Below are 144179 nucleotides of genomic sequence, written 5' to 3'. Positions count from 1 at the left end.
AAACACTGACAAATACAAATGTCCAAAGTCCTTTCAAAATAAGTACTGAAAAGCCTGTATAAATGAAGACATCGCTTTTTCAAAAGTCTTAAAATATTTATCAGGGCATAAACCTTCTTAATATAAATGTTTTCAACTCTCCTTTCTATCATTCAACCATTTCCAGCAGCAAAACTTACTACACTTCATGTCAAATTCAGTACATTGGCTCCCTGGCTGCAGCAGAACTGCCACCCTCTGAGGAAACCAAAAGCCAGAAAAGCCTAAACTGTCTGAAATGAGTAACAAAACAAAGAACAGCTGCTAGTTCTCTGGTTTCAGGTGGTTTTTTTTCTGTTAGGCTTGAGGAGCGATTCAGAAGGTACCCTGGGCATCACAAGGGAGCATTATGGGAGTCGAAAGAAGACACTGAGGCAGAAGGGATGGTGTTCCCACAGCTACACTGCTGCCTCCACCCCTGAAGTGTTTTCTCCCACCTTCTCTCCTCCCTCACCACGACTGCCTCTTCTCCAGCCTCCTTGAAGAGCATGTGTCAGGTGAAAGCTCATGGGATGGGATGCTGTGTGGGTATGAACTAGCAGGAGGGGAACGGGCACAGAGTACCAGCCCGTTCACCAGCTGACTGAAGTGATACAAACAAATAGCAAACAGTGAGAATTTTCTCTCTCCTTTGGTAATTTTAACCATGGATTTGGTTTTTACCTACAGGTGATGATATTATTATGGGAGTTCATTAAAGAAACCATTTTCAGCTTTCTCCAATGCAAATGCTTCTTAAAGATTAGTTCTCAAAATGGATCTGAAAGCTTCTGTCTCTTGAGGATGTCTCAGCAGGTATCTCTTTATTTACCAGGCCTCAGGTCTCTACTGCTCCTGGAAAAGGAGCTTGCAGTTCAGTGATGAGTAGGTCAATATTACATTAGTTTATATATCAATTAAGTTTAATCAGCAGGTCTCACTTGATACAAAACCTGCAGCTCTGTCTTTTGGCTGGTACCTGTATAGTGCCTGGAGGCCCTCAGGACAGAAACACTCGTTTGAAGTTGTTTTCAGTGTTTGAAGTGACTGTCAATAGATGTTGAAACATATTTTTCACAGCTTTTTCTTGTGCAAGTGTGAAGGGCATTCAAATAAATCTAGCAAGTGGGACATTCAAAACAAATAAAAAGAGTTTTTACACATAATGGTTAAGTCACAAAACTCCTTGACACAGGATAGTGACTGCTAAAAGTGCATATGTTTAAGAAAACACTGACAAGTACATGGAAAAGAAATACCTGGGGTCGGGGAGAGTATTAAACACACAGAATCATTTCTACCTCAGGAAGTCCCTGTGCCACAAACCATTGTCAGCTGAGAGACTTCTCAAAGCAATTGTCATTTTATGATTCCTCTAACATTATCTTCTCCCTTATGCTTTTGCTTTAGGCCATTGTTCAGGACAAAAGAGTGACCTAATACAGCCTCTCTTCTGTGATGCTCATTGGCTTGTTTTCCTATGCAAAGTAAAAAGCGGGCTTTAAAACAACAAAGACTGGAACAGATGCTTGTGTCATGGTCTGGTTCTTCCCCTTCCTCAAGACTTATCAGTTCTGCAGATCAAGCGAGATACTCTCTGAGCCCAAACCTTTCAGTTTCTGGGCTTTCCTTCCTTAGAAGGAGCTAAGTGAGAGGTCAAGCCCTGGTTCTGCCTTGGTTGTGTAACTGTCTTTAAATGTTTACCAAGATATGGCTTATCTCTGACTGGTTTTCTCCTCTTGTTTGCTTTTCTTACAGCCCAGTGTTTAACTAAACAAACAGCCCAACAGTCATCTCAACGGTCATGTCAACATAATGTATTCATTAACTATTTTAGCAGCTCCTAATCCATCACTCTGGATATTAGAGCCTGACCTGGACATGGAAGCCATTGTCTTTAAGAACAAGCATCTGTTTGGCTTAATGTTCATTCAACTGAGTTAGCTCAAAGTGATGATAAGCACAGCTGGGCTTATTTAAATGTGGAAGAATATAATCTAAACCACACTTCAAATACATAGATTCAGGTCTTCATTTTTAACCAGAAGTGCAATTAACTACTGAAACAGGCTAACAAAGGAAGTAAGGGACTGTTTCCTGGAAACTTACTGCCAAGATAAATGGGTATGGTTTAGTTTTTCAGTGAGATCCAAGTGGTGACTAGGAGGAAAGGGATGAGGGAGGTAAGAAAACTGAAGCTTTATGTCATACTGCAGGTGACATTAAAATTATCCATTCTGGCCTATGAAAGACGCTCTGATTTCAAAGCCATATTCTAGTGAAGCATTCATCCCTCTAGTGATTCCATATTAAACATAATGACTCAGATCATTCATAAAGCTTGTCAAATATCCCATCACGTTATGTAAACTGGTAAAACCAAATCTGAAATAGAGACAGGATATGATTGTCTTCCTATAGATCCATTTTACTTTTACTTCCCTCCTTTGCAGTTCTTTTTACTTACCTCTTCGTAGTTCCTGTTCGATAACTGACGTGACAATAGATTCATTATTTACAAAGCAGTGTCTGGTCTACCTTTTATACATGACTCCAAAGATTTTTCTTTTTCAGCTGCCATAATGATATTTTAAAATATTTTCCAGTGATGTGACATTTACTTGCCCTACAGTTCTTGATTCAAACACTTCAGCATTACGCATTTTCAAGCAGCAGCTGTAACCATACTTGATCTCAGAAACAATAATTCTTATTATAAATGCATTTTTTTTACAACAAAATCCCTCTTCACTACCTGTCAAGTTTAATAAAACAACTGCAATGCTGGGCATAATTCCTCAAGTAATGGCAGGAGATTTCCAACAGTTTATATTTTCCTTGCTTTGTGGAGTTGTCTGTAATTGCTGTTGTCAAATGCAGTTTTGAAACACGATGAAAAGCCACATTTTCTTATTTTTACTGTGAGTGATTTTGCAGCTGCAACACTCTTCACTACTTTCTCTTCATTTTTTGCTTGAGAAGGCAAGTCATGTCCCGACAAGTAGAAAAATATAAAGAGTATTAAAAATCACAGGGGGTAAAAAACGTTTTCTCTGTAGATTCCACAGGGAAATACTGTGTCTTTTCTTACCCTCTTTGCTTACCTTTTCCTTCCTGTATGTGTTTAAAATTCAGCCTACTGGCATAAGGTGAATGGAAGACCATACTACTTGGCAATTCTTTGGCTGGTGGATGAATTCATCTCAAGGGGTTGCCTATAAACCAGTTTACAGAACTAATAGTTCAGCTGCAGTAAAACAGGAGCACTGTGTTGTACCATTTAGAATAGGAGGAAGCTTGTCACTAACAGAGAATAAAATATTTTTTACCTGCTGTGAACTACTGAGGTCAAGTCAAAGACTTCAGTCCTACTCCTTTGCAGAACCTTCTATAAACTCCGAATTCACCTTCAAATACAGATGACTTCTGGTTGGATTTTCTTAACTGGATTTTTTATGCAGAAACTAAACCTTCACACCACTCTTTTCTGACTTATAGTAGAGCATTATGTGCACACTGCAAATATCTCAGGTAACTTTCATCTTTAAGTTGCAATTTATATCCCATCTCAAAATTTATAATGCCCTCAGGAAGAAGTAATAGATCACAGTAACTATCTTATATCCACCAGAATTTTAGAAGCCAAATCTGTGAGTCTGACCTGTATTTTTTAACCCACTGCAATAAATTAAATCCTCAGCAAAGTTCATGGGCATATGCACTGATATGTTGTGATTTGATTTGTTTGCTCCGAAGGCAGTGTTTCTGACCCATTGGCCTAAAGAGTCCTCTCCCTCGAAGAGAGCAACTCAACATTTGCACCATGGCTAGCTCCCCTGTCAGCACACACAATGCCAGGCCAGTGGAAACTGGGAAGAGGTGATCCTCAACTAGTGTGTTACCAGAGCTGCCATGCTGCTGATTGCAGGGGTGTCATGGTTTAACCCCCAAAAACAACTAAGTACATCACAGCCACTACTCCCTTCCTTCCTCCTTTGCTCCCTCTCTCCCATCTCCAGTTGGATGGGGAAAAGAATGAGAAAAAGGTAAAAACTACAGGTTAATATAAGAACAGTTTATTAATTGAAATAAAGTCAATAATAATAATAACAGTAGTAATAATAATAATAATAGGAAAAAGGAAGAAGAAAAACACAAGAGATGAACAATACTCACAACCTATTGACCAATGCCTAGCCATTCCCCGAGCAGCAATCGGTGGGTCCCAGCCAACTCCCCCCAGTTTATATACTAAGCATGACATTCTATGGTATGGAATACTCCTTTGGCTAGTTCTGGTGAGGTGTCCTGTCTCTTCTCCCTCCTGGCTTCTTGTGCCCTTCATCATTGGAAGAGCATGAAAGACTGAAAAGTCCTTGATCGGGGTAAACACTACTTAGCAACAACTAAAACATCAGTGTGTTATCAGCATTATTCCCAGATTAAATCCAAAACACAGCACTGCACCAGCTAACAGGAAGAAAATTAACTTTATTCCAGCTGAAACCAGGACAGGGGAACATGCACACCCGTGTCACTGGGGCAACATCTGTAAAGCTGTGGGAACTGAAAGTCCCTTGCCAGAGAGAAACACAGCTATGGCTACCTCCTGTAGAGCTCTGTTGTGCTGACAGCAGTCCCTCAGGAGTGTCCCTGTCTCAGCACGGGTGGCCTGAGCCTGCAGTCTCGTAGGGGTGTATGTATGTCCCACTCAGCAGCATCCAAAGCTGTTTCCATCCACCTAGGGTCCCATGGGCTCCTCCAACTCCCTAAAGTTCTGGTGCACACTAGGGTGTTCATACCAGTGCCAGAGCTGTTTGGAACTGGCTGTGGCTGGCACAGCCTCCTTTTGTTCCCATCACCTTCACAGCCTCGCACTGCCCATGCCCTGCCACTCATGGCCAGCAAAGTTCCGTGAAATGGCTGAACAACATTCATGAGCAAATGAGCAAAACAACAATCTCACTTTTCTCAACAGAGGGATCAAGCAAAGAGACACAAGCCAGGGCTGACTCGTGAGCCAGCACTCCCAGATCAGCCACAGCTCTTGCTGTGCTTCTGGAGGGACTCTCCATAGCCTGTGCTCCAAGTCCTCTGAGCAGCTCAGGCTCACTCAGTGGTCCCCACAACCTCAGGAGGGATTGCTATGAGGACTTGTTAATGTTTTTTATAATCTGGAAATGTAGTAATTAATTACATGTTATTGGTATTTATTCTTAAACTAGGACAGAAACTGTTTGTCATGGCTGGTGTACAATACTCTGAAGCTGCCAATGTCACATATGATATCAGCTTCTTGGCAAGAAGGAAGCTCTCAAAAGTAGACTCTGAAAAGACAATTTTTACTTTAATAATTCATCATAGTTTTCTTCGTGGTCAAGAACATCTTTTCTGAATGTTCACATTGTTGGGATAATTAAAACAATATAAAATAAGTGGGATGAATAAATGTGTTTTTCTTACAAAAATCAGCACTGAACAAGGAGCATTCTTTTGTGACTGGGTTTCTGCATACACGAAGGGTGTTTTTAACAGTACAGATGGCTTGTGATTCAGCCTTAATTTAAGTTTCTAGCTGGATTGTAGTCTGTATCAACGAGAATTAGGATTTTAACACTAGTCTTGTATTTCATTCCAAAACTGTTGATTATTTGCATATTTTGCTCCAAGATAAAATCTCAATGACAGTAAATAAACAGTGACATGAAATCACTATTTATTTATCAGCACTAACAGAATTAATTGGAACTGAACTGACTTTCTAAAATGGTTTTTAAGGGGTTGTGGGTTAGGTTTATTTTGTTTTCTGTTGGGTTTTTTTTTTGTTTGTTTGCTTTTTTGGGGTTTTTTGCAAGCATTTTAACTTTATTACCGTGTTGCTGAAAATGCTGGCTTTGCGCTGAATGCTGCTCTCATTTGTTGTGTCCTTCTTTCTAATGGACTTTTGGTTAGCAAATACACTTTGAAAGTAAGGGTTCCAAGTACTGATGTTTGCTTATAATCTTACCTTTGGGAATATATTTATGGGGTAGGACATCCTGGGGAAATTTTCTTTTCTCCCTCTGTAAAATGCACCAGTTTAATAGTTTTACTCCACTATTCTGTTATGCTATTTTTATAGACTGATTATTGCACATCAATACATTATGGGGATATACACCAGGAAGAAAGAAAGCCTGCTTAAGCTGTAAAGATGTTACTGGTACAAGGACAATTGGGTATGATTGAGCTATGAAAGCTGGAAATAAGCTTAGTGTAAAAATTTTAACTATCTGAGAACTGAGATTCTGCTCTAGCTTTGCAATAGATGATGGGGAGTGGGCAAAAAAGCAAACTTATTTGAAGACACAAACTGACTGTAAAGTTTGACAAACAGAAGAGTTGTCTTTTAGGAGAAGGCATGAATTTAGGTGATGAATGAAATGGGGTTTTTCCACGGTAGTAGTTTACAATATAAAGTACAACATGTCGTGAAAAGGGCCAGGACTGTTCTGAGTATAAATTAGGTTCTATCTTCAAGCCCTTTGATCTCTACACCCAAATGAGGACTTGGGGATGACCTTGAAATGGACATTTTAAAAGCACTGATTAACAGACTTGTGAAAAGGAGGGGGAAATAGAGGTAGACATGAAATGTATGTTAAAAAACTGGAAAAGCTGCAAAAAGTACTTAATAAAAGTGAGTTTTATTAAAAAAAAAAAAATTTTTTTTTAAAAAAAAAATATTTTTTTATTAAAAAAAAAAAAAAAAGTGAGCCTTTTTAGTGAAAAAAACTGCTGTTAATTGTGTCCTCTTTGCACTTTGTATCAGGCAAGGAAGAGAAATAAACTTGCTGAAATTTTTATAGCAATGATAAGCAGGGGCAACAGTGTTCTGAAACTGGGGGTCTCTTTATAAATTGCCAAATCCAGAACATCAAAAAGACTATACATTTTGCAAATTGGCTGTGGCACAAAGCTGAGAGGAGGCTTCTCAGGTACCTCTCAAAGCAGGACAAATTTAGGCAAGCTTCTAGGATGTAATTTTTATTCCAGAAAGTGTAGTAAGCAAATAATAGGATGCTCTCCTCCACTTTGTTATAATCAACCATTAAATGGTGAGCATGAATTAGTAATTTCAGTAAGACTAAACAATAACAACAAAGGTTCATGTTTCTTAGGAAAAGAGGAAAGGAAAATGAAGATGGTAATTTAAGGAATATATTTCAGCACTTTTATAATGTATGTTACATTTTCGCTGGAAAATAATGTGGGAAAAAGAGTTCAAAAGAGTTTACAATTTCTTAAACAGTCTATGCTAACTGTATCAACTGTTGCAATGAGGAAGAAGAAAATGTATCAAGATCTCTTTAGGCAGCTTAAAGGCTCTCTAGCATCCTCAAAATACAAAGAAGCATGCAAATAAGGCCAAATTAGTACCGATTAATAGCTTGAGAATATAGGCTCAATTCACAGAATAAAATGCCTCTTGCTCTTGTTATGTCAAAGGTTATCAGAATATAGTGTTACTGAAATATGAAGCAGAGACCATTGATCATTCTCTGTTGCACTGCTTCTGTTCTAGGTTTGGAAAAGAACTTTTAAGAAATCATACCTCCTCAGACTCCTTATATACACTGTATCAGCCAGACTTCAGAGGCTAAAGAGAAAATAATTTATCACTTCTAATAACTCCCTCTTTTAAACACAGCCATCAACGTTCATATTCAGACAGAGGTACTACAATTTGGAAAACTATCTAGTGTTTTCTTACAGCTACTTGAGCAGACAGCGTGGAGTCATTGCCTCTTGAAGAAATTATGCAAATGTCTTACCCAAACACTGCTGACCATAAACCACGTACTTGTACTGAGCTCCTTTCGACGAAGCACAGTGACTACACTTCATAAGCAAAACTTCAAGTGTAGGCATGTAAACCCCATAAACATTTGGCATGGCTGGGATAGAAAGGAAAATTCCACCATTTACATTCATCTGAAATTTAGCTGCCTGCCATGCAGCACAAAGAATAAGGCAGTTGCTCAAATAATACATGTAGGTACTTACTGGCCTTTTCTCAGCTTCAGGAATGAGCCAATTCATGTTCCCAAACAAATAACTAGGGTTTTTTTGGGTTTTTTTTGGGGGGGGTTAATCTATCTACTGGTTTTCGCAAGTACAGACGTAAAAAGTCTGGAGAAGAGAAGGCTGCATGGACACCTCATAGCAGCCTTCCAGTATCTGAAGGGGGCCTACAAGGATGCTGGGGAGGGACTCTTCATCAGGGACTGTAATGATAGGACAAGGGGTAACGGGTTCAAACTTAAACAGGGGAAGTTTAGATTGGATCTAAGGAAGAAATTCTTTACTGTGAGGGTGGTGAGGCACTGGAATGGGTTGCCCAGGGAGGTTGTGAATGCTCCATCCCCGGCAGTGTTCAAGGCCAGGTTGGATGAGGCTTTGGGTGACATGATTTAGTGTGAGGTGTCCCTGCCCATGGCAGGGGGTTGGAACTAGATGATCTTAAGGTCCTTTCCAACACTAACTATTCTATGATTCTATGATATATAAACTACAGAAATAAACATTTGCATTTCTGTTGAGCTTTCCACCTGGTGATGTTCTGGAACAGTGGCAGCCTGATTAAAAAGCTCTTACTAAGTATTTAAAAATACTTCTTCAGAAGTCTCATTGAACCTAATCAGATCACTTCCACGAGTAAGCTCAGTGAATAAGGATGCCAGAGAGGGACTCTTCATTAGGGACTTAGTGATAGGACAAGGGGTAACGGGTTTAAACTTAAACAGGGGAAGTTCAGGTTAGAGACAAGGAAGAAATTCTTTACTGTAAAGGTGGTGAGTCAGTGGTTGCCAAGGAAGCTGTGAATGCTCCAACCCTGACAGTGTTCAAGGCCAGGCTGGACAAGGCCTTGGATGACATGGTTTAATGTGAGGCACCCCTGCCATGGCAAGGGGCTTGGAACTAGATCATAAGGACCTTTCCAACCCAAACCATTCTATGATTCTATAATAAAAGATTTATAATTGGTACCCAGTAAATTACCTGGTAAAGGTTCAATCTGATTTTTAGATTGTCTGAATATGAGTCTCAAAAGATAAAACACAGAAAGTGTTAGCACAACTATAAAAGAAAGAAAAGTTTCCACAGATTTTTGTAAAGTGAAACTTCTGCTTTTGGATCAATTGCCAATCTACCACACTGATCACTGTCACACCATGCTTTCCCAGATATGCTCACTATATGCAAATGGCTTAAGGAATTTTACATGTGAAAAGGTCTCATTTCTCAACCTGACTTATGTATGTTTCTCCCAAATGAACTGCATTATATGTAATAATAATGACATCAACTGTGAACCTGATTCAGAGGTCCTAACTGCCCACAGTCTTACTGAGTTAGGTGGGAGCTATATCTTCTAACAGGCAGTCACAAAAAGACCATTGTCTTACAGATGAAGTATTCATGATATTAAATGTATTTCTGCCATTTCAGGTTTGGAGAACTGGCATTCTCTTTCACAGATTACTGCACAAATCTTGCGGTTATATTTCTAAGTGGTAGAATTGGAGCACAAAGTGTTAAAGATAGGTCAAGCTAGAAATATGCATGAATTTTCCTCATGGAAAGCTAGGCAATACCAAAAGTAACTCTCATATCAATTACAGCTAATGTCAAGCTATTATTACCAAGAACCATGCCTCAGAGCATATAAAGCTTGATAAATTCCTTGCTTTTCTTAACCTCAGCAAGCAATTCCTTTAAATTAAATTGCTCTTGCAAGCAGAGTCAGTATGTACAACTCCTCGCACAAAGCACTGTAAATACAATTTGTGGCAGCACTAATATAACAGGCAACATTGAAGAAACATCTGCCTAAGTTTTTGCCCTTTATTCTTTTCTTAAAGGGACACCAATCCCATCCCAGTTTCCCTATTCCCATAGCCAAAGCTGGGACTCCACCAGCTCTGGTGAAATCGTTTACATAGTAAAACACTGTGGGTTACTAAATAACTAGTTATTAACACAATGCTATTGCAGTGTTCCAGTACTGCTGTTAGTGAATATCTTACTTTTGCTAAGCACCATCAGATTGCCAAATACCAAGGCCTATAGAAGTACAACAGATAATCATGACACAGTAATTAGACAATGTCAGCCTCCTGCTCCAAAATCTAGTTCTGTGGCTGAACGTCATACAAGACTTAGGGCTCCTCTTCCCAAAAAGGTGGTGGCATCAATACCTTAACCGAAGTGCATCTACACCACCCACTGCATGCAGCATGGGCAACAAACAGGAGGAGCTGGAAGCCATTCTACAGCTGGAAAAATGTGGCACAGTTGCTGTCACAGAAAAGTGGTGGGATGACACAAAACTGGAGTGTTGCAATGGATGGCTATAAACTCTTCAGAAGGCATAAGCAAGAAAGGAGAAGCGGTGGCTAGCCTGGTATCTTAAGGAGTATTTTTGTTGTCTAGAACTTAATGATGGTGACGGTAGGGTTGAGTGTTTATGGGTAAGAATGCGGGGGAAGGCCAACAAGGAAGATATCATGAAGGGAGTCTGTTACAGGCCATACAACCAGGATGAAGAGACAGACAAAATATTATATAAGCAGCTGGGAAACATCTCACAAACACTTGCCCTTGTTCTCTTAGGGGACTTCAACCTACGAGGTGCCTGCTGGAAATACAGTAGAGCAGAGATGAAATAGTCTCAGAGGTATGGCATCATGGCTGGTATCAGAAAGTGTGGCCAGCAGGACAAGAGAAGTGATCATCCCCCTGTATTCAGCACTGGTGAGGCTGCACTTCAAATACTGTATTCAGTTCTGGGCCCCTCACTACAAGAAAGTTATTAGAGCATGTCCAGAAAATGGCAAAGAAGCTGATGAAAAAGGGCCTAGAGAATAAATCTTATGAGGAACTGCTGAGGGAACTGGGGTTGTTTAGCCTGGAGAAAAGGAGGCTCAGGGAGACATTATTGCTTTCTACAACTGCCTGAAAGCATGTTGTAGCAAGGTGGGTGTCAGTCTCTGCTCCCAAGGAGCAAGTGATAGGACAAGCGGAAATGGCCTCAGGCTGCACCAGGGAAGGTTGGATTGGAAAATTTTCTTCCCTGAAAGGGTAGTCAGGCACAAGAATGGACTGCCCAGGATGGCAGTGCCCATCCCTTGAGGTATTTGAAAGACAGGTAGATGTGGCACTTAGGGACATGGTTTAGTGGTGGACTTGGCAGTCCTGGGTAAAGGTGGAACTTAATGCTATTAAAGGTCTTTTCCAACCTAAACAATTCTATGATTCTAAGATGCAACATTACACAAAGTGTCCACAGCTAGCAGGAGCCTAGGGAACTGCAGGTTATAGGGCAAACAGCCCAGATTAGAACCCCTCCTGTTCAAACAAACATGAGATGAAGGACTGCAGTGTAGCAAAACAAAACTACTTTTGAGGCAAGGTCTTGTGGTGAGATTAATTATAATACATACAAAACCATAAAATTTGTTAATACCTAATAAATCATTAATGGAATAAACAGGGAAATTACTGCTATCTTGAATTTGTGTTTTTAAGCTGTGGCTGAAATACAGAGCAACTAATTAAACAGAATCGGTATTGAATGACTCAATGAACCACGTAATAATAATGCTTGTTTCCTTGCATGTCGACTCCCAACATAGATGTTCAGAGGAACTCTCGCACACAGTAAGCAAAATCTCTACCTGCTCATCAACAAATAATATGCTGTGATTGCATCTCCTTCATGACAGTATTGCACGCATTGCAGTGTAGCAGTCTATCAGGTGTGGATTTATTCTTTATTAAAACCAAACAAAACCCAATCAAAAAAACAAACCCCAACAAAACAACAAAACCACAAAACCAAGTAAAGCATAAACCTTAAGGTTATCAGCCTGCTAATGTGTAATGAAACTTACCATTTCAGGTCCTCTTTCCGTCTCCATTACTGTCTTCCCAATCTCTTTTCATAGAACCACAGAACAGTTTGGGTTGGAAGGGACCTTCAAAAGTCATGTAGTCCAACCCCTCTCCCATAACATTATGGTGTTGAAATGTGCAAGTGTGAAGTGTTAAACTATGCCTGAATTTCAGAACTCATTCTTGCTGAGGTAAGAGTTTTAATCTTTTACAGTCCTTCCTTCAGAGAAAGCTCTCTCGGTGCTCTTTTATGCAGCATAATCTTCTGTAAGAACTAAAAGACTGTTTACAGTTTGGAAGACCAAGGAGAGGTTTTGAATCTTCCTTCAAGACATTCTGAGGGGAGAGGTCTCCAGTCTTTAAATATAGGATCTCCCTATTTACTTAAAGATGCATGAAGGAAACTTCATGGTTGACCTGACTGGCATCTTGTCTCTATTGCCTCTGCTCTACTTTGGGCTGCCTGGAGAATTTCTAACATAAAATTACAATACTCACTGTAAATTGTGAGCATTCTTTTTTCTCCCTATGTCTTTTATAACAAAATATTAATATGTTTTTCTTCGTAAATACATCTTCAAGATATTTTCTACACAAATACAAATATAAATTTTGCTTGATTCCAGATCTCCATACATAGGCCTTCTCCAAAGCAAAGACTGATGCCTGATAGAGCCATTGGCAATACAGCCAGTGTAAAGACTCATTCCGAATTAGACAGAGGTGTTAGGGACACGTTAGGCATCTAGCTGTGCAACTAGCTAAGCATTGCCACTTCTTGCGTTGGGTTCAAAGCTTGGTTTGCTTCTCCTCCCACATGCCATGCAAGGCTGGTGGATTGCAGTGAACTTCTTTCAGCTGCTGCTGGACTTCACCTCCATGTGCTGCTATGGATGCCAGCCATTTCGGGAATATTTGCATCTTTTCCTTTGCACAAAAGAATCCTGAGAATTTCTTGTAACACTCATGAATTGGCAGAACTCTTATCCAGCATGATATTCCTATGAAAATTAACTAAGCAGAGTTATTTTCACTATATATATGTGTGTAATATATATATACACGCACATAGAAATCTGTTATCTTTTTATTTGCTAGAGATTCCTTGTATCGAGCCACAGTATGCTGTTAACAACACTAAAATGAAGTCAGCTATAGCTTTTTGGTTCTCTTTCAAATCCAAAGAATAAAAATTTTATGATGCAGTTCTGGAATCAGTCCTAAACATACATTCTTGGACTAGTTTTAAAAGAATTCTTTATTCCAGAAATAACTCCAAAAATATTCCAAAATTTATGATTCAATACATGCTGCCCATATTACAACCTTAAACAGCTTTTAAAAGCTTCAGCTCTGCATATAACCTTTGTTTCAAAAAGGTATTGTGCAGCTTTCATTGTCTTTGTAACAAATAGGTTGATTAAAACAAAACTTGTCAAGGCAAAGTCTTAAAATTGATTCATGGCATAATGACTTTAAAATCAAATTCAGATCTGATGTAAGAAGATGCACCACAAATTTTTTTATAACAATGACTCATACCAATCTGAATCTGGCTTCTTGTTAGAAACTGAAATCTTGACACCTCCATTACTACGACATCAGCCAATTCTGTTTCCTCTGTAACTTCAAGTGGCTTGTGCCTCAGTGTATTAAAACTTTCTAAAACTCAGCACAATGGAAGAGTGCACAACTTTTTAAGGCACCAGATTTAGACAAAGAGCATCTGGTACACACTTCTTGTGAGATCTTTGTTTCTGGTGCTATCCTATTAAAAGACCTGAAAATCTAAGCAATAGGTCCTTCTGCTTTTACTGCTCTAGCTCTGGGGTACAATCCACAAGTCTAGTTTGGTGCCTAGGCTGTGACAAGGTGTCTGGGAAGTTCAAAGCAGTTCAAAGCATATACTTTTACAGTACCTTTCTGAACAGCGGTCCAACTTAAATATCTGTATTAGGAAGCTGTCTTCACCATGCATTCAACCAAGACAGATACTCCTTGATAGCATTTACCTCCATTGATTTCAATTAAATAGTTGAAGTGAGATAGGACAAATACCTCCCATGAAATGGCAATACAAATGCCTCTCTCCATCTGCAGAAGAGCTACCCAGAGCTGGATCAGAAGAAATGGTGATGGAGCTTCTCTGGACAGTTTCTTCTCTGGTTCATTTGGGCCTGGAATTCTCTTTGCTTCACAAAACCTGTGTTATGCACCTAAAAACACTGTTTCCAAGAGGTCAGCATTTGCTAACTGCTGGCTTTTAAACATAACTGGCAGAGAAGGCTGTCCATAAAATTGCTCAGTGATTATCAGTCTCTGATTTCTACAGACAGACGTGTTTCGTGCTGGTAAAGAAGAAGCCTGACTCTGCAACCTACAGCATGGGGCTAGTAACTTCGTGGAGGGAGTTTTTTCTCTCTACTGAGTTTTACCAACTTCAGTACGAAGTTCACTTTCTGTAAACTGAATGCCTCAGTAGGTGACAGAAACAGTGGTCTCCTCATACCAGGTCTGCCCCATGAATGTTCTATATTCTGCTGCACAGGGAAACAATGGCATTACCTGCTTGAACACTTGAAGTTAGGTAACCATTCTGAAACAAGCCCTGAATGAGCCATTTTCAGGATGGCAATTGTTTCTCAACAGCTAGCTTTTTGTCAAGTCTAAATGCAGTAGCATTCACCTTCTGATGTGGACAAACAACTAACAGGAAGCACCAAATACATTAATGTATATTCTCAAGTACCTACATTCATGATGTTACCAATGTTATCAAATACTACCATAATGAGATTGAAGTAAATAAGGGCAGACAGCAGCTGAACCTGTTTCATGTAGAAACAGTGAAGGGGAACACATCCCACACAAAAATATGCCAGTGACACAAGCAGTCTGACCCACTCCCTCTCCATGTGCTCCTCAGTTCTGCCTGAAAAGCAAATACCTTTGGAATCATAGAACCATAGAATGGTTTGGGTTGGAGGGACCTTAAAGATCATCCAGTTCCAACTCCTCTGCCATGGGCTGGGACACCTTCCACCAGACCAGGTTGCTTAAAGCCCCGTCCAACCTGTCCTTGAACACTTCCAGGGATGGGGCATCCACAGCTTCTCTGTGCAACCCGTGCCAGGGCCTCACAGTGAAGAATTTCTTCATAATATCTAATCTAAATCTACCCTCTTTCAGTTTAAAGCCATTACCTGTGGTTCGATTACTACACACACTTGTAAAAAGCCCCTCTCCAGCTTTCTTGTCAGCCCCCTTTTAGTATCAGAGGGCTGCTGTAAGGTCTCTCCAGAGCCTTCTCTTCTCCAAGCTGAACAAGCCCAACTCTCTCAGGCTGTCTTCATAGGACAGCATCTTCGTGGCCTCCTCTGGACTCATTCCAACAGTTCCACATCCCTCATGTGTTGAGACCCCCAGAGCTGAACACAGTACTCTAGAGAAGCTGTTTGGTTTTGGTTCTTCAGCCACAGTCAGGTACAGAACCTCTCCTCCACTCCCCTTCAGGCTGCTGGTGGGGAGTATACCTGACCTCACAACAGGATTTAGACAATGTCTAAACAAAGGATCTCCAAAATTGCACATAATAAAGAACTGAGTTTGAACGAAAACTGTGTTATGTTAATTTAACTGTGTTAATTGTAAATAAATCAACCAAATTTTAATAATTTTGGCTTTAGAGCTGCTTTTTATAAATAACATAGCAATATACATAACTGTCAATTACCCATTTTTAGCAGAAGAAATGGAAGGGATAAATAGGGATGTTGTATATAATATATAAAGGAAATTAATATCTATTAATAAAGATATTTGTATTTAGCTATGCTATTATACATTAGTTCACACAATACACTTTTATACCATTATACGTATTTTAAACTTTGGTTAAAAGAAAATAATGCTGATCTAAAGCTAAGATGGAAATAGCAAGAATTTAAATTCTGCAAATTCCAGCAGATTCTTCCCACAACACTAAATTTATCCACAGCTTAACTATTTTATGGTGGAACATTTTTAACTTCACATTAAATAAAGCACTATGATTGTAACTTAGAAAGAAAAACAGAAATAAAAATGCTACTGAAGTACTGTATGAGTGAGTTAACAGTATTGTAAAAACTCTGGCTTCTGGAGTTTCCTGCCGAAAGTCAGTGCCTGACTTTGTGACTTGGTACTGGACTGTCGTGGTTTAAGCCCAGGCCGTAAATCAGAACCACGCAGTCCACTTCCCCCCCCCCACCTTTCTTCCCTCCGCTTCTGGAGGGACGGGGAGGAGAATCCAAAGAATGCAACTCCCACGGGTTGAGATAATAACAGTTTAATAACTAAGGTATAACACAAATCACTACTGCTACCACTAATAGTAATAATGACAAAGGAAATAACAAGGCAAGAGAATACAACCGCTCACCGACCAGTACCTCGCCCCCACCCCGCAGTGATCCAGCCCTTCCGAGAACTCTCAGTTCTACATCCTGGGCATGACGTGCTGTGGTATGGAATACCTCTTTGGCTAGTTTGGGTCAGGTGTCCTCTCCCTGCTTCCTCCCAGCTTCTCCTCCTCCCTGGCAGAGCATGAGACTCACAAAGTCCTTGGTCAGTCTAAACATCGGTGTTATCAGCTTTGTTCCCAGGCTGAAAGTCAAAAACACAATGCTGCAACAGCTACTAAGAAGGAAGAAAACTGACTGCTACTGCTGAACCCAGGACATGCACCAAAACAAAAAACTTATTTTTAAAGAAAGTAGAAACAAAACACCACATCTTGTTTGGGACTTGTCTACATGCTTTTGACTTCCTTAGCACATCTTATAAATTGCCCAAGCATAACCTTACACCTCTTTATCTAACATCAACTAAACAGAGAGATAAACTTAATAATGAGACCTCAGGAAAGAATTATCTATCATATATTTTATTGCAGAGTACACTGGGCCTCAGTTAGCTAGCTCCACTACTTCTCTCCTACTTTCTATCTCTAATTCCCAGGAATTAAGGCATGCCAATCTGCGCTCTAAACCTTAGCAGCTCTCAAAAAATTAAGACAAATAAAAAATGCCATTAAAAATGTGATATACAGAAGGGGATGCATGCTGTGTGAACCTGGACAAGGTATTTCTACTTGCTGTACTTAGCTTCCCATTCACTCTTGCTCCTCTTCCCTGTTTAGACATAAGCCACAGCAATGGCTCTGTGTATACTTCTGATTAATGCTAACATCAAGGATACCTCAAGGTTGGTCATAGACCACAGGGGTCATAATCTCCCTGAACTCAATCCTGACCAGCTGTCTACCTGATCCTAGCAGCTCTCACAACTTTCAAATAGCAAGAGGAGCCGCATGCAAACCTCAAGTACTGTTGTCTGTTCTTCTGCTTACAAGAAAGGAGGTCCAATGCAGACTGCTATAGTGCAAGGCCAAAAAAAGCTCAAAACTAAACATTTATGGAGACACTAACACAGGTCAGGACACACTGCTTGGTCCCATTAAGGATATCATCAGCGTGGAAGCAGCTTACATGCTGGTCATGTACCTGACAGTAACGAGCCCCAGCTTCTGCAGCTCTACAATGTAAGCCAAGAATCGGGGTCACATTCAGAAGGGAAGTGGGGGGTTTCTTTAGTAAGAATTAATTGAAATCACAAGAAGTGCTTGCCTTCCTTCTTTAAATGTGGTTGTTTGGGGGGGTTGCATTACTAAATGTCTTCTGTTGAGCCTCATGCATATACAGCTCAGACAGACAACCAAAGAAAACCATCATTTTAACTGTTGTTCCAAAATACATGCAAGGTAACCTACTGACCACCTTTTCAACTGAAATAGCAGAGGCTTTTCTCCTTGAACAGAATCAGACTCCTTTCAGCAACACTGTGTGATCTTCAAATGTACTTTGTTTTACTGATACAGAAGACATAAACCAGTCTAGAAAGTGGTCTTGAATCAGTGTTTATTGTGCAGGTCCCACGTAAAAAGATATGAAATATATCTGATGCATGATATGAGAACAAACAGGAACTTAAAACCGGAAGATGGCTTGTGTATCCAATCTAAATAGTAAAGAGAGGTACCACAGCAAGGAAAATAAGGCAGGCTAAAAAGATACTTTACAAGCACCACACAAAAGCTATCCTGTGCAAAGAGTGAAATACAGCATATGTGCTTCTAAATCTCATCCTATTTTGAGGAGTTTAATTATGGGTAAGCCTTTTCCTGCCACCTGTACAGAAATCGATGTTGCACAGAGTACTTCAGGGCAGCGAAAATATGGAGGCTTCAAATAGTTGAAGTAACAAACATGAATTAAACCAGAGATCCAAACTTCTCCACAGTACAAGTTTTATCCACATTCATTCCTGCAGACAAGTTTAATTGCTGTTCAGTAACATTTATTTTAATGTGAAATATTATTTCAACTTTGCCCTCTTATTTATCCAGTGTAGAAACGACACACAAGTATAATTGACAGGCATCAGAGAACCAATCTGTGATAGACCAAAGCAGTTGTTTCAAGAGCTCTTGAGAGACCACCACTCTGAAGAGGATGCTCACATCCGTCTTACACTGAGATCACATTGTGTTTGTGAAAACTAGTGTTTTCCTGCACATCTCAGAGGCATGCCAAAATGTAGCCCTAGAGGACTACTGACATCTGGTGGTCACTTCACTCCTTCCCAACAGTATCCGCAGCTCCTGGCCGTGCAGAGATCACTGAAGTCTGGGGGAAAGTAGAACTGTTTCATTGATAATTACTTTGTACCACAGCCGACAGGACTGCTAGTGTGAACTAAACCGGCACACCCCTGGGAATGTAAGTGCTCTTATTTATAACTAATGCAATAAAAAAAGAGGAAAGAAAAAGTAAAATATAAATCAATTCTAAAGAAAGCTAAATCATATATATTGAATTTCACCCTGACTTGATCAGATTATGTTCTACAGATGGCCTGACAGGAACACATGCCAGGGAAGCATTAAGTTACAGGCCTTACTTTGTGTCAAACTTCATGGAATTTGTTTGTTACAAATAAATGCAGATGAACTGCAATACACAAACAATAAACTCAGTTGAAGCTGCCAGCACATTAATAGTACTGTTGGATTAAGCTTACTCTAAAGCTTTTGTAAATAGAGCATATTTAATTCAACAAGTTCTTGAGGACAACTGGGTCATGAAATAGAATTATACAAAACTGTCCTTTTAACAAATGAAATAAAGCATTGTTTCTTAGGTAAGATGTTTCTTGTTACTGAAAAGGAGCAATGAGATTTAGGTCTTCTTTTGCTAGACAACTAGCACAATATTAAATTATGAGTAGGAGTATTCAACAATTTTATCCATTTTGGTATGTGCTAGATGGTGAGACTGCCCAGACAGAAACTGCCTCAGTTGTCTCCAGCAAACTTGAGGGAGGATCTTCTTTATGCTGTGTGCAGAAAGACCAATGCCACCAGCACTGGATCTGAAAGGTTCTTAGGCTATTTAAAGCTAAGTTTTGCTTGTTGCAGTTATCTACAGCTTGTAAACAAAATTCTGAGGCTTTCAGACATTCATCAAGAATACAAAAATCTTACTAAACTGTCAGGAGAATATTCAGCCCTTTCCAACTGATTTCTTGCTGCAAAATGTTTCAAAGTCTATTCCAGGTAATTATGCACTTCTCATTGAACTGGGAGATCATTTCAAACCTAATAAAACTCTCAGCATCTGCTGAGTAATGGGAAGTAATCAAAGTGTTTTTCTATACCTTTCCTATGTGCTACAAGAGTGCAGCTTTGCAAAAAATCTGCAGTACAAAAAATCTGCAGTACAAATAATCTGTCTCCAAACTGACATATATTTTCACTTACCACCAATATGACAGATTGCTGAACTACAGTTCCACCTTCAATCTAGGCTACCTAACCAGACTGAAAGATAGTGAACTATTTTAAACTACTTCTACAAAATGCATTGTTTTGCATACATTTTCTAGTTGGCTGTAGCACATTGTGGGCAAACATTTTATAGAGGCATGTGCCATTGCTAACATAGCCAAGGAGTGTGCAAGATATAGCTAGTGCTCAGAGTGGAAACAAGAAAGGGTACATGGGACACTGATACAAAGACAATTCTATCAAGCCATCCCAATGAAAGCAGTAAATGTGCACCAAGATAGATAGCGTGGGTCGATTCAGTCAGGGCTCGCAGCTGAGCTGGGTACCTGGCTGAGCCAAAGCCTACCCAAAAACCTTTCGAAAGACAAGTTTCAGGTTTTACACTCCCATTTGTATTTCAGCAGAAGCCTAGCATCTGTTGACTGCTGATGTCTCTGGAGAATTTTACTCATGTGGCCCACAAATCACTGATGTCTGCTCAAAACCAGAAGACATACTAGAGATGGAGAAGTGGACAAATAACCATTGAGAAATACAAGGACATTTCCAGGGTGTGCAGTGACTCCGTAAAGCAAAAGCTCAGCTTGAACTGACACTTGCCAGAGGTGTCAAGAACTACAAGAAAGGGTTCTTCAGGTACATTAAGAAGCATAAACAAAAGGAAAATACTGGCCTGCTGTTAAGCAAGAAAGGGGAATTAGTTACCAAGACTGAATAGGCAGAGATTCTCAACACTTTCTTCACCTCTGTCTTTACTAGCACTGTTGGGCCCCAGGTCTCAGGATCTGAAATCCAGGTCGACACAAACACAGATCCACCATCAGTGAAGGATGAGTTATTGCATGAACTATTACAGGAGCTTGACCCCTACAGATTGATGAGCACTGACAATATCCACCTGAGGGTGTCAAGAGAACTGGCTGATGTCATTGCAAGGCTGTTGTCAATAGTCTCTGAAAAGTCATGGAGACTGGGAGACATCCCAGAAACTGGAAGAAGGCTCATGTTACCCCATCCACAGGAAGGGCCCAGAGGAGGATCCTGGAAATTACAGGTCCATCAATCTTACATTAATCCCTGAGAAGATTATGAATCAAATCCTCCTGTGGGCTATCACAAGTCAAACCAAGCACATAACTGGTAAAAGCCAGCACAGATTCAACAGGGGCAAACTGAACTGTGGACTCTGCCTACCTGGATTTCTCCAAGGCTTTCAATATGGTTTTCCAAAGCCTCCTAGAGAAACTGTCATGTTATTGTCCTGACGAGCGGTCTGTGCAGTGAGTGGGGAGCTAGCTGATCACACCCTGAGGGTGGTGGCAAAGAGCTCCTTTTTGAACTGGCACTTGTCACCAGTGGGGTCCCTCAGGGATCAGTACTGGGCCCAACACTGTTCAGTGTCTTCATAAATTATCCGGATGATGGGATCAAATGTACCATTATTAAGTTTGCCAATGGTACCAAACTGATTGAGGAAGTGGACACTTCGGAAGGAAGAGCGACCCTGCAAGAAGACCTGGATAAGCAGGAACAGTGGGCTAACAAGAACCTTTTGAATTTCAACAACGACAAGTGTAAGGTCTTGCCCCCAGCTAAACACAATCTCTAAGAGTGCGGCACAGGCTGGAATCTATCCATCTGGGGAGCAGCTCTGTGGAAAGAGACCTGAGGATCCTGGTGGACAGCAAGCTCAATATGAGTGAACCATGTGCAGCTGCAGCAAAGAAAGTCAACGGGATGCTGGGTTACATCAACAAGGGTATCCCCAGTAGAGATAAAGATGTTGTTGTCCCACTCAGCACTTCCAGTCACACCTGGTATACCATGTTCCTGCAGTACAAAAAAGATGTGGACAAGCCAGAGAGAATGGCTGCAATGATGATCAAAGGACTGGGAAGGCTGTCGTATGAGGAAAGTTTGAGAGAGATGGGCTTGCTCAGCCTGGAGAAAAGAAGGCTCAGGAGAGACCTTATCACTGTATGTGAGTATTTAAAGGGTGGCTACAAAGATGGAGACTCCCTTTTTACAAGGAGTCATATGATAAAAATTAGGGGTAATGGGTACAAGTTACTCCTAGGGAGATTCTGACTGGACATAAGAGGAAAATTTTTCACAATGAGAACCGTCATTTGAAATAATCTCCCCAGGAAGTGTTGGATTCCCCAACACTGGACACTTTAAGATTCAGCTGGACAGAGTGCTGGGCCACCTTGTCTAGACTATGCTTTTGCCAAGAAAGCCAGATGATCCCTGAGGTACCTTCCAACTTGGTATTCTAGGATTCTGTAATACGCGTTTCAGGTCTCTTCCTGCACTGGTGCATGAACATACAGTGACAAAAGTGGCTCCACAAGACTACTTCTCAAAACATTCCTAAAGGTCCAGTTGCAATTCAGTAGACATTCATCAGTACAGAGACACTCACTCCAGCATACACCAGGCACAGAGCCTATGTTCCACTTAAATCCTACTCCAGCTACTTAAGAGTAAGTGCTATTTTCTGTATTCCAACAATGCTGGTTTCTGCACAGCAATGCATTTCACCTGCACTGAAAAGCTGTCACATTGCTGTATATCTATTAAACAAAAGCATTATAATTAGGTCAGCTACTGCATAAAAGAGACAATCACCACTTTAACAAAGCACTGCCACAGCCCTTACAAGTCCTTGCCTGAAGAGAAAGTCTCTTCTTTCCTTTGTTGTCCCTCCTACATGTTTTCCAAATATCTCAGCATTGCAAATCCAATTCTACAATAGCAGTAGATGATTACTGTGTGACAATGTTTTAATTCACAGACATAATCTTTCTTCTATTTTTATATTTTATTTGGGATATTTTCCAGTGGCAGGTAGAGATGCCCTCCACTCACCACCAGGGCCAGATGGGTCTAAAAATAACTTTGCCTGGTTCTAAATGGTAGTATCACATTGGTAAACCTCTTCCGGAGACACATGAAAGCAAGATAACCCACTCCTGCCAGCATGCTGACCAGCAGGGTGGTGCCGAGAACTCTGGGAGCTCTTTTCTTGGCCACACGAAATGCTGTTGGCAGCACAGCTGAGACTAATATATTGTTGACGTGTCCTAAGACTTTGCAAAATGCTCTTCTTTTCAGGACACGCTCATAGTAGGCTTCCAAGTTGGGCCGCCTTCCATTTCCCCAGTTTCTTCTTGCTAATCCCAGAAACTTCAGGCGATGTAATGTGACAGCAAGTGATACATCTGCCAGACTGAAGAAATCACCACAGAGCCAAGGCTGATTTCCATCTTCTAAGTAGAGATAAAACATAAAGAATTAGGAGCTAATGGAATACAAGCCACAAAGAAGTCCCCATGTGCTAGCACTTAGTTTAGTGCTATTTTAAAATGCTGTCTAATAAACACCATCAACACTTCAGCTAAAATAAGGCTATAATCAATGAACATTTCCCTAATCCCTGTATATTCTTCACACAATATTCTAAAGTCTTAGGCTCAGCAGCCTGGCCTACATTTGTTGAGGAAAAAAGAGACGCATTAGGTCCAAAAATTAAAACCCACAGTAAACACTTATTTTCCTCAACTACATTTCTCAAATCTGGATTAAATTAAACAGGAGTGGAAAGGAAGCTGGCAGTTCAGCTTTTATTGAAAAGCTACCATTTACCTGAAGAATTTATCATCTTGCCGGTCCCACTCAGCTCTATGGCATTCACTCAAACACTGTTAATTTCTTGGAGACTTTTAAGTCAAAAATAACTGGATCAGATGACTGACCTGCACCAAACACACTAGCTCAGTGAAAAGACAGAGTTTGTCCACCTGTCCTTCCGTGGGCTTTTTTTACACTGAGAAGTTGTGGATGCCCCCTCCTTGGCAGTGTTCAAGCCCAGGTTGCATGGGTCTTTGAGCAACCCGGTCTAGTGGGAGGTATCCCTGGGCTGGAAGCAGATGATCCTTAAGGTCCCTTCTAACCCAAACCATTCTGTGATTCTGCGGATATTCACCCTGCCCACCATTAGTCAAGAGCACAGATGGGAGATCCCAGGCTCCCTCTCCAGTCAAAGGAAAAAGGTGAATTTTCCTGGGACGGCTCACAGAAGGCACTGCCAGGCAGCATTACACCTCAGTGAAAGGGCTGACTCATGCTGGCTACACCAAGAGGTTTTGAAACCCAGGATGTGAAATATGGTAGCTAGCATAGCTGCCAGCATGATAACCTACATCTCAAACAGGACTATGCCATTTCCTCCTTATTTGTAACTTTTTGCAGTTCTTCCCAAACAACTGGCACAAAAAACACTGGTATGAACATTCAGCAGCATCTCTGTTGAAACAGAGAAATTTTGCAATGTTCCTTTGAACTCATTTGCCACCAGAGGAAAGTGACAGTCTGGCACACTGCTGGCACTAGTTTATTTTGATCAGTTATGCATGTCTGGAAGAAAGGCCTCTGCAGAGAAAGTGTGTATCCTATGTTGCTGAAATGATACCTGAGGATTCATCCAGTGCATTAAGTAAGCAAAACGATGGAAAGGAAGATCAAAGAATCTAACCTGTGCAAAAGAAAGATGCCTGCTGTGGCAGCAGCAGTAAGTGAATGAGTGATTGGAGTGGTAGTGAGAGAAGCAGAAGTTCAGAGGTTGGCCAGGACCTGAAGAAGCATTGGTCACAAAACTCGAAAATGTGAGTACCTCAGACAAAATTCCAAGAGGCAGGTAACAGCCTGTGATCCTGGTGGTTTCCATAAGCTCATCGATATTGTATCAGTTGACTCCTTGGAAAGGCTCTTTAGCATAGAAAGCAAATGGGCTGCTGGAAATGGTGACAGACTTAGTTTGCTGGACAAAATCATACCATTCTCTGTGAGTTAGAACATTTTCTATGACTCACAGCTGTGCCAGTAGAAAATTTAACCTAGATTTTCAATTGCTGGTTCAAATCTACTGTCTTGATAGTAACTGATAATTACTACAACAGCTATTTATAGAGACAAATGCAAAGAGTTAGTGATTCAAGCAGATGCAGGTGATATTGACTAATGCTTCATGCAGCTCCCAGTGAAGTCAGAGAAAGGATTCCTATCTGCACTACTGGAAGTTGGATCAGACTCTGAAGAAGCAGAAGACTAATCCCATTTAAACAAAATTTGACTTGCATTTGGGTGGGTGGCAGGTAAACACCACTGCTTTCCAAGAGGGTGGGGGAGAAGAGTTGCTTAATGATTAGAACACTTATCCAAATTGCTAATTCTGCATATAGCACAAACATCAGCACAGTATTTACACAAGATTGTAATAAACCTGTGTTAAACACTAAGGTTGGGATCATTCTAGTGAACTGAGGCCTACAACTACATCAAGAATAACATTATATAGTTAAGGTTTTTCTTTTTTTGTTGTTAAAATACTGCAAAATTGTGCAGCTAACTACACTCACTATGCTGAAAGTGTGATCAAGCATTCTCATAAGACAGTGAGAACTCACTGCAGCAGTAAACCAAAATAATATTTAAAACAGCATTAATCCCTCCTGTGATGTTAGATCAGTATAAGCTAAAAGTATCAAATTGGATGCATTGAAACCAGTTCTATAATGGCATCCAGAAATTTATTCTGTCTCCCCAACCATAAGCACCAACAGGATTTAGGAAGAATAATTCCTTACCTGGTGTTTCCTCATTTCGCCGCTGCAATTCAGTCTCAACCTGATCCAAAACTTTTTCCAGTTCGTCCAGTATTTTCTTTAGATATTTTATATTATCATGATCCAGAAGCTTAGACTAAACATATATACAGGTTAGTGTTTTAAGCATTGTACAGAGTCTATACTTTCATCAGAGAAATTTTTACTTTAATGTTAGAGTGCTTATTTAAAAAACATGATTCTCCTCTCCACACAGTCAGCTGTATACCATTTGGATAGTACTCAACAGCCCAACACCAGATATATACTTACCTGTGAAATCAGTGGGATCAGTCCACTACTTCAGCACACACTGAAGTGTGTAGCTGATCCTAGGGGACCAGACTGCTTCATGCCTTGTAGGGTTAAACCACTGCATGGCATTACTGGTAATGACAGGCAAAACAAATACTTATATTGTGACAGAAGGAGCCTGATGGTAACAAGCTCATAATAAAGGGGGGAATATAAAGAGTTTTCTTACTTTAAGGCGCTTCTGTTTTGCTATGTAGGCATCTTGAAGGTCTGGATTTTCTTCCGCAAGTTTCTTCAACTCTGATTCTGTGTTACTTATTTGGCCTGACACACAAAAACAAAGGAATGACATCAGATATCCAAATGTGCCCATAATGCAATCCACAGAAACAGATCAATAGCTTGTGTACAAATATCATACCAAAGAAATGGGAAGTGGTACTTCAATGAAGCATCACCACCAACTTGGGATTCAAAAGCATCATATTTTGGAAAACTTAACTGCTGCATAAATTGACCTCACCACACCTGCTCATCAGTTTGCAATGAGTCAACTGGTTATCTGCCAGGCAAGAATGGGAAATTCTTGTTAATATTTTTCTCTTACTCAGATAAAACCATTTCTCTACCAAAATCTGTGCTAAGTCCATGAAATTCTACTAAAGCACCTTTGGTCTCTGCTGGTTTTGCACCTCATTTCCTGGGTTCCTAACATGCTTTTCATGCTGTGAAAGCATAGACAGGCCCATACTGAGATCTTTTGCACATCAGTGTAGGTCACATGCATAATTCCACAGCAAAAGCCTAAAAACCACTGAACATGGAACCAAGGTATTTTCAGTTAGCTAAAAATGTGACACCAAAATCTGTGATCCCTTTTGGAAATGTTCATTATGGAGTACAAGATTGTTCTAGAAAAACATTCATTACACAATTTAAAGAAATAATTATGTGAAAAATCTAAAATTATTTTACTTATATCTACTACATGTGTATAGCCTTTGCTCTCCTTAAAATGGGTCTTTGTTTGAAAATGCCATACTTACAGACCTAGAATACTCTCACTTGTACTTGATAATTAAGATTAGTTCCAATTAAGTCTTATAAATTAAACTGATTAAAAAATTCTTGCTACAGAATAATGAACTCACTGTTCTATATATTCTTTATTTCAACCTGACATGACTGTGAAAGCCATCTTTCAACACAGTATATGAAGAAATTGAAGGATGTAATCACACAACTCTTATACATACAATTAATTAATTAATGGTATTTGGTATGCATTAATGTAACCTATAACTGGCTGGTGGCTTATTACATCTTAACACTCTCAAAAAGATCAGCTTTTCAAAGCTGGAAATTAAACCATCTGGGTTTGAGCAAGCAAAGGAATTGTTTAGGAACATCAAGAGCTATTAAAAAAATGCCTTAAATTAAGAAAGCAGGCTATGTGAACAGCATCTGCTGTCCAAACCCAGGGGAAAAACAAAACAACAACAAAATAGCTATAACACTTGAAAGATTATTTGCCAAGGATTTTTCTGAATATCACTGAACTATGCATTTCTGCAAATTACTGGATTTCATACTGGAGTTCATTTCAGGAGGTTCTCTGTTATAAGGAGGACTGGGCAACACAATTAATCTACAGTTATCTGCCCTTTACATATTTTTTTCCCTGGGAAACTGGTATGTATTTAAAAGTCCATCAGGTAAAATACCCATCCCAAGGAAGTCAAAGAACATTTCATCATTGATTCCACCAGACCACTGGTTCATCTTTCATCCTGATTTTATGTTGCTGCATTATTTTCACCCAGGAGTTTATATTAAATTGTGCTTTAGCAATTTCCATTGGTCTGATGAGCCCACGCTACTTAATTCTTCACACTTTTTTTCCTCTCTACTCCTGACACCAAGTTGACACTAGCACATTCCTCAGACAAAAAGGGCCTGATGATTTGCCTCTTATATATTAGATAAACAGGCTCTGTTTCATTGAGGTGAATTTGCATTTGCACCACTTTGAGAGAAAAGTAATTGCTTTAATTTAATAGTTAAACTTATTACAAGTTTACAAACACAAAAAGAAGTGTTTCCTTCAGTGTAGTGGTTGGATGTAAGCAGTAGTAGAGCTGTTCCCTAGAAATGGCTTTACAAGCATAAACAGCAATATCAGAAAATAAAATACAGCAATCACAGCTGCCATTTTCTGTTATGCACAAGACACATTTTCAATCATTAGGGAAATTAATTCCGCAGACACCTCAAAAATGGCACTTTCCAGTTTTCAAGGCACAACAGACTACACTATTAATAAAAAGTATATGCATGTTACCAAGAACTGCAGCCAGAACTGGAAATATATGTGCTCCATATATTTTGCTTAAGGTGCACTGAAGATGCAAAATGAACACAGTGCAACAAGCTACTAACTGATAGGCATTCAGAGCTATATCAGTACATACTACGAATTCTGCTGGTAGCATAGGCTGGAATCATGGAGTCCACTGTTAACTCAGGGTGCAGGATGCAGCCATGTGTGTAGGCATCCATAGGCAAGGAGTCTAAAAGCTCTCTATAGTGCTGCACCCTCGGATAATACATGCTCCCTTCTTCTGGCATTAATCTTGGTACTCCCTCTGCAATACAAAGTTAAAACTGAAGTTAAGAACAAAAGAACTATGTAAATGACTAAAAGCAGCATTTCTGAAGTATTGCTTCAGTTATGTCCAACCAGCAGAGATGACATAGTCATAGCTAAGGAAGCTTCACTTGTTCCCTGCCATAATTCAACAGTTATCAGAGGTCAGGGAAAGGTGTATACACATACATAATTTTGAAATGTTTTAATAATTCCAATTCCTATGCAGCAATCCACATAAACACATATTTAAGAGACCTTCAAAACAGAAAAACAGATTCAACATCTATTTTGTACTTCTAGGAATGAGACACTGTGGCACACAACCCTTTATCCCTCTCACAGTAGACTAGAATATTCTGCCCACCACTGAGTTCTACTCTGCCCTCGATCTACCTGGGCCCCAGTCTCCTCATTTGATGAGGACACCAGCATTAAATACAAATAATTTTCACCCAACAATGAAATTTTCTTCGTGCCTTACAAATTGCAGTGCTAAACCCCTGAAACACAAAGCACTGCCTCTTCACACCTAAAAAAATTACAGTTCTGCATTTCCTTCAAAAATTGAGGCAGCCTGTTTTCTGTCACTACAAGGAGTTTTAAAGGCCTGCATGTGATCACTTCTGAGTTTTTTCTTCCTACTTTTTTCCCACTTCACTCCATTTTGGCCCCAAAAATACTCCATTTTTCCACCGAAGATTATTCTGGAACTGAGCATCTTTCTTTTCTTCTCACAGAAAAGCAGGCCCTGCCCCACCACAGCAGCTGTGCAGTTCTGTTCAACCTGTTATTTTTCACTGCAGTCTCACCACCGGGTTAGCACAGTGCAGCACGACCCTTACTGACTTCTCCATCCTTTCCCAAGGGGAAGGAGGACAGTGGTAGGTTTTTACTTACAGCTGCTTGTAAAGATGCTGGAAGGCCTTCAGTTCACATTAAAGGGATGTGTGTTTATCCCATACTACCACTAGGAGAGACCCCTGAGAGACTATAAACGTTTTCTGGTCCTGAGCAAACTAACACATAACAGTATGGAGCTGACACCGACACAGCTGCATGCTATGGGTATGCAGGAAAGGATTTCATTTTGGACACTTTTAAGATCTGGCTGGACAAGGTGCTGGGAAATCTAGTCTAGGTCATGCTTTGCCTAGAAAGGCTGGACCAGATATTGAGGTCCCTTCCGACCTGTTATTCTGTGATTCTATGATTCACACCGAGAATGCCCATGGTATTACCATCGACAAAGGTTGCTTCCAGGTAATCAATGATCTGCGTTGCTTCACAAATTATGTTTTCCCCGTGGATCAGGACAGGTACTTCTCCAGAGGAATTCAAGCGCATGAACCACGGTTCGTTGTGCTCGCTCAGCGGCAGATTTACATCGTGTTCTTCGCACTTGAGGGCTTTTTCGGCTATTGCCAACCGCACCTGCACCGGTACCACGGGGTTACCACAGCAGACGCACTGCCCGGGCAGCCGTCCCCAGCCTATGGAGCCGACGGGCGCGGCCCTGCCCCAGGTACCCCTCTTCCCCTCGCCACGCAACCCGGGCCCCGCAGGCCGCCGTGTCGCGCACACACACACACCCCCACCCCACACCCCCGCTCCCCCCTCACCTTCTGCGAGGAGAAGGACTGCGTCCAGTGGTACAGCACCAGCGGCGCCATGGCCGGCGGCGCGGCACGGCGAGATGCGCTGCGCTGAGCTGTGCCGGGCGGAGCAGGAGGCCTGCCTCTGCCCCGCCTCGGCCGGCTTTTGGCTATGAAAACAAGCGGGTATGGCCGGGGGGGGGGGGCCGGGGAATCTCGTTCTTTCCCCGCGCTGCTCGGAGGACGGCCTTTTCTAAGGGGCAGCCGCCTGCAAAACCAGCCGCAGCATCCCCTAGGGCAGCGCGGAAGTGTGGATGCGCCGGTAAAAAGGTCACATTGCAGCATTTCCTCTGTATTGGTTTTATCCTTTTTTTTTTTTTTTTTTCCCCCGAACAAGTATTTCCACTGTGAATTTCAGGGACACTGGCGTCACGCACTTGGGGAAAAAAATACAAGAATTACCAGAAAGCATCCTGAATTGGGCCTTATGGGTATAAACAGTCTCCTGCAAAATACCTTTAAGTTATGGCAATAAGAAATAAAGCTCTAGAATAATACACACTTCTTTAGCCCCCTGTGTTCTTTCAATCTCAAGAGACAGGGCTTCTCAATTATTTTTTTTCTAGACAAAAATATAAGTTTGAACAGTTTTGCAAGCAGGGTTTCGGTTTTTGGCATTGGGGTGGGGTTTTTTTGTTTGGTTTTGAGGGGTTTTTTGTTTGATTGTTTGTTTGTTTTCCGGAGAGGAGGAGTGTCATTTGTTTGAGTGTCATTTGTTTGTTTGCTGTTGTTTGGGAGACTTTTTTTTTTTTTTTTTTTTTTTTTCCTGTGTAACATAAGGTCCTAGAAGCATCTGGTAAGACACACTAGCTTCCATTGTCAGAAAAAGCTTCCTCTGTATCTCACCCACGAGATTACACAATCACACAATCGTCTGGGTTGGAAGGAACCTTAAAGATCATGTATAGTTCCAACCTCCTGCCACGGGCAGGGACACTAGATCAGATTACTCAAAGCCCCCTTGAACCTGGCCTTGAATGCTGCCAGGGGTGGGGCAGCCACAGCTTCTCTGGGCAACCTGTGCCAGCGCCTCACCACCCTCACAGTAAAGAATTTTGTTATAATATCTCATCTATATCTACGCTCTTTCAGTTTAAAGCCACAAGCCCTCATCCTATTACCAGACTCTCTGATAAGAAGCCTTCCCCCATCTTTCCTGTAGCCCCCCTTTAAGTACAGGAATGCCACTGCAAGGCATTCCCAGAACCTTCTCTTCTCCAGGCGGAACAAACCCATCTGTCTCAGCCTGCCCCCATAAGACAGGTGCTCCAATCCTCTATCTTCTTGGCCATACTCTGGACCCACTTGAGCAGGTCCATGTCTTCATTATGGTGGGGCCCCAGAGCTGAACACAGTACTCCAGGTGGGATCAATAGAGGATGCAATCACTGATAGTACCTCTGTCACACACTATTTGCTGTACTGGGGAGATGAGGAAACTAAAACCATGGTTAAATTACAGAGTCCAGAATATTGTTCCCTTCATCCTGACTGCTTAGTCCACAATAAAGGCAGCTACTTCAGGTGAACCTGGCAACCCACTCCCACAGGCAATTTCTATAATACCAGATAGATCCCACCATTAATAGCCTTAAGACCTGAACCTAGTCTATCAAGAGCTACATCCAATAACAAGTACATTTGATTTTAGGGGAAATTTTGACTAATTAAGCAAGGGAGTGGATTTAAGTCACTAAGAAAGAGACAAGGTAATGGACAAATCATGTAAATCAAATGAGAAGAAATGAAGAGACAGCTTCGAGCCCTGCACTATTTACATGAGTGGGCACATAAGCAGCCCTGTGCCTTCTCCAGAGACTACTTCCAGCCATAGTCACAAACCAAAATAATCTCTTCAGAAGTTCAGGCACGATTAGAGACTGCTCACAAATCTCAGCTGATAGCTGTTCAGTAACAGAACAGTTGAAACCATACTCGGGTGCTTCTCCTTCCTTCAATCCAGCCGTCAGTACTGCTGTGAAATACCACCAGGATGACCACGTTTATAGTCCTGGCTTGCCTAACAGCTGTTCTCACGACTGACCACACGAGGCCTCCCTTTTCCAAAAATACGATGCAAAGTACCTTCTCTTTCAGGAGACGCTGAAGGAGGAAAGGAGCCTTTTTCTCCAGGATGAGTTCCTATCCATCCACCAGTGTCTGCTTCCAAGCCCCTCTGCCTTCTCATACACGAAGAAAAGCAAGCAAAAGGGCCAGGTTATGAAAAAGCCCACAGCATCCTGGAAAAGCTTGTTCCACTTGCATTTACACAAAGCCTTACATGACTGAAATGAAAGTTAGCCTCCATAAACTTACTTTTTAATGCGTAAATGTCATGATTACAAAAGCAGCACAAGGCACAAAGCCACCAACTGTAAATCTGGCCAGCATCTTGGCATGTCGCCATCACAAGCAGATCACTAGCACTGTGTGCTAAATCACTTTTCTGACTATATCAATATTCCTGCCATGTTTCTCTACATGGCCTCTCTTTGGCCTTCTTTAGCATACTGTACATGGTTATGAATAATATATATACACCCCTCTACAAATCTGGGGTTTTTTTACCACAGGGAAAGAAAATAACATTTACAGGTAATACTAATAGATAAGCAGTACTAAAATCAACTTAATAAGGAGATGTAGAAATTAGTTCAAAGACCTGGAAATCAGTATTCTGGTAATCAGTTTTCTTGCTTACCTCACCATTCACTCCATGATATTGTCAGGAAACATCTAGGCCAGATGTGTCATTAAAGTGACTGATGCAAGAAAAAAAAAAAAGAAAAAAAAACCAGTATCTTTCTTAACAGATCAATTATTTGTGAAAAACAGGCAAGGAAAAAAAAATCCCAAGTTTGATTATATTATGGGGAAGGGGGAAAGAGGGAGAGAGGAGGACCAAAACCAAAAAAAACTCACCTTTTTCTTATTTTCTATGCAGCCATAGCCATTATAGCTGAAAATTAGCTGGATTCTGTGTATGCATCATGAACAGATGTATTGGTTCAGTTTCAAGCGCAGAACTGGCCTAATTGACAGTGCAGGAGTTAATACTTGTTGGGAAAGTAAGATAGGTTTTATTCTGAACCTTCTGTCATCAGCTGTTATTGGCTAAATTCCTGTTGCAGATGCTGCATTACTGGTAATGACATGAGTCAAAAGGACACAGAATTTAATTCAGACATGCAGGTGAGATTTAATACTGACACAAGAACTACCTTCAATATGACAGATGAATTAGATAAGCAACTCTTTAGAAATGGCGAGAGCAAAGTTATATCTCGACAGTCACAGTTGAGACTATCTGTGCCCTAATTTAACTGTATATAAAATCATGGAGGGATGCCAACTAAAGTAATTCTAGATAGGTGATGCATATTCTCAAGCAATATAATTACCGAGTTATCATTTTACATCCAACAAAGCCTATGTATTAATGGAACTTATTTACTCACTTTCAAAGTTACTTCAGCATATCGTATTAGGCTTTCTTCAGGGATTTCACCACAAAACTCTAGCAAAGTTTTCCGTAAATGCCATAGTCCAATCTGTTTCATGCAACAGAAGTTTAATATTTCAGTACTTCAGAAACACTGCTTAATAGTTGATTTTTTTTTATAAAACTATTCTTAGTAGTTTTATAGTAAGCCTAATTCAAAATTTCCTACATTTCTAGTTCTTGAGCTGTAACAAAAATATTAAATGTTCCAATAGTATAAAAATTTCAATAGTTTTGATGATTGGAATAAATTTTCCTGAAATATCAGTCCTTTTAATCAAGTACAGAAATAAATGCATTATATTTACATAAGGTGCAAAAAGGGCAATTTCTTAGCTATAAGTCTTAAAATCTGGGTATTATCATTACAGCTTTATCCAGTCTATCATTCCTCAAGCTTTTATGCAAACAGCATCTTCAAATTATAAAATCCAACATATCAGCCAAATTCAAAAGATGTAAACCACGGTTTTAATTCCTTGCCTATGTTTGTTGTCTCTGTGTGTATATGTAATATGCTGGCTCAGGAACTTGATCATTACTGAGCTTTTAGGAACAATTCACATGCTTATCCTTCCCTCACATTAACTTTGTTGTGTAACTCACATGAGTAAAAATTCAATTTAAAAGTTAGATTTTTATCATGTCACGTTTTCACAGCACTGTCTTGCATATTGGGATTTGGCTGCCCATTAAAATTCGTGATTAAAATTACCACAGCACAAACAATGAATGTAAAAAATAGCATCTTCCACCTATTGCCTATGGACAAAAAACAGATCATGCAACTTTAAGCTAGTACAATAGATTATTTAGATGCTGAAATGAAGTCCACCAGAGTTAGTGGGGTGATTCATATGGCTTCAATGGGTGATACATTAGGTCTCAGGCCTGTTCAAATTCTACTACAAACACACTGCAAAATATAAAGATCCAGTTACTGAGATAACAACCAGGCACAGAAACTCTTGAGGAAATCTAAAGGATTGAATAGAATTTTATGAAATGTCCTTTGAAGTCTCATGCAGTATTTTATTTGAGTGGAAAATAATTTTAGAAAATTTTTCCTAAAAAAATACTGAAATCAGATTCTTCCCATCCCTGAAACAAACGGAAAGTTTAACAAATTTTCAAAAATTTTTAAAAGTCCTAGTTACACTTTCTATTGAAAATGTTCTGAAAACTTTAATAAGTTAATTTGTAAAATAATTTAAAATAAACATTTTATCTTTTTCAGACAACTGCTCATAAAAATAGTGTTACAATACTTTAAAGCATTATTGTGTACTTCAGAACATTTTCATTGAAAAGTAAAAAAATAGCTGCCACAGAGGAAGAGCCATTACTTTTAACAATCATTGAAGTAACATAGAAATATATTTCTTCTTGAAAATTCTTATTACTTCAGCCTTAATTCTTGCTGTTTGCTCATTACCTTTGTGCAAGCTGGACTAAATAACAGACAGTAACAAGCAAAATAATTCAATTATCCTCTTTGAAATCTCACTTCATGACATAGTCAACCAGCCATGTTAGATGGAGGTAGAAAAAAGTGCTTTCAAAAGCTTAGGTCATCCTCTGTTCCAGAGCACCCCGTGCCAGCACAGCAACACGGATGAGGGCTCTTCTGCCCTGTGCCATCTGCGGGCTCCATGCCACCACAGGAAAATCGTCAGGCTGGCTTGTTAACCCAGCTTGTTATTGCTCATGGAGGGGCTGAGGCCGTAAGTGTGAATAGAGGATCTTCTCTTACTAGCATTTTTTACCCCCAATCTAAATTCCATAAATTACACACCAGTATTGCAGTGTAATCAAATTATAGTATGGTAGAAACAAAGAGAAAACTGTACTGGTCAATTACAATACTGAATTTTGAAAGCTGGAGTATTTTTCATTAAGTTCCACTTCTCAGTACATCTCTGTTAGCCAACCAGAATTTTTGTCCTGATGTTCCCCAGTGGAGGGCCCTTAGTGTGCATGACTTGCAGTACCAGCTCTCATTTCTGTGCTTTGACAAAGGGAGACTCAGAGTTCCTGTTACACAAGTTCCACCCCCTCCAGCCAGACATCAGGATACAGTTTTGGTAGGTCTTCAGAAAGTTTTAAACTACTTCTCCTATTTTTCTTCAAACTAACAAAACTGCTATTGTGTATTTGATTGATAACTATTCTTTGAGCTTTTCAGCCTCTTGGCATGTGTTGATGAAAAAGCCCCAAAAGAATTAGCCTGCTAATCAATACCAATTAGTAAAACCCTAATTCACATTCTGATCCAAAGAGATGCCACTTTAAATTATTCTTTAAGTCTGTAAATGAGCCTTCTTTCTTAAACATAGTTTAACTGTTTAGGAGTCTGGTAATCAATATTTATGGTTTAGGTGTACTAAACAGCAAGAAACTGTAAACTCTCTTGCTTTGTAGACAAAAATACTTTGTGGCACCCAGGTATTTCCAGTGAATTTAGTGCAAGTAAGGATGATTTAAGAAACCAGACTTCTTTGGCTTGATTGTTACAAACTATCTATACCACTTAATACCTCAAATTTTCAATGCTCGAAATAAAAGAACAGCAGAATATAAACCAGCTGGATAAATTCATTATCCAACAGCAAATGAACACAACATTAACCTACCTCCTCTTGTAAGAAAGACCCTCATTTGTGAAAGTATAAATAGGACTAGATAAAGTTTTGGACAGCAATAGATCTGGGCACTGAATTGCTGTCTATGTTCTTTTGGCACTAACTGAAACATGCTGGCGTGATTTTTTTCTCAACTGCGTAACGTCACTCACTAATAGAGAACAAATACCAGAGCTGCTGCTCTGAAAACACACTTCCCTTGTCACATTTAGCTCAATGAGATTTTCTTAAGAAAAATACAGTACATTAGCACCAGCTGAAGGCAGTAATACTTGCTATGTAGCATTCACTGAGTTATCTGACAAAAAAAAAAAAAAAAGGAAAAAAAAAAAAAAAAAAAAGGAAAAAATAAAGGCTGTACAGGGAAAGGGATGAATTTAAATCTTGTGTGTGTAACTGATACAAATGAAGGTATGAGGCTGTCTCCATGCCCTGTGCAAGTACAGGGGAGAAGCGAGGGCAGCAGGCAATGGTATGTGTCTGAAATAACAAACCCTTTCCACTAACACCCTAGCTAGTGCACTGGGTGCAGAGGCAAAGCCAGAGGAGAGAAGCTGCAGAAGCTGAAGCGAGCTTTTTAGATTTTACAGAGGCACATAAACCGGCGGGGGGGAAGGAGCTGGAAGAAGACGCAATGCCTCAGCTGAATTCCCTTAGTGTCCTATCAAGTCCAGTGGCTAAAACACAAAGGCAGACTTTGACTTGTGTGTTACAGTCCTCAGAGCAACATACAAACATTAAAAAAACATAGAAACTATATTAATAGAAGAGTCCATATGAGCAGAGCTTAGGTACAAGGAGGCAAGGAAGTGAGAACACCCTTTTGGCCCAGAAGGGATAATCTATATTTTCAAGATTAGGAAATTAGCAGGGCTTTTTCTTGACCTTAAATAATTAATTCGTTCCCTCTTACATGCTAGATAGGCCATTACCACAGACCTTCAGGGCTATCTTACTTTATTTTAATATATTGCGCAAAGTGAGAAATAACTGGAACTGGAAAAAAACTTTTTAATTTCAGTCTGTAACTTCGCTTCTTAGTAACATTCTAATTCCAGCTCTGAAACTGTGTGTGTGACCTAAGGCAGTTGAACAAAGAGCTATTTCTCAGTGCATCTTTCCTTCTCTACGAAAGCGTCACCCTTTAGTGATTCTAAGTCTGTGGAAAACATAATCAAGTTAACTTGAAAACGGAGTTTAACAAGAAGATGGTTCATATCTTGGAGCAGCTTTTTAATATTGTGACTAAACTTGTATTCCCCTAAATTGTTTTTTGTTCAAACTCCCTGGCTTGTGATCCCATTTTGTCCTGTTTTCTTGATGACAGTTTCTTCGCTGTGGGCAGAAGGTCCCTCTAAACTGCAGCTGCACTTGTAAATGTTTCATCAAAGGCCCTGAATGTCCGGTAACCAGCAGACCTGGTGGGTGCTACAAATGTGATCTGGGTCTATCTTGGGGAAGAACAGCATGACCATATTTACTGCCGATGCTATTCTGGGGGCTGTATGACGTGCTTCTCCCCTCTGGCTGAGCAATGCTTGCCCATTTGTCTTTCAACACTCACTCCAAGCATGACAGGATGAAATAAAACTAAATTTACTGGTAGCAAGCTTACTTGCATATTGAAGACTTCCATTTTAACAACTTCGTCGTGTATGCACACATATGCTTATTTCAATAATAATGTTAAATATTTTGTAGTCTAGATAGATTAGACAGGTTACATTAAAAAAAAAAATCAAAACTGTAAAGAAAACTATTCTATATAAAATAATTCAAATCAGCATGGAGGTACAAGCCTATTGGTTTCCATAAGCGAACTAGATCTTAAGTCAGATAGGTGGCAATGCAGTAACTCCAGCTCTGCACAATACCTTTAAATGTGGAGAGCAGCTGTGACTCCCAAACACTATGAAAATGGGGATGAGGAAATACTGCGTTTCTTGAAGCAAGCATGCACATAGAATTGCTTCTTCCAAAGTCAGGCAAGTAGCTTTGGCATACAAACCAAAACTCATTCAGTAGCCAGCAGAACGAGACAGGTATTTCCAGAGATTGATTAAACTCAAGCTAGCAGAAGATCTGTACTACACTGTGTTACAGGAAGGAGGAAAAAAGGCCACCAACGAACTTCAGATTAAGGTGACATGCATGCTTTTCACACTTCAAATGTTACCATTTTGCCAACAAGGATATATTTAAACAAAACCAAAAAAAAAAAAAACCAAAAAAAAAAAAAACTAGAAACATGCCACTCACACAGAAAGGCACAGAAAACATCACAAATCACAAAACATCACAATTTTTTTCTTCTTTAAGCTTATGCAAATAAATTTTCAGCAATAAAACTGGAGAATAAGAGTTGCATATTGTCCAATTAATTCACTCTCTGAAATTTTGGGTAGGCAAATCTAGATATTATGAATTTTCAAAAATGGCTGACTTTTTAAAAATACTTCATTGGGCTTGATTTTCTAGATATGCTGAGCAAGCATCTCATTAGAAGTTTCATTAGTCAGACAAACACTGCAGTCTCAAACTTATACGAAACCGATATCCCTTTATGCATGAAAGAAAAAAAAAACTGCAGTCCCCTCATGTAGCATGCCGTGGCAAAGAACCACAGTCCTCCAGCTCTATTGCACTTTTTGGTATTGTTCGGGTACTGTCCATGTTCATGGTACTGGCATGTTCATGGCAGAACCTCATATAACCAAAAATACCACAGAGTTACCATGGGTGAATTAACAAAAATTTTGCAATGTGTCATATGAAACAAGTGAATTTTAAAATTAAGTTTAGTTCTCAAATCAGCTGAAATGACCTTTGTAACTAACATACCCAAATGTCATACAGGTTAAGGATATTGCCAAATTTTAAAATTTAGAACCTAAAGCGTGAACTAATGTGATCTCTACCATAGACTTCACAGCACAACTGGGCTTAGGCATACCTACAAGTGAAAGGTTTAATTATAAATACATGACTAACTGAATACAATTGATTATTCTACAAGTCAACTACATTTCTTACGCATTGAGACATAATAGAACATCATATAATTGTTTTTCAAGCACAGTATATTATTAGGAGGATACACATTCTGGGATTGGAGCAGACATCCCTAGAGAAGGCATATTTTTATATTCTGTATGAATCTTAGATTAAATTTCACTGTTGCATGCTGAATACACATTATAGTTGTGGTTACAAAATCTCAAATAATAGCTACTTTTTCATAAAGGACCTATTGCAACAAGATCACAAACTTATAAATAAAAGGATTTTGTTTACTATGACAAATGCAGTTACTAAAGGATGGTGCTTTGACGAAGAACATTAGGTAAATGGTTTTAGACTCTATACCTAGCATGAGATGTTTTCTACTTAAAAAACCAACCAACCAAAAAAAACAACCCACCTGAACCCCAACCCTAATGTTACTTTTAAACAAAACTAAGACACAAACACCTTCCATAGTTTGTCTTTAGAAAAAAAAAAAAAAAGAATAGAATGCAAATACTAACATGTCTAATGTCCATCCTGTACTTGCCAGAAGCACAGATATACATAAGGTACTCACACACAGAGTTGCAAACACAAATTAATATTTTTAGTTCACCAAAAGAAGAGCATAAAACTGTACTGCGCTTGCGGAACACAGACAGCACCATCCCAAATTCTGCTTTAGTGGTTATGTCTTTCAAAGAGTAGAATCTAATCTTTAAGTTGAAATTTTAGTGGACCAATAAGAATCTATTTTGCAGCAATGCAATATTAAGTGTATTTTGCATCTTGAGAAATAGCTTTCTTAGCAAAGGGGCTAATAGCGTAATACATACAGTGAACAGGTTTCTTCATCATACAAATATATGGTGACATTATGTTACCAGCATTTAAAAAAGCCAACAGAACAGAAGCAAACTAAGAATAAATGAAATCTCATACCAGCTGGAAGTTTTAATTCATCACTTAGGCTGATTATGATGCACTAACCCTTGCTATATTTTTTTCAAGTAAAATTAAACATCAAAATATATTTAGGTGTTTAACTTGCTTACTAGCTGCAATGAGATCAATTCTCCCTGGCTCGCAAGGCCAAATATTCCTGAACAAGCACTAGAAACTTACCAATAGGGTGCATTTATCAACTCAGGCATAACAAGCATCTGTTTGTCTTTTACTGTTTTATCAAAAATCAGCAAGAGTAAGCCGTATTATCCTCATCAAAGTTTAAGCAGATTGAGGGAGTGGCTTTCTATTAAGGGCCTTTGCACTGCAGCCTGCTTAGCCCTATAATAGCATCCTCTGAAGTTCTGTCCCTTTACTGAGGACTTTGTTAACAGAAATGAATTTTGAAAGATACTACACTGTGCATAAAATTATCCATATTAGATTAATCATCAAAGAGCAAAAAGCTCTGCTTTTGCATCTCTGGTAGCATTTGCCTTCTCTTCTCCATCATCATCTGAAAAAAATTCCAAATGAACACAAACAAAAGAACCACCGAAGTTGTACCTATAAATTATATTTAGAATGACAGTGATTTTCAATCCATTTCACAAATGGATTCTCTCAGAGAACAGATTTTTACATAAATCTAATAAATTATCCAAGACATAAGAAGCACCAACAGCTGTTTTGTTCTGCTCCAGCACAGAATAACCAAAGTGCTTGCTAATAGCCATGGCCATCAACATGCTATTTAAATTTAGAAATATCATATCTAATTGATACTTTAACATTAACTTACCATCTTTAAAGAATAAAAAAAGGCATTTCAATTTTTTTAAGAAACAAAGAGTTCACAAAACAGACCCCATCTTAAGACAGAATTAGGTATGAATGCAGGCGTCATCCCTTTGTTTGGTCAAATCTGCCAGATAAAACCAAGGCAAATCATAAGAAGCTGCAAGGTCCAGGGATCAACTGGGGAGGTGCAATCCCTAAGGAAGCTGGGATGCATCTCTTCTAGAAGTGCACTCCATCGCAGAGGTGGCCCAGCATGACCCGCAAATCTCTGGTCTTCTCAACCAGAGTCCTGCTGTGGGAGATGGAAATCACATAGCTAGGACTGTGATGAAAATATTCTCTTCACCAAAACCTCTGTTAAGGTCTGTAATTACTGGTGATGAAATTGCTAGCTAATGAAGGAAGATTTTTAATGAATAGGTGGCCTAAAGCATGGCAAAAGGCCTAGATCTCTGAGAAGATGTGACTCTCAATAGAGGTATTCAGCATGGTGAGCAGTAAGGCTGCTGAAGTTTTTTTCCCTGCAGTATAAATGCAACATGTATGAAAATTATTTTACTCATTAGCTAATTTACATGAAAATTGCCAGAGAAACTAAGATCTCAAAGGTATGACATTTCTACAATTTAAAACAAAGCCACAAAATACACACTCAGCAAGAGAGAGAGAGATATGTTTTGCAGATCACTAAAAAACATGAAACAATCCCAATTATTACCTGACGTGAGAGCTAATACAAACCCTCCAAACAATATAAAAAGCTTCAATCAGGTCTTGGACCTCTCCAGGCACCTCAAAAATCTATGGGACGTGAAGGTGCAGGGCTCAAGGGCTTTGGGTGTTGCTGCTGGTTTTTCAGAGCAAAGAACTGGGTGAAGATGGGGGACTTCAAAAACTAAGGGATCTGCTGGGAAGATAGTACAGGGCAAATTACAGTATTGCGTTACATGGTAAATGGTTTCTTACCCAGTATGTGCCTACGTCAAATCACGAATATTTTTTACCAATACAGGATAAGCTGACTGAAAATGCAAGACTGCAGGCAACTTGGGTGAAAGATTATGGGAAAATATTACGTGTATTTCCTAGGAAAAAGAGAAAGAAATTAAAAACAAGAGTGAACTGTAAAGCTGCCAGCTTTTCTGGATGCTTTCAAATGAATTAGGGCAATTGTTTGCATAGATGCTCCGCAAACAGAGCAAATGATTCCGCTTTAAGAGCAAAATAAAAATAAATCTTTTTGCTGGATTATTTTTAAGCTGGATTGGTTTCCTGATCCAAATCACAGCTCACTGAAGAAACAGTTGTGCTGGCAGGACAGAGGGCTAGGGGCATGAGAATATCTCAAGCCAGTGTCAGCCAAGATTGCCTTGTTAAACACCCAAACTTAGATTTACTCTCTGCTAGGTTTTATTTTGTTATAAACTCCAAAACGAGCAATCTGTTTTCTTAAAGAAATTATGTGAAGGGCATAAACACAAATTACCCCTTATGACGAAAAAAACCAGAGATGAGTATCACGAGACAAACGTGACTAAATTGAGAGCTCTTCAATGATCCTGAAACACTAGAAGAAAATATACGCAAGTAGAAAGTAGGTCAGATTACTAAAGGAAGACTATTAGGGAAGAGTGCAAGCACATGGGGCAAAACCAGAAAGGCCAAATGACAGAATGAGACCTAGTTAGGAAGGAACAGAAAAGGAAACAACTCAGCCACAGAGAAGGAGGGTGGGGGTGAAGGGAAGGGCTGTGCAAGTGCTCAGTGGGGAGGGACGGCTTTCAGATGCACGACTAAGATAAACCAAAATGTTTAATGCTTTTTTGTTTCAGCCTTCACTGAAAGAGATATTATGTATTTTAACTTCAGCAAAGCTGAAAGGTGATCTAGCTAAAGCTGTGGCAAAAGAGTACACATTCTTTACAGTTACTAAGCAATGGTTACTAAGTCTTCAGCCTGAAAGATATATCAAATGCTAAATCTGTACCAAATCCCTTAACGTTCATGAATAACTCTCATTAATAACTTTCATCTTGGAAAAGTTCAGTTATTGCATTGCAAATGTGCAGGCTGTTAGAAACCAGGGAGAAACTGCAATATGGGATTAAAATTCAAAATTAATTTAACACTGGGGAAGTAATCTTAAGGGGGGAGGAAAAAAAAAGTGTGCTGTTGAAAACCTGCAAGTGAAACTCAACTTAATTAGTAGAAAGTGGGAAGCAACTAGTTAAATAAATATTCCATGAGAAAGGATTAGTACAACAGCAAATCACACGATGAAGACGAGTTGTTACACATCATATTCTTGTTGTCGGGAGGGGGGAGGAATCATTACCTGCTGATTCCTGGCACCAATGTAAAAGAACAGTGTAATCTGGGAGTCACACAGAATTATGCTACTTTAAAATGGCACAGTATTAGCCAAATAATGTGCTTTGGTTTTGAAATCAGACTTTAACAAATACACAACATAACTGGAGAAAGTCCTGACAACAGCAACAGTGATAGTCACGAGGTCGAGGAGGAAATAATAACAGAAGATACTGCCTGTAAAACATGAGGAGCCATCTTCAAACAATTATGATTTCACTGCAATGAGGAAAGCAACAAACTGTATTCATCTTCCTAAGGAAGCAAGACTTGAACTGCAGAACTCATCACCATTTAAGAAAAACTTGCTAGGGATAAATCTGATTTTGTATATCTTTTCCACCTATATAATTTGGGTGGTAATTTTGGGAAATCATTGTACTTTTCTCCAAATTAAGCATTATAAAATCTAACACCTTTGGAGGTTGGGGTTTTCCTAGTGGATTAAGGTAAAGTGATGCACTCATTTTTGTTCTGCAGACATATAAAGAAAGAAAACAACCCACAACAAAAACACTAAGTGCTGACAAGACCCAGAAACAATATTTCATATTTTTTCCACAATTTCATAGGTACTTACAATCACAAAAAAATGTTGCACACATTCATTGTAAGATGACCTAGTATCTTTATACATTTTTTAAAAATTGTTTTAAAAAAATCATTCCGATACACCGGATCTTACTTGCATGAAGAATTCTGCTGCTGTTTCAATCATTTCAGAAACAAAGATGATCATCATAAACACTGCACTTCTTAAAAAAAAAAAAAAAAAAAAAAAAAAATTAAACAGCATTTTTATTGAAAATCTAATTCAGTTGCTTAGGGCAACACTGAAAACAGAAGTCCAGATACAGAACATACTCATCTTGTTTTCAAGTTAGAAGAGGATCTGTATTTTTGTTTTTAGAAGCTTTATCAGCACTTCTGCAAGGAAAATAACTGTATTCACCAAACAAGCATAATATCTCTGGAATTAAAAATACTATCTTACTGGCTAGGTCCCTGGTTCGAGTGCAAGGTAGAAATCACCAGTGCAGCTAGGAGAGTAGTTTCATAACCTAATTTATGTTAAGGTTATACAGAACTATGTTTATAAATGTTAATTTAGACTCTGGATATAAAAATTGGCATAAAAGTTGTGGCTGTTGTATGGAGGCAGGAAAGTCTGACTTGCTTTGAAATTTCTACAGTGTGGCTTTCGTACTACCTTTACTTCTCTGCCTCCCATACAGCAGTCCTGCGTATGAACTCATTCAATACAGTGTGTGCAGCTCACGGAGCTCATAAGTTAAGCGTCCTGCCTCCATTCTGCAAAGTACTTGAGAACATTCTTTGGAGCTTTGCTTTATTTGAGTACAGATATCTTGCAGATGTTTAATTTAAAGCTCATGTGTAGTCCCACTGAAGTAAATGGGATTACTAAAGTACTTAAAGTAATTCCCTGCTGAATCAGGCTTTTAAGGGTAAGAATAAGTGTGCCTAATTTTTATTCATGCATCAGATATCTATAGACTAATAGTTTAAACTCAGCAATTTTGTATCCAGTTAATATTAAATCTCTGGAGTTTAATATCTTCACCTGATGCATCTACCATTCTTGCACCAAGGACCCTTTTTAATATAACCTTGCAGCACAGTTTTTGCACACACAGTGTCATCAGACACTAGTGCTGTGATGACTTACACAGAAACAGAGCAAGGTAAACTTTCTTTACTTGGTCAATATACAATAAAAATCACACTTCATGGTAAATGATAAATGAACTGCACCTGGACCTTGTACTTTCTGAATGTTACACATACCAAAGACTTCAGACAAGAACTCCTGTAAGTTAGATTAAAAAAAATAGTGGAAGCAATTATATTTATTTTGGACAAAATAGGTAAATTCATTCATCTATCTGTAACTGCTTATTTACTGCATCTATGGAGGTTTAGAAGAATTTTTAGTACTGGGCAGAAGCGCCCAAGGAAACAAAAATCTGTAGATCTAAGGTATTTAAGAAATACATGATACACAGCGCATTTATACGATCATTACACCTACATCCTGGCCAGAAGCAAACACAAAGTGGCATGAACTGAAGTTGAGGCTCGTCAATGCAACATCCGTCAATACAAACAATAAAAATTAAAAAATCTACAACCTCATCAGCAATGAGACACTTCGGGGCTCTTACATCACCAAGACCTGACTGACTGATGCTGAGAGTTCTCTGCAAAGTACTTCTATCCTCATATCTATCAAAATTTATCCCCTCAATTACTAGTTTAATTGCATAACAATATCAGCTATAGGTATGCTGACTTCTAACAGGTTACACCCATGTAAACCATTTCACTCCTCTAAAATTTTGTTAAAATATGACAGAGCTTTACCTTGTCCTAAGAAAACAGAAAGGAGAGCTTGATAGAGTGAAAATAGCGGGCTCCTTAAAGCACACATGCCATCACCACTACTGTTCCAAATCTTTTTCTTGACTAAGAAATGCAAGATGTGTGAGGGATAAAACCTGATCAGATCAAGAAATACTAAGAGGACACTGAACAACGTCTTCTTCAGCAATCCTACCTCCAGCAACCTGTTCAGACTTCGTCATGCTCGATAATGGCTTTCCACAAAGGCTCACACTGCAATGAAGTCCTTAACTTCAGCAGGCTGTATAGCCTCACTCAGGGACACACAAAAAAATGCGTAATGTCTGCACTACATTGTGTGCTTTTCTACACACAAAAATATACAACAAAACTCCCAGGGCACATAAGCGGCATTGAAAGCTTCCCTATTTTCTCATGAGCAAGGCACAAGTGTTTGATCTTGCCTTTTTCTCTTTGTATGTATGTATCTCCAAACAGACACACATTCTACCTATGCATATTCAAGCAGATCTAGAGATCTCAAAGCCCCTTCTGTGACCAGAAGCAAGGCTTTGTAGCGCACACCTCCTCTGATGAGAGAGGAGCCAAAGGGGCATGTATCATGTACGGTGCTCAACTCCCTCCTGAAGGTACTTTGCCACTGAACTATGTGCGTGTGGCATAAAAATGTACACAGAGCAGCATCTTGTGAAGCACAAAGCTTGAAAATTTATCTAAGTTAAATCGGTACATTCAGCATATACAGTATTTTAAGTCAAAACTGCTTCTAGCTGGGTTGGGCTGAATTTGGCACAGATATACGAAGCTTAACCATTTCAACTTCTAATGGTTTGTGTTCAAAACTTTAATTTGCAATTAAGTTTCTGGTTTTACTCACTGCTACTAACATAGCCATTGCTACTTCCCTACCTTTCCAAATCATTTCTGTTCAGACAGTACCACTCCCCCTGATTAGTAAGTACAATTCAGGCTTTTAACAAAATCCCCATTGAAGAGGAACATTTTCTTTCAGATTTTCTTCCACTCCTGGTAGCTGTGGCAGAACAAAAAGCCATGGGTCAACAGCTTCCAACCCCTTCCCCACTACTCTCTCTGCTGTTTCTACACTTCCATGTTTCTCTCGTCATTTGCCTTTATATTTTTATCTGATTATCAAGTATCTGGCAACAAAGAGCTTGGCAGGATTTAGAGCCATTCAGTCACCCAAGGGCCACGGGGCTGAAGGCATAATGGGAGAATCCTCACCAAGTTCCCAGCGGCAATGTCCTTGGAAGGCCCTGTCGATGCCACTCATGTGCCTTGTGCCCTATAGAACTGCTGCTGCTTTGGCCCTGCAGGACGTTGGGCTCCGTATGTGGTTTGGAATACGGACAAAGCACAGCTGGCCAGTGCTGTGCAGCGTAAAACTAGTCTTAAAGCGCAGAGAAAGTGAAAATAAGGAATAAAAGCAAACAGCGGCACCACTTGAAGGCACTCTCTTTTCGCCTACTTGTTGCACGATCCAGCAGGTGCGGCAGGAACCTGCTTGGGAACCCGAGGGACGGGCGGGGGGCGGATAAGGACAGGCAGGGCAGTCGGAGCCCGAGTCTTGCAAGCCCCCCCAGGCCTTGCCCCGCCCCGAGAGCCTCCGGGAGGGAGGTGGGGACAACTTTCCCCGGGTGGGGCGGGCAGAGTCAGAGCTGCCCCCGCGGCAGCCACCCGCGGCCCGTCGCTTCCGGGGGACGAGTGCACGCCACCCGCGGCGGTGCGGCCAGCCCTCGGGCCGCGCACCTGCCCCGCCGAGGCGGCCCGGCCGGCCGGGGGCGGTGCCGGGCGGGGAGCGGAGGGGCGGGCGGGGAGGAGCGGGGGGCGGGCGCCGCTTGCCGCCGCGGGGCTGCGGCTGGGCTGGGCGCGGGCGGGCGGCCGGCGGAGCGCTCGCAGTCGCGGGGAGCGGCGGGGCGGTCGGTCGGCGGGCGGGAAGGAAAGGAAAGGAAGGCAGGACAGGGCAGGCAGGAGGCGGTGGCGGCGCCGCGCTCGCCCCGCTGCCCTGGATGACGGGCGGCCGGTTCGACTTCGACGATGGCGGCACCTATTGCGGCGGCTGGGAAGACGGGAAAGCCCACGGGCATGGCATCTGCACCGGGCCCAAGGGGCAGGGCGAGTACGCCGGCTCCTGGTCCCACGGCTTTGAGGTGGCTGGCGGCTACACCTGGCCCAGCGGCAATACCTACTTGGGCTACTGGGCGCAGGGCAAGCGCCACGGGCTGGGCGTGGAGACGAAGGGCAGGTGGATGTACCGCGGTGAGTGGTCCCACGGCTTCAAGGGGCGCTACGGGGTGCGGCAGAGCCTCAGCACGCCGGCCCGCTACGAGGGCACCTGGAGCAACGGGCTGCAGGACGGATACGGCGTCGAGACCTACGGGGACGGAGGTGGGCGCCGGCGGGGGGCGCCCCGCGCGCGGTGGCGGCGCAGGGGGGCGGTGGGAGGGAAAGGGAAGGGGGCGCGCCTGCGTGGGCGCGCGCGCCGTGGGCAGGGCCCTTCCCCCCACCGGGCCGCCGCCCTCAGGCCGGTCCGTCCTCAGAAGCGGTGGGGTCTCTCCTCATTTCCCTGCCCGGGCAGCACGTTCCGCGGCGGCCCCGCCTCACCTTGCCGAGCGTGAGGCCCTGCCGGTAGCCGGGGAGCGCCACAGGTGCCCGACGCCCGCCCCGCTCTGTGAGGGGCTGCCCGGGAGCGGCCGCCCCGGTTCGGGTGGATTGCGCTTCCCGGCTGGGCGCTTTCTCCCGGCCATCTGGTGGCAGCCCGCGTTAGGACCTCCTGAGGACTGCTTTCGTTTCGCCCTGCTGAGGCGGTCGCTGGGCTTCCCGCCTGCGGTAGCGAGACCCGGGGCATCAGTGCTTGTCTCCGGGAGAGCTGGGGAGCAAACTGGCCACTTCCCTCTTTCCCTCCCTCGTTTTTACCGTTTTCATGTTGAAACAGCAAGGACTTACTAAGAGAGCCCTTGTGCCTTGTTACTTTCCTGGCAGGGGTAGCTTTATACACTCAATACCTGTAAACAGGACGGTGAAGGTAAGTGGGTACACAGCTGTAAACCTGGGTTCACCCTCATGCAATAACTCATGTTTTATCAAGTTACAGTACAGTTTTGAGCACAGTGCTGCATGTACAAGAAGCATTATGAAATCAATCACACAGGCCTGCCTCTCACACCCTTCACAGCAAGTGTTGCGAGGGCTGAGCTCTGGGTGCAGAGAACTGGGCAGCCTGCCCTCCTGCTCCAGTTGGGAGCAGCCAAGGAGTCAGGGTTCCCTAAGGACACTTACTGTTGGAGCTTATTTGAGCGGACGGTTACAGTTATTGTAACTGCCCTGTATCACGTTCTGCTGGACAAATAAGCCTGGTATTTCTGTAATTCATCCTTCGCTGCTGTAATGTCATTGGCATCAGTGGAAGTGCCACCTGCAGCTTCTGCAGAGTTGTTCTTCAACTTGGTTTATGCCATTGTAACAGCAAACACTGCTTCCAGTTTTAGGTTTAGAGAATTTGGGGTTTTGTTGGGTTGGTTGGTTGTTTTTTTTTTCAAAAATGCTGCTCACTGCAGCTTTGAGCAGCATACTTCAGTAATGTGCAGTAAATAGAATTTACCAAAATCGGAGGTAATGTTCACATGATGTAACTCAAGGACTAACCCATGTATCAGGTCTCTTGATTGATGATGTTGATGATTCCTTCAAGGAATTTTGTTAAGAGATTTGTGGCAAAACTTTCAGGATCATGTCAGAGAGCAGGTATCTCTGTATTAAGCAGAGGAAGACACGTTTACAGTTGGGGTCCTCTTTTCCTTTTGAAAATGCAAAACGTATATAGTCGGGTAAGATTCATTTCCTTCTGAAAATTAAATGTACTGTCGGTTTTGTACCTTTTAATCTCCTGGTTTACACCTCTTTGTAGTTGTCTGAAAATTGTTCCTTGATGCGTAAAGTACTGATGCTGAGAGACAGCAGAGATGTGTGTTTGGGGACTGAAAAACAAAAAAACCAAAACAAAGCATGAAAGAGATCTGAATTTAAATTTCACTTTTACCACACAGTAGACTTTTCAGGGTTTATTATATTTGTTTTGTCTAGTAAATTACAAGCTGAAGAATAGCTGATTTTTATTTTTTTTTCTTTACAGAATAGTAAATTGCCATTCCAGTAAATCTTCCAGGAGTGATTTTCTCAATCTGAAGTTCCTTTTATCTTTTTCTTTAGGATTCTTGTGCAATATTTAATATCTCAATATAATACTGATATTTAGAGATAAATTTTTTGAATTTTAGACTTAGAACGCACAAGAAATCCTTTGTCTGAATCAGCACATGAAGCATGCGGTTTACACTGTGAGATGTTCAGTCCTGTGAACTGAACTCTGTTACCATGGCCTCAGTCTTTCACGTGTTGCAGTTCATGTGAACAGAGGGTGTGAAGTCCCATTGATTTTAATGAAAGTATTTATGAATGAAGTCATAGATGCTTGCAGATGTGTTTTTGTTTTCATGCTCGGGTTAACAATAGTCATATTTGTACACCAGTAGAATGTATGAAGTGTTTTTTACAAGGAAATCAGATTTACGTACATGTTTTTAACATACTGTGAAATATTTGCAGGAAAGCTCTCTCCGTATTATGACCTTAGAATACCAGCATAGAGAAAGAACTGTTTAGACAATGCCAATTGCCAGTTTGTTTTCAAATTCACTAAAATCCATGCCTCTTTGCTGCTTTTCTTTGTTGTTTTTTTTTCTCCCGTCTGTGTTGTTTTAAAATGTATTGGTGGCATTAGGAGAAATAGTTGAGAGAAGGAAAAGGAATACAATCACTGACAGTGTTCCTCAGTGTTTATGCACACAGCACTTTGCATGACATGAGTAATATATGTCATGCTATGTTTAAATGCTTAAAATTGTCACTCAGTCAAATCTCTGAGGAAAACACTGTGAATTATAAACCATGATCCTCCACTCATTGCATGGGCCTTCAGGTGGCCTGTCAAGTTGTTCCCTGTGGCAGTCTGGACTTTTGTGCTGCCTCTAAACTGGATTTTGTTGAACCTGTGTGAATCTGCAAGCCTACTGGAGGATATTTTATGGAGGGAATAATACCTAATTTGAAATTTCAGTATGTGTAAATTAGTTTGCAATTTATGGTCCTGCCAACAGTAGCAATAATGGGCATCTTGCTGTAAGGTTGTGCACTGCCATGCCACAGAGGGAGGTCAGAGGCAAATGCATCCTAAGCAACAGTCATTGATAGTATGTTTATGGTATCTAAGTAGTCTTCTTTCTGTGTGGATGCTTATCTAATATTTGAGTCTGAAAAGCACATAAAAATACTGGTCTAACAACAAATTTGTTAAACCACGAAAGATGTAAGTAAACTATAGGAGCAAGTGGAGTAGTTCAATAGGTCCTCAGCCTCTCAATTTTTTCACACAGTGTAGTTTTAAATTTTAGCCACAAGTAGGCAATGACATTTGCAGCTGTAATTTATACTGAGGGATTTTTGGAAAGGATGGCACAACTTCAAAGAGACAGGTTATGAAATTATACCTTACAACAATTTGCCAATAGAAACAAGAGGGAAAACTTACTTTCTAATAGTTCCCAAGCTCAAAATACGAATACCTTTTCAAGGGAACCAATTGAACACCAGATGGATGGTCAGTAGAAGTTGTGCCTGAACATTTCTCTGGTTAAAAAAGATACCAAATTTAGCTTTTGGAAAATTAATGCTGAACAATGCTATTGTTTTATGGTCAAATACAGTTTTAAATTAGCTTAGTGATTAGAGTGTTAATTAAAATTTCCCAGGTGACACTTACAAGAACTCTGAACAGTCAGCATATAAGGTGATATATAAGTGAAGCATTATAAGGGAAAGCAGGATACAGTGTATGTGTTGATATTCGTATTTATATAGATATATCTATATAGATAGGTAAATATTACATATAATGTATCTTCAAATAAGAGAAAAGCTTTTTTTATCACGTGTTATGTCATTTGCTGTAGTATTTAATTATATTGTAATATTAACAAAACTTAACTTGCTCATATAAAGTTTCCTATAATTTCTATTGTCGAAGAAGGTATTACAGTTGAGTCTGATATCATCAGTCTCTTGTATCTGCATTCTGGACACTGCTCTCCAGACTTTTCATTTAAAATGTAGGTTGAAAAATCAAGGAAAATGACTCCGCTTTCTAGCACACTAGTATCAGACACCTTTCCTGTAATGGATTTGTAGTGATAGAAGAGATAGTTGTTACCTGAAAGACTGTACAAAATTCTAACTTAATATCTTGGGTACTTTCTAAGGACCAATTCAGTATGAACATTCCATTTCCTTATTGACTATTTTTTCTTTAAAAGAAGCTGGCATTGATTTTATTTCCTTAGCAGAAAGGAAAATCAGATGAGTAAATAGCAGCACATAAGTTATCCTTGGTTTAATGCCTTTGTGGGCAAGAGTGACCCATTCCACTTCTTTCTACAGGGTAGTGAAAAATACGAGTCTTAAATGAATTAATTGGTTTTGAGTTTTCCATTTTTATTAATTAAACCCAAATATTAGTAAGAAAAAAGGCTGCCCTTTTGTACTCATAAAATTCCATACTGAAATAAGTGGATTCTGCTTTTAGTCTGACACTCAAATAGCAACATAAAAAGCCATAATTACAAGTTGCTACTGTAATGTGATATTGGGGTATAATCAAAATTAGAATTAGATTCATTATTTCTAAATTAAATTAACTAGTGCAGAATGTTAGGTTGTTGTATGTAGCTGTAGGTATATGTAGTCAGATTCTTAGCTCCAGCATATTATTGCAATACCAGGGAGATCTCAAATATAATTATGGACAAAATGTAGTCATTTATGCTCATAAAATATTAATACATTTCTGAGAAATGTCTGTTTAATAAAGAAAAAAAACACAATGTGGCTGTATTTTTGCAGTATTTACAGAATACATCATACCAGTGCTTTGTGCTTGTGTTTCTATTTGTTCTTTTCCATATGCTGAGGAGTTTTTTAAATAATCATGTTTCTAGATTCAGCACCCTTACAACCAGCGCAGCGGTAGGTATCCAGGAGACGGAGAATGAGAAAGAAACTTAAGTTGTTTGTTTGTGTCAGCAGCCATCTGTTATAAAAAAACCCTACTTCCACTTTGTAGAATTTTCTACCAACACAAAATAGTTATGTTGTGGAACCTATCTAGTTTGATGTAATAAAGAAAGCGGACTTGGCAAATTTAATTGCATGTTAACATTGAAATGTAACTTAGCAGAAGAGGTAATATAGTAAAGCAGTAATTGGTAGATAATTGGCATGTACACGACCAAAATAGTATGCTTATACAAAGGAGATCAAATCTCAAAGCAAATGAAGCTTTGACCTACATCTGAAACTGCAGGTATTTCACAAATATTTTCACAAAAATGAAGTCAAGCATTGAATTTGCCATTTGATATTTAGTTCTCTGAAGAATAATTTATAATAGGTGCTCTAATTAAAGCAGATCAAAATCAAAGAAAGGTATTTTAAAGATGCTTATTCATCCCTCTGTAAGAATATCCAGACTCAGAATAGCTTTTTTCTTTTTTTAAATAAAAAATTATGATTTTTTTTAATAAAAGAAAAAAAAGGCAGCAGCACTATGTGTGTGTGAGACTTCATTTTGAGCAGCTTAAAGCAGTTTAATGGGAATTACAGTGAAATGACCTTAGAAAGCACATTACCTTGTATATGTGGGGTTCCTGGCACCATTCTTTGGAACCTGTTTGGAATTTTTGGTACAAATGACTTTTGAAGACGAGACACTAGAGTATGTATCCTGTCAAAATGAAAATGCCTTTCAAGAGTGTTCAAGGCCAGGTTGGATGAGGCTTTGAGGACCCTGATCTAGTGGAAGGTGTCCCTGCCCATGGCAGGGGGTTTGGAACGAGATAATCTTTAAGATCTCTTCCAAACCAAACCACTCTGATTCTATGAATACAAGTCTGCAGTAGTAATCTGATAATGCTAGATTTTGGCTCAAATGCAACTTTGCATAAATATCATGACTCCTCATATCAAATACCATGTTGTTCCTTGTATTGGTCATTTACAAAATAGTTATGATTGCAGCAGTGAAATGTGTTTATGACAGAATGGTGTGCAATACATAGTGCAAAGCAAATGAAAGGAGAAAAAGAAGTGCTAAGGGATTCGTGTTTCTGATCTTTCTGTCACAACATGGTGCAGAATACAGTGCCATTTTTATGATACCTGGGATGCCAAAAACTGTTGATATCAAGAGTTCGTAAAGAGTAAGATGTACCAAGGTTTTGCTCTTCCGTTCAAGTATATGCAAAACCTTTATTTAATTTTACTATATATACATTTATAGCAGTGGATCCAGAGCCCCATCTCAAGACAAGGCAATTTAGTGTATTGTCAAATATGTCATGACATGGGGAGGTCTGTAGTCACCTTAAACCCAGAATAACACAACTTTTACTACTCTTGGTCTTTTACTCCTTGCTCTTATTTTTACTCCTTGCTCTTTCTGTGAGCAGCTGGAAGCAAGAGCCATGAGTGTCCTGCTCCCTCCCTCCCCTCCATCCTTGTCTTTCTCTCCAGCTGACCATATGTAATATGGTTCTGCTTCTGCTGACCACCTCCTCATTTGACAGCCTTAAAAAATAATGAGGGAGTCCTGCTTTAGAAGGTTATCTTGATTTTTTTTTTTCCCTCTGGACAGATCTATTCAAAAAATGCTTGTGATGATAGCTACTGTATCTTAGTTGACAAAATAAATTACGTCAGCTGGGGAAACAAGGATTTGCTAGGTGGAAAAATAACTTGTATGAAAAACAAGTAACAGAAGTAGTTTATCCACTATGTCATGTGCTGTGTTTTTTCTGTGTTTCTTCTTACCAAAACCAGAGCTGACAACATAGCATTGCCTGTAGTGTACTGGATGTAGCATGCTAGGTCTTCTACGGCTTCCTAAATTTAATTTCTCCTTATTACTTTAAAAGGTACATACCAGGGGCAATGGACAGGAGGGATGCGACATGGCTATGGTGTACGTCAGAGTGTACCCTATGGCATGGCAACTGTGATCCGTTCACCCCTCCGAACATCTCTTGCTTCACTTCGAAGTGAGCAGAGCAACGGCACTGTTCTGCATGATGCCACTTCCGACAGTCCAGCTGGAACAAGAGGAGGTTTTGTGCTCAATTTCCACAGTGATGCAGAGGCAATGGGCATTAAGAAAAAAGGAGGCTTATTCAGAAGAGGATCACTTCTTGGTAGTATAAAACTTAGAAAATCTGAATCTAGGTCATCGATATCTAGCAAACGGAGCTCTGTTAGGAGTGATGCTGCTATGAGCAGAATTAGTTCTAGTGATGCCAACTCTACAATTAGTTTTGGAGACGGTGACTGTGATTATTCCCCCATGGAAGACCATGTTGATGCCACCACTACAGAAACCTATATGGGTGAATGGAAGAATGACAAGCGCAGTGGTTTTGGTATTAGTGAGCGTTCAAATGGTATGAAATATGAAGGAGAATGGCTAAATAACAGGAGGCATGGATATGGATGTACCATGTTTCCAGATGGCACCAAAGAAGAGGGAAAATACAAAAATAACGTTTTAGTCCGTGGAATAAGAAAGCAACTTATACCAATACGAAACACAAAAACTAGAGAAAAGGTGGATAGAGCAATAGAGGGTGCACAGCGAGCAGCTGCCATGGCAAGAACCAAAGTGGAAATTGCAACATCAAGGTATGTTATCACAAAGTATATTTGTTCATCACTGAATTTTCAGAAACAAGATTGTGTTACAATATGTGAGCCCTTATCGTTGACAAAAGATTCAAAAGTACAAGGCTGTAAATGTCTTCAGTGGATGAATACTTGCTCACTTTTCAGTTTCACATGTGTATCTCTGTTGACTTTAGTGGCATTACACATATGAAATGTAGAGCTTCCATTCATTTGAGCAAAGATGTTTGTATGTGTTCCATAATATACTGTGAAAGTAAATTTCCATTCTCATACATTCCTTCTTTCACTGGAGAGCTGCTGCATTAGCCTTTAAACCTGTTTGGAAAATAAAACTAGTGAGCAAATGAATGATTTGGGGGATGTGAGGTGAAGATTAATGTTTTCCCATAAACGTGCTCCAGTTACACTTACTGTGTTGACTTTTTGGGTAACATCTGAGACTCGCTGAAGTTTCACATTTGACATCGAGCATCTTAGGATGGCATCTGTTTGAGAGACTGTGGTAGGAACAGTGTAAGAATAATGGCTGTTGTGCTTAGAGGTTGTTGATTTGGTTGCCACTCTGTTCAAAGAGTTCTGTATGAGAGCTCTCTTTTTGAAGCATGCCTCCTGCAGTCTGAACTCATCTGAATCTTATGACCACCACTTTAAACCATAGCGGTCATCTCTGCCCTTCCCTTCCCCCTCCTCAATCCTGTCAAGTGTTTGAGATGGGAGAAGTGTTAATGGGTATTAATAGTGGGGAAAAAAATGTCATTTTCACTTTGAACTCCTAACCAACTACCAAGCAAAGTTTTCTGAAATGGAATTGTTACAAATTAAAGCAGTATAGACAAATTTAATAAGTTTTGCTATTAAGTCTGAGAGCTGTTTAAGAAGCTGTTTAATTTTTAATGCCTTCCAATAATTTTCTGTAGCAGTTTCTCTGTTGCTGTTTTTAGTTTGTTTCTTCAGGCAGGCTTTTCCTGAAATATGCTGTGGACCACAGAAGAGCCAGGAAATGTGCATGAAAGAAAATCTTCATGCTGTTTTAGAAGGGGGATATCTCATTACGCTTAGAGCTGGACAACTGATTCCTGATCTAGTGTGGTCACTAGTGTGACTATCCTTTTTCTGAGAGTCATAAAGAATACAGAATAGACTGAAAACTCTGTAAGTGGAAAAACTTGCATACATGGATGGCTCTTAGTGAAAAGTAGTCAAGACACAAACATGAACAATTTAGCATACTGTTAGGAAAGCCTTCTGAGCGCTGGTCACCTAAGTAACTAGAGGGTAACATATATGCAATTACTTCTATAAATATATGTAAGGCATTACATGACAGCATACCATATTAGCAAAGCACATCAGTAATAGCTAACTTTAGGGAATTACTGGATTCCATTCATGTCCTGTCAGTGCATAATAAGCCCTAGTTGTGAAAAAATTGAAGTTGCGGGATGTGTGGAGGAGGAGAGTTGCCACCATGAGTCCATATAAAGCTATGAAAAAGCTGTAGTCTGAGACCTTGTAAGTGAGGTTACAGTGCACAATGTCAGTGCTTCCCATTTGAGAGGCGGTATATCTCTGAAATGTTTGCTGTTCCTTCCCTTCGATTTTAGGTGAAGGACAGAGTTCAAATGGCTTCTTTTGGAATAGTCCCATGAAAGCAAGTTTTATTTCTAGAAAAGATGTTTTTAAAAGTGCAGCAACAGAAGGCATCAGTTGTAGCGCACCTGCAACCATAGGCTATTCCTTAGGTTTTTCAGCTGAGAATTTCTCCGAAACAGTCCTGTGGACTGTATGAATAGCAAGATTGCAGATTCAGGTTTCCACTTGTTAGTCGCCTATGCACTACAGTACCGACAGTGAGTCAGAGGCAGAGACCTGACACCTAGTCAGGCAACGTCAGGCATAAAGATTGTATTAACTTCACTTCTGAGTGTTGCCCAGTAAGGATGACACACTTTCCATCCCTTGAGTGTTCAGAATTGCCTTTAGTATTAGCGGTGGGAGCAAGTTCATGGCATTATGTGAACCAAGGGACTGTCATACTGGCAGTCAGTAGCACAGACTGAGAGCCAAATCATCTGGAATAGGTTCTAAAAGGGCACTGAGGAAGAAACTTCCACATCGAAGGGTTGCTAAATTCTAATCTGACTGGATTGATACAGTTTCAGGATGAAAGAACTTGCTTCTGTCCCACTGAAACTTGAGGACCAGTACTGGTTTGTGAATGCTTTTTTACCAAACTAATATATTAATATGGCCTGGGTTTGGCTTGGATAGAGTTAATTTGCTTCCTAGTAGCTGGTACAGTGCTGTGTTTTGGGTGTAGTATGAGAATAATGTTGATAACACAGTGATGTTTTTAGTGGTTGCTAAGTAGTGCTGACCCTGATCAAGGTCTTTTCAACTTCTCATTCCCTGCCAGTGAGAAGGCTGGAGGAGCACAAGAGGTTGGGAGGGGACACAGCTGGGACAGCTAACTCAAACTGGCCAAAGGGATATTCCATACCATATGATGTCATGCTCAGTATGAACTGGGGAACTGGGGGGAGCTGGCCAGGGAGGGCTGATGGCTGTTTGGGGCTGAGCTGGGCATCTTAGTGGGTGGTGAGCAATTGTATTGTCCATCCATCACTTGGGGTTTTTTTCTTGAGTTTTATTTCTTTTTCTCTTTGTTATCTTCCTTTTCATTACACCTAGTAGTATTAATGTTAAGTTTTACTTTATTTCAATTTTTAAACTGTTCATAACCCACAGGTTTTACCTTTTTCCAGTTCTTCTTCCCATCCCACTGCTGGGGGGAGGGGAGCAAGTGAGCAGCTGAGTGGTACTTTGTTCTGGCTGGGGTTGAACCACGACATAATAACATATTAATTCTTCCAACAGTAGCTCTCCTGCAATGTCTTAGATGAACATGAGGATAGTGGTCTTGTCTGTTTCCTAACAGTCACTACTACGCAGAAAAGCCCAAGAGGAGTGCCTTTTGTAATCTCTCCAATGTGTAATACAAAGGTGGTTCTGCCCATCTGGCATAACCTCACCTGGGCACACTGGCCTGTAAAACCAGGCCTGGCAGATGTCACCAGCAATGCGTGCTCACTCTAGTTTTCCATTCTGTTAGTGGAAGAACTCTCTACATAGACCTTTTCTCACCCCCAAAACCATCAAATGTCCAGGTTTCCGTTCTGAAGAGCTAGAAACCCTGTCTCTCAGCCAGATACCTTCCTTTTCAATGCAGCTTTGGGTTATATGCTGTTCTTTCTGTATCGTTTATTTCCAAAATCTTTGCTCAGCCAAATGAAACCAGACCATACTCCTCTTCATAGCTCCCTGCTAGTCATGACAGGTTTGGCTGGTAGTTCGACCTGTGACAGATGTCCACACAGTCGTCAACAAGACCAACCACTGTTTTGCCTTGTATTCCCAGTGTCTTTTTATGTCTTAAAGTCCTCGTTAATAAGCTGTGTAGTCTTCCTTTATCTAAAATGGCAGTTCGGTGTACAATGAAAACTCTGAGGTAAATGGTGCTTCTCTGAACCTGAATTTACATTGCTCTCCTGACTCTTTAGGGTTTTGAGGCATTTCTAGTGAGGTGTTTTAGATATAATAGCAGCATTTTTCAGAAGATACCAGTCACAAAATCGGTGATGTATAGAAAGCTGCTGTATCAGGGAAATAGCTACCAGCCTCTGCGACACAGATCTGTATCCAAAAAAGACTATAAATTTGTAATGAATAAAAATGATAATGCAGCTTAACAGTCTTGATTGTTTATTATAGTTCTACTAGTTACACGTAATACAAAATATTAAGGCACAAATACAAAAATCCCAGAATGATGAATTTCAGACATATGTTCAACATTTTACCCTTTTAAAATATTAAAAGGCTTTTTTTTTTTTTTTCTTAAATCATTATTATAGGCAGTAATCAGTTCAAATTCATTTTTAACCCATTTTTGCCAAAAGCAGTCAGGTTTACTCTATAGACCAGTTTGGGGTCTTGGTGTCTAAAAGGAAAAGCTCCCTTCCAGAAATTTTTAATAACTTCTTTCCTATGTTTTTTCAAGCACCTGTAAGGTGATTCAAGTTCTAGAAGATGTACATTTGGAAGAGTCCTTTGAAAGATCTTAAAAAGCCCCAAATGTCCACTCACTAAAAGTCAAATAAAAACTTGGTTTGAGTATATCAGCTGATTCTCAGTGCATGGATTCTGAACTTCCTTTTCATTGCTGTCATGTGTTTTATTCGAAGGAGATATCCCTCTGCTGTTCAATATGAACTGGAATTATATTAGAGCACTTCTTTCCTGGTATGAAAATCACTTAAGTTCTCATCAGAGGAGCTATTTAGTGTGTTATATTAACTTTGCCCTCATTAGTACTTGTAATGGTATAAATTTTAATGGGTTTTGAAATGAATTCTCAGAGTCTGAACATAAACTTACCTTCTAATACTCAGTGTCAGTGAGTGTTCTTAAGTGTATCATATCAGTCTTGTAAAGTAAACATGTAGCACTGGAAGCAGAAGGAAATGTATTTACATACAATCCTTCACGTACCAGATTCTTTCAAAAAAAGTCAGTATTAGGGTTTCAGAATTGAGCTTTCAGAGCCAGGCCTTTTCTTTTTCTTTTTTTCCCTCCCTTCAGGTTTTATCTCAGTAATGCTCAACATGAAACTGTCCTTTAAGTGTTGACTCTCTGAGGAAAAACACTTTGCAGAGACAGAAGGGGACAAGATAAAAGTACAGTAAGAAATATGAATCAGAAGATAGTGTATGGAGGGAAAGGGAGAAAGAAATCAAAAGAAAAAATGTTTCCTTATAGGTATTTTCGTTATACTCCATTGGTCTTCGAGGTCATAAAACAAGCAGGTTAAAGGATTGTATCATCTTGTTTATTCTTTTTTCTACAGAAGTTAAATACTTTTAATTAAAGTTCTGAGTGAGTTTTAAGTAAAGTGTGCTGTCATAAAATGCCGTGAGAACTGTTGACCACCTTAAAAGCAGTATTGTAATGGGTTTTCATTACGTGAGCGCCTGAGGTTTGGTGGAAGATAAGGGTGCCTTTGTGTTAGGCACCGCACAAACAACACTGTTTAGAGACCTTGAAGCCTGGGAAAGTGGCAATGCTCAACAAACAGAAACTGGCAGAAGACTGTGGAAGGACCAGAGATCAAGATCACAGTAAAATTAATATCTTGCAGCTAATAACACAGAGCAGTTTCTCCTCGTTAATTAGCTGTCTGTGCTCAGATAGCAGTGCCTGGCAAGCCTCTAGTTGGGAAGACCTTGTAAGGGAAGCATTGAAGGGGAATTAAAAGACTGGTGTCTTTTCTGCAGTGATTTCTTTTTCAGAGTAGCTTTTTTAGACAGCTCAATTTTATTTTTAGCATGTTTGTGTCCAAGTCCACAGATGCTGTGGCCTTCACTTTTTAATAGAAACTGCTACAACTCTGGTTGTGATCCCATGTCATGAGCAGCCTGCTTTGTTCTGAGCCTTGAGTTGGTGGCGTGGCCTGAGAAGACAGGTGGAGGAGGATTGACTTGGTGGTAGAGACCCCATATCACAATTTTGATTTTGCTTGGGAGTGAGTCCACTGCCATAGCCTGGAATTCCTTGTGTCCCTGTTCTCCATTGCTGTCATAGCAGCCTCCTGCAGCCAGTATCTGGCTTGTGTGATATTTGATGCTGAGGATCATAGAATCATAGAACGGTTTGGGTTGAAAAGGACCTTTAGATTATCTAGTTCCAACCCCCTGCCATGGGCAGGGACACCTCCCACTAGACCAGGTTGCTCAAAGGCCTGTCCAAATGAACCTTGAACGCTGCCAGGGATGGGGCAGCCACAACTTGCTCTGGCAGCCTGTTCCAGTGCCTCACCTCCCTCACAGTAAAGAACTTCTTCCTAATCCTGAGCCCTGGCCTGGCACTGCCTCAGTCTGGGCCTGGGCAGTTAGCATTTGCTTCACGTCACTGGGCTGCACTTGCTTCTGAGCAGTGCAGCTCAGTTGTCCGCCCCTGGGCACTGGTGTTCCCTGTACAATGGTTAAATAAGAAAACAGTGCTCATATATTTTCATAACCTTAATTCACGGTAAGCTTCCTTATGCTGTGCTGCATGTGGTGGATTTATGTGAAGTGTGTCTAACTGTCAGGAAAGAGTACTAAATGGTTTAGTAGCCAGTTCCTTCCTTATTTTCATTGCCTTGTGTGACCAGTGCTCTCAGCTTAACCTGAACAAACTGTGATTTCTAGAAGAGATGGAATTATATGGATGTGGTAGTATAGTTTGTGTCCACGCTAGATGGCAGCTGCCAATCATTCCAAATGGCACTGAATATGCACCACACACAGCTTTCCATTATGAATTTAGCTGACACTACCAATCTCACTTTACTCAAGAAACTGAACTGGACACTTGCAAGACTAGTGCCTCACACATCTTTGAGATGCTGTGCTTATTATAGCTGAAATATGAACATTGTGTTTAGGAATAGGATCCAACAAATACCAAAGGTATTTATAAGACTGTTTGCTTTAGTACAAAGAGCTTCCTTAGGTTCAAACCAAAATCAGTTTTAATCATTTTACTACATAGTGTATTTGAAAATAACAAATATAATGCTGTGGGGAACTTAATTTTAAGTCTTGAGCTACTAGGGACAGTAATTTTAATGTTAATTCTGAATTCTTTAGAGGAAAGCGTATGTTCCTTGAATCTTGTGGGAGTTACTGCACTAACTTCAGTGGGGCATATTTTCACTCAGATTTGTCAAACAACTTGTTGGCAAAAGAATATAATCTTGGACTGCTTCTCTGTTATTTGCTGGAGAATGAGAAATACATCTGCTTGGAATATACAAATCTCACAAACATCACTACACAGATTTTATTTCTTTTCTTAGTATTTAATGCAGTAAGATTACATGGCTGAAAATACGCAGAGTTACTCCTGTACTATCCCTGAGCTGGAAATTTTAGAAAGCCTCAAGTATTTAACTTTCTGATCAAATTACCCATATCCTAATTCACCTTACTACAGCCAGAAGTCTGAATAGGGATATATTAAGGAAATTAAAAAAAAAAAAAAAAAAAAAAAGCAGTTCTGGAATGTAGCCAGTCTTACTTTGTGTTTGTACTAGACACACAATTGTTACCCTACAGTTGCTTTTCTAACATGTTTAAATTCAGGAGATTGCTAATACAGGATTAAAAATACTCTGTTTTCAAAATGTAAATGAACCAACACTGCACCACTGTTTTTAAAACAACCATCTAAGAAAGCCTTTTTTTAATATACAGACCTTTTTGAAATGTTTCTTTAATGAGATGGATAAGGATTTTTTGCCCAGTTTCCATAATACTTAATTTAGGAGCTGAAAGTCTTTACAGTGGCAGCCCAGTAGATATATGTGAAAACACTAATGGTTTGGGGTTTTTTTGATGATAGTGAGATGCACTAGCAAAAGACTACTGTTTTGTTTTGCAGACGAAGATGAGCTGTTATGCAGATTCTTGCCTTAGTTTTTACACAGCATCTCAGTTTTGATCTGCATTACAGTTGTTCAAAAGCTAAGCCACAAACAGCATCTGTCTCTACTGACTTTCAGGAGGGTTTCTGTGATGGAAATAAATCTCCATTAAAAAAACAAAATCTGTGTTGCTTGTACCGGTTAGTTTTGTACGAACCATAGTGCAAAGCTATTAGGCTTATGTTATTGCTATAAAAATATTCTCAAAACCAAAAAGATATATTTCTACTGTACTTAGTACAGCTATGTACATAGGGCTAGTAGTACTAGTCAGAGCTTGGGTAATTTATTTGATGCTTTGCTTAAAGACTAAACCAATTAATACAGAACCTTCCCAGCTTCTTTCTTCAAAGAGATAAGAAAACCTGCTGTCATTTAACTGTAGCATTGTCGATGGGTATTCTACAGGGTAGGATGTTTTTCAGTGAACAACTGCAGCAGGAAAAAATAGTAATTTAAATTATTTAGTTATTTCCCCCTAAATTGATCTACATGTATATTTCCCAAATAATAGTAGATTAATTTTCTGAAAACTTATGTAGTTCAATGAGTACTGCTGTTTGTTTGAATACTAATTGATCAACGATACATATTATGACTTCTGTTTCTGGCAATTAATACATTTGTCTATTTTACACATCTAATAGACATTGGTACGTATTTTCAAAAACTGACTAGATTTTGTTTGCCTACCACACTATGATTTCCTCTTTTACTACTGCTCTATTTGTACTTTGTTTTACAGTCCTCTGCTCTCGTTGTCTGGGGAGGCAGAGGCACAGTCTTTTTGTGGCTAGTGTCCAAGAGTAAATCATAGAATCATAGAATCATAGAATAGTTAGGGTTGGAAAGGACCTTAAGATCATCTAGTTCCAACCCCCCTGCCATGGGCAGGGACACCCCACGCTAAACTATGCCACCCAAGGCCTCATCCAACCTGGCCTTGAACACCGCCAAAGATGGAGCATTCACAACCTCCCTGGGCAACCCATTCCAGTGCCTCACCACCCTCACAGGAAAGAATTTCTTCCTTATATCCAATCTAAACTTCCCCTGTTTAAGTTTTAATCCTTTGCCCCTTGTCCTACCACTACAGTTCCTAACGAAGAGTCCCTCCCCAGCATCCTTGTAGGCCCCCTTCAGATACTGGAAGGCTGCTATGAGGTCTCCACGCAGCCTTCTCTTCTCCAGGCTGAACAGCCCCAACTTTCTCAGCCTGTCTCCATACGGGAGGTGCTCCAGTGCCCTGATCATCCTCGTGGCCCTCCTCTGGACTTGTTCCAACAGTTCCATGTCCTTTTTATGTTGAGGACACCAGAACTGCACACAATACTCCAAGTGAGGACTCACGAGAGCAGAGTAGAGGGGCAGGATCACCTCCTTCGACCTGCTGGTCACGCTGCTTTTGATGCAGCCCAGGGTACGGTTGGCTTTCTGGGCTGCGAGCGCACACTGAAGCTGGCTCATGTTCATTTTTTCATCGACCAACACCCCCAAGTCCTTCTCCACAGCGCTGCTCTGAATCTCTTCTCTGCCCAACCTATAGCTGTGCCTGGGATTGCTCCGACCCAGGTGTAGGACCTTGCACTTGGCATGGTTAAACTTCATGAGGTTGGCATCGGCCCCCCTCACAAGCGTGTCGAGGTCCCTCTCGATGGCATCCCTTCCCTCCAGCATATCAACCGAACCACACAGCTTGGTGTCATCGGCAAACTTGCTGAGGGCGCACCCAATCCCACTGTCCATGTCACCAACAAAGATGTTGAACAAGACCGGTCCCAACACCGATCCCTGAGGGACACCACTCGTTACTGGTCTCCAGCCGGACATTGAGCCATTGACCACAACTCTTTGCGTGCGGCCGTCCAGCCAGTCCTTATCCACCGAGTGGTCCACCCATCAAACTGATGGCTCTCCAATTTAGAGACAAGGATGTCATGTGGGACAGTGTCAAACGCTTTGCACAAGTCCAGGGAGATGACGTCAACTGCTCTACTGCTGTCCATCAGTTTCGTAGCCCCATCATAGAAGGCCACCAAATTGGTCAATCAGGATTTCTCCTCAGTGAAGCCATGCTGGCTGTCACCCAGCACCTTGTTGTTTTTCCTGTGCCTTAGCATGCCTTCCAGGAGAATCTGCTCCAAGCTTTTGCCAGGCACAGAGGTGAGACTGACTGGTCTGTAATTCCCTGGGTCATCCATTTTCTCCTTCTTGAAAATGGGGGTTATATTTCCCTTTTTCCAGTCTTCGGGAACTTCACCTGACTGCCATGATTTTTCAAATATGATGGCCAGTGGCTTAGCAACTTCATTCGCCAGCTCCTTCAGGACCCGCAGATGGATTTCGTCAGGTCCCATGGACTTGTGTACGTTTAAGTTTTTAAGATGGTCTCGAACCAGATCCTCTCCTACAGTGAGCCTCGGGTCTTCATTCTCACAGTCCCTGCTTTCGCCTTCCAAGACTTGGGTGGTGCGGTCAGAGCATTTGCCAGTGAAACTAAGGCAAAGAAGTCATTAAGAACCTCAGCGTTCTCCAAATCCCGGGTAGCCAGTTCTCCCGATATCTTCCGAAGGGGGCCTAAGTTGTCCCTAGTCTGTCTTTTTCTCGCTACGTACCTACAGAATCTCTTCCTATTACCCTTAACATCCCTAGCCAAGTTTAATTCTAACTGGGCCTTAGCCTTCCTCACCTGGTCCCTAGCTTCCCAGACAGCATCCCTGTATTCTTCCCAGGCCACCTGTCCCTGCTTCCACCTTTTATAAGCCTCTTTTTTCCTTTGAATTTTCCTGAGCATCTCATTATACATCCAAGGAGGTCTCCTGGCCCTCCTGCTGCACTTCCTTCTAGTTGGGATGCACCACTCCTGAGCTTGGAGCAGGTGGTCCTTGAATAACAACCAACAGTCTTGGGCCCCCCTGACCCCTAGGGCTATATCCCTTGGAACCTTACTAAGCAGGTTCCTGAAGAGGCCAAAGTCTGCTCTCTTGAAGTCCAGGGCAGTGAGCTTGCTGCACGCTCTTCTCACTGTCCCAAGGATCTCAAATTCCACCATCTCGTGGTCACTGCAACCAAATTTCTCTTATGAGCTTGACTCCCCTCAAGTCCATGTAAGTGTTTAATGTCTGAAACAACCTCTTGATTACTCCTGTCCTTTTTAGATGTTTTCCCAATTCTACTACATAGATGTGTTCTCCCAAGAGCTCATTCCTGACGTGTTCTGGTTTTACTTCAAAAACACTTTATTTAATAATAAAACATGGCAGGGGGTTGGAACTAGATGATCCTAAGGTTCTTTCCAACCCTAATTATTACATCGTTCTGTGATTCTATTTATGAAGTTAGGGTTGCTCTGCCTTACACATCACCCACTTAAAGTGAACTTCATTTGGTATTTAAGAGTGAACAGTGAGTTTTGTGCAGCCCTTCTTTGCAGTTACCCTCGGACTTTTTTTCTGTAACACTGATAATCACAAATTCTGCTGCTTAGATCTTCACACCTTTCCCCAACCAACACTTGTGAACATCATGGGTTCTCAGCCCTGAGTTCTGTGGATATCCAATGGTGAACCTTCTTGGTTGGGAAAAGTAATAATTTATCCCCTTTTGTTCTGTTTCTTTTCCAACATAAACAATTCTGTGATTCTACAACCGGAAGTTAAGAGTGTAAGTCAACAGTTGTTGGTGTCCTCAGCATAAGAAGGAGCTGTTAGAACAAGTCCAGAGAAGGGCCACAAAGATGATAAGGGGGCTTGAGCACCTCCCATATGAAGACAGGCTGAGAAAGTTGGGGCTGTTCAGCCTGGAGAAGAGAAGGCTGTGTGGATATTTGATTTTATTTCATCTGCTCCTTGCACTTACACTGATTAAAAAGCTGTAAAAGTGGTTTTGAGGTCTGTATTATAGTTAAGTTGTGAGTTAACTGCTGACTGATATAGTCATTCCATTACATGATGAACTTTGGCCATGGACCGTAGTGGTGAGGAGACAGTATGAAAGCTGATGTCTCTTTTGAGAAGCTCAGAATGCAGTACAAGTACAGGTAGGTAAGCTAACAGAAATCTCTGATGCTTTGTTGACACCTAGATTTTTGCTACTTCCAGAAAGGATAAAGCCAGACTGGAATCCTCTTGATACAGAACACTGCTAAATTATGGACCAGTATAAAAAAAGTCCCCAGAAATGTTGAATTGTGCACTGGTGTTTGAATAGGGGTCACACAAGCATTGGTCTGGCAAAACCTTTCACACAACAAAAGTCCTTCCATTTATTTGCTATTTCACAATGTATTTATTCAGCTGTTATTACTAAAACGGGCATTTTTGGTTGACAGTTCAAAGGTCATCCTGACTGAGTCTTCACAGGCCAGTCTGAGAGGTCAGCTTAAACTATCTTCAGAAACCTTGCTTGCTTGTTGAACATCCCTAACAATTTTAAGAATTCTTCTCTACTTTCAGTGTATGTAATCTGATACTTGAAAAGATACTTTTCTCTGAAAACGAAAATGAATTTGCCAGTATGTGAAAATGCATATTTGAGTGGATGTATAACCTAGCACTGCTGAATCCATGCAAGAAAATAGTTCTGGTTTTGTATAGAAATTCACTTTGCAGAATTACAGTGACAGTTTCTTCTTGAATTATCTGCTTTTATGCGCTCATTGTTGAACTTAAAACCATTTGATATCATTTCTCTGACTGAAACCGTTTATTGTCTTTTTCTTAGCAAAACTAATTCATATCTTTGAAATGTTCTGATCTTTTCCTCTTTTCTTTGGCACTGAATTGTCTCATTTTGCAAGTAAAAGTTCCAAGGGAGATGGAAATTGAACTTGCTTAGGTGCACGTCAGCTGAGGAAACGTTTTGTATCCAACTTTCACATTTGTATCTATTTATAAATGAAAGTTTAAAGTAGATTAAGTAAGACCTGTTAACAGTAGGACTGCTGTAGTTTGTTTCAGATTATAGTGAGGAGTATTTTAGCTCGAGTTGTTTTTTTCGAGAATATTTACTGTTTAGAAAGGTATTTTTGATGTGCTTTGTGCTTATTCCCATTATTCTTGGTTTAAATATGTTTTGTTTCTTCTAAGATTAATATGAAGTAGAATATAAGGGGAAATGAATGGCAAGATTCTGATAATATCCCCAATAATAAACACTGTAAACCTACATTTTCTTAGTTTTCATAGTCATAGTTTTCTGTAAAATATTTTAGATATGATATCAAGTATTTATTACTTACTATATTAACCATTTAACATTAATGCAGCAACAGCACTATAAAAAGGAACTAGGAGAAAAAATGGAAATCTTGAATTTTAGAGCTATCAGAAAATTATGTTAGTATCTCTTTACAACTGCTTTACTGTCCGTTCTCAGAAAAATACTGTGAGGTTTGGTTTGGCTTATTTTTTTTGGTTGGTTTTTGTTGTTTGGTTTTGGTGGTGTTTTGTGGTTTGGGGGTTGGGGGGTTGGGGGTTTTTTGTGGGGTTTTTTTGTTGTTTTTTTTTTGGGGGGGGAGTTGTTCTTGTTTTTCAGAAAAAAATATCAGTTGCTTCACGATTCCTGTGCAGCATAAACTTCATGTGCCATTCAGAAATTGCCTACACGCTTGGTTTTCTCTTTACTTGATTATCTTGAGGTGTCATCAACATTTTGCATTATGAGATTGCTGTTTGAAGCATTTTTGTGAAAGTTTTCCTTCTTTTAGGTCCTCCATTCAATTATTTATAAAGTGTCACCTATTCCCAATCACTGATAAGCCTTGCATAAGAATGGATGCCATTAAGAATAAATTAAAATACTTTTTTTTTTTTCTAGAAAATGTAAATTCCTTGTCAATATCCCCATGGTTTTGACCCTGTTATTGCTATCAGCATAATGCATGTTCTTCTCTTGGAAAGAAATGCATTAGATGGATTAGCTAAGCACTAAAAATATCTTTACTTAACCACCAAATTATATAACCATCCGATTTCTGTTGGCTGCTGGTCTCATACTGTGATGCGTTTTAGAAGTCTGCATTTCACAGCATATCAAATGAAAAAAGTTTTTGGTTTACATCAGATCCTCTTTCAGAATTTCATATTTTTTTTTTTAAATATCATTTTTCATTCCAGAGATTGGAAGTAGGATTTACTGAAAGTTTCTGATAACTGTTTTCACTTCAAAATTTGAAAATGCTGCTGCTTTTAGCCAATACAGTCCTTCTTTTGTTTGGTCACTCTGGGGTGGTATGTTTGATGCTTTCTTTGGGTTTGTTGTTTGTTTTGGAAGGGGGGGTGTTTTTTAGTGAATAGTAATTTAGATCAGATCCACTGCTGAGAGCCTTGGTAATCTGAAATATGATGGTAATTCTTCTAGAAAGCTCTTCACGTATGCAAGAAAAGATCTGGTGACAATAGCCAGTGTAGAGCTGTGTGTCATCTTTTTTTTTCTGCATTTTCTGTATCATTTGAATTAAAGGATTTTCTAGAGTTAATCTATACAGAGGTTTCTGTAAGAGAGAACAAGAGGAAAATTGTTAATCTTCCCTTAGATTACTTAAAGCTTTGTAATTTCAAGATTTCTCTAAATTTATCTTAAAGATTTAAAGCAATTTCAGTACAGTACTGCAGTACTTGGCTGTATAAATAGGAGTAGCAGTAAGTTGATGCTGTAACTCAAATTCTCTTTGCATTGGTGAATGAATCAAAAACAAGGCTTAACTTCAATGTGTAGATAATGGACTGAAATGGTCATCAAAAATGTTTGTGATGAGGTAACTTTGTAGTCTGCTTGCTTTCTTTTTATTTCTTCATGGCAAAAATCTCATGTTGTATTGTAATGGAATTGTTGCCTCTAGTCAGGTTCCCTGTGATAGGTCTGTGAGATTTTGTTCTTTGTGAATGTGACGAGACATGTTTGCTTACATCCTAAGGTCAACCAAGTGTCACCTTAGTCTGCAGTGACATCCTTTCCTGCTGTTTGTTTTTCTATTGTGTAGCTGTAATGAAAAAGAAAAAAAGGAATGCATGAAAAAAGGAAATGATGCCATCAGAGCAATCACTTTGCATGTAAGGGAAAATATATAATCAGCTGACTAAAGGGCATGAGAACATCCTGAAAGGTAATTGGGCACCTTTTGTTGAAATACTCTTGATATATCCCATTAACTTGTTCAGTGTTGCTCAGAAACAATGCCTACAGACAGAGGTACAATATTAGGCTTTTTTTTCCTTTATTCAGTGCCAAAAAAATGTGGTTATCATAGTAGATAGCATCATCTTAAAGCCAGTATTGTTTATGTATATTTTCTGGAGAAATATGTGCACAAATGGTTCAAACTTTCCTCAGCAAGCTTTCTTGTGCTTTCCATTATGTTCTTTACAAGTGAGTGGGAGAAGCCCACGCCTTTTTCAGACCATTCTCAGGGTTCATCTCTGCAGTTACGTGTCTTGTAGAGTACAAGAGCTGGAGTTGCTATTTCGTTTTGATTGAACAACTTACCGCTCTTCTATTTACTTTCACTCCACTCTGGCTGGAATATTTGTCTCCATATGTTCCATCTCATCTTTTAAGTTGTTCAGACTGTAGGGCTTGTTCATTGTATATATTTTAAATGACTGAAATGGTGGAACCTAGTCTACTTGTCATCGTGCAAGTGTTAGCAAAACATATGCACTTATCATAATGGGAGCAATGAGAAGATGATTTCCTGTGGGTTTTTCTTTTAGAAATCCAAGAGCATTGTCTTCAAAAGTGCTGTGCTGGTAAGAATAAGCAAGTTTTTTGTATCTCTCTGTTTCTTTTCCCTGTGACTTACACACTTCTAGTCTTCAAAATTCTCTAGTTTCTTCTCAAAAGGAAATAACTCTGCACATGAGTGTTGGTGTGTATGCAGTTGCCAAATGAAATAGTTACTGATTTCTATAATAAAAAAGCCTCAAACCAACGAACTTGGAGCGTTATGTCAAGCCTAGTGAATAAGTGGTGAGTTCAAGTGCCAGCATTTTAAAGTGGAAGACCTATGTTCTTCAACAGCAAGAACAAGGAAAGATTGGCATGGTTCAGATTCTGATATTCCTAAGGGAAAGCAGGAGAGTTTCAATAAGGGGGATTCTTGTCATGCATAAGACTGTATTAATATGAGAGTTATTTTCTTGTTAAAATGGTCTAAAAATTAAAATCAGATGAAGGGAGTTTTGTGTAATTTTAATATGAAAAGGCTTAAAGGCTCAAATTCTTCCATATTATAATCTAAAATAACCTGCCCTTTCATGATCCTAAAGACTACCTTAAAGTGTACTTCATTAATCCTAAAGGTCAATTATACAAAAAATTACAATAAGACTATGGTAGTAGTGTAAGGTGTTTGTTTTGATGCATTTTATTGTACTTTTCATTCTGAAGGAATGAGGTGAATTTGCATGATCTGATTAGCAACTCATCATTGCTGTTACTTGGCTACTTCTGAGGTGAAGGGAAGCTGGAAAGGAGCATACAGCTTGCTGCTCAGCCGATGAAGAGGAAAAAAGTGTCAAGAGTTTGATTGTTTTAAATCACCTTACTATTAAAATACTTCCTGTGATGTTATTTTCTTTAGGAGCAGGCAAAACATCACTTTCTGAAGTTTTAATTAAAGAATAGATAAATGGATTATAGTCCATTTACCCTGCAGCTTTGGAGGATAAATGAGTGATCTGAACCTGGCAAGTTTTTAATTTATTCTTCACATAATCTACTGGTGAAATATTAAATGTTGGCCATGCTGACATCAACAGCAAAACACCCACTGGTTCCAGTGATAGCAGGATACCACTGATGGAACAGTGTTCTTTGTGAGTTGCATTTTTTGTGGGAGTCGTAGGCAGCTAAAAGTCTAAAGCCAAGATACTAGAAGTTCCCACTGGATGATAGGCGGTAATCTAATACAGAGACAGTCCAGTTACCACTGAGGGAAAACTGCTATCTTAGGTGTCCACTCTTCGTAATTACTAGAAAAACTAAAACTCTGGGCTTATTTTGTGGATTGCAAAGTAACTAATAGAACTTTGTGAGATTTAGTCCTTTCCCATTGCAAACAATGAAGCTTCTGTTATGATTCTGTGTTGCATTCTGTCTTCTGTTACTGGTTCTGAATGCTATGCTGTTCTGCACACTGTCCCAAAAAACTCTGAGATTTGAGTATGGTACATCTTCATAGGAGTAAGGGTGATAGATAGAATTCATTCTAGTAAGCTACGTCAGCTCAATTACTGGGAATATCCACGTTTCTGGAAATCAGGGCGGGGGTTTGCTTTGAAAAACACAACTGAAGATACATTTTTGTGTTTTATTAACAGATTCCATCAGTTTGCAATAGAAATAACTGATGTAATATGTTAATAATTTTTCTCACATATATGTAAATCCAGAAACCAGATTCTCCAGTAGAGCAATAGAACATAAAACTGTATCTTCAGCAGCAAACAACTTCTCTTCGCAGAGCAGCTGCTTTTCTATTGCAAAGATCCTCAGTGTACTAGTTAAACAGATAAACGCATCTTATCAAGCATGAGTTGTTTTCCTCAGCTTTGCTTGCTTGGCACATGTTTCTGGAAGGTTACCTAGATTGTGGTGCTAACTTCCCTGGTTAGGTGCATGTGCCACTTACCTGAGAAGGGAATCACAGAATCATAGAATAGTTAGGGTTGGAAAGGACCTTAAGATCATCAAGTTCCAAACCCCCTGCCATGGGCAGGGACACCCCACACTAAACCATGTCACCCAAGGCTCTGTCCAACCCGGCCTTGAACGCTGCCGGGGATGCGGCATTCACAGCCTCCCTGGGCAACCCATTCCAGTGCCTCACCACCCTCTCAGTAAAGAATTTCTTCCTTATATCCAATCTAAACTTCCCCTGTTTAAGTTTGAACCCGTACCCCTTGTCCTATCACTACAGTCCCTGATGAAGAGTCCCTCCCCAGCATCCTTATAGCAGCTCATCAGATACTGGAAGGCTGCTAGGAGGTCTCCACACAGCCTTCTCTTCTCCAGGCTGAACAGCCCCAACTTTCTAAGCCTTTCTTCACACAGGAGGTGCTCCAGTCCCCTGATCATCCTCGGGGCTCTCCTCTGGACTTGTTCCAACAGTTCCATGTCCTTTTTATGTTGAGGACACCAGAACTGTATGCAGTATTCCAAGTGAGGTCTCACGAGAGCAGAGTAGAGGGGCAGCATCACCTCCTTTGACCTGCTGGTCACGCTCCTTTTGATGCAGCCCAGGATACGGTTGGCTTTCTGAGCTGCGAGTGCACGCTGCCGGCTCATGTTCATTTTCTCATCGACCAACACCCCCAAGTCCTTCTCCACAGCGCTGCTCTGAATCTCTTCTCTGCCCAACCTATAGCTGTGCCTGGGATTGCTCCGACCCAGGTGTAGGACCTTGCACTTGGCATGGTTAAACTTCATAAGGTTGGCATCGGCCCCCCTCACAAGCGTGTCGAGGTCCCTCTCAATGGCATCCCTTCCCTCCGGCATATCAACCGGACCACATAGCTTGGTGTCATCGGCAAACTTGCTGAGGGCGCACTCAATCCCACTGTCCATGTCACCGACAAAGATGTTGAACAAGACCAGTCCCAACACCGATCCCTGAGGGACACCACTCGTTACCGGTCTCCAGCCAGACATCGAGCCATTGACCACAACTCTTTGCATGCGGCCATCCAGCCAGTTCTTTATCCACCGAGTGGTCCACCCATCAAATTGATGTCTCTCCAATTTAGAGACAAGGATGTCATGTGGGACAGTGTCAAACGCTTTGCACAAGTCCAGGTAGATGACGTCAACTGCTCTGCCCCTGTCCCTCAGTTTCGTAGCCCCATCATAGAAGGCCACCAAATTGGTCAGTCAGGATTTCTCCTCAGTGAAGCCATGCTGGCTGTCACCCAGCACCTTGTTGTTTTTCCTGTGCCTTAGCATGCCTTCCAGGAGAATCTGCTCCAAGCTTTTGCCAGGCACAGAAGTGAGACTGACTGGTCTGTAATTCCCTGGGTCATCCATTTTCCCCTTCTTGAAAATGGGGGTTATATTTCCCTTTTTCCAGTCTTCGGGAACTTCACCTGACTGCCATGATTTTTCAAATATGATGGCCAGTGGCTTAGCAACTTCATTTGCCAGCTTGATAGGAATGATAGGTGGCTTATTGCACACGCAGCATGACAGAGGCTTCCAAGGAAAATAGGGTGCTGGAGCCATTCAGACAGCTGTCTCCTGGCTGTGCATTTTCCCACAGGATCTGTAGGAGCAGGCGTGGAATGTGCTCTGAAATTCTGGTAGCTACAGCCAGACAGCCTTGTGGTAGATGCAGCTGCTATGGGAAAGATGATGGTCAGAAGTGGGCTGCTGTTAACTTCCAGAATAATTCTGGAAGTTGATAGCAAAAAATCAGCAGTCTGCTGCATGCTGCTCTTCTCTGAGTATTCGACCAGCCAAAAGCCAGCCCTGGGTTTGGTGAACTGGCCTTGTGAGCTGCATACACTGTCAGGTCAGTGGATCTGGTGCACAGCAGAACTTGGTTACGTGCATGGTTATTTCCAAGCATGCCACAAACTTCTGTGTGACCTTCCAGCAAATTAGTTATGGTGAGGCACCATGTTAGAGATATGTGACCTGGCTGCGAGTACTTCAGAAGGTTTGTATGAAAGAGGGAGAGAGTATGTGATGAAAGTACAAGCTCAGGTTCTGTCTGAGGCTGTGACCCTATTGCACTTTCTCCTGACTGTGGAAAAACAGCCTTACTTATTCTGGCTCTTAATGGCCAAGCTAACTAGCTCAGGCCCGGGACTGTCAGGACTGTGCTGATACTACTATATTGCTTCCAGCTCTTCAGCAGGCTTGTTCAGTGTTTCATGGTATGTTGTAGATATTCTTCAGGCAAGCTTGTGCACAGACTCTCCCATGTGCAAAGGAACATAATGCCTTATCTAGCTGGCCTGCTGTAAGGATGAAATCTGATGAATACTGCGGTACATCTGGAGCATTGAAGGCCATATTGCCTCTACTAGAAAAAGCAGAATATGAGCTGAGTGCTTTAGCTAACATGATTAATGGCATTTTGCAATGCAAACTAAGTTTTAATACAATGTATTAAGAAGACAGGCTGAGAAAATTGGGGCTGTTCAGCCTGGAGAAGAGAAGGCTGCGTGGAGACCTCATAGCAGTCTGCCTGTATCTGAAGGGGGTGCTTTAGAGGGACTCTTCATCAGAGACTGTAGTGATGGGACAAGGGGTAATGGGTTCAAACTTAAACGGGAGAAGTTCAGATTAGGTATAAGAAAGAAATTCTTTACTATGAGGGTGGCGAGGCACTGGAACAGTTTGTCCAAGGACGTTGTGAATGCTCCATCCCTGGCAGTGTTCAAGGACAGGTTGTATGGGACTTTAAGCAATCTAGTGTAGTGGAAGGTGGGAGTGGAACTAGGTGATATTAAGGTCCTTTCCTACCCTAACTATTCTATGACTATATTATCATAGTTCCAAAGGAAGCTAAATATGTGACATTCAGTGGATCTCCTGTATTCAAGAGCTGATCTTTTGGCAGGCACTGTGAAATAATATACAGCAGCATCTTGTTAATTCATGCTAATGACTCAAGAGACTCATGGATTACTTGATTTTACAACTTAGCAAGTGAAACATGATGACAAAACTTTCAGAGGTGCACACTTTAACACCATGTTCTCTGCTAATTTATCTTGGTGATAGCAGTTTAGATGTAAATATATTTGTAGTATACAAGTTAATGGACAGTAGTATTATTAATGAAGCCAGTGATGGTTACCTGAAATGACACTTCAGTACGGCAGCCTGTTGTTAAATATCTTCAAAGAAACAGGACAAATCTTATAGTTCTGTGTGAGTGTGAGACCACAGAAGTGGCTGTGAAAGTAACAGATGTTGGGTTTTTTAGCATTAGTAAAAACATTCTCCTCTTATGTGTCCTATCATAGAATAAGTGTAGCTAAAGGTACTTGGGTTTAGAGTTATTCTGACTAGCATAGTAGTAGTAGAATGCAGGCATATATGTAGGTCAAAACTGCCTGAAAAGTTTTATCTTCAGGTTGAATTACTTCTACAGAACTTAACTGCTAACTTATGTTCATCCTTAAAATAGTAATTCCCAAACTACAGGCTCATTGAACTTTGTCCGGTAGTTCTAGTAAATTCCTTAGTCTCCAAAGTACAGGGTAAATATCTCCACTGTGAAAGTCCGCAATTTTTTTATGACCAGTTTTTTTGCTCTACAGTGTGTTTCCACCTTAAGTACTATTAAGAATGCAGTTTTATGATTGGCAGTGTGTTCTTAAATCAGCAAATGAGACTTTTTCAGTATGCCTTAGGAAGTGACACTGAGCCATTTAATATTTGTTATGCTCTTAGTAAAAGAAGGAGCCGAAGCCTGCTTGTACTGGAAACATCACACACACTTGTTACTGTGCATTGGTGTGTCAGCAGAGAAGTCTGACTAAATAAGGCAATGCATGAGTAGAGCTTATCAGCATTTGACAGGAATATAGTCCACTAACAGCTGATACAGTAGCCCATCTTTTCTGTGCTATCATCGGCTCTCTACGCTTCACACAGATGTATGTTTGTCATCTGTTTGGCTGCTGATTGTGTTCAGAACTTAGCCCTCCGCCTTTTCAGTTACTTTATGCCAGAAGTCATACCAGTGAGCTGAAACACTTACCCAAATTTTATATTTGTGTTTATAAAAAACTGTATGTGTAACTATCAGATTTCAAAGTTTAGGGAAGAGGCGTACCATCCCTTCTGTTTCTTCTCCCACCAGATAGTCTGTACTATTGTTTGATAGTATAAATAAAAAAATAGGAAACTTCATGCATATGGGTGCCCTCATGGTCCTACTGTGCAGTAAATGCCTGTAAAAAGTATCTATAACTTCATGAAAGCAAGTCTTGACTGATGTCACCTTCCTCACTCTAAAGGACTGATACTGCTCTAATGAGTGGCTACGCCCCCAGTGACCTTCCTGGGAAAAGTGTTACACCTTCCATGTTGGTAGATGCTTTTAAAAAAATCCCGTGTAAAATGCCATTAACATTGTTTCAGTATCAGTTTGCCTGTTAAAATCAGTTTGGTTCTCTGACTTTGCCCCTGTGTTGTGCAAGAGTTTGAATAAATTACTAGGCCAATAAATAATCTTTAAGATCTGATGGCACCTGGACTGCCACAGAATGTCCTCAAACAGTCAAATTTTTTTTTTATACTGGGAATGAATTTAAATGTCTGTGAATGTGTGGCCTCTTTTAAGGGATTTGTGAAAAGTACCAGACTTTAATTTCTTGCATTTCTTTCTATGAAAATAAATCAGTGATTTGGGAATTGTTCCTTTTCTTTCAAATTCAAGTCATATTGAGTTATTGACTAAAGTTTCTGTTACGCAAAGTGATAAATACCTTTTACACCAAGTGCGAATTTAAGATAACAGTGAAAAATACCTTTTACTTCTCCATAGCACACTTTTAATTTCTTGTTCCTCCTGAGTTATTCTCTGCTACCTTCTCAAGTCAGGGAAGGAGGAAGGAAGGGATGGATGAACCCTTTTTAATTTGTTGCACTGACTTTAATCTTTTCATATTAATCCTTTTACATCTATCTTGAGCTCAAATGTTTACCCCCAGTTGTTTTTGACGTATGCAACCAAAAGTAATCTTGATAAATATAAAACTATTCTGATTTTACTGTAAATGCAAAGCAGACATTATGACCTTCTGTGTATAAAATCAGATCCAGTGTACTTCTGCCTTCTTACCTTACATTGTATGTGCTTTCTGCCACCCAATACTCTGGCAAGTCAGTATCTTGCTCATTTATTCTTCCGTATCCCACTATTACTGTCTTCCCATTCTCACAACAACATCATCAGTGTTCACCTGCAGCTTATCCTTTTCTGTACAGGAGGCTGGCTGGGGAATGGAGAGTGCTTAGCATCCTTCAGAGAGCATTCAAAAAGTTCAAAGATTGTCGTATGGGAACCTCACATTTTGTAAAAGTTGTTCATCGTGCTCTGTGCAAAATGATGCAGAGACTAAAACTCCTATAGCAGTTTAGGGAAGAGTCTTCTGATAACTTTGGATCAGTCACAGTTGTAGAAAGGTGGAACAGATACATCTGAAAAGAAACACAATAAGGCTTTTTGTTTGGGTTTGGTTTTTAGCTTTTTCTTCCTGTTCTCTCTTCCCTAAGCTTACAATGAAGAGTCAAGTTTCTTTCCTTCAACAATTACTTTCCTGTCAGGACAAAGAAGAGACTTGCATCTCTGTGTGGAAAGAATACTTCCCAGTGTGCAGTCTAGATGGGTTTTTGCTGGAAGTGTTAATTTCTGGTGCACTACTTAGAGTCACAAAAGAATAAAATACACAGTTACTGGTAGGGAGTGATACATGGGCCCTGCAAGCACTATTTGCTTTTTTCAAAGCTGGTTATTTTCAAATTACCTTTTCATCATACCCAATACAGTGCTTAAAGAAAAAGAAAAAACCTGCCATTTTAGTTAAGAGATCCATTTTCTTCAATTTGATACCCTGGCTTCAATGTCCTAATGTGAATTCACAATTCAGTAGCATTGTTATATGCAATATACGTAACAGAGATGTCTTTCTCTCCTCTGAATCAATCTCTGATAATGGTACTGAAAGAATAAGCAGCTGATTGGGATGCTTGCCATTATAGCACGTGTGAAGGGTTTGCAGTAGATGCACAGCATAATGGACTGTTTGCCATGTGTGCAATATCTCTTGCACATGGCTTTATAGCTAATGCTCCCTCCAAAATAAGAGCACTTTTGCAGTGCAATTAGGGACAATTTCAGGCTGCCTTTTTGACACTTTTCTGCTGTGCCCAAAATACTTAGTTTTCTAGAATGTGTCGACAACCTCCCAGTATTGAGCTGGATGCAGTTCTCATGCACCTGCATGATCTGCATGGAAAGCAATATGATGTGTACAGAGAGATGCAGAAGCTGTATAGTCCTGAATTTAAGTGCTGTGCCTGTGCAGGAAAGCATGGTAAAGCCATTAACATTCTCCAGTCATTCTTTATTTGGGGGAATTTCATTAATGAATTTTGTCTTTTTAATTTCTGAAAATACATGTTGAAAATATTGTAATTGTTGTAACCATATTGATTATGCAGACTTAAAATTTCATATTTTCTGGTTTTTTAAAGATATACTCTTTATAAACATTTTATCTTGTAACACTGCACAAATTTACTGACTTTGTAATGATGGCTGTATGACTTAAAAGAAAAAAAACTAAACAAAACAAGTTTGAAGCAGTTCAGTGCTTCACAAAACACACATTGTAGCACCTGAATATCTGTTCATATATGACAACTAGAGTTGGGCAAGCCATATCATTATATATTATTAATTGTATATTATCATAGAAACTAAACTTCAATCAGTAGCACTGAAGCTTAAGAAAAGCATTGTCTTGGGATAGAGGCTGTACTTAGTTACAAATTTTTACCCTGAGTCAACTTTCAATGCATTTCGTGGCAAGTGTGTTTGGCGTACATTGAGGACTGACAGAGAAAGAGCTTAACTTCAGTGTGTTTTAGAGGACTTTCAGTTCTTCTGCTTGGAAGATTAGAATTTGAAAGACAGTGGCAGAATATGATGCCCATAATAATAAAAAATGACAGTTGTTAATTGTGGGAGATATTTTTGGGCTGAAAAAACTAACTTTGCTATGATTGGCTATATTTTCAGCATCTCATTAAAGTTTATTCTTTACTTTTAGCAGTTCATGCTTATAGTGACTTCTAAATTCAGAATTTTCTTGGGTGATTTTAACATTACTGTTCATTAACTATGATTTAAGTTAATGAAGTCCCACAAGTGTAGTAGTTTATCCATTCTGACTTTGCTTCAGCAGGTTGTAAAGTTTACTGTTCATCCTGCAACTCCAGTTGCATATTTGTGATGTACAGATGTGACTTCATCTTCTTGAAACTGAACAGTTTGAAAGCTTTTGTATTGAAATCTATTAAAAAAATGATTTATACTTTTGAAACTCTAGTTCACATTCCTTTATCTGATGGGGGGAAACAAATTAGGGACTGTAGTGGTAGAACAAGGACAAGGGGTAATGGGTTCAGACTTAAACAGGAAAGTTTAGGTTAGATATGAGGAAGAAGTTCTTTACTGTGAAGGTGGTGAGGCACTGGAATGTGCCTCAATTTGAGTTGCACAAGGAAGTTGTGAAAGTGCCATCCTTGGCAGTGTTCAAGGCCAGGTTGGACAGAGCCTTGGGCGACATGGTTTAGTGTGAAGTGTCCCTGCCCATGGCAGAGGGTTTGGAACTGGATGACCTTAAGGTCCTTTCCAACCCTAACAATTCTATGATTCTGTGAAATCTCTTTCTATACATTTTGCCACCTGCTCAGGCACACTGTTGTCTCTGCTGGAACTTTTAAGCTTTTGGTGGATGCAGTTTTCAGGTTGTAAACACAAATTCTGGTTTGGGCCACCAAAGTATTTCTTCTAGGTGCCTAACTAGACCGGTAACTTCTTCTAGGTGCTGTAACTAGGCCGGAGGCCTGGAAGTGGGATATCCTGCTGCATATATTCACAGAAACATAGAATGGTTTGAGTTGGAAGGGGTGTTAAACATCATCCAGTTCCAACCCACTGCCACGGGCAAGGACACCTTCCACTAGACCAGGTTGCTCAAAGCCCCATCCAACCTGACCTTGAACACCTCCAGGGAAGGGGCAGCCACAGCTTCCCTGGGCAACCTGTGCCAGCACCTCACCACCTTCATAATAAAGATCTTTTTTGCTAGTATCTAATCCACCCTCTTTCAATTTAAAGTCATTACCCCTTTTCCTATCACTATATGCCCTTGTGAAAAAGTCCCTTTCCAGATTTCCTGAGGAACAGGTCCTGAGTGTATACCTGTGTAGTAATGACACCAAGGGCTGTTTACTTTGTGTAAATCTGTACTTTTCTGAATATTAAATTACTCTACATGTAAGGTGACTTGTCTTCATTTTCTTATATAAACTGTCTTAATTTGAAATATTTTGTCTGTTTCTGCTAATGCTGAAATTATGAGAAGAAATCTCATTGCTTTTGTGATGAAAAGCTCAAAGTTATATAAATAATTGTCTTCCTTGGAGTAGTTTATGTTGTGGGTTGAACCTCCTGGTGTTTTCTTGTAAGGGCTGTGACGGAACATTGCTAAGAAACTTGGGTAGTTCTTCTAAAGTATATGGGAGAGGTATTCTCTATGAAGAACCTTTTTCTCCTAAAAGAAAGAACACTATCCTCTCCTTTGCTATGGAAAGCATGCAAGGTTTGTAAGAGTTGTCTGTAGTGTGCTAATATGGAGGGATACTTTTCCTCTCCTGCACTCAAATTACAATATACTAAGCAAATATTTATTAACAGACTTTTCAGGAGCAGTGCAATGTCAGCAACTGCACTCAGCACATCCTGGGTAACTAGGAAGCTTAGCTGCTTCCTGCCCTTCTTGCAAATACCACCTTAGTTGCCTCATTGTGTATGAATACAGTACATTACCTCTGTTTCCACCCCCAGTGAATAAGCCACAGTTAAAGATACTGATGTTTCTGTGAAGTAAAAGCATTAGATTCATAGTCTGCTCCTCGGCTCTGATTTTTAACTTGTGTCTCTGAACAAATATTAATTGTGCTTGTGACTCCATTAGTTGCTGCTGGGCTCTGCTTAAGTGTATGGCAAATTATTGTAGGGTTTTTGCTGCTCTATCCTGGCATTTCACACAAAGGCAACAATTTCTGACTATGTCTTCTCCATCTTTAATCCAGTGCTTTTTCTGTAAGATAACATATCTGAGGGTGACATTTCCTTTGTGTAGCCCCACTTCTTCACCTTCTGTTATAGTCCCAACCTCAGTGCATGGTGGCTGGATGTTTTGCAAGTTCTCTCCGTTGTAGAGGTTCTAAATAACCAAAGGAACTGGGGACATGCTTGCTTATGTTCTCCTAAACTTGTTCATTTTGAAAGATCTGCTGCATTGTCATTCTGTGTTTCTGTCACTATTTCTGTTAGCTTATTTGTAGACCCTGGTAAGGTTGGTGCTGCAATGTGCATCTGTTCCTCTGAATCTCTCTCCTCTTTTGCATCTTGTCTTTCATGAAAATGCAGGGTGAGAAGGGGTAAGGGAAAGAAGATCTGCCACAGGAATTTATCTTTCGGGGTTGTATTTCAATTTCAAGATTTTACCTTTGTTACGGTAAGATCATGTGCCAAAGTCTTGGTGATGCAAAAGCTAGAAGTTGTTAAGAATATACTTGGAAGTGGGGGTGACTATTCAGCCTGTCTGCAGCTGGCTCCTCAGTGTCCTTGAGCAAGAGGGCTTGGGAGTAGACTGAATGGATTGTCTTGATGATAGCAGCCCACTCCTGACTCCCAAGGGCTCCTGAACACAGCTGAGAGTGGGTAGAGATTTACTGGATGGAAACAATGTAAATGGGGAACATCAGATGGGATGAACACGTGCATCACTCACTGACTATTTATGTATATCCAGCAGCGTAGTGTAGTGAGGGACCACTACTGCTAGGTGCCTTCGTGACAAGGGTCTCTGCCCTGCCACAGCAGTGGTGTCTGCCACAGACACCATTGCTCTATGGCAGAGATGGTCACCTAGCAGCAGCAGGAGAGCAGGAAAAACATTTTTCTCCATCTTTCCATTCTCTGTCTTCCGAGTATCAAGTGATGGGCAGCAGGTTGTTGCCAAGTAGGAAGGAACCTTGTCTGAATATGCAGATGAGGCCCCAGCATGTTCTCCATCCAGGTGCAGTGCCGTGCTTCTGTGCCTCTGCTGATCTGAGGGAAGAGAAAAACAGGCTTCAAGCATAGCTAATGTGGCTGTGTTTATTATGGAAGATCTCCACTGCTACGCTGCTGTCATATCTATATCTATAGTGTTCTGGGTATCTGAGTGCCATGACAGATAATGACTTATTTGCATTCAGCTTTTGTGTGACAGTGTGAGCACCGTTGATCCCTTTCCCCCTGTGGCACTTTCATGCAGCCATGCTACTGACAGTCGTGAGTGCTTTCTGCCATCTCTTTTCTGTAGTGGTTTTCTGTAGTGTTTTGTTTAGCTTTTGAAAGTGATTAAACCCCTTGTACATGAAAATCCTCTTTATATTTCTGTCATAGTACTGCTAGCTAGATTTTTTTTTTCCTTTCTTCTTAAGGCACTTTGATCAGCAGGACTAGTCTGGCACCTTCTCATAGGGAGATTGCTTTAAGAACTCCTTTACTATCTTTGCCGTACTGGGGTGCATCAGTGATGACTCTTCTGATCTGTCTCCAGAGTAATTAACCAGCTTTGCACAGATTTACATTCTCTTGTATCAAGAATTTTTCAAAGGGAATTTCAAGTTTTACTCCCTGTGTATCATAGGTAATGTTAAAAGACTTTTCTGCTGGTTTTGGATCATAGTTAGGTATAACTACGATGGATAACCTTCTGTCAAAAGCTCTACTGTTCTACACACTTGCTTGGAAATCTCTCTTATGCTGGCGATTTACCTAAAGCCATCCATTCTATTACAGCACCATATTTTAAGCGCAGTGTTAGGAATGTTTCTGTCACTGCTCTTAGTTTAGTCACATGTCCTAGACATAGTGTGTGGTACAGTAAAAATTTGCTGGGGAAAAAGAAACCTAAATAATCTCATGTAGTTGTTAGTGCCCCACTGTGTTGCTTTGTGTGGATCCTGCAAATTTTTGTTACAGTGTTGGGTTTGGGGTTTTTTTACTTGTTTTTTAATTTTCCCAAAAATTATGTACATTAATAAAAACTCAAGTCACATTCTCCTCTTTCTTCCTTCCTTTCTGGACCAACTATTTTTTGTAATCCTGGCAGCAGAGTGGCCCACCTTCAAGGTGGTATCTTATCTCCACAAAAGAACTCTTCAGTTTGGCAGCTTAAGTTGTTCTCCTGGTGTATAGGTAGTAGAGATTCAGACTGGGAGCAGGCACCCACAGTTCAGGTTTCACACTTCTTGATTCAATGTCCTAATTACCAACAGTGACACAAAGGATGTGCAGTACTGCAAATTCTGCCTTTGGCAATGTTTTCTGAATGCTGACCATAAGCCAGTTATCTGTATTTAAATGCATGAATTTAGAGCTTAAATTCTTCAAAATTTTTATGACCTGAAACTCATTATCACAGAGTCATTTAAGTCCAAATGAAGTAATGTATTTTGAATATGTCTCTGAATGTCTCCTTTAGGCAAGTGTAAGCTTCCTGGTGTTTAACATGCTGCCCAGTATCTAATCTTGTACATCAGACTCTCTCCCATTCAGTATGAGAGGATCTAAGCATTATTTCTGAGCATTAGGATTTTTACTCCTCATATCTGAACCCAGTATTGTTGAGCTTCATAATGCTTTGCTCCTGATCCCCATGTAGTGTAAAATGTAAGCAGCTTAAATTTCACTATTTTACCAAGGCACTTTGAAGATAAAGTGTATGTGCTGCAGAGATGGGGTAAAAGTACCCAGGTGAAATAACGAGTGGATGAGCTTAGTGCCTTCCTCAAAGACTGAGAACCCAAAACAGCTAATGAAGATTCCAGTGTCATTTAGTTTACATCAGTGACTGCTGAGCAGTTAGTTCCTTGCTGTCCTGTTTTCATCCTAAGGTATCTGAACAGTATGGACAATACTGAAGGTGATTGAAGTAAACTTCGAGGTGATGCAAGTAACAGATGTTGAGGTGTTGTTCTGTGCATGGATAGGAGGAGGGGAGCAACGACAGGAGAACTAGTTAAAGGGTATTTTAATTATATACACCTTTTCTATGACAGATGACAAATAACTCCAAAGAAGATGAGGAAAGTACATTTTAGTCATATTTTTAAATTAGCCAGAGCAGTAATAGATCATGTTGTGGTGGTAAATATGTAATCTTTATTTCTTTTAGCCAAATGTTTCTTTAAAAATGGGTTGATACTATCATTTAGGTTTTCTTTTAATGCATGAATTACAGTGCTGAAAGCAATAAATTTGTATTTTTGATTCCTTACCACTTCACTGCAGTATTTTATTCTTTAGCAAAACAAGCTTTTCCATGATAGCTTATGCTACTAAGGAGGATTTTTAATTAAAATCATTATTATTTTCTTTTACTGGTACTGAATTTCTTGTCATTGCCAATAGGACTAGCATACTATGCTGAATGTAATGCTGTAGTATTAATACATTTTTTTCATTGTATATTTGGCTGAAAGAACAAAATATATAGCTGAACTTGAGAATTTTGAACCAATATTGTTTACATGTGCAAGTAGGAAAAGATGATGCACCCTTCCCCCTTCATTGTTAAGTGGTAAATTGTTGCTATGGTGATCGTTCTTTCCATCTCATCAGCTATAACCTGGTTTTCCACATCAACTGAATAGCTGCAAGCAAAGCATGATCTTTATTAATTTTTTTATATCAGTTGATATTGGTTTGCTACATAGTTACTGTCTTGGGACTTAATGTCAGCATCAAGATCAGTGAATGTAAGCAAGATAGTTCTAATTTTGTCGTACACAAATCTGTGCACTCATTAAAGCGATCTTCATGTAGCTGCCAAGCACTTTAAGTGGATTTCTTAAAAGAAGCTTATTTTTGGTGTATACAGTTAATTTATATTTTTTTATCATTATTTGAAAGATTATAAGCTTTTGTAAATATGTGAAAAACTTTGTAAAATCCCAGAATAAGGTCTCAGTTAAGCAATTTGTTATTTATTAGCCAAGGTGATAAAAACAGGATAGTTGTAGTAAAATTTCACAGGACAGCTCTATTTTCTTGCGGTGTATATAGTACACATGGTTCAAATGCAGAGAGATGCCTGTGCTGTGACAACAGTATGCTGGGTGGCCTGTTGGAAAGTCACCAAAGGACAGATATATATATATATATGCACATATATTTATATGCAGATACAGAACTGATTTGTGCCAAGAAAAAGGACCTAATGAGTGTAGGTGCCACCAAAATTGTGCCCTGAAGCCAGAGATTTTTCAGGAAATGGGCCAGATGTCCTGACAAACTTGGAGCCATTTGTGGGACACTGTGGTATCGAATGATAATCATGGACTTTTAAATAACCTCTGTGAACTTAAACTGATGCTTTTAAAAGTCAGTATTAGTCTAAATTCATTTATGCATTGTTCATTACAGTCAGTCTTTCATGTAAGATTTGAAGCGTTGAAAAATGTAACCATATTAAGTTGTGTCCTGCATTGCTAGACAGCATATGAGCAAGTCTGTTTTTCTGATTTTACTTATGTTTCTGTACATTTCATTTGGGTTTTGGTAGTTGGTTGGTTGTGTTGGGTTTTTTTGTTTGTGGACTTTTCCCTCTACATTTCATCTGCATGACATGTGCCTGTTTTAGATTGTGTGTCATGATCAATAAAGGAGAAGTGTCTGACTCAAAAGAAGTTTTCTATTTATTACCTGTTTTATGGTTCACAAGAGGACCTGCATGATACAGAAGTGTTCTTAAAGACTACTTGAGCCTATCATTTGATGTAAAAGCATCCTAATTATCATATATGAAAATGTAAATAAGAATCTTAGTTTCTTGATTAGTAGTCTTTTTGATTCTGTATATGAAATTGTATTTTTCATGTCTCAAAATACTGTGTCATAGGCAGAATTCCCATTAGACGTTCCTGGCCTATATTTGCAGTGAGGGATATTTTGCTGAATAATGTCAAAGATCATCTCTCAGTAGAGCAGTCTCTTAAAAGATATGAGGAGAATTCTAGTAGAAATGTAAGTATGTTACCTATGGAGGCAAACTAGGAATTGGTTTGATATTTCAAGTAAGAAAGATGTCATTGCACAGTGTAAGTCTTTCTGAATTACTTAGATCATTTGGAAGTATTTACTGAATGACTACCAAAGGATTAATCTTTTTGGTCAAAACAGTTTACTAAATAGCCTGTCAGAAAATACTCCATGAAAGTGAGAAATGCCATATGTCCTTCCAGCTGCAGAGGATGAGAAGTACTGGGGACTGAGAAAACATATTGTAAAGTTGCTCGAGCCAAAACAACCATTACAGTGTTCTTGTAGTATCTGTTTGCTTTGCCTAACTTTATTTTAGCTTGTGAATCTGCTCATCTTAGTTTCATGAGCTATCTCATTGCTTAATTTCCCCTTCACCTAATCTGTACGATAGTACAAACTGAGCACCTGCAAAAGAATATATCCAACCATGAGGCATGGAGTCCTTGCACATATTTCACAATCACACAAATAGACCACAGAAAGACTTTGTTGTAATGTACTGATCCTTTTTTGTTGGGGGAGGGATACAAACAATTCCAGCATTTGGAGCAAAAACTGATTGTGAAAGAGAAGCAGCTGCTTCATGGTTTGTTGTTGCATTTTCCTGAGTAACAAAACCAGAAAATAATTATCCCCTGCACGGGAGCAGAACAACCCAAGACTTAGTGGCCCCCAGTGCCAAAAGAAAACTTGAGTAGTCTTTATACCAAGCTCTTTCATTGCTCAACCTTCTCATTTCCTTACTTCTTTCCTGAAGCTTGTAGTTTCAGGTACTTTTTTAGCCTGCAGTAGCAATGAACCGGTACCAGGAATTGGCTGCAAACATGAGACATTCCTGAGTGCAGGAATGACTGGCTGAGACTGGGGGAAGAAAAGATGGCTCCTTTCAGCTGTGCTCTTCTGCAGTTTTAAGCATACATGAAACTGTAGCCTAGCTTTATCTGGAATTTTTTTGTCCTACACAGTCCCTTAAAGGGATCTAATGTGTTCCTTTGTTGTATGAATGTAACCGGGAATTTGATGACCTGGAAAAAACATATTCAGGCAAAATGCCAGCCAGGGAAGAGAATCCTCTGCACAGTAGGACCGGGCACATGGGATCTAGTATTTCTTTCTGTATTATTTCCCTTTATAACAATTGGGATTTCTTTTAATGCTTCAGTTGCTGTTGTTTCTAAAACCATGTACACATTTACATAGTATAAAGATGGTTCAGTAGAGGCAAACATAAAATCAAAACAAAACCACATTTGCCACATTTAAGGGCATAACTGTTCTTCATTCCACTTGAATGTGTGAAAGTGTGCACAGGTTGTCCTCTTTAATCTTGCTAAATTCTACTTGTTTTCTATAGCCAGTATCCTGTTTATTTTGCCATCTGTTAATTCAAATACCTAGTTCTAAATTCTGCTGCATGTGGTGGTAAATAGACTTTGTGGCTATGACATCTGAAAAATAATTCTAACTTATTTCTTAGTGGTGTTGAAATAGATTAGAAAATACAGCTACACTGATAAGTTACATATTTGTGTTTAATATTGTGCAAAAACATTTAAGTTAAAAAACTATTACAGTTTTGATCATCTTACGTATGAATGTGCTGGCAAGGAGAGTGTTCTCTCATTGCCACTCATATAAGGAAAAATAGACAAAGAGGCTGTTGGTGTCTGCCAGAGAGTATCTGTTGCTATATATTGAAATGTATAATGTCAAAACCAGTTTAAACTAGAAATGATAAGTACTGCTTAAAAAAACAATAGCAAAAATAAACAAAACAACAACAAAACACACCTTCTTTCCTTTGAATTCCTCTGGACCTGCTGAAGAATTGCAGTTCTGTCTTCTACCATAAGTGTCAAGGGTGCAGTGTTTTGTCTGAGTGAATGTAGTTCCAACCCTAAATTCAGAAACTATCTTTAATTCTTTTCTTGCCTTCATAATTCACAGGGAAAAAGACAAAAATTGTCCATACCAAAGATACATACCATGGAATTTTCTAAGCTGTACTGTTTAGATTTATTGGTAAAATTTGTCTGAAGATACATTTTTTTCCTGCTTGTAAATCTTATTTTCTTCACCCTGACTCTTGTTTCTCCACAGATACACTCTCAAATACTTTAATTTCTTTCTTATGCTGCTTTCACAGCTTAATTGCTGCTGAGCATATTCTATTTCCTTACTTACCTGTTTGGCTTCTTCCCTTTTAACATTTCTGTTCTGACACAAGCTTGACACTGTTAAGAGGCAATACCATTTTCAGGGAACTTGTTTAGACGACGTGTGCTTTGTTCTTCTTGGGCACTCTAAAAAAATGTTGTCTGAAGGATAAGAGAGAGAAAAACCGTCAGACCTTTCATAAATATTTTCATCTGAGATTAGTGGCACTGCTTCTGTGTCCCACAGTCTTTCACCCCAGCAAATTATGAGAGGGAAACATGATTTGCTCCATCCAAAAAGCATTGTAAGGGAAAGAAAAGTAAGAGTTTTCATTTTTTAAAAAAACCAAAACATACACTTGATTTATAATAAGTAAATTAACAGACAACACCAATGTAGAGATTGTTCTCCATAGCTAAAATATTTTTAGCTGTGTAAAATATTCTAGATATAAAATATTCTGGATTAACTATTCAGAATTCTCTCTGTTATCTTTCAGGATAACAGTGCATTTTCCTTGTGTGTTTTGAAAGTGCTTGGTGCAGAAGGCAGTTGGATTTATGGATTTACCCCAAATTAACTCTTATATTTTGCATGTAAACCAAATCTTATTCTGGAAATGTTTTCATGTGTAGGGTAAGAGACCACTGAATAAAGTAGATGGATAATACTAGAACTGCAGTTACTCAAAGAGCATTGGACTGTAGAAGGATTTAGAGATAATACGTTAATTTACTTGAAAGGACATTAAGAGAAAGAAGGTATAACCTGCAAAGAAATCTAGTAGTTTTAGTTGTGACATGCCACTACTAAGAGAAAAGTAAGAAGTTTCCATTGCTTATTAAACATAATGCCATATTAATTGACACAAATAACAGACCTTTTTTCTTTATTTTTTTTTCACGGACAGATGGATACCAAGCATCTCTGAAAAAAAAAACCCATAAAAATGATAGCATATTTAAGCTTCTGAATTCCAAACTTCACATTTTCAAAGTTTTTAAAGCTTGTATTAGATGTAATTCATATGCTTTAATGCAGAGATATTGTAGGAGGAAAAGTAATTAGCTGGAGGTGGACGACTCTTTTCTTAATTATCCCATCTCCAGCAGGGCTAAATTCAGCTCTGACATACACCAGCAAAAATCTTATTCACATAGAAGCAATGTTCAGTTGCAGCAGTGCAGTACGTCATGCTCCAGTCTCACCAGATGGCATTTCTTCTTCAGGTGTGTGTCACTTTAGGTGTGTACACTCTTCAGGGAGGTTAGACCAGGGGGCTGTTCTGTTTGTTTTTAATAGCAGCGTACTTTCTGAACCTACACCTAGCTTAGCCTTTCCATGCTTCCATGTAGGGTACCACAGTATAAGATGTCTAAGGCCTCCATGTAGAAGGATAGCATAGATAGAACTTACTTATTTCCCTCTCACTGTCAGTGGGAGAATGGGCTTGTATTGAAAATGCTTGTTCTCAGCTCAGACATTTCCAAAACCTTCCAGAATTCTGTCTGTCCTGATCTGATATTCACTGGTTCAGATGCCCCTGCCCAGATTCCTGAACTGAGCAGATAAGAATCTGCATGCTTTAAATTTAGTCCACCATGCAACTAACATACTCTTCCCTGTACAACATAAAAAAATCAATTATTCTTTTGCTAGGGAAACTGTGTGTTCAGATATTTCATATGCCTGCCCTTATCTGCTGGAATGCACAATATGTGACATTCGTGACTGAAATTCTATCTTATGCAGCAGCTCATGGCCTCATCAAACCTTACAGTAAGCTCCAGCATTTCAATTGTAAGCAATTAGTGTCCATTAAGTACACCACAGAGCAGACTAATGCCTAACTGCCATAGCAAAATGTCACAGAATGATAAAGAGTTAGCAACATACTGATACTCTTACACCCTGCTGAGATAAAATTTTTGGAATGACAACACCACTGGTGCTCCCAGCATGGACATCAGTAGCCATAGTTACTCCAGTATGAGTCTCCATATTGATCCCAGTTACAGATAAAGAGGTTGAGCCACTAAACCTGGTCTATCACTGGTTATGAGGTAGCAGTTAGCCCAAATATAAACTGTAGTACCAAGTACACTTTATACAATGTTCCTGGAGGAGGTTTGGCTTTCTGGTCTCTGCCCTTCTTGCTGGACAGGGGCCCATTCCCCTTTGCTCAGCATTCTACCCAGCACCAGCCTATTTGGCATCTTATGGGAATATCTTGTGAGTGATACTCAGGATTGGCTGAAAGCAGGAGATTCATCTTCCAATCAATTGCTTTTTCACTTTTTTTCAGGCACTGTCTTTTAGATACTGGTCGAGAGTTGGCTTCGTGTTATGATCTGAGGCTTTACCATTGAGGAGTGTGTATGTGGAAGAATTTGGTCTCATAGTATGTTGTTAATGCGTCTGTAGATTCAAAAAACTGAGGCCCACATAGATGGTTAACATCTTAGAAGTCATGTCGTGTCAGCTTCTTATTCGTGCAAGGTCATTTTCGACATTAATGAGTGATGCTAAATTCAATGAAAACACTGTAGTGTAGTTTTGTAGTCACCAGCCAAAGACAGGCGTGACTAATTTCTAGAGAGGGGCAAGAAAAAGAGCTTGAATATTTTTACAGTGACTCCAGCTGAGCCTCCTAAGTAGTATTAGTTGTACAGAAGGATTCTGTCAAGCAAGAGCACACCTAAGGACAAAGACCCCAGACGACTTGACCTTTCTGTGAGGAAACTATACCTCAGCTTTGCTAAAGCTGTTTGGCTGACTTCCACATCTTGCTGGCAGGGAATCATCTTTTCATATAGGGTGGGGGGATACCTTGTTCTCATGACAACAAAGAGCTCAATTTTGGTGAAACGAAAGGGTCTACTGTTAGCCAAGGAGCTTTGCAGGAGGAAGTGTACACATTGGATATCCCAACCATTTATGGCTTGGAATGTGTAGCTGCATAGCTTCAAGTGCTCTGGAGGAAATGGGACTTTTTTAGAGCTCATGCTTCTTCAGTGTGTAGATTTGGTGGCATACGCTTACCAAAGGAACTGGGACCTCTTATCCTGGGCAGTGGGGGACTGACACATCTGCTAACAACTGCCAAAAGAATTGTCCCAGCGTCACAGACAGAGTCTCATGACAAATATTCCTGAGATGCTGACATGGGAGTCAGGCTTCCTTTTATTTTGACAATATTCTTGCTTCTGAGACAACCTGACAAGTTTAACAAGAAAGTAGAAATCTCTTTTTAACCCACACTAGAAAATATGACCCTTCAGACTCTGTCTTGCCCTCTTCCCTCAAGACTAATTGTTAGGACTTCAAATGGTTGAGTCCTTAAATATAAATTTTTCCTGTTCAGCCCATTCAGTTTCAGCCTTCCATGTCAGAGATGGCTTTTATTTCCTTTCCTTCTCCAAAGATTTTTTTCTCTCTGAAGCCTTTTCAAAGAAAATTGACCTTGCTTCATGGAAGATCTGTAATTGAGGTTCCTGTTTTCTTGACACTGGAAACTGTGTATTTTCTCAAGGTAGATAAAAAAGGCCATTTCTTTCCTGTCCAAAAAAAAAAAAAAAATCTAAAGTTGTCCCAGTGCTATCTCACTTGTAGGCTGTTAATACTTGATTTTATCATATCATGTTCAAAGTCTAAGACTGAGTCATTGTTTGCGGCATTTCTATGAAGATAATGTATGATGTACCTGAAATTACCAGTACAGGATGTTGCATCTTGAACTTTTCTGTGGTGCTGTTACTCTTTATGAAATATATGATGTGTTTAAAATAAGGAACTCACTTTTGTTTTTACCTAGACAACAAGGTGAGGAAAGAGAACTATAGTGCAGTGATTCATGTTGTGACTTGTATGCTCTCTGTCCAGATACTATGGAATTGTACAGCCCTGCGGTTTCAATTGCTATGCATACGCATTAAACATGAGAAGAAGGTATCATTCTCCTCTCCAATAATGGCTCTTTTAAGAAACTTACAGATATGTTGAATTTCTGCACGTAAGAATTCTGATTGAAGTACATAAAAATCCTGGACCTAAGAGCTCCTAAAAGCTTTCTCTGTATTTCTGCCATTCTGTGGAATTCCACCTTGATGGTCAGATAGCAATCTAGTTTCCATGTTGATCCTTCAAAAAGAAGTCAATTTGTACCCTATTTTCTCAACAATTTGAATATTCAGTGCACTACTTTGCAACTAGACAGGTTATCCATTCAAGAAAAAGAGTAAATTGCAAGACTTTATAGCTGGACTCACTTGCATGAGAGTTAGAAAAAAACCTGATGCCAGCACATTTCAACTTACATTAAAGGAGCTCCACAGAATTCATTGCAAACCAACACATTGGTTTAGCAAATCTTTTCAGGGCTGTATTTTATAGCACAAGTTTTCTTTATCTCAGCAGACCTTTCACCACACATCTGTCTCACAGAGAGTGAAAATGTTATTTATTTAATGGATTTCAGAGTAAGTCTCTATTTGTTACCAAGTGACTTCTCCTTCCCAATGAGAAATCACATTCCATGTACATCCGCTTGCTGCCAGACTGTGCTCGTGCCAGAGCAGCAAGACTACTTATGGAATGGGCCCTCATGTTTTATTAAATATTGGCAGCTAAGCATAATAGGAGGTCAAATTCCATGTTCAGTAGACATACACTTCATAGATAGATATAGCTGAAATTCTGACTATGGTTCACTGGGGGAGAGATTATTATTGTTATTATTTTGTTAATTATGTAAAATAATCTTTTAATTACCTTGCACTGATCATCTTGAATTACACATTCTTCAAGGAGGCATGTGTTTGCTTTCCCTGCTCTTCTAGTGGCTCTTCAAGAATGTCCTCCATTCCTTCTTTAAGCCCTTTAAGAACTGAGGCAAGACTGAAGCCTTCCCTGCTACTGACCTTCATTTTTCCCCATGGGATTTGTACAGTAAGGTACAGATTCAGGTGAAGGTGGATTTATATGGACTCTAGGAAGGACCATCTTATATTGGTACACAGCCTGACAAAGTAAGTTGTTGGGGTTGTTTAGCCCAGAAAAGGGAAGGTTTCAGGGAGACCTTATAGCAGCCTTCCAGTACTTAAAGGGGGCCTACAGGAAAGATGGTGAGGGACCCTTCATCGGGGAGTGTTGTGATAGGATAAGGGTAATGGTTTTAAATTGGGATCTGCAATTTAGGAAGATAACTTATTTAAGATACTTTACAAGGAGAGCTGTGTTTGAGGCTCAAGAATTGCCTTCCTCTCAGGGCAACAGATCTCAAGACTGGGCGTTAATGGGAACAGCTTTTTAATGGGAGGGGGAGTGCATAGTATTGCCTAATAGGAGATTCTTGTATTACCAGCTGCTCTGGTGTCAGAGTCATGAGAGTCAGAAAAACCCATCAACCTTTAGATAATCTGTCAAGTCTGGTAGATCTGTGTTTGTGTGAAGAGAGGAAAATAAGACATTAGGATTGATTATTTTGGGACTTACTTCCATCTTCATGGCACGTAGTAGTATTTGCACTAAAATTCAGCTCTTAGTGATGCAGAAAAGAGAATATTTGCTTTCTAGAAGAGAGTGGAGGAGAATGCCAAAAATCCAGACAAGGACCATAGTAAAGAAAAAAAGGAATAAATAGACCACAAATGGCTCTGTTGAGAGGGTCTCAAAACAGTAGGCTTCGTAAGTCTGCAATAAGTTGTTACTCTCACAAATGATTACTGCTAAATGTGTAAGAGTACAACAATGAATCCTAAGCCTTACCATGCAGATCTGCATAGCTTCAGATGAACAAAGCAGTCAAGGACTGCTTTAAGCAGGACTAAATAGGCTGCTGTGAACTCTCAGCAGTCTCTGGATGCCACAAAGGCCTTTTGGGCATTTAGGAAAGATAATCAGCCCTATGGGAACCAGTGGAGATCAGTGATCCTGGGTTTTCAATTTTTCTGGTAGCTGATAGGACATGCTGGTTATTTATTCAAATAGTGTGTTATTGTCAGCATTGCAGGTAGCTACAAAAGGTATATATATACAAACATTTTATTTGGGAGGGGGTATGTGTATGAGAGAAGATTATTTTAAAGCTGTTAACTGTGCTTGTCATAAACCCAGGTTTTGCATTTCCTTCACACTGGAGATAACAAAACCTGTGCAATAGCTGTCACCTGCTCTATGCCTGAAAGGGTCTGACATTACTTTCAGTCTGAAGTGCCCTTCAGTTAAGACGAATTACATGTTTACAGATGGAAGGATCATCAAAGTCTTTCCTTAGCTTGTTTTTACTGTTCAGTCTCTTGATGTTTAATATATAATACAAGCAGCTTCATTCATATCTCAGCCTGGAGAAAAGTCAAATCGTATACAACCATCCCTACACTTGTGCACTTGTCTTTAATGGAGAGCTTAGGTCTTTTGCTGATTAGGCTGTTCAGATATAACACATCAGTGTTTTCTGTTATTCAAGTATTTCTGTGATTTTTTTTTTAACAGTTATCTTTAAACATGTCAGAGAATTTGTAACAACTGAAAATAGGAAAACTAACCCCAGAATGGTTTACCAGACAATTTTTGTATCAATACTGGTTTTGTAGACATCTGGCACCTGATGGGGAAACAGAAATGAACCACGCAAAGAAAGATAAGCCCAATTCAGTTTTGGCTGTCAGACTGCTAAGGACACAAAGATTGAACACATGCCTTTAAAAGTATGAAAATACCAAAGTTCTGTTTCTCCACTAGATTTTAATGCTCAGAGATATTTAAAGGACTGATAAAAAAAAAAAAATCACCACAGATTATTTGCATTCCTGTCAATATGTTTGTTATTTAAAGAACTTAATTACATCACATTCTTCTTTTAGTTATAAATGCCTAAATTGCATTATTATATCTCATAAAAATTCATTTTGTTTGCCATTATGTTGTAGATATTTTTTCAAGCCTCCCCAAAACTTTAAAGATTTAAACTTTATCCCATGGTCATTGTATACTTTCTATTCTTATTGGTTATGAAGATTTCAATTCCATACTATTGTTATTATTATTTTGAGAAAATGGCAGAAATAAATGTGCGTGCTGCAGCTTTTGGAAGACAAATAAGCACCAAGCCAGTAAGCCTGAAGTTGTGATTTTTTTCTTAGTATATTTCCCTCTGACAAGCACAATAATCAAGGTTTTCTATTCTGATACCAGAACTGTAATCTAATAAATGAACTGCCAAAGTCATTTAGGAAAAGCATGAAGCATATTCTTAGAAGTATTTACGGTCGGGCAGTTTATCTTAACATTTTTTGAAGCCAGCAAAACCCACAAACTTTTAAGTAAATTTTCACTTTTTTTCCCCTGTAATTTCCTGTGTTGTAATTGTCATGTAACCAGTGTGTTGCAAGTTATATATAGTATGACGTAAGGAGAGATCAGATACTGTTTTACATTATGTATTTTGCTCTATAAATGCTTTTGGATTCTTTGCTAAAATGTCTGGACACTTCCTGCCCTAGAATTTAAAAAAAAAGAATAATAAAAAAAAAATTTATCCTTAAAAAACTGCATCAACTCTGTACAAAGGAGAAATTAAGAAATACAGACATTGTCAAGGATGACATCTGACATAGTTTTGCTGATTAATAGGGCTTTCAAAAGTTTTATAACTAGAATTATTCTAACAAAAAATGATTTAGTATATATTTTTTCTAAAAATTGACAATTGATTTCATACTTTCTGGTCTCTTCCTGTAAGCTGTTCCTGATTTTCATCTAGCTGTATCCATGGGATGATGATTTGCTGTTGCTTTCTTGCACACAGTTTAGAATAGCTGCCAGGTACTGGTGTTGATGATAACAGTCATCATACGTACTATTTTATTTCGTTTGTCCCAGGTAAAGAACAGGGTTAAGGCATGAGGGAAGTGCAATGCACTAAAACATACTGTAGAAATTGTCTGATTACAACAGTCCATGTATTCCAATTTCCTTGAGCAGGAAATATACCTTCTCAATGCAGAATGCTTATTACGTGGGATTCTTTTTCCTTGAAGCTCATATTCTATGATGAAGGGAAGAGAAACATATTTATCTGTTTCTTTTTTTCTTCACTTAACTGTGTCATCAAGAGCAGCTGAAGCTCAAGTGTGCATCTATTTTGTTTTATGCTTCCAGCTAGATTCTGAAGCTGTCTTCAGTCAACCAGTATAATTGGCTTTGGTGATCGGAAACTTCAAATTTGTTGCCTATATTCCTTTACCCCTTTCCAAAAAACCTGTCTGCAGGAATTAACATTATGAGGCCAGGGAAGTGGAAGAAAATGCTGCTCACTAAGGAGACTTAGCAATAAAATAGGATATACTCTGTCCTGTAAAGCGGCATAGACATATGCACATTAAGATTTCTACTTTTCTGTAGATGTACTTGGCACTTAGTGACATGAAAAGATACCAGCAGTGAATCACCGTTAGCAAAAATGGGGAAAAAATCCTGTAAGTACGGAAGTGTTATTTTCCCCAAATTTCCCTACAGGAAAACCTGCTTTCTGCTTGAAATTTTGCTGTTCATCTTGCTGAAATTGAAGACCATCTTCAAGATTTCTGTGCCAGTGGTAGGGTCAAGTACAATCAATATGAAAGCAAAACTTCATTCATTCAAGCTCCTGCTAAAATAATAGATAGAATTGAATACATCACATGAAAAGCCAGCTCCACTACCCAGGGGGCAGATTATCTGGTGTGCACATAAATAATGCCAGGCTAGTGGGACACCTAAGGTTAGAGGGAGTGCCATGTAAATGCAGCTTCCCTAGTGATGCTTAATAGCAATTTAAAACCACTCTTTAAATTCAGACATCTGCATATGAGTCTTTTTCCAAACAGGTGACCAGGAGTGAGGCCCTGAAAGACAGACTAAGGAAATTGAACTGATTTATCTAGATTGTTAAAGGTGAATTTTCAGAAATACTTTATTTTTCATGGATGCTGTCCTTCATTCACCTTAAATCTTTCTGAACTGCTGAGTACACATGGGACTACTGTAAATTGCAGAAATGTGTACCTCAGTACCTCTGAGTTGCTGAGCAGTTCTGGTTTCATTGATGTGGGCCACAGAGGTGTAAAGGAGAATGCAAAGAGGTTGTGTATCTTGGCAGAAGAAGGGAGCTGATCATAGAATGGTTTGACTTGTAAGGGAACTTAAAGATCGTCTAGTTCAAACCCAGTTCTTCTATAAAGACAGAGACTGGTGTTTGCCATAGGACTTTTGATATATTGGTAGGCACAGCAGAGCATGTTCATGCTGACCACTGCAGGAGTCCAACATCCACACAGTTCAGAGGAACAAACTGTAAATATTTCAAGTTTTTTATTTTCAATGGAGTAAGAGGGAGTGCCTCCAGTGAGATGATCAGAGCACCCATGTCGGATGTCTGAAATACCTAGTGTAAACAGTCCCTAAACCATCTAATCCCACTTCCTGTAAACAAAAGACTGTGCCATTCTTTTCTCAGAAAATGGATTAAAGGGGACTTTTAGTACTCTGCCTCATATAATTTTAAAGACTCAGAAAGATCTCTCTTTTTCTCTGTGAAATATACCCAAAACATTTCAGGGTTGGCTATGCCCAAATTCAGTTTTTATCGTTGGACCAGGTAAGTTTTTATCTGAAACACTTGTCTGCCCCATTTTGTCTTCCCCATTGTTTCTTCACTAAAGATCTTCAAGGAGTTTAAGTTAAAAAGTTTTTCTTTTTCGAACCTCTGTTATTCTGTGGTCTTGATATTTCTTTTTCTTTCTTGAGACATAGATGAGCTAGGCATTATTCCGTCAGTGGTTTTATGGAGTCTGAATTATGTAGTACAGCAAGAACAAATTCCTATTTGTACTTGATTTTCATCTCTCATATATAAAGACCACATTAAACTTTCTTTTTGCTGCAGTGTGTGGGGCTAGTCAAATTATTCTCATACTCTTTCTATGCTGCTTTCCATGACAGTCTCCCATACTTGCTAGATGTTTAGTTTCTCAGTATTCTGTTTCATGCAATGGGTTTTGGAGTTGTTCTCACTGAACTTTAGGTTACAGTAAGCTTTAGGTTACAGTAACTTTAGGTTACAGTAATTTGTCCACTTGGGGTTTTTGGAATCCAGAAGTTGTGTAATCTGCCAACTGACCATAGTATGTTTTAACTTGTATTGAGACATTATGAAAGTAAAATATTAAACAGCTCTGGAGCAAAAACTAATTCGTAAGGTAAAACGCACACATCAGCCCTTTTTTTAGTTTGTAGGTCTTCTACATTAAACTTTGAGATATGTCAGAGAGTTAACTTTTAATCCGTTTTAATGTGCCTTTTTCATTCCGTGTAATTTATGCTGCTATTTAATTAAGTTGCCATAGGTTACAAGATCAGAAATCCTGCAAACAATCCAAGGATGTTAAAGCAAACCAATCTAGATAAGATACAGGACCCATAAACTTTACATGTGTATGAAGTGTTTGCAAAATGGCATTTGGCTAACCAGTCATTACCCCGAGGTTATTTCTTATCCAAGTACTAAAATCAGGTGGGCCATTTGACAATTGTAAGGAATATCCTCCATTTTTAAGCTATTGTTACCTATAGATTAGTATCTTTTTTCAGTTCTTCTAATATGGGTTTGAACTGGAAAAAAAAAAATGGATTTATGGTGGGAAGGACAAGTTTTCAGAAGCAAACTCCACTAGGTAAGATGATACAAATCAATGTGCGAGCAGTGTGTACATAATAGATCAGCTTATGCTTCACTACATGAGACTTTACTGACAGTAACCAGACAGTCCAGTTCCTGAGCGAAGGAGGTGTGACTGGTTGAAACTAGAATCTGTCAAAGCATGAAGGAGATTATCTAGTAAAGTACTTTGAAGCGTTAAGTTCACAGTTCTTGACTGAGGACATATATCTCATTTAGCCAATTCAATATGCAGCTTAGGAGCACTTTTCTCACTGGCATGAAGCTCTTGTACTGCTGTATCTCTAAGTCAGTCTTTTCTCTCTATCTGTTTCCAAGATTCCCATTTCTTGCTGGTATTCAGTGCCCTACCCTCACTTCTGAAGTATATTACAGCAATGAGTTGCTGAGAGTGATACACCCAGCAATTCTTAGCTAGCTCTACATAGTTGTGAACATACGTATTTTTAACCCTAACATAACAGTATATTTTTTTCAGCCAGTATTATCACTGAAAGAAGCTGAGGAGGATGACTGGCATACTTGTTAAATGGCAGTCTCTCACTTGCACTGTTAAAAAATGCAATAGATAATTATCTAATTATCTAGATAATTATCTAGCATTCTTTACTGATATGTATCAGAAGAATATGGAAATAAAATGGGTACAAGGAGAAAATTGAATTACCAAAAGAATCATTCCTTAAAGTTTTCATCTGCAGTTCATCTTTTCCTGGAAATGCTATTGATTTCTGTAGCAATTTTATCAGAGCTCAGTTTTGCAGCATTGAGCCTCCAATAGACAGAAAGAAATGTAAAAATGTTGGGTGGTTTCATACCTGGAACTAAGCAACAGAATATTCTTTGCTTTCTAGAAAAATCACCGTAGCTTAAAATTAGGAAAGTGGGAAATTTTTTTTTAGATAATTATAGTTTCAAAAAGGATGATATGTGTAGTGACCCACAATATGTAATGTTACTCGGACAAACCTGGTAGCTTTGTTAATGAAATATATCTTTGAGAACTTCATGTATGTTTAGCCTTTACTGCTTTTTTACTATATGGAAATCTGTTAATAAGTAAGTGTTAAGATTATTAAGGATAATTTAGTAGGAGCATAATTATGTTTCATGTATTTGCAAAGAGAAAACAGAGAGAATTAATTCTATCATTTGAAGAAACAGAAAGCAAGCTCCTGGAAAGCTTTATGCTGGAAACACTGTGTTTAATAAAAGCTGAAAAATGAAACAAAGTAAATGTACATTGCTTACATTTTTAGTTGGCTCTGAATGAAGTAGCATTACAAGTGCCTTTGAAGGATACCATGGAAATACAAAATAATCTGGAGGGTGATGGGCAGTTCTAAATGGTGTTTAAATTTAGATAAACATTGCATAATGCATACCAGACACATGGTATTATATGCAAGCATTGTTGCTGCAGAATGCTAGATAGATGTTTAAGCTCTTCAGTCCTCAGTACTGCTCCTTCAAGTCACTTTTCAGACAGAAGTAGATGGAAATCTGATTGTAGTATTGCTGGAAGAGGAGACTGCTTATAAGAAACCCCTGACTGCTCAGAATCTCATGAGTATAGCTAAGATGATGTAGTGAAAGGAAAAGGGAGAATGGCTTTAAACTGACAGAGGGGGGATTTAGATTAGACATTAGGAAGAAATCCTTCACTGTGAGAGTGGTGAGGCACTGGCACAGGTTGCCCAGAGAAGTTCTGAATGCTCCATCCCTGGTAGTGTTCAAGGCCAGGCTGGATGGGGCTTTAAGCAACCTGGTCTAGTAGAAGGTGTCCCTGCCTATGGCAGGTGGGTTAGAACTGGGTGGTCTTCAGTGATTCTGTGATATGTATATGTTTACCTACCCAATCAAGCACAGAGAAGAAAGGTTATCGATATTGGAATTGGTTGTCTCACAGTCTAGAAAGTTCAGGCTTCTTTCAAAATCAGACCTCCCCTTATGAGTCTGAATAAAATTTCTAACAGCAAAGTTACTCAGCCATTGGTCCTCCAGCCCTTGTTCATTGGCAACAGAGATTGGTGGATACAGGAACACCACATGCTGTCACCAGGTACCAAAACTCTGCATGAGCTTATAGCTGTGGGTTCATCTTTAATGTAAGTACAGTTTGATTTCTGCCATATCTTCAGGTGTAACTTTATTTTGTCCCTGTCTTGATTGCATTTACCACCATTGTGGACTCATTAGCTAGGTAGTAGATTGTTCCTCTAAATACAAATTTGTTTCGGTTTAAATACTTTCATTTTATATTGGTTTGAAAGCTTTCAAGCACCTGTTTGAGACATCACATGGAATATTAATGGTAGGATGATATTTTTGAGTAAATACACAGGTAAAGACACACGGCAGTTCAAAAGTTAGTGATGTGTATTGTGTATTACAGTTGGTGAGATTCAATTTTTACAAAGGCCTGCCTGTTCACAGCTCTCCCTTACAAATTCATTAACTTTCCTTATAAACTATTCAAAACTAACATATTTTTCTCCAGTCTCTGATAATAACATCCTATAGTGTGGGGACCTGTGCAAGGCAAAATGAAACAGTTACAAACAAAATGCAGTGCCAAGCAGCACTGTCAGCAGGTAATTTGGAAAACATGCAGACAAATCAAGTGTAGAAGTCAGAATTAAAAACAAAACAAAACAAAATGCAGGAAATTAAATAGCAACAGAAAAATTTTTTGAGTCTGAAACTTATTAACTAAGTGTACAGGAACTGAAAGAGATTTCTGAACATGCAGTTGCAAATTGAGATAATAAAGTACATATTGATGAAGTTATCAGTAAAGCATCCAAAAACCGTAATAGAAAATAATGCAGCTAATGCCTGTGTTCACAGATGAAGCACAGTGCTCGTGTTCTTTTCACATTTGTCATATGTTGGTGATGATTCTTGCTGAGGAAGCCATCAGGGAAGCGTCTCAGCACAGCCACATGCACACTTTCTTTCTCTGGTAAAAGGCCTGCTCAGGAGCTGCTCTTGTGCCTTACCTTCCTGGGCCTATTTAGTTCCTTGTGCTATGTCATCTCTTGGGACAGTGCAGCACTGAGGCTCTGCTCAAGTGTGTCACTGAGACATGCCTTGGCAACATTTGTATCTGAACAGTTCCTCCTTTTCTGGTCTGCTGAAACTCCCCACTCTGCTTACAAAAGGGGCAGAATAGCAACAAGTTTGAGCTGGAAAAATAGGTGTGATTTAAGGCAGTGAAGGAAAGCAGTGCTTATTTACCTTCTGTTTCATTGGCTTCTTCTTACTGTGACATACTTTGCACAGTTTCACTAGCTTATTTACTTATGTCACCATTTAATTCCTTAACGAATTGATACTGTATGTTTGAACAGGATGCGTTATTTGCTTCTTGGATATAATAATGCAGAAGTTCACAGGCATCAATAAAGAACTGTGCTATCCTGACAATATGTTTTCCTGATGCTGGTCATTTAATATATTAGCTTTTAAAATATCTATTGTAATGAGGGCAATAGTATTAGACTATTTTTATATGGGGATAGTCTGGTTGTTCTATCGTCACAAAAGGATGATCAGTGTCTAGTCTATGTGCAGACTACATTATTATCTCACAAATACTGTCCCAGTGCTAGGATTGCTTCATTAAGTTTATGCTACATAGACATAATTATTCAGGAGCTAAGAATAGCTCATCTAATTGAAAATAATGATTATAGAGAAAGAGCGGGTTTGATTACTGTTACTAAGCAAGCACGTACTGTACAACCATTCATGAACTGCACAGAACGCATATGGGGTAATACGGTGTGTTTGTTTTGATTAACAGCTTCTTTCCTCCACCCCAAGTACAAGTTGAAGGTGTTACTGCTTATTTGCTGTTTTGGGGTTTTTTCTCAGGGGCCTGTGAGAAGGCAGCATGAGCAGATATTTATCCAGTAAATTATGACAAGCTAAGCTTTGAAATAACATTCAACATTTATCCCCACACACATTTTAGGGAGGATGTAACTTAAATTAATCTTCTCCAGGCACCACAGATGAAACTGTCTATGTGGGGTTTTTTTATGTCTGTGTTTATACTAGTACCCTTTGGGATTAAACATCCTTTTAGAAATGCAAAGTCTGCTGTACTGTTAATCTTCTGGTGCTCATTCTGGTTAATGCTAACATTTAAATCTTGCTTCATCTGAACCGCATAGAACTCTTCTGTATTCCTTGAAAATAACACTGAAGTTTTACAGCGAAGTTGTTGAAAGTTTTCATTTATTTGATTGCTGTTGGTTAGTATTATCAAGCACATGGGATCAAAGTTGCTGCTGCTGTTGTCCTCTTACCCATTTTTCTTCTTACTTAAATGTCAGTTTTCTACTAGAATGTTATGACAAGATTCCTGATATCATGAAATTTAATATTTCTGGTTTAGAAAAGTTAGTATCTCTGGAAGCTGGAAAAATCTCTGCCAGTTTGCCCATGCTTAGCTTCTCCTCCATTCTAATGAACCAGTTCATAGCTCTAGGCTATGTGCTAATGCTGTGGAAGCACAGAGAGATCCCTGCCATCAGGAATTTTTAAACAGATGACTGTTTAAAAAAGGAAGTGGGGAGGGAAGATGGGACAAACAGTGATGCAATCCTGCAGTCACACAACTATCAATTTACACAGTCTGGAATCAGAGGCACTTGCACAAGCTATTCTTAAGACTTTTTAAGAACTAGTTGGATAAAAGTGGAAGCAAAGAGCAGATTACTTTACAAAAGTATTCAAACTGTTGTCTTGACTTCAGAAAAGTTGCCTTTTCAGATGGTTTTGGATTTGAAATTCAGTGAGTTACAAGCTTTTTAAACTGTTAATTCCCTATTTATACAAATGCCTATTGAAGCATCAAATACATTTTCCATCCCATTCCTTTCCAACATGGTCTGATTGTGGAAAGATTTCTCTTTTTTAATAGACCAACCTACCTCAGGTTTGCCCTTCAAAAAATTTTAGATGGCACCCAGCAATGAGTGTTAACTTTGACATGCTGAAAATGCTGTGGAAATGCCCAGTCCTCTTGACCACTGTGTATCCTGGTTTCACAGATCCCTGTTTCAAAGTCAGTGGCCCAGCAGTAGTAGTGGTGGTCCAGTCCAACCTTCTGTACACTTCTATGCACATTCTGGTAACATGTATTAAAATCATAATCCCAGGTTTTGGTAGTAGTAGTGGTACTATCCCAGTAGTAGTAGTAGTGGCCCAGTCCAACCTTCTGTACACTTCTATGCACATTCTGGTAACATGTATTAAAATCATAATCCCAGGTTTTGGTCACATACTATTTACTTCTATTTAGAAATTTTAATTATAAGCTTGGGCTGCAAATTTTGTACCTGCAATTAAATGTGATACAAGGATGAGCAGAACTGAAGGACTGAGAGGAATTACGTGTTGATTCCGAAATACTTTAACTGATTTGCAGTTACTTACTGCAAGTGAGCATAAGAGTGCACTATCCCATATATTGTGTGGTAGCTGAGGACAGTAGTCCTTTGCGTGCATGTTATTGATGCAACTCATAAAAGACTTCTCTGCATCTAAACTGTTTTCTACTCTGTACAGAACTGCACATGCAAGAGCTAAAGCTGATGCTGCAGATCAGGCTGCTCAGGCTGCTCGCCAGGAATGTGATATTGCAAGAGCAGTTGCCAGAGAACTTTCACCAAATTTCTACCAACCAGGTAATTGTAGATTGGGGTTTTTTGTGTCTGGTTTGTTTTTTGTTTTGTTTTGTTTTGTTTAATTTTTTTGCAGTGAAAAGGTTATGTGTTAAGTTAAAAAGTTGACTTCAGTTTGTATGTTTCATTTGTACAGAAACAATAGTAATGTGTAAGTCATGAAGAGTGTACATTGCTAAAGGAGAATTTGTTTTCACTTTTTAATCATTTGATGACTGTTGCTTTGTGTAAAAACAGTTGAGTGTCAAAAAGACAATATCAAGCATGCAACTTTGCCTCAAATTAATAGCTTCATCAGGTCAGTGCCAAAGGCAGACTTCAGAGAACATAAATCAACAGAAAACTGAGTTACTTCTAGAATGTGTTTATTAGGGGAAAGATTCTTAGCTTTTTTACTGTCCAAGCGAATTCTTGACAGTCTTGATTGGGTAAGGCCTGAATTCTAGAGAATGCTGCATCATTACACATACTTAATATATGAGAGAATCTTTCGATGTTCTGCCTGTGGTGCTCCGTGGAACATTAGTTCCATACTCAAGATATCATAGAATTAAGCCTGTGTCACCTGTGCCATCATTGCAACCCATTTTCACCTGCCACATGATTCAGAAAGTTGCTATAGAAAGAAGCAAAGTGGGTTTTGCTTTGGTTTTCTGGTGTCTTTTCATGAGGTTATTATTTTTTGTGTACTGCAGTGCTCTTTAGCTTAAGATTGGATAGATAAAACAGAGTTCCATTTGCCAATTTAATGTCTCATAAGGCTGTCCTTTAACCTGTCAAATCGGTTGAGTCATATCTCACTACTACTTTTTAAGGACTTGCCTGCAGTTGTATGCTAATATAGATTATAGCTTTGACATTAATTTTCACTCACTGTCACCTTCTGCACATCCTTGTTTGAGACACAGACCTGTTTATTCTTAAATGTACCCATATGGTGGATGCAGGCTAATATCATGACCTGCCAAATCAAACAACATTCCTCAAAATTTTCTAGCAATTCACAATTTCCTTCAATTTTTAGCATAGATGACCACTGTATGTAAGTTCTTAATAAATCATTATTGCCAGTTAGCTTAAAGAATACTTGTTTTTACTTTATTACTAAGTATTTGATTGTGGAGAGCAATACGTGTTTAAGGATTGGAAGGGCTCAAGCACTCTGTTTAGCGCGTAAGGCGAGGGCTGGTCATCTCATGCAGGTTAGAATCTCCATTCCCCATATCGGTCTTGTGCTCTTTCTTTGTACACATCCTGCTATAAATTCATCTGTCTTGAACATGGCTATTGAGACTGTAGGCAAAGCTCAGCAGAACTATTTCCAGTGGTAAAAGTTTACTAGCTTTAAAATAGTATCAATATGTACCTTTCACTGTTGGAAACTACCTCAATACCGCCTCTCCTGTGGATTTACATTAGTGGCCTACACTTGCTACTGATACCCATCACCTTCTTTTTTTATTTCATTCTTCCATCAACTGATGAACTCCAATTTCAAATAAGATCAAGTAGGTTGGAAAAGACTTTTAAGGTTATTAAGTCCAACCTTTACACCATGACTGCAAAGTCCACCACTAAACCATGTCACTGAGGGCCTCATCTACACGTTTTTTTAACACTTTCAAGGACAGTGATTCTACTACTCCCCTGGGAAGCCTGTTCCAATGCCTGATCACCCACTTGGTGAAGAAATTTTTCTAATACCCAGTCTAAACCTTCCTTGACACATCTTAAGGTCATTATCACTTGTTACTTGTCCTATCTCCTGTACTATCACTTGTTACTTGGGAAAAGAGACTAGCCACCTTTTCTTTCCATCCTCTTTTCAGGCAGCTGTAAAGAGAAATTTATAGCAGTAGTTCATCTTATCAGTCATGAGTTAAGAAGTCATAAGCTTAGCCATGCGAAAAACAGAGACCCTGTCAAACTAAAGCTTGATAGGTAATAGAAGTAAGAGGGAATTAAGGCATTTGGAGTGAAAGCATTTCAAAGCTGCCAAACCTCTGAAATAAAGAAATGGCTAGAGTAAACATAAATACCTGATGATGGCTAGAGAGAAAACAAAAATACCTGATGGCATGAAATTTGACACCAAGAAATCCCCCAGATCAAGAATTTGTTAGGTGGCTTCTTATACTTCCTGCCACAGGATATGAAGCATCATTGCTGACAAATTTGCTGAGATTTGGAAGGAGAAGGTGTGGCATTCTTAGTTTGCTCTTATTTAAGACTTCTGTTCCAATTACAGAAGGGAAGTGTTTGTATCCCTTCCCCAAATGCAGCTGTATGTGCGTACATGTAACAAAACATTTCTCAAAGTTCACTTAGTCTATTCTTTGTGTGGAAATGTCTGCTGTGTCTATCAAAAGATAAATACCTCTTTTGGAGTCTGAATTTTGAATTACCTCGGTATTTTCATGATGTCAAAATACAGCATATTTATACACATTTGAAAGAAAAATTGTTATTTCCATTGCTTAAATAACTTTAAGATACCAAGATATTAACTGAATTTCAGTTATCCCAAATAAGCTTCAGCAAAACACCAGATTCATACATCATCGTGATCCTTTCAAATACTATCATGTCAAAGATACTTTCCATCCTTAGTGTTCACAATGCCCTTTTCAGATGCATTCTGAGTGGTACCAGTTAAACCCTGAGACATACCTGTACACATACTTCCTTACTTAAGTTTTCTCAGGTGTCATGCTACAAGTTACTGGACAATGTTATAATTTGCTTTTGTCATTTATGGTAATAAAATATGTAATTTTTTTTAGGCATGTACCTTCACTCACACAAACAGTAGTAAATATCTGTTTCTCAGATAGCATTTTTCATATGTTTGAATGAAAACAAGGTAACCATTATTGCTTCCAAATAGCGACTTCTCAGGTTTCTTCTGTTGCTTGAGCTTTTTATTTTTACAGTACCTTTATAATTTTCTGTTAGTGCTACTAAACTAATAATTAATAATAAGTATTAACAAGTATTAATATGAATATTAATTAATATTTATAATACATTCTTAAGTATTAATAAGGTAATAATGAGTATTGTCTTTCAGTCCCATAACTGAGAGAAAGAGACTCTCTCAAGAGAGAAGGCTTTCCATTGTGCTAAATCATCTTGAAAGAAGTTATTAGGGAAAATGTAATTTTTTTCTCATTGTTTGAATTGCTTTGTACAGTAAGCAAGCATGGTCTCAGCAGCGAATATATGTATGTATGTAGTATAAAATTGTGTAGTATATCAACAAAAGTATATAAGTGTAGTGTATCAACAAGTCTCTTGAAAGAGAGGCCAAAAAAAAGGTGAAATACAAATACCTCTCTGTAAACAACAGTTAAGCTGTTTTTTTTTTTTCTGTCTTGGTGATCTCTGCATTACCTGTGGCCTAACTCCATTTAAGTATTTGACAATCTTTTGATAAAGCTCTTACATTTCAGATTCTTAAAAAGCAACCTTCTGGGCCATATAGCCTAGTATTACACACAGTTTGTAAATACAGTGAATATTCATTACTCATTGTACCATGACAGTTTTTACTTCCCTATTACTTTCTCTCACATTTCAATTTCATGTTCATTAAGATATTAATCAGAAGCTGCCAAGAGGTTCTAGCTTTGTAATGTACTTTAAAAAGAGATTGAAAGGAGAATAAAGTGGTAGGTAGCAAAGTAGCATCCATCGAGTGAGTATAATAATGTCAGCCTGAATCATGAATGCTGAGGTACCATGGAAATCTTGAAATCTAGCTTTCCTAGTAATTGATTGCATTATATATGCATATAAGGAAAGAAAGGATAATTGAAAAAGTCAGTGCCATGATGTAAGGACTTGCAAGGTTATAGGGAGCTGTTTTTCCCTAAGCTTGTTCGTGCTAGTCTCAGGCTGCTGCTTTTGCTATAGCAAAGATTTGGCTAGTGATTAGCAGATATGAAGATTGTATAACTTTGCAGAGCTCTACTCACAAGACTGTACATTTTGTAGATGAAACAAATCTTGCAGTCTTTATAGAGGCCATACTTCACTGGCCTTTTTATCACCAAATAAAATGAATTTTCAGAAATCCCAGCTTTGACCTGTTTGTTTCTTTAAGGCATCACTAAATTTGTAGATATGTCAAAAAAGAGCACACCAGGACAGGAAACAAATGAAACGTGAGTCATATCCTTATTCAAGGGAGTCATCCAGGGACAGTTTGAGATTGTCTTTGCTTAGAGAAAAACAATAAATGCCGTTTTGTGTCTCTGGTAAAAAACTAGAGAAGAGTAAATGACTAATGGGAGTGCTATATCAAAGGCGTAACAGAAAAGAAAGGCTTTTGGCGCTCAGTGAAAAGGGGGAATATTGTTCTAGTCTTGCACAAGGTTAATGGATCCTTTGGCTCGCACATTCATTCTAAATTCCACGGGCCATCTCTAGGATATAGTGTTGTAAACACACTATCGGGAGATAAGCTAAAGTATGAACTTGCACAGACTGGACAGCTAAGCCATAATTGTCTGTGTTCATATATATCCTGCAGCAAATGGATGCTGCTCTTTCATTCAGTTTGAATGAATAATGTGATTAAATGAAAGTGGGGTAAAACTACTTTGCTGCAGGGTAAAAGCAGTCTGGGCAGTTTACCACAGAGCAATTAAGGTCTGGAAATTCAGATCTGAATTGTCTTATGGCAGATTATTTGTCAGGCCAGCCAGCTGCCAGATGAACATACATGGCTCACCAGAACAATTCATCCAGCTTTTGACCTCCTAAACAAGGCATGAGAGAAATCAAAAAGCAGTTTATCAGTTAACACTCTCTGAAGAGATGAGAAGAATTTCTTTAGGTGAAATATATGAGGAGAGAACAAAGATTTTCTAGTTAAAAGAATTAAGAATTTGTCAGGTTTTACCAGTATTTTTCTTGCAATGTTTGGTTTCCGTTACAGCATCAGTATTAACATGCTGTAATACTTCAGAAATAAGCATTTAAAGCTTATCATAAGGAAATTTCTAATGTCCTCTAATGCCTTGAAAAGCAGCTGTGGTTTACATTCTGTTGACCAGTGGTGGATGTCCATAGCCTCAGAAGAAAACACATTCTTCCCATCTTCCTCCTCTCTGCCATCTCCGCCTCCTCCAGTTCACAAAATGCAAACTCCATATGGACAGGAAAGAGAGATTTCTGCCTGATGCTAATTAACTGGAATGTACTGGCTAAATGCATATGGACCAGGCCAGATATTTTTATTTTAAAATTGCAATGAGCATTTTGCCTGATTAGAGTTACCAGCCATGCCATCAGTTTGTGCCTTAAAGCATACGGAAGCTCACTAGTTATTCTTAGTCATAAAAGAGCCTGTTCATTTTCTGAAATTATTTGACATACGGCTTAATCATCCTCACACAACTGTTGTCAGGATTCTTGCTATGGCATCTTTTGTCTACAGTTTATTGCTTCCTTCCTCTTTCTACACAGCTCTGGAGAAACCAGAGCCTATAGAAGTATCCTAAGGCACTTCTGTTGTATCTAGTAATCAAAGAGAGAGGGTGTATTAGAAGAAAAGCTATCAACCTCAAGCTTTATTCTTGTTCTCCGCTTTCCTTTTATAGCTCCTGTCATACCAGTCTTCACAACTTGACTGCCAAATTTATTGCTGGCCTCATCAAATCCTAAGTACAGATGCCCTTACCCTTCCACATCTTTCCTCTTGCCCAGTGGGAGGCCTATCCAGCTTGCTGGCATTCTGCACCTTTCCTGCCCCACAGCCATGCACACATGCTGGCTCAACCCACTCCTCAAGTGTTCCTGCATGCATCTGGGACAAGAGTTTTCTTGGGAGAAGGCAAAGGAATGAGAGACAAAGGAGCCTTAATTCTTCAGGATGCTTTCTTAGTCTCTCCAGGATATTTTTGAGTCACATATTCACATGATTTACTTCGAAAAAATTGTGCATAATGGGGTTTGAGCAGATTGACTTTTAAAACTAATAACAGAGAACCAGTTTCCTGTAGAGGAATAAAGCTGTTATAATCACTGTAATTTTCACAGGCTTGCATTAAGTACTGATCTAATTAATTTGAATCTAGATACAACTTGTGGTTGCTTAGTAAAGTCTATAGGATCTGACTACAAAACTGTCTAGATAGTCAGGCAACTAGCCTGGACTAGCTTTCAGTGCTACCTCAGCTGTGTTGCTATCTTGAAGTAGCTTCTTGAATTCTCACGTAGGTATACCTGTCTGAGCTGCCATCGTGGGATTGTTAATTACAGGTATAACATCAGAGAAAGAGGTCAGTGTTACCTTAGAGCTTTAATTGCCTCCTTTTTCCTGTCAAGATTACTCATTTGCTCCCAAAAAGAACAATTCTTTCCAGGACACAGAACTTTCCCACTGTTGGCCTCCTCCAGTAAATTCCCATATTGGTCTGTCACAGTGTCCAGCCAAGGACAAGATGAAGTAGGGTCTATCACATGGGAGTATTATCACAGTGTCAACATTTCCATTATAAATTCTATTTATAACTGTGTCATAAATAAATATTTGTTCCATGTTGAAATTCAGCTAACAAAGTCTGTACTGTGAGAAATTTCCTTATTGTGCTAATTTTCACTAGAGTGTGGTGATTTATTTTGAAAGGATTTTATTATACTAATGAAGGCTTAAATTATGTTGAAAAAGATTAGGTTTCTCATAGTATTTTTTTAACATGTGGTATGGCTTACATTAGCAGTGGTTACAGTGCCTTGTACTACTTGACCATAAGCAGTTAACGCTTGCTGTGGGCTCTTTTGCTAGTGTTTTTATAGGAAATGGAGAACAAGATAGGTATTCCAGAGGAGAGGGTAGACAATTAGAGAAAAAAGTCTTCACAACTGCATTTGTCAAGGCCAGAAAGTCTGCAAAACTCTAGGTTTTGCTTAGAAGTAGAGAGAGAACTGGAAAAGAAAGATGTTATTCAGATTACACACTTTAGTAGCATACAGCAATGTATTATTATTTAGTATGGTGTAAAAGGTCATGCTGAAAATTTGAAGGAGATGAAGATTTCTGCCTATTAGTCTTGTAACAGTTATTCACCCAGATCATAATCCAAACAGGAGTCAAACATGGAACTGAAACACAGCCAGCAAGGAATTGGTAGTTGACTTTTTGTACAGTGGGATTAAACAGGATGAAGATTGTAAAAAGAGAAGATAGAGGGACCAAGAACAGAGTAATCTGATATTACCTTCCTTGAAAGTATAGGCAAAAAGTGAAAGAAAAATGAGGGAGAAATAAAAGGATGAATCACGGACATTAACAGAGGAGAATTGTTCCAGAAGTGGGGAATGGCCAGCTGTGTCAAAAGAGAATGAGAATAGAGTACTGACACTGAGAAAACATAGAATCATAGAATAGAATCGTGGAATCAACTAGGTTGAAAAAGATGTTTAAGATCATCAAGTCCAACTGTTCCCCTGGACTGCCAAGCCCACCACTAAACCATGTCACTGAGGGCAAACTGATCTCCCCTTATGGCTGCCCCTCATGATCTCCACTCGCAGCCACCCCTCATCTGCCCCCCATAGTGCCCACTCTTTACAGCTGCCACCCCACACACCCCATGGCTGTCCCCACTCTCCCCTCATGACTGCTCCTCACCCCTCATGGCCTCACTCCTCACAGCCATCCCTCTCCTCCCCTCATGATCTACCCTCATGGCCATCCCTCCTCTCCCCTCATGATCTCCCCCTCGCAACTGCCCTTCACCCCTCATGGCCACCCTTCATCTTCCCTCATGTTCAACAGTGTTTAAATTAATTTTGTTCAATTAGTTAAATTAATTTTGTCCAAAAAATGTCCAATTTTTGTACAACAGCCACATGTATGCACTGCAGAGCCTGTTTTGGCTTTCCACACATAATAAGGACTAACTGTGCGCTATCTACTTTATTGCGTACACTCCCTTCCCCACTTCATGTACTTCTACAGGCTCCTCTGCCTCTTTTTGCTTCTCCAGCTATACAAACCTCACTAACTTAGCTACAAGGCCAGATTACCCTCGGAGCAGCCTCCTGTCTACAGTTTACGGACGTGGGTGTTCAGCACGCTGTGTATCTGATACTTTCCGATGCTCCATTTCTGTCTGTAAAGTGGAGTAGGAAATGATGCTTCCAAGAGACTCTGGAAGAGTCTTAGTCTATAATTGTTTGTAAACCACTTAAGCAGTGATACAGAAATCCAAAGTGGTAATTGTAATAGAAGCTTGAGATTAATCTGGTTTTGGCATGTTATACATACTTACAGACTTGATTCAAAGCAGTTACTAAAAACTGTAAAGTATCCAAAAAGTGATAGACAAAAAAAAAAAAAAGTTTGATTAAAAGCCATTCTCTGAAACCTATTCTTACAGCCTGCAGATGAAGTGTTCTTGAACGTTTTCTGGTCATGATAGGGGACACAAACCTGGGAAGAGCCTTCTCAAAAAGTATGATGAAAAGCAAAATGTCCTTTGTCAAGGGCAATTGCCAAACTGTGAAGAGTATGGAAGAAATTTGGAGGAGCAGTAAATGGATATTGCAAATTTAGAATTTAGAAATGAAAACTTAGAGCCCAGACGTGAAGGGAGAGAAGTGCCACTGTGTGGGTCAGAATGGTAAGTGGCATGATGATTGGGGTTTCTCTTAAAATGCAAAAGATAAATAATATGTTGGGAAAGAAGCCTGAATAGGATGGAAGACTAAGAAGATCATATGCCCTAGTTTTACCAGAATTAAATTGATTGTTGTATTTCTATAGTTCTGGCATCTGCAGTGCAGCAATCAGTTCTGTTAGCCCACTTCAGACTCTAAAGCTTCTTAATTGATTCCGTTGCTAGATATAAGAAATTAATTTTGCTAGAAGTGCAATGCAGTTTAATGAATGCTGTTTCTGAATGTTGAAAAATACTGGATTAACCCTCTACTCTTCGAGAAAATTCATAAAACCACGTATTTTAAAAACAGTAGTTTTGGGGTCTCTTTATTTTACTCCCGGTTTTGCATCTTTCATGTTCATAATTTCAGGTGAATTTTCTATAAACAAGGGGATAAAGGAAACTTCTAAAAAAAAATGAAGTCTAACATTATCATATAATGATGAATCTGTTTGAAATACCTAGAGCTTAAGTAAAGACAGTAATGCATATCTAAATCTGTGACTAGAATCAGTGGAATCTAAAACTGTCTAGTAATTTCCATGTTCCTTTGACCATCTGAATGATTCAAATGTAATTTCAGTTGTTTGGTTACATACATATATTTCATGTTTTCCTGGTGTTGGGCCTTGTAGGCGCATATTCCACAGGCGTAAGAAGTGCTGACATTCTGGAACCCAAGCCCTGGGTGCATATCCTTGGATCTGCTTTTTTCTTTAGTGAAAAGTGGAAGGGTGTTCAGAGAAAAACAGTGCAGGCACAGTTTATTTATCGAATAAGGATTTTTAAAAAGCCAAAAGTTAGAAGGGTTTTGGCAACTACTATGATTTCAGTAATTTCTTATATCTATATAAACCTGGGCAGATAGACCAGGGGATTGGGGGTCTGTTTGTGTAAGAAATTTTAGTTTAAATTGCTCTCAATATGCGATACCAAATTCTGCAAAGCCAATCAAATGCAAAGAAGAAAAACCTACTGCTTTTGTCATGTTTGGATGTGGCCCAAGAGGCAATATATCTGATAAAACTTTACAGTAGAATAGAAAAGCAAATCTAAAACTGCTTTGCATGAGAAGAAATTATACTGACAGCAATATGTATTAAGAGCCATATGTATTTTGGTTTTAATGTAAAGCATGGCTGCCAAATTAGTTTCGGTTTTGATCCTGATATTCATCAAATATAGTGTATCCTGTTTAGCTAAAAGGCAAGACTTGACAGTTACTATTCTGTAACATTTTCAAAAGGAGACTCAAATGTGTCAAGATAGTTTTCCTGTCTGATTGCAATAGGAATACTGGAGGTAGTTGGAGAGAAAAAATAATAATAAATGGTAGTGAAAAATGGCAGGGAGATAGAAGCATGATAAAGTTACAAGGAAATTTGAAATCATCACGTCTGAGTCTTCACTAATGACTAGCCAAATATCATGGGTGATATGTTGCGTAGTTGTATAATATGGTGAACAGCATACTGTTTAAATCAGCAGGTAAGAGTGAAGCGGCATGTTAGTGATGGACTTGGCAGTGTTAGGTTTACAGTTGGACTCGATGATCTTAAAGTTCTTTTCCAACCTAAATGATTCTATGAAGAACAAAGTTCTCAGTAACATTCCACATATAGCTGAAAGTAGGTGCTGCCACTTAAGAGCAGTGGTCACTCACCAAATGCAAACTAGTTTGCAGAATTGTCAGACCTAGTATTTAAACTGCCGACAGTGACTTGCTCTCCAAAAGTGCTATGAGGACAGACTCAGCCAGTTGGAGATGAGATGTGAACCTGCTCTTGTTGAGGTTATCTGCCAGACTTCCATGGAGCAGGATGATAGCCACGCACTTGAAATGTGATACAGCAGGAGAAGCAGCTAATACTCTTCCAGGCTGTATATACAGGGGAAGTACGTCATGGAGGAAGGTAATGGTCCCTTCTCTGCATGATCCCACTGACACTGAGTCTGAAATATTATGTATAACTTTGGGCATCAGAAAGATGTGGGCATGCTGGGAGAAATGTAAAGAAGTCTGGATTCTGTTGGGTAAAGGCAACTATTATGCCATATTAACAGTTCCTTTATATATATAAAATTCATCTTTTCAGAGATGTGCAGTTTTGATGAGAACAGGCTTTCATTTCTGCCCATTATTTATGACCGATATAAAGGAGCTTAAAGAACACTACTGCTGCAGTTAACATTTGCTAATGTTTTCAGTCTACCATTCTTAATAGCAGTAAAACAAACACTGACACCAGGCTTAGTCTCCCTCATGCCCCAGTCCAGCTTGGCTGAAGTAAAGTAGGCTCTAGATTTTCTGTGGAAAAGCTAAAAACTTACCTTCTCAGTTATCTCATATTAAGCAGCCTGCAGGCTCAGAAGCATTCAAGTAGATTATAGTATGTGTATTACTTAGCTGGAAGCATTCGCCTTAACTACAATGTGTATATATTATCTAACCTGGAAAAATGAAGCTTGTCCTGTATACAGGAGCCATATGCAATACCGTATAATTTTTCAAATATTTTTTGAAGTACTATCAGTATTAATGAACAGAGAATTAGGGTAAGTGAAGCAAGCCATAATTAATATTGCTAGTCATGAACCATTTCTGTGTCCATAAGATGATGTCCCAGTGAGGTGTCAGAGAGAGCTGTGCAGCACTCATCGTGCCTTGTATCAGGTAGGATAAATCTGTAATATTTCTGTGATGGTACTGAACCCAAAAGTATAAGGACCTACGTAATGTAATATTTATGCAGCTACAACAATGAATTTTGTGCCCTGTTTTGCAAATGCCACAGCTACTTCAGTCGCCTACTAAAGCAGTCAAAGAAATGGAGCAGAGAATAGATTTATAGTCAGGATAAATACTTGTTCTTGCTTGGTGCGGGCTGCCAGCAGTTTTTGAGATTCATTAGTCTATTCTTTTCTGCTTTCAGGTGTTTCAGTGTGTATATGTCTACTCTATAATGATGCATTTAGAAACTTTTTGAAGAAGAAAATCTTACTTTTAGGGATTCTTTTATCCTTAACTATTTTTAATTATTCATTGGCGAATGCAAAAATGAAAAATACGAAAATACTGGTTCTGTACTATGTTTTGGTATGTTAATGGTAGGAAGACTAACTTTAGATTTGGAGGAACTGATAGAAGAGGCAGTCTGCATTTTGTACAGATACAATTTTGTCCAGGAATTGCATTAACATTTCTGTTTTGTCATCCTACTGCTAGACTCAAAAGTTTCTGATGTTGCATATGATTCAAATGGTTTAGTGGCAGTCCCTTTCCTTTTCTGTTGCCAGTGCTGTTGGTGGCAACTCAAGTCCATGTGCTTGAATAGACATTTTGATATTTTCAGGAAACACTGCACGATAACGTAGTGCCATATACTTTTCAACAAATACCTGTGTGAAATGCAGAAACACTAGTGGTAGACAGTTCACAAGCCACACCAATTAACTCTCTTGTGCTATGTAAACATTGGAGCAAAATAAACAGGGAGACTTAAGAACTAGCCTTGGGTTTAGCTGAAGTTTATGTGTATCTCTGTGTGCAGCTAGTAAATAAGTAACTCAGCTCTCTTGATCTCTGTCTAGTCCATGACAGGAAGCATTTGATGTGGGTTTTGAGAAGGCCACGTCATTTTCATTGATGTCAAAACCAGGAAAATAAAGTACTGGCAGGTATTTTAAAGATGGTAGATAGCTATTCTGGCAAAGCTACTTGGAAGTTATTAATGATCCTGCGCAAAGCTGCTTCCTGAGGAGAGATAAAAAAAATAGTTGTGAGGGCAACCTTGATACACAAGAATTTGTATGTTTGGGGCTCTTCTGCATCAGACAATAAGCAATTTCTGCCAGTAATTACCTACTGTGGGTGCTTAGGAAGAAGGTAAGGTTGAGTTTAAGCCTGCATTAAAACCTGCTTGTATTTAGCGATGCTACCTTTTAAAGTTAGTCCTAGGTGGAAGATTTGTGTATTATAACTTTTACATTGCTAAATGATGATGTGGCTTTGTCAGGTTGTGGCAATAGTGTAATATCACATTATGTGCTATCTTTATGTTGTATTTTTAGGTCATGTCAGTAGTACATGATTTGAAGAACAGCAGGCTGCCAGATCAAATCACAGCAGTTCCATAAAATAAATACGTGTTGACATCATTCTCCATGACGTTCATGGATCTAGTAAGTGAGCAACTGTTGGCACATGCTAGTTTCAGTGTTGTCTCCAGTGCAGCAGGAAAAGAAAAGCTACCAGGAATACTGCTTAAGGAAGCAGACTGAGAAGCCCTAGAAGTATAAGCTGGTGAAAATTTCATCAATTTTATGAGGAAAAGGGAGGAGCAGGAGGAAATGAGGATCTGGGAATAAGAGTGAATTAAGAAAGATTAAGAGGCATTCCAAATAGTAAACATTATATTCTGTAGTATTTTTTGATTATGCAAAACGTGCACCCTTCTCCCTGTTCTTTATGTTGCAGTTTGTTTTCCTAGGCAGCCGAGGTACTTCCATTTTAGTGTTATTAAGACCAGAAAAAAAAAAAAAGGAAGTATTGTAAGGCAGCCAAATGGAATTTAAAAATTAATCCAGACAAGATTCTTTATTTGCCCCTTGCTAGGGAAGCTGCTTACTAGGATTAAAATGTTGATCAAACCTCATCAAAATGCAGTTGCCATTAGAGGCTAAAAGTTGAAGCAGGCATCCAGACTTGGGTTTTTTTTGCATCTCACCAAATAGCATCCACAATCACTTCCACTTCAATTCTTCTTTCTCTTTTGTGACACACTTTATTTTTAAACTTCAGCAAATGTGTGATTTATTCTCTAAAGCATTCTTGAGTACAGTTAGTGAGAGTCATTATTCCAGCTGGCATAACCAACTTTAGATGAAGCCAAAACAGGGCAACAGGACCTACATCTGTCATTTTGAATTAAGGAATTATTAAATAACATATATATGCATCAGTAGGAGTAGGACATTTCTTTCTAGGGAAATCCCACCTCTGACTTGGCAGTCAAGTCAGGTGTCCTCTTATTGTCTGGGGGAACAAGAAATTTGGCATATGTTGCTGTACATTGACCCAGCTGTGAACCACTTACACTGTTCCATGCCCTATTGCTGGAGCACTGTAACATCAGAAGGGTTAGCAAACAGCTAGCATGATAACCTCTTAAACTACCACTAGGAAGCATTTCTTTACTGAGAGGATATTCAAACCCTGGAACAGGCTTTCTTAAAAGGTGGTCAATGCCCAAGCCTCCCAGTGTTTAAGGAGCATTTGGACAATGACCTTTATAACAGGCTTTACATTTTGGTTAGCCCTGAAGTGGTCAGGCAGTTGGACTAGATGGCTGTTGTAAGTCCTTTCCAACTGCAATAATGTAGTCTTGTCTATTGATATTTAAGTCAGGCAGAAGTGATCTCTCAGTACCCTATGCCTGTTTAAGCACCTTGCCTTCTATCCATTAATTTCTCTGTGGCTATAATCCTCACCCCTTCATTTCCAGCCCTGTTCAGTCCCAAGATGGCAGACAGAGCTGTCAAGCATTACTAAAACCATAACCATATCTCTGCTCCAATGAGTTCATCAACATATTTTGCATATGACAGTGCACAGCCCTCCTTCATTTGGTCTGAAGTCAAGCCAGCAGCCGAGCAGTTAAAAGCTTTTTTATTTCCCCTGTTACCAGTACAACCTTCAGAAAAATCAGATTAAAACAGAGGAAGTACTAATTACATTAATTATAGTTCCCCCCCCTCCACAATGAAGCAATAATAATAAACCTTATCTTTTTAAAGTTTACTGAATATAGTTAGTTGCACTTTTATAATGACTCATCAAATCACTTCTTTTAGCAGACTGATAAGCAATTATTTTTATTTCCTTCACCTACACTTACCATCCTGAATGATGAGAATTATAAAAGAGATGTCCTATCCTGAAAAATCCTGAAATAAATGCATTTTGGATAACAGGCCAGATGGTTTCCATTGGCTTATTTCTCAAACAGTATTTAGCAACCTGTAGTACCAGCACCAAGCTATCTATTTTCCTTTTTTAGTACAGTGCATTTAAACGCAAAAGACTTCAGATTTTGCTTTAATAGTATTGTGCCCTGGATTTGTACTGGGATTTAAAGTGCAGTATGAAACTTACTCATAATTTACTATTTCCTTCTGACACTCTTTGAATTCTGATTCAGTAGACATTTCTCAGCTCCTTCAGGAAGATGATGACATTTATGAAGATGTGATAAACTTATGGCCAAAGTGCTATGTTGGCTTTTGATTACTCAGAAGACTTGCACTCCATTCCTAGTTTTAATAGAGGATTCCTGTGCAACTTTAAACTATCCATTTACCAAAATTTAGCAAAGCTTTGAGCATGACAGTGCTTTACTGATAACTGACCACTGAATTCAGAGAGATTAGTCAGATGAAGCATGTGCTTTGGATCATTATTTCCCTTTGGTTTAGCTCCCCCATCTATAAAACAGGCTATTGGTATAACCTTTTTGCTCTCTTTTATATTGTACTTACAGATTGGGAACTTCTTAGTGCAGGAATTCCCTCTTTTTAATAGAGGTGTTCAATAGTTTGGTAAAAAGAGTCCTCTAATCTTGGAAGGTTTGCATATAGACTGTAGTGCCCTGATTAAGTAATAATGTCATGTCAGTACCGCATATATGGTAAACCTTGCAGTAAAAAGTGAGTCTTTCTGCTAACAAATCATATGCATAAACAAAATTAGGGAGTGAAGTGTCTGTTTCAGGGATGGAACTTGCCTGTTAGTGCAACATAAATTTTCTTGTAATCATGAAAATATATTGTGATTTGTTACCTGGGTTGCTGTTTATAGCACTGTATGTTTACTATTTGTTAACTCTTAATGTAGCACTAGTTAGGTTACATCAAATAACTTGCACTCTGGTTTAAACAGCAGAAATAAGTGCATGCTTACTTAATAATATTTCTAACATACCATGAAATTTAATTACATCATTTCAGCATCAACAGTACTTTAAATATTATATTCTGTAAATGCTGTATTCCAGAGCCTGCATTAATGACATTGCAGTAAAATTGTAATAGGAAACGCTTGTTTTTCTTGAATTGGAAGAATGGTGGGGCTGTGGGGACAAATGAGTGGAAGAAGAATCATGAAGAAATTATAGGATGTTCATAAAGTTATTGATGAAGTGGGGATGTTTTTCTTCAGGAGAAGCTGTCTTTTTTATTTTAATATTGCAAAGACTGACAGCCTAAATGCTATTTCCATATATTAAGAAGATGGTTTTGTGAAATTTTTAATTTTTCTCTTAGAAACAAATAGAACATGTCTGAAGAACAAAATTGGTCTTTATGGTAAAGAACACATCAACCTCTAGGTTTTAAATATAGTTTTTCAAGTTATGATGACCTAATTAGTCATAGTCTCATTGGTAATGCCAGGTAATTCCCAAATCAGCATTTTTTTGCACAGATTATTTACTTACAGCACCTTCTATCCAAATCACTTTTAACTGATTTAAAGTTTGTGCTGGGCTTTCACAAATTGGAGGATCCTTATCTCTTGTGCAGCAGCCAACCAGTTAACATGGAGTTAGCATCTTCTGTCATAGTATGATGAGAAGCTCTCAGCTGAGTTGCATAGTATCTTAAGCTTAGCTCAGAGAAACCTACTCTCCCAGAGCCTTTGCTGCTCCCAGAGAGTGGTGTTTCTAGTGCACTCCTAGTGGAGTTTCTCACAACATTCCCTCTAAGAAGGATTCATAGAATGGTTTGGATTGGAAAGGACCTCAAGTTCGTCTAGTTCCAACCCCCCTGCCATGGCCAATGCATCTGTCACTGACTGAATTGAATTGGTATGACCTGAAGCTCACAAATATATAAACATATACCTATACCTTTTTCCTCACTATCCTAGATGTGTTCCACAAACCCTCTCAAGTTTCAGATTTCATCCTGAACTGATAAGGCAAAAAGCCTTTTCTTAGCCTTCTTGGGAAACACTGACTGCATTTATAGGTTCCTGAAGGATGACATTTTCAGACACTGCTTGAGATGCAGTCCTGAAACAGCCTTATGCTGCCAACACATATACCTCACTGGGCCATGGGAGAGAGCATGTGGCTGTCTCTTCTCTATAAATGCTGTGGCAGAACAAGGGCACCCTTCTCTTCTCATTTACAGGGCTGGCCATACTCTCACATCACTCACTGGAGCCCTTCCAGGAGGAGGGACATGTTACACAAAATCTGCATGAGAAATGTGAGATTTAGAACAACTATACATGTGTCTGCAGCCAAACCAAAGCTTCCCTCACCCCACAGCCATCAATGAAATACTCTTCCAGCAGGCCAGCTGACAGTATGAGACTCTACATGCACGTGTCCACACAGTCCTTTGGCTTTCAGAGGTTATTCTCCCCAATACTGGCTAACTCACACTTCAATGGTGTCATCCAGCTGTTGGCATCACAACAGCTGTGTGAGCCAAAACTGACCTTCAGCCAGCCAAGGTGCATCAGTTTTGAACCAATGGTAGAAGGGTCAGCATGTCACCATGAGAAAGCACACAGAAAGCTTATCTTTACTTAGTTAGAAAACATTTCTTTGTCCTGCCTTCCAGACCACATTTTTCTTAAGCACTCAGACATATCATGCCCAGAAATGTATCTTCTGGTTGCTTGAAGAACAGAATTCTGTGTTTATTTCCTAGACCAGATAATCCCACCCTACCTTCTTCTCACCCACAAATCCTACTCTCTTCCTCATTAAGATCAGGCAGCTGTGAAATCTTGTAGGATCAGATGTTAGTGACTCCCTTTCCAAATTCTCTTGGCCCTGGTTCCTTTAAGCTCATGCTATAGAATGTTCTTATGCTGAAAAAAGAGGATTCCCTTGTCTATGTCTGTAGTGTTAGTAGACAATAATTTTAATGAAGATGACAAGGTAAGCTCTGACAAGGATTCTTAGTCCTCAGAAGGGAGCCAAACTGTGTTCCTGCTGCTTGGAGTCAGTAGTTCAGACAGGTGCATAATTTGATTGTACTGAATGCAGTGAACAGATGTAAAAAGAGTCCTTGTACAATCTCCAAAGCTAACTTCATTCAGCAGAGCCAAGAATCTGAGTATTGGAAAGACCTGCCTGGCAAAACTGCAGGCAAGAGATGTATCTGTAATAGCCATATGTGATGTACTGGGGGGTGGAAGGGAAGGCTTCTGTGTTATGTTAAGGCAATTGCTCAATGTCTGTTCAGACACCCTCAGACTTTACATGGATGCAGATGGCTGCAGTTTTCGCTGGTGGGGCTCAGTGTCACTTAGCATCAAATATTGCCAAATACCCAGTGAAAGTATGGCATTGGTAGCCTGTTGACACTTAACTTCTTTGGGAAGCTCCAGTTAAAAATTTTATTTTTGGTTTGGTGTTTTGTTCTTCACTCCACCAGTCTCTTGTGGAGTCATGGGCAGCCAAGACCTAGCTCCCTTCTCATTTTAGAAATTCCAGCACAGTTTGGAGGTCTTGGGAGGAGAAGGATTCCCTCAGGCCAGCCTTGGGAGCCTTTTCATCCTTCATAGGAAACAGTGGAGAGGGATGACACTTCTGAGTCCCAGATACATTCCTTATGAAAATGCCTTCAATTAATCAAATGCCATCAGATATTAGTAAAAGTCATATATTCACATACATTGGGCAGTGGAGAGCTGTCACAGGGTGTGAATTTTCTAGATAGGTGAGGAACAGAACAGGTGCAATTTGAGAGGTATTATAAGGCTGAAGAGATATGGTATTCCAATTGGGATACTTTCAGCACCGCAATCATAAGGAGCAAGCTAATATGAATGTGGATGTATCCGTAATAAACAAGCATTGCAATTTGAAGCTCCACAGCTTGGGCTTAAAGGTTAGGCAGAGCTCTTCTACCTGTCCTTTTCTCTTTATACCCCCTAATCATATCCCCTGTGAAAAGAGAAGAAAACCAAAGTTCATGCATGTTAAAACCCTCGGCATGACCTTATGCACCCCAGCAAGACAGATGCACCCCAGCAAGACAGAAGGAAATCCCCTACATGATGGAGAATTTTCTGATTGGTGATTGTAACTGTAACTTTATATATGGCAACTTTCAATTTGTGCTGTGCTGCCTTTCCCTTTTACCAGGAACATTATAAAAAGCCATAAGAACCAAGCCTCTAGTTCCCTCTCTGTGCAGGCTTAATTCTTCAAAGCTTCCTCCTCAAAAGTTATTCGAGAACAAACCCTGGCTTGTCTATGTCTAGCCTTCTTTCTCAACAGCTCCCTATTTCCACCCCTGGTTTTCAAATGCCAAAAAATGTTGTGATTTTCCTGCTCAAAAGACGTTGTATGCCAAGTAATTCTTTTTCTCATCAGTGCTTACTTACCAGATGACTCAGTAACTTCCAAAAACTTCATGTTGCTATTCCTTCCTCTCTTCTTAGCACTGTGTAGTGATGCATATGCTTCTGGCATCTGTAAAAACACTGTATCTGCCTAGCACAGCTAGAGCCTCCTTTAAACACAAAAGCAGAAAAAAGTGTTCAGACGTTCTTCTCTGGGCACTGAATATCTCTGTGGCATAAACCACTGATAAGCCTCACTTACAGAAGATCCAAAAAATCAGAGGAAAGTAGTGGTGGTAGCAAAGATAGAAGTAGAGAAACAGTTGCAATGTATTTGGCAAAAGCTGTTATTGAATATACAGAAAGATCATTACAGTTCTTTGTTCTCAGAGCATCCCAGCTTGTCATGGGACCTGATCCTGGAACCTGGGATGTGGCTTCTAGGAAGAAAAATAGGCAAGACTGCCACAATGCAGACAGATTTACAGCAATTTTGTTTCAGCAGTGTTTGCTCAAGTCTAAAGCATAGAACTGTTAAATCAGACAACAAAAACCTGGAGCAAAGCATCTAAGCCAATTTGTCTTTATGTAAACAGCTGCACAGAAATGCACTTTAATAAGTGAGTCCTAATGGTAAATATGCTCATGGGTGCTTAGCTGAGGCTTGGGGGCAGGATATTCTTCCTACTGGTTGCTCTGTAGTATTTCTCTAGTAAATGTGAGAGAATTTGCCTTCCTAGCTTCTAAGCAGGAATTGTGTTACAGAGTAGAGTGGTTAATCTGAGTTTTCATATGGTAAGTGATTGGATTAACAAAACAAAGACAGTGTGTGAGAGTTCAAGGCACATATATATCTATATACAAGCTAACATGCGCACAAAGGGGAAAAGAAGTGATTCAGGCCCTATTTCCTGTAGGTCATATGGGAAGAAGAATAATTTCATTCTGATGGATAATTACTCCCATGTCAAACAGATACTATGATCATGAGGGTAGAAGTTAGGTTAGTGCAATTAAGCAAAATGTACCTCAAAACATGTCTTTCAGAACAAGAAAGATATGTAAGGTAAGTCAGTCTTCAGTCCCTCAGACTTCACTCAGGAACAATTTATGACTCTTTGCAAAGCTGAAGACATAAAGACACTGAACCACATTATTAAGTAGTTCCAACAATTACCAAAAAGTACAGTAACTTCAGTTACTGAGCTATTTAGAGAAAATCAGTAATGGATGTCCGTGAATTTTTGGTACCACTCGCCCCACCAGCATTTTAGTAAGGCAGTCCAGTCTGACATCCCACTGCAGTAGTTTTACTCTGAAGTCTTATTTTTGTTTTAGTCATAATGTTCCTATTACACTATTTTTCAGGCCCAGATTATATCAAACAAAAATTTCAAGAAGGAATGGAGGTGAAAGAAAAATCTGAAGAAAAAGTTCAAGAAAAACCACCTTCCCCAAAAGAGTCACCTCACTTCTATCGAAAAGGTACTACACCCCCTCGAACCCCAGAAGCAAGTCCGAGGCATAGTCCTCCTCTTCCTGCTGAGCCTTCACCTTTGAAACAACTGAAAAAGCAAAGCTCCGCTTCTGGGGCAAGACTCAATCAAGAAAAAAAGCTTTTAGCCACTGAGAATATAACACCCACAATTAACAAGCCTCTATATTCAAAAGCACCAGTGAAGGAAGAAGCAGCTGTGAAACACCAGCCAAAGTTTTCAGCCCGTCACAATCCCATCAGTACAGAGAATGGGGAGCTGCATGACTACTACCATGGCTATTATGTAAAAATGAATCCAACAGGGCTTCCACAGGAGCTCAGGGAAGAAGATGAATATGTCAACCCATCACCGTCAGCACTTGCACGGATACCACCCTCACAGAAGCCAAGTCCTGCTAGGTCTGGGGGTAAGCCAGAAGCCAAAGAAAACAAACCTGACACAAAAATTAAGAAACCAGAATTTGCCACGCCAAAGAACCCAGCTAATAATGAGTCACATTCAGCAGTGAAAAAAGAAGTAGAAAACAGCTCGGTAAGTACTGCAAAAAACCTTTCACTTTCACCACACTTTTACCTCCTATTGCTGAGTTTTGCAAACTGAAGACAGGCAAAGCTCACTTCTGTCAAACCTTCATCTGGATACAGTTTGCTAGGTAGAACACACTGCACCAGGCCAAAGTGAGGAACAACTGCTCCAGTCCTTTATATTATCCTTTTTGAAAACTGGGAAGGGATAGTTTACAGCCGGATGCTGGTAGACTTTTGAAACATAAATCCCTATTGCATCCATAAATACAAAAATGTATTAGTATGTATGTATATGTATGTGCAGGTTTTGTGCATGAAAATATGTATTTGTAAATATATATTTACACACACATATTTATGTGTAGGCCTCATCTCTCAAAACAATGTTTGTTGTACTTCAGTGGATAATTGGGTAGTACTGGGAATTGCACTCATGCTCTTCTCCAGAGGTCTACTTTTGACTACTATTGGAGACAGGATGCTGACCCAGCCCAAACAATCTCCCATTTTCATTTTCTTTCCTGTGTTGATTGTAGTCTCTAAAAATAGGCAATTTCCATCAAAATATAAACTGTTTTAAAATGCATACTTGTAACAGTGCTTGTGTTTTACAGTGAAGTGAAAAGTATTCCTTTCTTTTTCATCAGGAAATGGAGGAGATTTTAAACTATTTATTCAAGTCAGTGTGAACCTGAATCTCATTATTATTTCAAAATAACTGAACTATCAATAGTTATACAGAAAATGATTGATGACTAATAGCATTTCTATTCCATGTTAGAAGGAAAAGCCAGGTTATCAAATTCAGAATCTCTGATGATGATAAAATTACGTCTGGGACAAGAGAAACTCAGAAAAGTGGTATCTGTAGACCCTAAAGTTAACATTTAGAGAATGAGGAGGTCTAGATAATTGTAATAATGTTTCTTTTTTATAAGCATTGCTTCTTTTACTCTTTTTTTGGTACTTAAGTAGAAAAAAACAGTGTGTCATTATTGATGGGATAAACAGAATGACCCATTTAATGAGATCCAGGTAGCTAAGCACTGGTCTCAGGCAAAACAGCTGAATAATTGACACCAGACTTCATTAATAAAGAATTTTAGAAATAAAGATGTATAAGAATTTCCAACCAACATGCATTGTAAAAGATCATGTCAAATAAGCTTGACATCTTCAGGTGTGACATAGGAATCATATCTTCAATCAAGAAGGTCACTTGATTTGTTTTTGCACAGTAACTTATTCTGACAAGGAAGCCAGAGAAATGGAAAGGCTAAATGTCACATTAAAATAATTTTCAAAAACTGGCTGATAATTCTCAAGAACTAATTAGAAAAGCATCAGAAATGTGCTATTATTCTGGTGGGGTCATTCTTGGATTAATTCTGCTGCTCTATTTTATTAACATTCTTATTAATGACATGGAAGAGGACATAGAAGTATTGCCCAGGAAGTTTACAGAAGACACAGAGATCAGGAAACTGATAAATAATGAAGGCAGTGGAACACCAATATAATCCGATCCAAATCACCTGCTAAGAAAGATGCAAGTATAATTATCCATGTGCAGCACAGCAAAATGTAAGATTGTATATTGAAAGACAGTTAATAGAACCTGGCCTTGCAGGATCAGAACTGGGAAAGGTTGCAAGAGAGGCAACTGAGCATGAGCTCCCAGTCTGCTGCTGTTGCTCGGAGATGTTAATATAATCCTTAGATTTATCAACAGGAAAGATTATGCAAGAGTACATAGGAGTCTGTTTTATCTGGTTTTGGCACTGGTGCAGCCACTTCTGGAATAAAATACAGTGTCCGTAAATCAGGGATTTAAAATGAAAAAAAAAATAAATAAAAAACTCAAACCACAAGGAGCTGCAAGAATGATTAAAACATATCTTGCAATGAAAGATTCAAGGCAGAAAAATCTGACACATTAAATCATTTTCTGTAGTACACCTTATAAAATAGTTTCGCAAGCTATCAGGCAATTGTATAAAAAGATCCAAAAGCTTGACAGATTTTGATAAAAGTCTCGTTTTAAGTTGCTTTTAATGAAATTAATTAAATGTAGCATCAGTTTTCCAATGCTGAGGTTTTAGAGCAGTTACTGAGTAGTTCAGTAACGAGCATTTTGCCAAGATGATATCCTCTCATTCAGCAGGAAGCTTATATTCTGTTTTGTGCAGATCAAAGTAGATGTTCACAGTGGTTTTGTAATCTGCAAATCTGTATTACAGCTGATATCAGCCCTTTAACCTTTCAAATCTCACAGATATGACTCCTATGTAGGGTAACACAAAGCTGTCAGGCTTGTAAATGTTGAGCGAGCATGCACAGAATTTTAGCCTGAATTGGAATTTTTATTCAGCTCAGGTGAAAATAAGTGGCTAGAAATAGTCCCTATTTTTACTACATTCCATCCAAACTAAATAATGGTTTGGAACTGAGGGAGTCTTTACCTTAAGAAACAAAATGGGGCACCTAAACAGCAATTTATTGACCTGAATAATCAGGTTAAAGACCATGACCCTATAGCCTGTTATCAGGAAAGGTGGAAAAGTGATGAGATAGTGTACGTTAGTTATTGTTTACTGTCATTGCAGGTCATCTGGGAACTGTACCTCTCCTACATTTGGAGCACCCTAATTGCATTATTATTATTATCAGCATTTCAGGAAGGAAGGAAGGAAAATAGAGTTTAAGAACTCATTTTTAATATAATGTCATTTTAAGATATATGTAGGTGTATGTGGTTTTTTCAAAGATGTCTTCTATATGTCTTCCATATCGATAAATTTGCCTTTATAGAATAAATTTCCTACATGCTTATTTCTTTAAAACGCTGAAATATGTAAAAGGTAAAATTGAAGCAGAAGGGAGTAGCCTACTGGCCTAGTAGACTGAGAGAGAGACTTAGTACAGAATGACTGTTAGCATTGTCTGGAGACTTTTCTTTTTAATATTTAGTATCACCTTTCAGCTTCAGAAAAGCAGTACCTGTTCTGCAGTGCTCCTGACTGAGCTCAGTAGTGTGCTGGAGTTACACAGTGGCTAGCTTAAGGGTGCACGGTTACTGAGGAGAACCCAGATTATCGTTCTTCTCTTTATTCCAAACATTTCTGAATATTGAGAGAATTCGGAATTCTAGGGCTGCACTTCGAAATTATTTTGTTTTAATCAGTATCTGCAATAGCTTTATAGTCATCCTGACAAATTATTTTGCTGGGTTTGAAACTATATCTCTCTTAGATCCCTCATAAAAGTCTAAAATTATATTTGTTATGAAATATAAAGGGAAAAGAGCTCTCACTTGCATTAAAAGCGAATGAGAAAACATGGTTTTGGAACACGAAATGAATCTATAACATTTATCAAACATTTTCATTAGATTATCTGAAAGTGCTGTATAAAATTGTGCTGCAATTTTTAGAATCATAGGCTAGTTAGGGCTGGAAATGACCTTAAGATCATCAAGTTCCAACCCCCCTGCCATGGGCAGGGACACCTCACACTAAACCATGCCACCCAAGGCTCTGTCCAACCTGGCCTTGAACACCGCCAGGAAATGAGCATTCACAACTTCCTTGGGCAACCCATTCCTGTGCCTCACCAACATCACAGTAAAGAACTTCCTCCTTATATCCAATTTAATTTTCCTTGTTTAAATTTGAACCCGTTACCCCTTGTCCTATCACTACAGTCCCTAATGAAGAATCCCTCTCCAGCATCCTTGTAGGCCCCCTTCAGATACTGGAAGGCTGCTATGAGGTCTTCACGCAGCCTTCTCTTTTCCAGGCTGAACAGCCCCAACTTTCTCAGCCTGTCTTCATGCAGGAGGTGCTCCAGCCCCTTGATCATCCTCGTGGCCCTCCTCTGGACTTGTTCCAACAGTTCCATGTCCTTTTTATGTTGAGGACACCAGAACTGCACACAATACTCCAAGTGAGGTCTCACGAGAGCAGAGTAGAGGGGCAGGATCACCTCCTTCAACCTGCTGGTCACGCTGCTTTTGATGCAGCCCAGGATACGGTTGGCTTTCTGGGCTGCGAGCGCACACTGAAGCCGGCTTATGTTCATTTTCTCATTGACGCACACCCCAAGTCCTCCTCCACAGGGCTGCTCTGAATCTCTTCTCTGCCCAACCTATAGCTGTGCCTGGGATTGCTCCGACCCAGGTGTAGGACCTTGCACTTGGCATGGTTAAACTTCATAAGGCTGGCATCAGCCCACCTCACAAGCGTGTCAAGGTCCCTCTGGATGGCATCCCTTCCCTCCGGCGTATCAACCAAACCACACAGCTTGGTGTTATCAGCAAACTTGCTGAGGGCGCACCCAATCCCACTGTCCATGTCACCAACAAAGATGTTGAACAAGACCGGTCCCAACACCGATCCCTGAGGGACACCACTTGTTACTGGTCTCCAGCCAGACATCGAGCCATTGACCTCAACTCTTTGCATGTGGCCATCCAGCCAGTTCTTTATCCACTGAGTGGTCCACCCATCAAATTGATGTCTCTCCCATTTAGAGACAAGGATGTCATGTGGGACAGCGTCAAGCGCTTTGAACAAATCCAGGTAGATGACGTCAGCTGCTCTGCCCCTGTCCCTCAGTTCCGTAGCCCCATCATAGAAGGCCCCCAAATTGGTTAGGCAGGATTTCCCCTCAGTGAAGCCATGCTGGCTGTCACCAACCACCTTGTTGTTTTTCATGTGCCTTAGCATGCCTTCCTGGAGAATCTGCTGGTCTGTAGTTCCCTGGGTCATCCATTTTCCCCTTCTTGAAAATGGGGGTTATATTTCCCTTTTTCCAGTCATCGGGAACTTCACCTGACTGCCACGATTTTTCAAATATGATGGCCAGTGGCTTAGCAACTTCATTTGCCAACTCCTTCAGGATGCATGGATGGATTTCATCAGGTCCCATGGACTTGCATACGTTTAGGTTCTTAAGATGGTCTTGAACCATATTCTCTCCTACAGTGGGCCAGGCTCTTCATTAACACAAGTGAATTTCCAAGTTTTACAGCGATAACGCATTAGGAACATAGATACAAAATGTAAGGTTTTAGTTCTTCCTTCCATGTATCTAAATCAGAACCATTTCTCACATCTGAAAGAAACATAAACTTTGATCTGGATTAAGAACTTTAAACAACTTTAATTACAGAAAAGTCTGCCTCAGCTGTTTTTTGTAATCAGTTCATGTTTCATATTTTCTGTGAATCTGTTACATCCTTAAGAATGTCATTGAATATCATCTGTGTGGTAAGTTAGTTATAGGAACAGTATTGATTCTCTAGATACCCCATTTCTGGCATTGTACTCTGAAAATATCAGCACATACTTTTTATGCCACACCTATAAATATGTTTCTTTTTTTGAATATTTTTCTAACATTCAAAAATCAAAGTTTAAAATAATTTCAGAGCTTATAAAAGTCATAGTTTTATCAAGGTAAAAACATGCAGAAAGCATGGTGCCAAAGTCACCATTCTTCAGCTACTGCAAAGCAGCTGTCTGTTTGCAGGCAATTTACTTAAATAAATGAGAGGTAAATCATCCTTGTTCTACTGTTAATTAAGTTCCTTCAAATTTGCTTTTACCTACCACAGTGTGAAGTTGCACAGACACACTTGACTATAAACCAGTACTGTTTAAAATTGCTCATTAGCAGCCTGTAACTCCAGTATCAACTTGTGTGCTGCAGTCCGACCTTGAATATATGTTCATTTTAGATTGTCTTGGATTTGGGTAAAAAGTAGGATTGAATTGTAGAAAATACCACTGTAGTATACATTTGTGAATACACATTTTATTTGCCTCACATGTATCCATGTGTTGCCCTAGGTCAGGACCAAGCCCAGCCACAAGTGTTCTACTATACTGTAATTTTTATAATTTTGTTCATAGAGATTTTTAAGCCACACAGAGTATTTATCATGGTTTTTACCTCTATTTAAAATCATTACTTTTTGCTGAGTATTACCTGGTGTGCTTTACTCTCATCTCTTTGTTCACTTAACATTTGATAAGGAAGGGATATAACTACTACGATGTTAGAAAAATAGATCAGTATTTGTCTGCTAAAAAAAAACAACCTCTGAGCAAGAACTTTATGCTATATTTAATGGACATTCCTAATGCAATGGGATTACAAGACTAGTCTTAATACTTCCTGGCACTACATTTTAGGAAAATAACTTTCTTCCCTTCCCAAATGAAAACTATAGTTATATTTTTAACTACATAAGTGTGTGATTTACTAAAAGCTGAAAGGGCAGTTTTTAAGCAGGACTGGAGTTTTTCTACTATGGCTACTTTAGTGCACCTGTTCTAGTCACTCTTGGACTGTTCAGACTAATTTTGGCTTTTGCTATTTTAAGCTCTTGCAGGACACTAAAGTCTTATTTGTGGTATTTGTCTTAGAGCATTAAATGCTCATTTCTGCTTTGGGCTGAAAGTTGCGGTTATCAGAAAAGGAAGCAAAATGCTGACAGCAGGCCAAAAGAGATGAGATTTGCTTCTTTGTATGCAGCATAGACTCATTATCATAAACAGATAAAATGTTTTGCTTTGATCATCAGCAACTCAGTTCTTAAGGTGTCAATTTCTTCTGTCTTTGTAGATGAGATTTCTTGATTCAGACCATAGTCCCCAGGGTTTTTAGCCTGATTTATCTAATGCTATTGTGATGAGATTGTTATACATATCCTGAATGACACATGCATCAATAAAGAAGTCCTTTCCCCTTTCATGAAGCTTGATTCTCTAAGATGGGGCACCAGTGGTACCAGGTTGCTTTTTGAGCTGCAGTCCTGACTTGCCGTTCAGCCAAAAGCTGTTGTGAAGCTATCAGGATGCTGTTTCAGGGTATATTTCAAGATTCTGTGAAGTCCCCAGAGGTCCAAATTTTCCTTCAGTAGCAGTAAATCAACTTGATTTCCATAGATATTATTTTCAAATATGCAAAGAATTAGACAGTCAAATCCCTAAGAATTTTAATGGTGTTAGACGATGATGTCCTTCACAGTTCCGTGCAATTCTTGGTGCAGTACAACTGTAAAATACGACTGTAAAATCTTTAGGTGGGATCCTGAACTATAAAGGAACTATTGACCTGATTTTGATAACACTGGTGCCCCTATCAGAATGGTAGAATCATAGAACAGTTTGGGTTGGAAGGGACATTTAAGGATCACCTAGTTCCAACATCCCTGCCATGGCCAGGGACACCTTCCACTAGAGCAGGTTCCTCAAAGCTGTGTCCAACCTGGCCTTGAAGGCTGCCAGGGATGGGGAATTCAAAACGTCTTTGGGCAACCTGTGCCAGTGTCTCAACACCAGAATTCAAAACGTCTTTGGGCAACCTGTGCCAGTGTCTCAGCACCAGAGAGAAATATGCTGAATCCAAATGATAGTGGAAATTAATAGTGTAATCGCACTTCCTGTAGAAAGATATGTAACATTAGCATATGTGTACTGTTGTTTGGCATGAGATTCTAGGAATTTTTCGCAAAAGAAGTCATCATTCAATGGAAGGTTCACTATAAGAGTGTTGACACTGACATTCCAAGACAGCAAAACTGCAAGATTATCCAAGTGTCTGTTTCAAGTAAAACATGTTTTATTGTCCAAAATCTTCCAATAGGGCTTTCATACATAAATCTCACAATTGCCAAATGCATTTGGTGGGAATCCTGATGGGAACTTGGATTTCCTTCACAGTAGAAAAGCATAGAAGTATCCAAGCTAGCACAACTGTGACCATGCTAGAAAGAGAAAGAAGAAATTAACCTTGAATTACACACTATTACAGCATGGCTGCTTACAATGCTGTAGTCAGAAATGTAACTATATCTGGAGTCACACTTTCCTTTTATGTCTGTTCTCTGTCACTCCTATTCTTTAGCACATAGTGGCTCACTTCCAGTAAGAAGGAAGAAACATGGTTCCACTTCTGTTCTGTGACCCAGTGGGTAAAACTTACCACTGATTTGAATAACTAACTTGTTATTGAAAATCCCTGTGACTAAGGTGACTTTAAACCTAGTCTTCATTTTCCTCGTGAATATTTTAGACATTCTGCCATTAAACAAAATGCAAATCTTGCTGCCAATACCATCCCCCTATGGCAACATTTAACTAGCATCCTGATAATCTCAATCATTATTGGAACTTGAACATCTAATTCCTCAACATGTAAACACATACCTCAGATTGGGTGCAAAGGCAACTTTAGTGCCATTATGGATAGAAGTGCTGGTTGGGTTTAGACTCCCCAGGGATTTAAGGAATACTTGACATAACGTAGAATCTTAGAGTTACAGAATGGTTAAGGTTGGAAAGGACCTTAAGATCATCTAGTTCCAACCCCCCTGCCATGGGTGGAGACACCTCATACTAGACCATGTTGCCTAAGGCTCTGTCCAGCCTGGCCTTGAACACTGCCAGGAGCATTTACCACTTCTTTGGGCAACCTATTCCAGTGCCTCACCACCCTCACAGCAAAGAACTTCTTCCTTATATCTAACCTAAACTTCCCCTGTTTTAGTTTAAACTCATTACCCCTTGTCCTGTCACTACCATCCCTGATGAAGAGTCCCTCTCCAGCATCCTTATAGGCCCCCTTCAGATACTGGAAGGCTGCTAGGAGGTTTCCACACAGCCTTTTCTTCTTCAGGCTGAACAGCCCAAATTTTCTCAGCCAGTCTTCATAATGGAGGTGCTCCAGCCCACTTATTATCCTCATGGACCTTGTCTGGACTTGCTCCAACAGCTCCATGTCCTTCACACGTATTTTGTGACTTACTGAAGAACTTAGCAGTCCACATCTGGCTTACCATTTTAACTACTGTGTAAAGGTGTTTTCTGGTAGAAAATGTTTAATGACTCTGTTCAGGATGAGAGCATGTGATATAATAATGACAGAAGCACTATTCAGTAGCTTCCCAGTTACACTGCTGCAGCAAATAAGTAATACTAAGTCCTTAAACCTTAGCATTCCAGAAATTCTATAGCTAGCGTTACTGTTATTGTGAAGCATAATGAACTTCTACAAGGTGCGCCTCATGTGGAAAATGAAAAAAAATTATGTCATTTCTAATGAAATATGTACCTTCTTACACAAGCCAGTGAGACTTATGTAGCTCAGAAGACTGGTTTTTGCAGAGATTTTTTGGTTGGCTTTTTTGTGATTTAGGAAAGTAATGTCTGAGTTTTTCTGTTACAGCAAATGTGCAACCTTAAAATATAAGTGTCTACAAATCTTTGTGAAAATATTTTGTAGTAAACCAAATACATTAAGAGGAAAACAGAAGAATTAAGAATCTCCATCTGTTCAGGACATTATTTCAAGTTGCATCCATGCTTAAAAAAAATTCACCCAAAATTGCTGAAAAGAGTTAAAGAGTTTGTTCTCTGGCTTCACAGTTTTCTAACCAATTTTAGCTCTAGCTAGGAAGTATTTTGACTTCTCATTTCTTCAGTATAGGTCTGTAAGGTGTCAGAGTAAATCAAAACAAGTTTAATTTTGCGGGTGTAAAATTGGTTTTTAACTGTAATGGCAACATTGTTAGGTCTGGGCCCCTCAGTTCAAGAAGGACAGGGAATTGCTTGAAAGAGTCCAGCGCAGAGCCACAAAGATGATTAAGGGAGTGGAGCATCTCCCTTATGAGGGGAAGCTGAGGGAGCTGGATCTCTTTAGCTTGGAGGAGACTGAGGGGTGACCTCATTAATGTTTACAAATATGTAAAGGGTGAGTGTCAGGATGATGGAGCTAGGCTTTTCTCAGTGATGTCCAGTGATAGGACAAGGGGTAGTGGGTGTAAACTGGAGCATAGGAGGTTCCATGTGAACATCAGGGAAAACTTCTTTACTGTGAGAGTGACAGAGCACTGGAACAGGTTGCCCAGGGGATTGTGGAGTCTCCTACATTGGAGATATTCAAGGCCCAGCTGGACAAGTTCCTGTGTGATGTACTCTAGGTTACCCTGCTCTTGCAGGGGGGTTGGACTAGATGATCTTTTGAGGTCCCTTCCAACCCTTGGGATTCTGTGATTCTGTGATTCTGTATGTTGGCACAATGTGGTAAGTAATATTTTTTTCCCTTTGGTTATCAAAAAAAGAGTATTCTTTTCAATTGTCATGTCTGTTTTGAAATCGGTTGGAATTCAGGAAGGAACCTACATTAAGGATGAAGAGCAGCACTCCGGCTTTCGTAAAATAGTTCAAGTTCTTTGTTTTTCTTAATTTTAAGCTGATACTGTTCTTGTGTGGATGGGTTTGTTTTCATTTGTTTACATAGTCATATTTGTCAGATGGTTTAATCTCACTGTAATTAAGAACAGTGTAATATTATACTCACACCTGTATTTATCCAGGTAATTTTCACGGATATGGTACTTAGCTCATCTCAATACCAAGGGTAATGGCTGTGATTTAGAGCAGAGTCTGTATCTTTAATATTTAGATAATCATGTAGTGCAGGCACAAAGCTGGTGGAAATGATGAAGTCAGGTCATGTTCATTGCTGTGCACCGTGTGAAACTTTTCATTAATTCTGATATCTTTATCTCATTTTTAGGGCCCCAACTCTGTCATGATCGCCCTGGTAATGCTGTTGAATATTGGTTTAGCCATTCTTTTTGTCCATTTTCTAACTTGATTGGAGTTAGGAAAGGTAAGAAAGGTCTTGTTTTCATATAAAATCACCATATCCACCCCACCTAAAATGATAAAGATTAAATTTTTTGCATACTTTTAATGTTCCCTAGTTTAATTTTAGCTGTGCCTGAATGTGATTCAACATAGTTATTTAATAATATAACTGTTTTGACCCTTCAGTGAAGTCATGACAACTAGTGGTGTTAGCCCACAGTTCTCTGCAGTTGTGTCATCAGCCTTTTAAATGGCACCTGTCACACTCAGACACAGGGAAGGAGGCTTGGAAGTGGGATGGGACGCAAGAGAGATGAAACTTGGAATATTCAGCCAGGGGCCCAGCTCAGTTTCTCTGCTGATGGCTCGTGGCTTTGGGGTCCTCTGAAAGCTGAAGCAAGCAGCCATGTTGGAAAACAAAATAATCTGCTGAAGCAGCCCCGCCAGTGAAGTGCGTTGGCTTCTCCACCTGTTCCAGCAGAGTGTGACTAAACTGGAAATGTACGGAGCTGCACTTTTTGTTGATGGAAGCTAACAGCTGCCTTACTATTTTACCGTCTGATGTTTTTAGTGGGGAGATGGGAAAACGACTGCCAGAGGAATGTGGTCAGAGGATTCTGTTGCTGTGGAAGTGATTCCAGCGTTCACTCCTATCTCATTAGAAGAAATAGTTAGCATCATCAGTCACCAGTCTTATTCCATTACCTGCTGCTTTTAACATCTCCTGCAGTGTTCTGGGAGATTGAATTTCTTTTGCCTGTGCATGATTTTGTTCATTCGTTGTTTATGAAATTTGATGTATAGCCATAACATAATGTCTAGTACAACCTGGAGAAAGCTACCAGTTCTGCCTAGCAGCAGAAGCAGAAAATGAAAGCTTTTCCTAATCTGAAGATAAAATTCTTAAATTCATTTTCCTAAACCTGAAGAGCCATTTTGCTTTATGGTTTAGTAACTAATATGCCATGACTTCAAAATATAAAGATGTTGATACCTTCATAAAAGTGCTCAATTGCTTATGCCAATAGCAAGCTAAATTTTTCATACTAGAACAAGAATCTTAAGTTGATATCAGCACACTCTAAACAGGAGGTGGAATATCAGAATAAGCCAAGAAGGACGAGATATGGAGTTTGCATGTTGACAATTTTTCTCTTTTTTTTTTTTTTTTCTTTCTCTCTTCGTTTTTTTTCTCCTTTTCTTCTTCTTTTTTTTTTTTTTTTTTTTTGTTTTTGTTTTTTTTTTGTTTGTTTTGTTTTGTTTTGTTTTTTTAATTCTGGTGCTGTGGTAACTGGTGTTTCAACACTGAGGTATTTTGCCAGCGGTTAAACTGAAGCCTTGTCTGAGTACACATTCATGCCAATGACAATTAAGCTACCTAATGCTCATAATAAACTACCATAATTCTAAAATACTACATTTGTGTTGAATACATTCAGGTAGAGCATTTAGGAATGTTAAGTGACTGTGTATCAATTTGATGCCTTTGAAATCTTTAAAGTCCATGTATAATTTTACCTCAGCATTAAAAAAAGCCTCAAAATTTTTCATTTTGAAAGTTTGTCTTAAGTAGTTTCACAGCCCTTTGTTCAAATGATGTGATTATGTTTCTTTTTATGTGCCATTATACTGTAATTGTTGTACCCTATATTAATCAAAAGCATGCTTATTTACTGAAAATACGTGGTGTGATCATTTGGCAAGTAAATATTTTAATTTAAAGTTGCAAAAAGCAAAGGGCTTGTATTATGGTTTATTTTATCTATTAGAAAATCTTTCATACAGTATAGTTTTTGAACCTGTTTGTAGACTTCCTACATGTTTGCATGGTTTAATGGGCAACATTCTTACAAAGTACAGTAGCTATCTTTGGATGCAGCATATTAAAGTAACGTAGATATGGACTGAATATTGTGCAGCAAAGCAGCTCCAAGCAGGACATTAACACCGTGGTGTTTTTTACAGAAGTATGTTGAGAATCCTGTGTTTTGACCAGTGTGGATAAAGAAGAAAGCAGAAAGAGAGCAAATGAAAATAAAACTTGTATATTTATTAAAAAAAAAAAAAAAAAGTTTTAATTGTGTTTTAAATTTAGGAAAGTCATTTTTAATTAAGAACAAAATTTTAAAAGTTACTGCATAAGCCTTGACATAATGGACAAAATATTCCATCCAACAGTGAAATCACCCCCTGTCTCCTTACATGGAGAGGTAATTTTGTAACTGACATATTTAATTATTATTAAATGTTTATTTAAAATACTTTATGCTCTGGAAATAATGAGTAACAAAGCTTATGAAAATGTTTATAAATTTAAGTAAGCATGTTAGTACCGTTTATAAATATGTATGATTTATAAGCTTTTTTAAAACAAAGCTCAAACAAATTGTTGGTATTTTTCTAAAATGTGCACAGCTGTATTTTACATGAAAGGCTATTTATAATTGGTTGTTATACTGTACACTACATTTTGGACAGCACAATGAAGCCTGCCAATGTACTTAATAATGTCATTTTGTCTATTTAAAGTTTCTTGCTGTCAAAGAACGAACTCTTTATCTATGAGTTTCTCTATTTATAATTCTTGACCCAAAATGTACAATGTACAGTTTTCACAACTGTATTTGCTCTAATAAAAATAAGTTGGTTATTAATGCAGTTTCAGACTAGTTTTTCCTGTTTATTAATTACTTTGTTCACCCTCTGGAAACAATTTTTCTAATAAATTCAATAAACAAGGAATGAAGCAGGAAAATGGGTGAAGTCCTGGCCCCTTTGAAATTGTTGTGCATTACTGGTTTCAACAAAATGATTGTGGAAAACAACTAAAAGTAAAAAAAAAAAAAAAAAAAAAGAAAATCAAGTTTCCTTATGTGTCTTCTTTTATCTTCTGATACAGGACTTATCTTTATAAATTTAGTATCTGATATTATATTCCCACTGCAGGGGATGGTTTGATCAATCTTGTTTTAATCAGTGAGTGAGTGGTCCATTAACAGCTGTAAGTGAATCAAGAGCTTTCAAATTTCCCTCCTTCTCAAGGTCTTAATAGGTTCAAAATAAACATGAAGCTTGTGAGCCAGTATTCTACACAGAAAAAGTTTACCATTACAACTTAAAGCCACTGCATTTCTTGAGCTAGTAAATCAGCTGAGAATTTTATTTCAGTTCAGATTACAGCCAGCTGTATTGAGGACCTAATGTTCAGTTGAAAAGGAGAGCAAGTTTTCTTTAGTAGTTCCTATTTAATGGAAACATATTTTTAGGAAGTAATTGTTGCTGTCTTATTCTTTAAAATAATTCTACCAGCATGAAGCTTAACTTTAAGAGTGCATATTTTCTGCATAGTAATCCACTCTCTAAAGAAAATTGTTGGCTCTTCAAGTACAGAAAAATACATTCTCAAGAAAAATAAACAGAAATAACTATAATACCAGAAAATCTTATCCAAGTTCATGGACATGGCTCTCCTCTGACATTTTGTGATCCATATTGTGTATGTTCAAGAATGAAACTGAAGTTGACATGAAACACTTCTTCAGTTCTATGAATGTGATAATACACATATATAAATCTCAACAGCAACAAGCAAAGGATTTGCCCAGAAATAGAAGAAAATAAAGTTTTCATAATCAGCTGAGGAATATGACAGCTTTCAGAAAAACAGCAAATGAACGATGTTGAGGTGCCAAAGGCTGAAGAAATAAATCATCTGTCGTCATTGCTTTTTGGTAGATCTGGTCTTGTCTTTACTTAGTATGTATAGTCGTTACTTTGCCTTCCCATCTGAAAAACAATAGGAATGCAAAGAATGTGGAATCATTTGCATTTCCTTTCCGAAAGGAGAGGTTTGGTTTGAAAGCAGAAATTTCATGACATATGACTACAACTTGCCTTTCAAATATAGGCATATTTAAAAAATCATTAATACAACTGAGTGCTGGCTTTAAAAGGAGTAAACAACCCTATGAGCATTTGATTGAAAGTCTTGAAATAGTTATTTACATAACTTTTAATGACACATATCTTTCAAAAGCTCTGTTATTACAGAGTTACACAATACTAAGAGTCTGACAAAAATGTGGGTACAATTATAAAAGCCTGCAAAAATTCACTACCTGTTGCGCTACAGTAACATTCTTAGTTGTTATTAATAAAACATGGTTGTGAATGGTATCTAAATGGTTTTATTCATAGCTCATTTGAACCACTTAGTCAGGAGAGACAGTTGTACGTACCATTCTTCTATGGAAATATAATTCAGTAAACAAAGCAAATGAAGAGAAGGAAAATTAAATAAGCCTTTCAAATGAAGTAGTCTTTTCGTTCTCTCTTTTAATATTCACACAAACAGGAAAAAATAGAAATTAGGTTAAGTCGCTGTGTATGCCAACATGCAGTAGCTGAGCCATCTACAGTAACCATCCCATTTTTTTCCCACTAGACACAGAAACTGCAAAATAAGAGACATTACACCTCCTACCATTGTAGGAGGTAAATATAATTAACATACACAGCATCTTTAAGAAAAACTGTTTGTAATGTCAATGGTTTTTAGCCTAGGAGGAAGAAGTAAAAATTTTATCTGTGGCCATCACTGTAATAGCTGAACAAATCCCTCAGCAAAAAGAAAAACACAATAGGAAAAATTAAGCTGGTAAGAGAATTTGTTAAAATCTCTCATGTTTCTTGCTTTTGTTTGCTAAAAAGGAAAAAAAAAAAGAAAGGCAGGGAACAGATGGAGGGGTTTAACCTGATAATCTAAATTTCATCATGTCAGTATATGTGTTTGTTTTAGCTAATCTTTTTCACAACTGCTTGGGATTGGTTATGTAGGAGATTTTAGGTGCAAGCTGGCAGTATCTCGGGTGCCATTTCTCCAAGAGGGAGGTTTTGAATTTTTTTCAGTGATGGAAAATAACAGGATTTTCTGTATCACCCTTGAAATGGGTTTAGTTGTATTTTTAATGTGCTCCCACTATTTTTTTAATTATCCTTAACTGCCCACTCACCCCCAACTCCAAAGGCTGTTCAACTTACTCTCCTTTTCCCCACACGTAGCTCTTTGTCCCCATGCTTCAGCCTCTTACTCCAGTAACTCATATTTTTTCTGTTGGTCACACTTTTCGAGCAGCGAGTTTAGCTCTCTGTGGCTACGGAACCTATCTCTCTTGCAGTTTGTCCTACACTGAACTGCATGGGTCATGTCACAATTTTCATTTGGTCCAGTTTTCTGCATACTATTGATGCTGGTTTATGCAACTGTATTGTGATTTCAATCCTATGCTCACTGTCTCCAGTGTCAGGACAGTAATTTAAACATGGTAGGTGGGAATGAAAGAGAGAAGAAAATGTCTGAAAACACTATACACAGAGATTTCTAATGACTCTTCAGGATTCATAGAAACCAACGTAATGTTGTCATCGTGGAGAAAAAGATATTGGGTTATGAACTCCACTACAAATGTCCACAGCAAGATTGTGAAGAAGACTGGCCACATGGCTAAAGCTGATTTTCAACTCACAAAACCAAGGAGTCCTGCTGAGGGTTGTGATTTACAGGGAAAGTGTGGTATGATGATTTCTGGACTTGATACACAGACATGCGTATTGTTAGCTGGAATAAAATGCATCCTCTGTTGGAAAATGGGTTTTGCTCACTTACCTGAGCTTTCATATGTCACCCTCCGTGTCTTACACTGATTAATCAGACAGCTCAATGAAATTGAGACATATACATTTAGACAAGGACTTGGTTTTACTTTCATAAGTGGTTTCAACGTTAATTAAGTAAACAGCAATAAATGATGGGTGAATTATAGGCTTTGAGCTATAGATTTTAAACTCTGCTTTTTTTATGCCGATTTATCCAAATTGGAAGAAAATACAGAATGTAGGTGAGCAGAATTCCAGGTGTTACCTTTCACAATGTGCATGTTAATCCATTACAGTACCTGAATTCCTTTGAGATCACTACCTAAATCAGAGAGAGGAGTCTTTCTCAAATTTCCAAATTGTGTTTCGCAGCTTGGCAGGGACACTGTGTGAGACCACAAAAGACAGATCTTGACCAGGTCTGTGAGAATAACCACCTACATTTATAAAGTTCTTAGTCTTATAAGGTTCTTAGTCTACACTTAAAAACCTAAGTTCAAAAATTTTCCAGCTCCTCAACACCTCACAGATACTGTTAAAAGACTTTTGCAGGGAGAGCAATGGGACAAGCATAAGAAAAATCAGAGATTACGCTGAAAACTGAAGCCTATGAAAATGTTGAATCTGGCTTAAAAATATGCCAAGCATTGAAAGCATTTACGTCTGGGGTTTGGATCAGCCTTTGGAGCTACGGGTTCTGATTCTGGGATTTCAGTCAGAATCGAAATCCAGGTCTGATTCCAAGGGCACACAGCTGAAATGCTTGAACTGGGAATGCTTTTAAGGAAGGCGCAGGGGAGAGTCAGTTAAAATCAGGCTGCCGTAACTCTGGATTAATTAAACCATTACATTCTGTGCTTCTGGAACAGTGTCATTAACTGTATTTAACATTGCAATTTTACTGTACTCAGGACATGTTTCACAGAATACCTCAAACAGTATCATAATTTAAGGTAATGGTGCTTAATTACTTACCCATTTTTAGATGCAAAGTACTTTTATCATGTAATACCACCCAGTCTTCAAAAATACTGTAAACTGCCTTCCATTTTAACTCTGACAGTTCTAGATTTTGCTTAGGCCACTGATGAAAAAGTCACGAAATGATGGGATCGGCTACCATGGAAACAGTGAAGGCAGAAGAATACCAGCAGCATTTCACAGGAGCTGGCACTAAAAATGACATTCTGCAAAGAGAAGATAATTGAAAGACATTTACATCACAGCGGATGGCTTCCATACATTCCTGCCATACCAGGGCAACACATTCCTGGCATAGATTGCAACAAGCCTCCACACGCACCCATGATGTACAGCAGAACAGGCATTGCTGGAAGGACTGGA

At 39.2% G+C, this 144179-nt stretch overlaps 2 protein-coding genes across 6 annotated transcripts; one reads left to right on the top strand and one right to left on the bottom strand.

Annotated features, from left to right (window-relative positions):
* Positions 1-22729: 22729 nt before the first annotated feature.
* On the bottom strand, positions 22730-30081 carry GDAP1 (ganglioside induced differentiation associated protein 1; the record flags this gene model as incomplete). Its single annotated transcript, XM_080611148.1, has 6 exons — positions 22730-23112; positions 25489-25603; positions 25991-26085; positions 28233-28406; positions 29650-29842; positions 30031-30081. 6 exons carry the CDS (start codon positions 30079-30081, stop codon positions 22730-22732), a joined length of 1011 nt encoding a protein of 336 aa, XP_080467274.1.
* A 17567-nt stretch (positions 30082-47648) lies between these two features.
* On the top strand, positions 47649-140299 carry JPH1 (junctophilin 1). Of its 5 annotated transcripts, XR_013956302.1 has the most exons (7): positions 47649-48120; positions 54756-55512; positions 105343-105461; positions 125862-126523; positions 137107-137202; positions 137367-138619; positions 139146-140299. XR_013956302.1 is itself a non-coding variant. In XM_080611648.1 (6 exons), exons 1-5 carry the CDS (start codon positions 47742-47744, stop codon positions 137185-137187), a joined length of 1998 nt encoding a protein of 665 aa, XP_080467774.1. In that variant the 5' UTR covers positions 47649-47741; the 3' UTR covers positions 137188-137202; positions 139146-140299. The 5 variants fall into 5 exon arrangements, 4 of the variants coding, with proteins under 4 accessions (XP_080467774.1, XP_080467773.1, XP_080467772.1 ...); XM_080611648.1 differs by lacking the exon at positions 137367-138619; XM_080611647.1 differs by having other exon boundaries at positions 138491-140299.
* Positions 140300-144179: the final 3880 nt, after the last annotated feature.

The sequence above is a fragment of the Psittacula echo genome, assembly GCF_963264785.1.
Source record: "Psittacula echo genome assembly, chromosome: 2".
In the NCBI taxonomy this organism is placed as follows: domain Eukaryota; kingdom Metazoa; phylum Chordata; class Aves; order Psittaciformes; family Psittacidae; genus Psittacula; species Psittacula echo.
This window is presented reverse-complemented; position numbering and strand designations above follow the sequence as displayed.

Coding starts and splice junctions, on each gene's coding strand:
- JPH1 (XM_080611648.1), top strand. CDS start 47,742: ATGACGGGCGGCCGGTTCGACTTCGACGATGGCGGCACCTATTGCGGC. Junction 48,121..54,755: donor CGAGACCTACGGGGACGGAG/GTGGGCGCCGGC, acceptor TTACTTTAAAAG/GTACATACCAGGGGCAATGG. Junction 105,462..125,861: donor ACCAAATTTCTACCAACCAG/GTAATTGTAGAT, acceptor ACTATTTTTCAG/GCCCAGATTATATCAAACAA.